The following is a 143,628-nucleotide window of genomic DNA, read 5'->3' as shown; positions in this document are numbered from 1 at the left end:
AAGTTTGCTGTGCAGTTGCTGTAGTAATTAATCACAGACATGTAATTTAATAGGTTGGGAAGAGCAAGCGAAGAAGTCATTCTAAGAAATTGCTTTGTGAGTAACTTAATGTTGGTCAAGCAGCGTTACTAAGCGTTCGTGATAACTCATCACCAACGTGCGCGTTTCACGCAGATGCTGACCGCAGCTGCCAGCACAGAAAGCAGCTCTGCTGCTAAAAACTCACTTCTGCTCCAACGATTGCCAGCTCTGTTACTGCAGTCTTTACCCAGCATTGAACGACTTACAGATTCGTTACTTGAGGAATTTGACCCCAGTTGTGGAATTTGCCTCGGGCGCAGCATCCTGCGGAGACCCATTTCCTTGGGCTGCAGGAGGCATCTATATGTCTGAAATGGGCAGGCAGGCAGCACTGTGCTCACTGGAGTCCGAGCTGGGTAGGAGGTCCCTGCCTCCAGCTTCCTTCCCCAGCACCCTGACCTGTGTGTTTGCATGTGCCCACCTACATACACTTGCAAAGGGGACCACTGCCTGCCTAAGCCCTATGTCTGTTTGTCCTCGTGGTTGCCACCTGGCTGGTTTCCAGCTGTCACGGCTAGCTGTGCCCAGACAGGCAACTGGTGACTCAGTTCAGTGGGAGAACATGGGGCACCCATTACAGGGCTAAGGCCAGAGCAGGCAGCCCTAGGGAGGAGTAACCTTGCCCTCCACTGTCTCTGGGTGCCGGGAGAATTGGGTTTCCCCTGAGCCCCATGACTCCCACATAGAGATAACCAGCCACCTGGTTTGCACCTCGGCTTCCCCAGAGCCTGCTGCTCATCAGGGTCGGAGGCAGATAGTGATGGGTGTTTGTTCTACCCTTGTCCTTGTGCTGCTGCTCTGCTGGGTAGGCTGGAAAAGGGACATAGGAAACATGTGACTCCCAAGGGTAATCCAAAACTAGGACATGTCATGTGCTGCAGGCAGGTGGAGAGTACCAAATTCCAAATCAAGGGACATTTGGCTATAGGTTACCAGCCTGGCACACGGGAGGAGCAAGGCCTCAGCTGAGCAGCTGGGCTTGACACAGATACCAAAAGTAGGGCTGGCCCCAGCTGTAGCTGCTTTTGCCTCTTGGCTGCTGCAGAGGCCAGCAATAAGCTGTGGTTGCACTGCCTCTGTCCTGTAAGTCTCGCTGAAGGAGAGGATGACCCCACAGCAGGGCCAGCAATGTGAGGAGGGCAAGAGGTATAAAAGTTTGTCTCTGAGGCAGAGCTTGTAACTCACCTATCCCAGCCTCACCTCCTTCCCTCCATTCACCCTCAGATTTCTCATTGAGATGAGCCCCAAATTCTCCTTCAAAGCCCAGAACCTTCCCTATAGTCGTCCCAGTGGCTCCTCTCTGTCTATTGCTATCATGCATTTCTATATATAACACAAGTCCTGCCTGCCGCAAAGGGCGTTTTCTGAGGTAAGGTTAAATACGTGGCAAACCCTTCAGAAACTGAGCCTTGAAAATACAATTGCTCTATCTGACTGCTTGTGTCATTATTCAAATAGTCAAATGAAGGTCAGCTCTTGAACAGGTTTGATTTTTATAGTGCTGTGAATGAACTGTCTCCTAGTCCCAGAAAGCTGCAAGTTGAGGTCTTTTGTACTGCTGAGAGCTAGGCTTTGAAAATCCCAGTGATACCTGAATTCCTGAAACTTCTGTCACACAAGAGTACTGCTTACAGTCACTGTGTAGCTGCAGCTGTAAGAGGTAGATGGCAGCTTGCCCTTGAGCTCTGCACATCCTATCAGCTTTCCAAGTGTGCTTCCTCCCTGTCTCTGGGTGCAGTTCAACACTCCCTGCCCATGCACTCAGGGAAGGCAGCGAGACGTAGGAGTGACCTCAGTGGATGCAGGAATATCCTCACAACACTGACAGCAATCTACAAAGCCACATATAAGTTGCACTTTTAATGTCCTTTTTCCATGCATGATGCCAGGATGAAAGGCTTCAGGGGCTAATGCTGACCAGCCTTTAAATCTGTCTATCTGAAGCAAGCGGTCCTCAGAGACTTGCACAGATTTGTCACATCTTGTTCCTTCACCTGATCTAAGCATGCCAACTTAACTGGAGCAGTTTTGATTTAGGATGTTCTGAAATAGCTCACAGAAACACTAGGCAAACCCCTGCCTCTATCTGTGCTGCAGCAATACTCCATTAAATTAGCCCTGGATGCAAGTCTGGCAAGCTAATGTACATCCATACCAATTTGCTAGGCTGTCTGCAGGTACTCCCCTGGGGACTGGATTCCACAGTGATTTACTGTTAGTCATCGTTTCCCCATGACTTTGTGCTTTTTAAGCCAAATACTCAATATTCTGGGCAGGTGTCATATGGTGCAACTTCCTGCTGCTGTAAGCAGAGAAAGTCAGCAGCAGCCCAAGGAAATACCGAGTTAGGAAGGTGTGGCTTTCTGATGGTTAGCACAGGTCCTTAGGTTGCAATCTGAAGGACATCATTGCCTTGGCTTCGTTTGCCTCCCTCTCTCACAGAAGAGAAAGCAATAACACTGGCAGTAGCTAGCACATCTAGAGACCCTGCACTGAGCAGACTGCTTTTTGTTTTCAGAGTATACTTTGAAACAAGTCATCTGCAGGTTAAGTCAGCTCACAGATTGCAGAGAGAGGTTGACAGGTGCTTTGGTAGCATAGAAGGAGCTTATGCCAGGCTCATGAAGAAGGATATCACACATCATTTTGTGATGCCAAAGTATTTAGAAACTCAGGCCTGTTTTCTGGGATGACTGCTCAAATGTTCACATTAAAAAATAGCTCACCAGCAAACTGTATTTGTCCATGCAAAGCAGCTCTGTGTCCAGCTGTTTCTCCTAACACAGGAACAAAGCCTGGTTCACCTCAGCCAGTCAGTTCCACCCAGAGTGAAATGCAGGGGAAATTCCACGAATATTAGGGAACTTGGATTAAAACAGTGTGTACAGAGACTTGAGATTCCAGATGTTTTGATTTGTCTTTGTAAAACTAAACCAATCTTTTAATACTTCATCAACATTATAAAAATCTTTAGTTTCAACCAAAACTCATGTTTATCTTGGGTGTTTTATAACGAATATCAACAGTGCTGTGACTCTGTCAGTCACAGAAACCCAGCTTGTCCTCCCGTGCCCCAACTTAGGAAATCTCTTGCTGGAGACTTGGGCAAGGAGCAAATGAATGTGCCCTTGCGTAGCTGCAGAATGTGGGTATAGTGAATGCTTGGAAGACCAAAGGGTAGATAGCCATGCCAAATGGAAACACTAGTTATTTCTGGCTAGTACATGCCTCATGTGAGAAGTGTATGCTGTATTTTTGGAGAACTCTGACGGCAAGTGAGTGCTCTTGAGGACATGGATGGGAACAGGAGGCAGGGAGATTTCTGAACTTTAAGGACATCCATAAAAGATATCTATGAACGTGCCCTGACAGTTCAAGGGAACAGTGTTGTGAGTACCAAATGTATTCCAAGCAAGGTAACGTCTCTGATTTCACTGGAAAATCCTCAGCATGTGCTGGGTATCACACTCATGAGGTGAACTGTTCCTCAATGACATCTTTCAACAAGCTTGCCCGTGATAAAAATAAGCAGCACATGGCTGATGATACTATCAAAAGCAGGAAAACAGGAGTACCATACAAATGTAGGGTGGATATAAGTGAACCATGGTTAGACTTCAACAGAATACACAGGCTGCTGAGGGCTATGGGCTGAAATGAGTGTCTGCTGCAGGAAAACAGGCCAGTTCATAGATTACTGGTTGACATGGCTGTCCTCGTGGAGGTGGGAGGCTGTAACAGAGCACTGTACCAAAAGGCAATCTGCCACTGCCACTTCACTGCAGTCTTTGCACATCAGGTCTCCTGCATTGAGAATGCAGCAGAAATCAGCCTTACCAGTAACTGCCTTCACAGACCCCTGTGCTCATGAATGCAGGAGTTCTCCAAATGGACACTTTGTTTTTCTGCTTTCTTGGATTTTGTGAAAAATTAAAGAGCTGCTGATAGTCAATTATTCTTCCTTTTCTATGGTCCTTGCTATTACTGTAGACAATGGAAATAATGATGTTCCCAGTCCCCAATCTGAAATGAGTGTTTTTAGTGGGATCTCGTCTTCTATGCCAATAATGATAATTCCTTTGACACGTTTTACTCCAATTCTACCTTTTAATTCTGAGATTTCCTTCAATATAGTAATACATCTTTCTCCCATTAATCTCTGTAGATTCTTCTAGCAAAGACTAGTGTTCAGGTCTTTGTGCTGGCTTTGGATATGTAGTCTCACATGGGGTGAGACCATGAGTGAGCAACTGTCTTGATTTTAGTCTGTGTCATGAATGAGTAACAAACAGAAGCAGGGTAGTGACTGCCTGTGCAGAGGATGCTACCTGAAATTGTTTCTCAGCAGGTGCAGGGGAAGAGTCATCTGGCCAAATGTAGATGCATCTGAGTATTCATCTTGATTCCCTTTATAGTCAATGAAGAAAAATAAGCAGTGCTTGGGTATGATTCATCTAAGTCTAAAGGAGATGTATAAAGTAAATGAGATGATTCACACCCCAGACATGCTTATTTCTCTTCATTGAATATGAAAGGTGACTAGCTGAGATGTCGATATCTAAATCAGGGTGAGACAAATCCCACTCAAAGCACCATATCTGAAATGGCAACTTAAGAAAATATGCAGAAATTATGTCATCCCAGCTAGGCAGTGTGCAGAGAGTACCTCATCCCCCCTTCTACAGTCTTTCTCTATACCTGCCATGATGAGAAGCTTTTGTATTATGGAAGACATAATACAAAGTTTTTTTATTTGTTAACTTCTTGAGCAGGGAGATTAGGAGATTGCTGTGGGGTTGTAATATGGAAGGGAGGAGAGACAGTCTGTGAGTCTATCCTGCTCAAGTAGCATGGTACAAAGGTGGTCAGTTGTTGAAGATTCAATACTGTAGGAAAGGAGTATGTTGAAGCTTGATGTTGCTATGCTGCACGTCTCCTCCATCCCACAGAGCGTGTCAGGAAACACCAGTCAGGCTGAAACAGCCTCCAATTCATGCCCAGAATGACAGAAAGGTTGTAACTAGGAAAGGGAGTTTAAATTGTATTTTGCACAAGAGCTTCCCCCTGCAGCCATTTTGGGCTGAATGCCTGTGACACTCTCCTCCTTACTGACTTCTATCCATCTGTCCTTGAGGAGTTCTTAAGCTCGGACTGTGCTGAGTCAGTCCATGCTTGGCTGCCCTGATATATCCTCCTGTTGACAGTGGTAAGCTATTGCAGTAAGAACAACAGGAATAACAAAGCCTGAAGTCAAATTAGTGCAGAGGCAGGCTTTAGAAGTAAAAACAGACTCCTCTTCTTGTTTTTGCCCAGTAATGTCCTGTGGATACATGCATTTTGGAGAGTTTTCTCCAAGTGGGAATTTCCATCTGGACGCAGCATTTTCAAGAGGGCAATCAAGCCAGGGCCCTGCTGGTGCTGGATGGGGAAACACGATGGCTCATCAGTTTTGACTGTTGGACAAGTGCCACCATGGCTGCTCACCAGCCGCTGGATGGAAGGTGACATCCTCTCAAGGTGATCACTAAGCAGGGAAGGGCATGCAGAATGCAGACACAGGCGGATCAGATGTGAAGTGACACGGTTTGTGATAGAAGTGGGACAGCAGTGTTGTAACCACATGAACTTTAAAGGGACCGTGGTCGCTGTGACACAGTTGCTCTTGTTCCAAGACCAGAAGAACATTTCCTGTGGTTAAAAACATCAAATAATTAGAGGAAAAAAGTGGTGCATGGAAGCAAGACACTCTAAGATGCATTTTTACAAGTCTTTGTAATACTACACTTCCAAGACTGCCAGGCATCAGTGGGGGGGTCCCTCATTTGCTTCCAAATATGCTGCCTATCAGAGCACAATGCCAGGCTCTGTGTTAGCTCAGGCTGGAAAGATGACTTTGGAGGTGTTGTACAGTTTTAACTCTGCAGTGAGATGACTTGACTGTCTGCAGTTCTTTGCTGGCATGTTTTATTGATTACTGTAAGAGGCCAGGGATGTTGTGATGGGACGTTTATAAACATCTACGGAGAAAATGTTTGCATTTCACTTTGAGGTCTGATGCTTAATAGCCAAGGATCACACTGCAGAGCTTCAAGGTGAGAAACTGTGGGGCTCTGGAGGTCAATAGGGTGTTGGGACATGAGGCCAGCAGCCTGGTTACACGCAGGACGAACACAGTGGCTCTTGCCTCAGCACCAAGTCCCCAAGAGGCCGAGAGCTGGAATTCTGGAAAAACTGGACAGTTGCCTTCTATTTCCCAATCAATCCTGTTGTAGCAATCAAAGGGAAAGATTGGCATGTGACTCAACTGCTGGCCTAAGCTCCTGCAATAGTGTCCTGGGAAGGTACATCTAGTGGTGTTGCAAGGCCTGTGCCTCTCCCCAGAAAGAGACAATAACCCCATTGATTTACACTGCCTATGGGATATGGAAGAAAAAGACCAAATTTTGGTGCATATTTGCCATCTTGTGGGTTCCAGTTGTGAGACAAGACTTTGTGCTTCTCCTGCTGAACTCAGAGAATATGACCCCATGATCTTTTAGAGTTTAGATGCGGCAGATCTCCAGAAAGACCTGCTGCTTTGTTGAGCAGGTTAATTTCAACTTTTTTCCCCCATCAACAAAGTATGGCAGATTAAGCAGAGAATAATGTCAGAATGACTTGAGTTATGCAACTAGTAAAGTACATGAGATTGAGATCATGTGGTATGAGGGAACTTTCAAAGGTTTCCATTAGTCTGGATCAAGAAGTTCCTCCTCAGCCCCTCTCTCAGAACAAAATAAGACAAAAATACCACATGAGACTTTAAGTACAAAGAACAAATCAGTTTTACAAAGTTCAGTTCAAACTTTGAAAAAAAAACACCAAAACAAAACCAAAAGCAAAGAAAGAACAAATAATATAGATCGATACTGATATTTTTAATATAGTTGGTTTGATTTTCACAAAAAGAACAACAACAACAAAAGACAGAGAAGAGTACAAACGAGTTAATCTGAGGTGTAGATCAATGCCAGGGATTTCAACACTTTAAACACATGCCTTTTTAACCTCTCTCTCCAGCTTTTTCTTGGGCCTTTCAGAGCAGAACCGTTGCTCTTCCTGCTGCATTCCTTGTGGTATGGGCATGTGGATCTGCGAGCAATCAGTGGGCAGTGAATGTAATGCAGGTAAATCAAATGGCTCCTGTAGCCTGGGTAGAGCCAGTGTGTGGAAGAATAATTTGTTACACAAAATCCAGGCTTGTGCCTTTTTTTTTCCCTAGAAATGATTACTTCATGTGATCAAGGCTTGTGCAAATGGAGGTTGACTGTATATTTACTCAACAAAATGAACACTGAGATTACATTTTGGAACATCTTTCTAACCTCTTGAGTAATGTTGACTTGTACCCACTCCCTACTCTTTGCCTATTATATGCTGTTTAAATTCTCTTGTTTAATCTGACTGGCTAATAGGTCATCTTTTAGTGTTACCTGATGCAGTAACATGGTTAAAATCCCGCAGAATATGTCAATACAAGCAGGATAAAAAATAGTGGCTGTCAGGATTGATTGGTTACAGAGACAGTCAGGTTCATCAGATATCAAACTGCCCAGTTGCCTTCTAGTTCTCCTGTAAGGGATGTTTTATTTGTTTATTTTGATTAATTTTTAAGTTGTGCCCATAAAATCCCATTGCTTTAGTCAGAAGGGGTTTGTTAAAGCTGGATCAGATACAGATTATTCACATTACTTGGGTGAAGGACTAAGTATTTTCAGAAGTATGGAATGATTGGAAGTGCCTCCATTTTTGAATGTTGTGCTTAAGCCAGTTTCAGAAAACTGTCCCCTAACTGGTTCCCATAGTATTCGGTAAGAAGAGTGGTTATTTTGTTCTCTGTGATTGCACTGTAACATGGCAAAACTGGATCCTTGACTTCACTGTCATCCTGGCTTTTTCCATCTGTAGTGGTATATTTGCCCCCTTCTGATGAAGGCAAGAAGATTTATTTGGTAATGATCAGAGTACTAGGGAACCCAAACCAAAAATCAGCACTAAACTGAAAAGTGTTAGCTGTCTTCAAATCCCACTATTTTGTTTGCCAGTGAACAGCTTTAGAAAAATCTCTCTGATTTTCAGCTGGAATTAAAATTCCATATGCACCATATTAAGTGGCTAATTATGTCATTCATTTAACAGCCTTCCTCTGAATTACTTGATTGAATTGAATGGATTTTTAATCCCAGGGGGTATATGTGAGGGTGTGTATGGTGGGGGAGAGGCAGAAAGAATAAATGTTTAAAGGTTTGCTCTGCTTCAGCACTTGGATTTTTGAACATAAGTTAGGTGTTTAAAACAAATACAGAATGTCTTTCCTGGAATTATAAACTGACTACTTTTGCAGTTTGACAATCCCTGCCAGGATGTGGTAATTGCATGAGTGACTGACAGGTAGTTTAAGGGGGCAATTCTCTGGGTCAAGGAAGGCAGTTGGGGCTACAGGAAGAGAGGAAAGTGTGAAGGAAAGTTTTCTAACTTGAGATCTTCCTAGTTTGGCTGTTAAAATGTATGCAGTCATTCAGCAAAGCTTATTCATAAAATTCATTATTCATTTTGGGGAGTAGGGGGGAAGAGCTGAACTACAACAGTCATTATTTACACTAGCAGTTTCATCATGGAATTAGATCATGGGGCCAGATTTGCCTCGGCATTTTGGCAGCTCAGTTTCACTGACATAATGGAATAACCACCAATTTAGACTCATCTGTGGCAGAACAGAACTCAGCCCATGCTGCTTCTTTAAGAGGATGCCTTGGGCCATTTCTTTGCTGTTTTATTGCTGGCTAGGTTTTGGAATGCTTTACAAATGGATAAAAAATTAAAGAAGTATGACAAATGTATCTTCTCACTGTGCAATGTTCAACTGAATCATTCCATTGAGATGGTTAGTAAGAGATGGATGGGAAAAGCACTCTCATTAATAATTAGTAGCTCATTTTTAAGAGTTTTTCCCCTGATAATTTTAAAACAAACAGTTTAGATTTTCAGCCCTCAAATAAAAGGTTCAGGATGACAAAAAGGGACAGGAAGGGATCACATCAAAGCTCTTATTTTGTTAATATGATATACAGTTCATAAGATCACAGTAGTCAGTAATGGGAAAGAACTAGTATATCATTGAATTTATGCCTTTGTGAGGAGAGATATGTTAGGTAATGATCATTCCTCTTCATAGCAGCACCAAAATTCTTCTTCCTTACTGTGATTTTTAGCTGAATCTCACTGATGGAGCAGCTCACATGAGGCTGAATGGGTGACTTAAAACCTATTAACTGATGCATAGAACTGTCTGCAGGCTCTCTGCCTGGGGGTAAATGTCACACTTTGGGAATTTCAAACAGAATTTCTAAAACTCATTTCCATCGGCATTGCTCATCCTAGGAATTCTACCTGTTATTTTATGATTTGTATTCTCACTGTAAGACTGAGATACAAGACACTCCTTTCTACAGTAACAAACAGCAGCTCAGGAGACAGCAGTAAGAGAAACAGATGCTTTTAAGGCATTCTTTATCGGTACCTTGATCCTATGAGTATTGCATCACAGATGGAGTGGGACTGGCTAGAAGGAAAGACATAGCACAGCTGCTCTGTGGATCCTTGATTCTTCTCATTGCTGGCCTGAGTTGAAGGACTCGGCACTGAGATCTGGCACCAGTCATGTGGCACTCGAGGGTGTGAGAAGATATTAATTCACAAGTCTACTAAATCAAGTGATATTATGGAGGCTTTTGAGCTTTTGAAGGGGGTCTTTTGCTCTGCTTCCTTAAAAATCCTCTCATGCTGGGACCTTGGACTCTCTTTGTTGTGCAGTGTGATGATGCAAGCCCATAAGGAAACAGCCATGTGGAAAATGTGCAGCTCACATGGGGCAAGGTTCTCTGATAACAGAGTGCAGTAGTTCCCCTGGAGTTAGTGGACTTATTGTAGCTGACAGTCTGACCTATTGAATTTCCAGTTCTTTTTGTGGAAACAACTGAGTACATGATTTGATCTGAATTTCTGGGTCAGGGCAAGCCAGGAAGATTTCGGACTTAGAATGTCTTTAGAAATTCAGCCTTTGCCAATTTGTCTTCTGATCATCTTTCAGGTGGCACAGCTGTCTCTTGCTTCGACTCTTGTGCAAAATCCACGGTCTCCATTACAGCAGTCCAGGTTTTGGTAACATTTCCCTGGTTGACTGTTTAGAGCCTGCCCTAGCATCACAAAGGAAGAGCTGGCAACTTCCTTTCGGGATGGTCTGTGGGACCTCCAGAAGAGGAGGTAGCTGTACCTGAAAGCAGGGTAGCCTCTTACTGCTGTAGCACTCCCAGAGCAGGAAGGAATAGGGGCAGGGTAGGGACTAGCAACTGGTTCCCTGGTTCACTGTGTCAGTTTAATATTCTGTGCCACTATGGACATTGAATATGGTGGCAAAAGAGATTAGGTGAGCATATGTCATAGGCAGCTGTGAAGACTGGGAAAAAAGAGAAAACCTCACACTTCCCCAAAATACAGAGGTACAAAGAAATCATCATATGTTCATACCAGGTTCCTGTCCCAAGGGTGCAGAAAATGAAAGAGGAAGCGTCAGCAGTAGCTGTTAGCCATTCCTCAGTGACATAGGCAATGTAACTCATTGCCGTGGGGCTGGGTAAACAGGAAGCCAAAATAAACCCATTTGCTGTGCTGGCTGTACAGAGCAAAGACTCACACGTGTTTCTGCAGCAGTATGTCAACTGCAGACTGCAAGAACCCTGTGCAAAATCCTAGAAATGTATCAGAAGCATTTGCAGTCCTCAGGAAAAAAAAATAAAGACACACAGTAAAGGTATCTGCCCCACAGTTGTGTAATCAAGAAGCTGGAGAAACAATAGATTGGTATGCTGCCAAACTGTGCAGAAAATGGCTGACTCATGTGAGTATGCGATTTAAAACCTGAAGTAATTAGTGGGAGATTCAGAAGTCAGGGAAAAGTGCAATGTGGCTGCTGAAACAAAACTGTCCTCCCTGCTAGTGAACTGCAGGAGTGTCCAAAGCTGCTGCCAAAGCACCTAGCCAGAAGCGGAGCATAGGTGGGGTGGGCGCAGCTCCAAATGCGGAACCGAGAAGTTAAATAGCATCAAAATCAAATACATAAAATATGAAGCAGAAAACATCAGGGAAGACCTTTGATGCTGTGAGAAAAATGTACGCAGGCTAGGAAAGTTTGCACAGCGATGACGTTAATATGGTGCAAAAGGGCAAAAATAAAACTCTATGTGCCAAGAGCTATGTGCCAAGAGACAGCAACAGCACTTAGTCAGGAGAATGAATGCTAGGGAGACAGTAGGACACTACTAAATGTGTTAGGTTGCAAAGGCTTCCTCAGAGCTATGCCAAGGAGGCAAAGGAATTATGACCATGCAAAGCTGAATTAAAGCAATATAATGACCCTATACCATTAGGCAGAGTAAACGGCAAGTCGAATCAGTGCTGCTGGCAACACCAGATCCTCTGCTTTTAGCTACATCCAGTGAATTTGTCACCACAGAAGGGGTGCAAGTTTGCAGCAAGCAATTCATGCAGGCAACACAAGCAGAACAAATTAAACAAAAATATTAAATGTGCTGAGCTGGCAATATTTGCTAGCATCCCTGCAATGAAGCTGTTAGGAGGCATATCAAGAAGTGTTTGAAGGGGAGGATGTCTTCCAGGCATAAAATTGCCTTCATCTATTTCCATCTTTACAACTCGTGCCTCCAGGAGTGACTATAGCATAAAAGGAAAAAAATAATTGGAGCAGTGGAGAGAATGGAAAAGGAAAACATCTCTAACTAATATCAGGGGCAAGTCACATAAGGAGTATGAATGCTGAGAAGACAGAAACCCCTTTCTGAAGACTGAAGTACTAGCACTAAGCAAGCACTAAAAGGCCATTCAACTGAACGGCTACAAGCGAGAAAACACCCAGCTTGGTGGGAACAAACATACTCACGGTACATGGGGTACTGACAAGAACTGTTGGATAAGGAAAGAAACTGCCTCACCACATCCAGGAAAAGAGCAGATGTAAATGGTTGAGAGCTCCACGGGGATCAGATGTGAGGTGGGAGAGCATCAGCACTGTCAGCAAGATGTATTAAAAGGACTCTGAGGGATCAGTGTAATGGCTGCTGATGGTCTGGGGATGGAGACAGAAATCGTGTGGCAGAAGCTGTGATACATCACGATCCCATCTTTATCTGTCAGTTAAAGTGAGTCAGGGAATAGATCTAGAGCTGAATAAAACCATAATGGTGTTAGGATTGTTTGCAGTACCTTATATGAGACATCTGTTGATCTCCCAAGGGCTCAGACCGACATCAGCAATCTACAGCAATGCAGCAGCTTCCTACTCTCCAATGCATTGACTCCATCCAGAATCTGCTGGGATTTGTAACCTGTCTGACAACATTTTTCACATATGTGCAAGTCATTGATGCAGCTCCTGAATAAAGATGCAATTATAGACAACTGTTTTCATCACAGGAGGTAACCATCAAAAGTGTGAAAGAGCAGACATTTATCTCACCTTTAATAAAGAGGCAAAAATTACATATTGCTAATGAGTGCTACCCCTTAGAAAAAGACATGTTCCACTTGCTAACCTATAGCTCAATTTTAGTACCTCCAGCAGAACAGAGACACATCCAAACAGAAAATCCAAATCTTTCAATAATATCTGCAAGTGGAAGATGTAGTCAGTGTGGGAAACCACTTGAGCAGAGATCCATCATAAACTATTGGCAAGCATTTTAGACTGCTGCTAGCAGCCCTACATCACCTTCAGCATATGCCTCTGAAGTGTTAATGCTAAGTTTTAGGTATCCAAAATGAAGAAAAAGGTTGATATGGTTATAGCTGCCACTACACACAGGCCAAAATATGTCAGCTTAATAGGAATCTGACAGAAACAATGTAAAGACACAGAAAGCCTCAGTCAAGCCAAGTTCCTCACTTAAAGGATCTGGAAGAGATCCAAGACGAAATCATGTGGTGACCCCCACTTTTTCTATTGGAAAGGACCAGAAATCAGGGGAAAGTGTCCTCATTTTCAAGAGTACCGGATCTACAGAGACAGGTTGAATGTACAAGAAATCACAATACCCAGATTGTGAGGAGTGGACAACTTCTTTGGGAATTGCCCAGCTCTTCTCTAGAGCCATATTCTGTGCAGAGGAAGCCAGTAATACTCTATCTTGGACAAATATGACAGAGGCTAGCCAACATCTGATGGTTGTTACGGCATGTTATAGGACAAGCAGCAAAGAAACAGTGGAAACACACTGCTCTTTGTGCCATCTCTGAGAAAAGGAATGCACGTCCCCACCTCAAATCTGACTATTTGGGTTGCTACTCAGACTTGTGGTCAGTGGAGGAGTTTAAGGCAAAGAAGTACTTTAGCAGGCAGAAAAGTACATGCAGTGGAAATACAGCTCAGTTTGCTCGCAACCCATCCTCGAATTTATTCACTTTGATCATCACCACAGCACTGCCACCACATGGCAAAGACAAATTAGCACCTAAAATGCCTGAAATTTTATTAATGCTGAAGAACACAAAGAAATTACATAGCATCTCTGTTCTTAAGTGGAGAAACCATCTCACAGAAAGCCTGGCGCAATCTACTTCCATCTTCTGATGCTTGAGCAGTGGCATCACTAATGTGACTAACAGTGATGAAAGGAATCATAGAGAAACAGAAGAAACATGTGAAAGCCAAAGCCTCTCATGAGTGATGAAGTAAAGACCTCCCAGAACTACCAGCAGGAGAAGTATTCCTACCAGATTGTTTCCTCTGGACATATCACATTTTGTGATGTAAACTATTTTCTTGAGCAGCTAAGTTCTTGCTCATGTAATATAGCATCTGTAAGCACATATTTCTATGAAACCTCAAATACACGAACCTGCTGTGCACAAAAGACACAGAGATAACAGTGAATCACAAACTCTGTAGACCTGATGGGCAGGGCACAGATGGAAGCAAAAGAAAAAGAGCAGTGACTGTGGGAACATACACAATACCCCAGAAAAATGTTGCTGAAGAACTCGAGCAAAATGTAGTCTGTGATCACAAGTGAACAATAACTCCAACATCAAGCACTGTTGCAGGTTTACACATAAGGTAGTACAGTACTCTGGTGTGAAAGAACAACTCCTTCAGACACAGAGGAAAATAACTTTGCTCCCTAAAGAAGTGAACAGAAAAAAATTAAAAAAAAAAAATAAAAAAAAAAGTGGTACATTATAAAATGAGACAGATGTTGAGTATGTACAATAGTACACTAAAGGTTCATGCAGGTTGTGCTATTCATGTTTAATGCCATGGTCTCAAATGTGACCAAAGCTACAAGAGTGCACAACTGGGACTTGTCACAGATCTGGGTATTCAGGGAGAGGATAATGTCGCCTTAGCAAGCATTGGATGAGAAGCACACAAGGCACAGAGAAAAGGATAAACCCACAGCACAGAAATGCTAAGCTGCAGGTAGCAGACAGCCAGCAGTTTGGGTAGGAGGCAGAAAGAAGGCAGAGAAAAGACAAGGAGCAGCAGGGCCCCAGTACATCAGGGAGTGCAGCCATGGCTGGGCAGGCTTTCGCTGCCACTTGTGACAGGAAGCTCTGCAGGGTCTTGTCACTCACTGAGCAAAAACGGTCTGAAAAGTGTAATGCATTTTTCTTCTTGTTATATCTTTGGGTAATGCAGATATGATCTTCAGCTTCCAGCTGAACAATAAATGAAAATGCTTACAAAACAAAAACACCTCCTCCCAGAAAATAAAGGCAAAGCACACTCCATCCACAATGACAATTAGACACAAAATAAAGGCAGCCATCAGCATTTTTATTAAGTGATTCTTTTTTTACTGTCATTGATGTCATTTAGCTTTAAAACAAAGCCTGATCTTCACATTTAAACAGAATACATTTGCCACGTTAGTCGAAATCAGTCTTAAACGATCTCAACTAAATTTTTGGACAAAGTTGAAACAATTCTGGTCCTATTTTTATTTTAAATACATACATTGTATATGAAGAATAAGACACTAACTTCTTTTTTCAAGGCTAATGTCCGAAATTGGAACAAAACAAGAGCACTCCTTTAGCACTGTGGTCTCCTTCCACCATCTGCTGGGTTTCCTTTGTTATTGCAGGAGTTAAAAGCCAGGCTCTTTTTAAAGAATGTGATTTACTTATTTTAATCTTCTCCCTTTCCCTCATCTCTCAGGTATGTTTTGTCACTTATGACGTCCTGAATGAAAAATTATTGTTAATTCTTACTGAAATGTCATATCTTACCAAATTTATTGCCAGATATGAGGATGTTTTTTAAGAGAAAGGAAAGGTGCATATTTTTTGGTGAGTACAAAAAACTCATTTTTGGTTTTTTTCTCTCTAAAGTGAAAGAATATTTTGTTGAAAAAAGCAGGTTGCTTCCCGTCTCTGACTCACTTTTAACTCTGCATTACTCCATACCATTAAGAATAGGATTTTGTCTTGGACTTCATAAGCCATGACTATTTAAGGATCTCTTGCAATATTTTCTTAACAATGATCCACAAATTAGAAGCTCCACAAATGTGTCTTTTCTTAAGAGTCCAGGATGAATCTTCCTCAGTGTTGTTTAGGAGGGGGAAGTATTTATACAATATAAACTGAGTATATTTACGTCGGATTATCAAGAGATGAGAAATGCTGAATTCCCTTTCGACAGAAAAAGTCAAACACACACACACTTCAAGGCTATATTTAGACTTGTTTTTCTTAGTAGCAGCCCATTTTAGGATGCCTTACAGTCCAGAATATGGAACTAGTTATCATTTACATATTTAGTGTCTAGGGCCACCAAGATAATCAGGGGACCGAAGCATCTTTCTTATGATGAAGGGCTGTGGGAACTGGGGCTGTTTAGTCTGAAGGAGAGGAGACTGTGTGGAGATCTCATTAAAATTTACAAATGTCTAAATGGTGGATGTCAAGAGGTTGGGGCATCCCTTTTTTTCTGTTATATCCAGTGACATGACAAGTGGTAATGGAAAGAAGTTGGAACACAAAAAGTTCCATTTGAACATAAGAAAAAACTATTTCACTGTGAGAGTTAGGGAGCCCTGGCACAGGCTGCCCAGGGAGACTGTGCAGTCTCCTCTGGAGGTTTTCAAGAGCCACCTGGATGTGTTCCTGTGCGACCTAATCTAGGTGAACCTGCTTTACCAGGGGGATTGAACTAGATGACCTCTAAAGCTCCCTTCCAGTCTCGATCATTCCATGATTCTGTGAAAACCATGCAGCAATACGGATGTTTAGGACCCTTTTGGTTTGTGAGAGGATCTCATCAGACAGATGAACGTGAATTTTGGCCTTGGATGCTGAGTCTAGAACAGGCTTTTAGGATAGTTTGTCTGACAACTTCACTGCAGAGCTAGCCAAAAGTTGGGAGTTTTCTCTTTGACTTCTGTTTTCCAAATGTTTTCATGAGGAAAAACGTGCATCATGATTGCTAAACACCATTTACTTTTTTAAAGCACAGATGCTCAGAGATCTCCAGAGTGGGCCCATAAATATAACTCCAATATGAATGTGTATTATAAAACCATTTTTCCCACGAAAAAGATTGCAAGACCTCCAAAGGAACAGCTTTGCTCAGCATTCATATATACAGTAATTTCAATGGCGACCAGAAGGGGTCTAGGCTAAGGTCAAAATGTTTTTTGAAAACAACACCTTTTTTTTAATTAAAAAAAAAAAAAAAGGGAAAGTTTTTTTGGGGTTTTTTTGGTTTTTTTTTGTTTTTTACAACACAGTGTTATGTCTCTACAGTGGGAAGTTTCAAGATTTATGCAACACTGAACAAAAAAAGAGAACTCATTAGATGCAGTGACAGGAGGTGGAATGTCAAGATTCTTAAAGATGCAGAGTTATTTTGGATTACTCCATTTCTGGGCAGCTAGCAGAGGAGAGCCATATTTTGAGAAAATGATTCAGCTTCTGAATGCTGGGTTCCATTAAACTGTTTCTATTGCCCAAAACCCAGTGACTAGTTATTGTGGTCTTCGAGTTATGTGATTATTGTGGTACATTTTCTTGATTGCAAAAACACAGTAATAAATACCTCAGTAGTGTGTTTATGTTATTATCTATAAAATGCTTTCAATGGACTTTAATGGAAGACCTTAAAAATGTGTAAAAGACTACTATTACCATTTTTTATGAGACTGAGATTTAAGGAGTGAAGCAAAAAATATATGTTCTGACCATATGATAAATGCCTCTTTTTTTATTATTCCTTTATGGACAACAGGAAGAAAACCCAAAGTAGACTTACAAGGCCAAGATGAGTTAAGTAAGTAATAATTGAAAAAATATTTTTGAAAAACCACCCACTGTCTTATAATGAAATGGTAAAAGTGAGGTATTTCTAAAAATGAGCTGATCTGAGGGTCTGTCCTTTGATCTCACTATCTTTAAAGTACACTACAAAAACTGAAGCAATTGTAACCTCTTGGAAAACCTTTTAGAGCCTCAAACAAGAGCCCTCCTCTGACTTTGAAGACATGCTGCAATTAATTAAGAAGGGCCTAAATGATGTTGGAGTGAGTCAGGACTTTTGCTGAATAATTGGCAGACTTCCACTTAGAGAGAATATGAGAAAACACAGAAGATTAGCCATCCCCATTAAAGAAAACAGCATTAGGAGCTGTTTCCAAAACACTAGAGCTTCTTCTTGTCTAATGCTTTCAAAGCTGTTATTCTCAGCTAAACTGATGAGTTGTTCTGTGCCTTTATTTCTAGTAAGGGAAATTCAAAATAAACTTTGAAGAAGTTCTTTGAAGTAAAATGAACAAGTCAAAATGTGAAAATTACATCTTCAGACAACCAACTCCTGCTTTTTTGCTTGTGAGGTTAGTTAAACCAGAGTAACCAGTGCTATGGAAGGTGAAGGAGAATATTTTAAACCTGTTTTCCCTTGTTTTACATTCATGTGAAAAACTGAGAGAGATGGAAAGCGGCAGTAGTCTGGGCCTTTCATGTCCAGGACTTCCTACTGAGGAAACAACTTTACTCTCAACCAATGCCTGACCAATTCCTCCACTGCTCTGAAAACCTTCTCTATACCTCCTTCCTTCTTTCCTCTCTCCACAAAATGAAGTAGCATTTTGCTCTATTCCCATGGAAGTAAGTGAAAACTGGATTGGTCTTTGTGGTTTGCTTTGGTTATATTTGGTATTTTTTTAATCTGCCTTCCTGTAGTATTACTCCCAGTAATAACACCACGGCTTTAAAAAGACTAAAGGCTCCCAGGGTTCCAGATGGTAAATTTTCAGGCAGAAGCTACAGAGTATTTCTCCACTATAGTAGATCCTCTTATCTGGTTCGTTATCAGTAGAATCCCCTGTACACTAAAATCCAGAGGCAGCAAAGTAACTCAGGCATGTGCTTAGAGATAAGCTCCTGTTTACATGATTTGCTAGATGAAGACCTCTAGACAAAAGCCGTTATGGAGAAACTGCGACACCATATGGACTTTCTGTCAATTGTCACATTTCTTCCAGACCCATATATGCTTTTCAGGTTGGAAGTAGGAGAAGCATGGCTTACCTACATTTTAACAGCTCTTCTGCTTCCCCGTAGAGCCAATGGGAAAATCTTTTTAAGCTTTACCACCTAGCTCTGAATCCCAGCGAGGGAGAGAGGTAAAAAATGAACAGTGAAGCCTGTGGCTGAATGGGAAGTCCTATTTTTTATTTATTTTTTTTTTAACAAAGGGAAAGTTAATGGAGTTAATAAATAGGAAAGCTGACAGTCAATGGGAAGCATTTTAATTCCAGTCTGTACAGCAAATGCTCTTCAGCTCTATGAAGCAGATAAAAAAAGACTGCAGATTTCAGTGGTGTCCTGTCAAAATAAAGACAGATGGCAAAGGATTATATCTAATTCTTTTTCCTAATTTATCTTTTCCCGACCATTCCGCTGCACTCAGTTTAACTAGAGATTTATCAGCTTAACTTCCCCTCTGTAGCTCACAGTGACAAACCACACAGTATAGCTTTACAAATTCCCATCATTAGGAATGTTTAATTGGACACAACCACTTTTCATCAGCTGCCTTTAAATGCTGCTTCCGAACGAAGGATGTTTACAGTGTTACAACAGAAGAACTCTGGCTTCATTTTTAAAGCAAACATCCTAAAAGCCCAGGAATACCAGTGTTTCTGGTGTATGTAGCTGTCCTGCCCACTCAAAGAAGAATTTCAAGCTGGAATCTCTTAGATGTGGATAATTTCACAGCACAATACTAACAGTACAGTACTATCCTGAAGATACCTCCCTGTTTCTTTCCTGTGCAGAAAAGAAAGGAAGTAATGTAGCACAGCCCTGATAAATGCAGGAAGCGTGCAGTCTGTGATTCGGTGCGAAAGGGTCTGTTGTGCAGTCATAGCTTCTCATTGACTCCCTGATTTTGCTCTTCCTCCTTCCCCAGTCAATTATTAAAGCTACATTATGAAAATCCTCACTGGCTTCTACTGTCTCTGTTTTCAAATGCCTGGCTTGAGACATGCCGGGGCTGCTCTTCCTGGGTGTTGATGATTATTAATAGCTCCTTACAGAGTCATTGAGAAACTGGCAGTATTCAGCACCTTTCTAAGCCTACTTTATAGTATCTGCATGGAAATAGGGAAGAGTACATTGAGTATACAGTCTGGGCTGCCTCTCTGCTTCTCCTAATTGCTTTTACACCTCCCTCTGTTACTAATATCTCTTGAAAATTCCAGATCTGGGCTCTCTTTTAGATAGTCCATTTGGGTTTCTGTGCATTTATCATTCTTCTCTTTGAGTTTCTAAATTTCTTTAGTAAAAAAAATCCGGGAAATTAGCTTTCTTCCTATACCTTTCCTTTTACTTTCCACTCCTCTGTCTTTTTTTTCTCCTATCATTTGCTTTATTTTCACCTGAAAAAAAATTGGAAGGCACATATCAGTGACAACAGCGCCATCTTCTGTTCTGCAGAGACTATGAAGGCTTTGTTTTCGAGTCCTTCAGAGATGGGTCTGATTGAAAAAATTTGGGCCTAGAGCTGGATCTGAACTAACACTTCATGATTTTCAATGTCTGAACAAGTCTGAATGCCTATGGGGAAGTATGGACATATGAAAGGCTACAAAAACTTCAGCTGTCACAGCACTTATCTCTGAAATCCACTTTCACATTTCTCTTTATTCTTCTCTTCATAAAAGCTCAGTTGCAAAACTTAACGCTACTTTTGCTTTCCTTCCCTGTGCCTTGACACATTGCCAGTTTCTGATTTTATTTATTTATTTGTTTATTTATCACAATTAATGCTATCCTTATTCTCTACCAATAGTACTGCACTGATTGTCACCAGGGGAAATCTGCAGCCCGAGCAGATGACAAGATACGCACATACTGAGGATCTGCCCACTCAGAAGGCCATAGATCACAGATGATTATAGATCGTGTGCTGCCTAAAATTTGTCTCAGGGTGACAACAAAGGGATGTTTGGGATGTAAAAGAGGAAAATGAGGTGGGAGTTAGTACAAGAAAAATCATAAGGCCTGAACTCTCACTTCAATTTTTATTATATGGACAACCAAGACTGGCAGCATGGGTAGGTCAGTGTGGAAATTAACGTCTTGGTATTAGATAAGAGGATGGGGAAGGACAGACTAATGGGTCTGGAAAGGGAAAAAGGTGCAGCATGCATTTAATGTAGTACAGAAGAGGGAGAGAGCAGAAGGACATAAAGGGAGAGGTGGCAAGGTCAAAACAGCAGGCTAAGAAACAGATCTTTGCAACAGCGAGATCTAATTAGGGGAAGATTGCTTTTGTTAAGCAAGGGAAGGGGATGAGGATGTGGCAAGATGACAGCCCAGACACTAATTTTGTGTATCTGAGTAGATAGTAATGGGCCTGGTTTGGGGGATTTGTGCAGATAAAATTTGCAATTGCTTGTTTTTCACAATGGAGTTTGTGGATGGAAACATGGAGCTAGCTACTCAACAGGTAACTTGTGGACAGTGATAGCTGACATAATATCGTAACAGTAGATATCCTGTTAAACTGGAATAAAAAATCAGGCAAGTGTGGAAATTAACACTGAGATGGAAATGGAGAGGACAAACTCTAGGCTCACTCTAAGTAGGTAGTTAAGTTCAGAAATGAAAGGGAGAAGGCAATAGCTGGGGGTACAAGCTGAATCTCATTTTTAGTGGTTTTGGCTGGGCCAGGTTTTTGGTAGCAGGGGGCTAAAGGGGTGGCCTCTTTAAACAAAGAGTTGCCGGAAGCTTCCCATGTAGCTCACAGGGTTAGGGCCAGTCAATTCTAAGCTGGACCCTGCACCTGACCCAGGCCTAGACAATTAGTGGCAGAGGTAATGCCTCTGTGAATAACATATTGGAGAAAGAGAAGTTGTTGCGCAGTTGCAAAACTGCAGAAGCAACAGGGGGTGAGAACGTCAAAACATCTCCGTAGACACCAAGGTCAGTGGAGAAGGAGGAGGAGGAGGGTGCTTAGGCCCTGGAAAAAAGACTCCCCTGTGACCTGTGGTGAGGACCACGGTGAAGCAGGTTGTCCCCCTGCAGTCCACGGAGGCCACCAGGAAGCAGAGATCCACTTGCAGCCCGTGCAGGAGCCCACATCGGAGCAGGTGGATGCCTGAAGGAAGCTGTGACTCTGTAAGAAGTTCATCCTGGAGCAAGTTCCTGGCAGGACCTGGGAGCCTGAAGGGAGAGAGGAGCCCATGCCAGAGCAAGTTTGCTGTCAGGACTTGTGATCCTGTGAGGGACCTAGGCCGGAGCAGTTGGTACCTGAAGGACTGTTGTCCCCATGGATGACCCACGTTGGGGCAGGGTGTGAGGAGCTGCCCCCATGGGAGGCCCCATGCCAGAGCAGTTCGTGAGGAGCTGCAGCCCATGGGAAGGACCCATGCTGGAGAAATTCATGAGGCACTGTCTCCCACGGGGAGGGACCCCACAGTGTAACAGTGGGAAGTGTGAGGAGGCCTCCCCCTGAGAAGAAGCAGCGGCAAAGTCCACCTGTAACGAGCTGACCACAACTCCCATCCCCTGCATCGCTTGGGGGAAGGAAGGGGAGTCCTGGGAAGAGGAGGAGTGGGGGAGGGGTTTTTAAGATGGTTTTATTTCTCATCTCCCTGCTCTTTTTGTTCCTTTAATAAATCAAACCTTTTTCTCCCTAAGTTGAGTTTGTTTTGTCTGTGACGCTAATTGCCAAGTGATCTTTCTGTCCTTACCTCAACTCACAAGCCGTTTGTTATATTTCTCTCTCTCTCCTGCCCAGTTTGGGAGGGGGAGTGATGTTATGACTTGGTGGACATCCAGCTAAACCACCACATCATTTTAAAACTGTAAAGATTAAGATGTACTTATATTGTGATGTGAAAGACCCAGAAGAAAGGTTTGGAAGCAATGTAGGCAATACAAATGTGTGAGAAGACTAGGAGGTAACAGCACAGCAACCTTGTGGGTGTAGCTTTCCTGGCTGCATATAATTTTCCTCTTTCAATTTGAATACTTCTGCGTCTATCCCTCCTAGCAAGGGAGTTCAAGGATTTTGGAGAAAATTGACAAAAATGAGGCAACTTTCTTTTCCCCTTTCTTACTTCTCATAACTCTTCTTCCTCATCCTCTCACAGAAAGCATGAGTTTCTTGTCAACCATTCCTTTCTAGTCCTACCCTTTCCACCCATCTTGTCCAGCTTCACCTAAACTTAGAAGATACATATATGCCTGTACTTGGCTATGAACCTTTACCATAGTATCTGGTCCCCTTTTCCCATCTATGCTCCTCACTGCAAGTACTATCTTGGAGTGAAATTCATGTACGAGCTATGTGCACTGCTGGGTTTTTGCACAATAGAACCGAGGAAACCTAGAAGGAGATGCACATACCCAACTATCTGGTAAGGTTTATTGTATGGAGCATATGCTTTTCATTTCATTCTCTTGTTCTATTGTGTGATAAGGATGTGCTGCGAAATTCTCTGTATGACTCTTTTTCAAAAATCTCTCATCTACTTCTGTATGCAGTGGGAGAGGAGAGAAAAGGCTGTGTTACATTCCCAGTCTTCCTAGACATCTCATACTACAAAGACACACTGCCATGGACTCCATCAAGGAAAGAAAAGTCATGCTGCAGGATCAGCTAAGCCCTCCTCCTTATAAACTGTGCAGAATTACCTATAAATGTGCAGGTGGTAGTATGGGACTGTACAAGTTTTCACGAGGAGAAAGGTATTTTGCATCATCCAAAACCACCATCAAGGTAAAACCTTAAACACACATACTTGGCCTGGGGTCTATACAATCTAGAGTAGTGCCTCAGCTTAGCAGTGGCTTAAGGGTGATGGTGTAACACATGCTTCTGAAACTGTGGGGATTTTCGAGACTTAAAACTAATTATCTGTGGTTTATACTGCAGTTTTGTCCATGATCCTTTTCCAACAGAACCAACCACTGGAAGGATCATCCACTATTTCTAGTACAGAACTGCCTGATTTACATCTGAACAACAGTACATTTATCTAAAAGAGTATGTAATTAATGAAGGCACTGATATTTTTAACAACACGTGTGAGGAAGGAATCGCAGTCTTGTTGTATTGCTGAACTGGTGTAGCGTTAGTGGTCCTGATGAAAACCAATAAACTATTACTGTCAGGTATCTCAAGTTGTAAAATCAGCCCCAACTTGATTAGCTAGTTATTGCGTGCTGGAAATCCAAATAATCAGCAAAGGTGCTGTTAGAAAGTTCATGTAAGAATCAAATATAATATGTGTTTCTCATCCTTGTCCTGCCTCCCATAGGCTCGGGAATAGTATTAAATGGCACAGAAAGCCTTTGGTTAAGGGAGAGGAGAGTACATGTAGTAAGCCCTACACATAAGCTACAGGGAATTCAGAAGTATGTTGTGGCCTATAGGTAGCAGTGGTCTGTGAAGAGGACATGTCCAGACTGGACATTTATTTAAGGGCTTTCTGCTGCCATGGTGAACTGGTTTTGGTGTTTCAGGTAATTCCTCTTAGTCTTAGGTTTCTAAAACAGAGAAATCTGATTGAAGGATAACATCTCATATGGTAGAAATAAAGCAAGCATCTACAAGCTGCCCTCTTTAAAAAACCTCAAGCTATTTCAATCTCTGATCTAGCCTATAATGCTGAAGTTGGAGGTGACTGGATAGGACAGGGAATATAGGATATCTTCTAAATAGGAGTGCAGACTAAATGAGAGATTGTCAGGTGAAGGATGCTGTGGGTACTGAGGCTGGGGCAGTGAGCCTAAGCTGGAAGGGCTGTGGGATTCTAGAGGTGGCTGCAGCTGGCAGGCTGGGAGCCTGCAAGCAGAGTTGGCTTGGCAAAAAGGCAAGAAAAGCCTGGAATATGCTTGGGAAGTGGAGAAAACAGAAAAGGAGATGGTCTTTGGTGAGGCAGGGGTATGTGTCAGAAGTTTAGAGCTGGAAAGCACAAATCCAGGTTCCTAGCATAGAAGACACTGAGTACAGAGGGTATGAATGCTGTGGCTCTTGCCATTTGAAAATTACAAAATGCTACTCCTTGCTCCTTTCCCCTTTCATTACTCCATATCCCCCTTTCTTGGGTTTTTTGTTTGTTTTGTTGTTGTTTATCTTTCCTCACCATGTTCCACTCAGAAACTTCCCAGCCTGATCTCCCATGGGTTTAAATACCATACCTCCTTTTGTCTCATAAGATGATTTGCAGTGAAACTGTTCAAATTTCAATGCTGATGTTTAATTTGATGTAAAGAGACTTTGGATTTGGTGCCGCACTATGGTAACGGTAAAGGCAAGGCAGAATTCAGACAATAATGTAGAAACAGCAGAGCACTTAGTACTTTATTCAGTTTTGGCTTCTACTTGTTCTGCAGAGCTTTAATGCTTCAGTTAGTTAAGTCTTACAGGTGCCTGCAAGGGAAGAGTAAGATTGCACTAAAGAATGGACACCCTGCTTGGCAGTTTTTAAATCCTGATAAAAGAAACACACACACAATTAATCACGCTGTGAGTAAGAAACAGAAGAATCACTCAAGACAGCAGAGCAACCGAAAAGCAAACAATATTCGCACCGCTGTGCACCTGCAGCCCATTTCACCCACAGTCTTCCAGGCGCTTTCACCACAGCGACTACAGGACGGCCGCAAAGCTCCCGTGGCTTCTCCCACGCCCGCCCCGCAGGCCCAGCACCCCGCCCCTCAGGCGCTCCGCGCAGCCGGCCGGGCGGCGTGGCCGCGCATGAGGCGCCCCGCCCCGGCCCCTGCGCAGGCGCGGCGCGCCTCCTGTCGCGCTCCCCCCCGCAGAATGGAGGTGGTGCTGGCCGACGCGCTGCTAGCCCGCGGCGGGGACCCCTGCGCGCTGCTGCGGGCCGTCTGCGCGCCGCTGTCCGCCGAGCGCGCGGAGGCGCTGCGCCTCCTGCTCCAGCGCCTGGCCGAGGGCGGGTCGCCGGCGGGCGAGGCCGAGGCGCTGCGGCGGGCCGCCTGGGAGGTGGCGCTGGACCGGTGCCGCCCGCTGCTGCGCGGCGGGGAAGCGGCGGCGGGGTGCGGGGAGCGGCTGCGGTTGGCGCGGGCGGCGCGCGGGGCGCTGCGGCACTGTGTGCAGCTGTGCGGGGCGCCGCTGGCCGCGCGGCTGGCCCGCGACGCCCTGGCGGAGCTGGCGGCGGGCGGCGGCGGCGCGGGCGCGGAGGCAGCGGTGGAGGCGCTGGTGGCGGCGGCGCCGTGGCTGGAGGAGCCGGGGCTGGTGGCGCGGTGCGTGGCGGCGGCGCTGGAGCTGGTGCGAGAGGAGGGCGACGGCGAGGCCGCGGCGGCGCTGGTGGCCGGGCGGCTGCTGCCGGCGCTGGGCGGCAACGGGGCGGCCCTCCGGGGTGTCTGGGAGGGGCTGCTGGGCGGCGAGGAGCCGCCGCGGGCCGGGCGGGCGCTGCTGGCGCTGAGCGCACTGTCCGACGCGCTGCTGCCGCGGGACCCGCAGGAGCCGGGCGCGGGTCTGGACGCACGGCTGTGCCCGCGGTTCTGGCGGGTGGTGCAGGAGGGTCTGACGGAGCGGGACGGGCTGTGCCGGAAGCGGGCCCGCTACCTGCTGAAGCGAGCTCTGGATCTTAGCAGCGGACAGCGCGCCGAGCTGCGCTGCCCCACGGACGGCGGAGACGGTACGCCGGGGCGCGGGCGGGAGCGCGGCGGGGCCAGCGGCGGGCGGGCAGACACACTCTCCGCCTGTTTTTTGTTAGAATCGAGTCTCTTTTGGTGGTCTGCTGAGAAGAATGAGAAGCTGCTGCAGTTTTGGGAAACTTACATTTTGATAATGGAAACTTTGGAAGGAAACCAGGTAGGAGTGCCGTAGAAGTTATCGCCTGTGGGAGTTAGGTGTGATATGTTACACCTGTCCAGTGCACCGCCAGTGTTCTAATTGGGTAAAATACGTACAGGTTCGGTGATGAAGGGTAGCGATGTAAATATTGACCAGAGTATTTTTATCTGGACTTTTAAATGCTGAAAGCTCAACACGTGTAACTTATTTGGAGTAAGTTTAGAGCTCTGAAATAATTCTGGGTAGTGGACTGAGCTGAGAAAGAAAAGTCTTGATTGCAGTTAATTGCAAGACCTCGGCAAACTCATTTCTTAGTGACAGTCAGGCTGCTGCATTTAGCCCCTGCTAGTGAAAAGAGGTTGTATCAGTATAGCAAAACAGTTGTGGCTTTGGTGGAAAAAGGTTTTTGAGTTTGACTTAGTGTCCATGGTACTTGACAAAGGCTTCTGTTGACTTGAGGCTTCCCTAATTGTATGGTATTGCGGTGTTAAGTCTTGGCTGCTTGGCTACCTTTTTGTAGTCATTTTGTTTGTACATAACTGTGCTTTAGCTGAGATAAATAGCATTTACCAAAACGTTTTGGAGACTTTTTTCTATTTTATGATGATATTGATGGCTAGAATGGTTATTAAGAGATATTGTTCTACTGATACAGTAGCGTGGAAGCATCAGTTTTTCCTCAGTGCTAAATTGTTACACGCCAGAATCAGTTGCACAGGCCTTTCAGGCTTATTGAAATGCAGTTATATTGTCGATTATTATAGTAACGTGATTGATAATAAATTCTAGCTCATGAGTAAGTGCCAGTGACTAGGTTTGAGATGTAAACTGACTACTTAGACTACATCTGATTTGCATTTCAGATCCATGTCATAAAGCCAGTATTACCAAAGCTGAACAGTTTATATGAGCATGCTATATCAGGGGAAAAAGGTAAGATAAGACATTACTTTTTCTGCAATATTTCCCAAATATGAAACAGTTACATCACACTTCTTTTTCTCCCCATTTCAGTAGCAGCTTTTATTATGTTTTCTTTCTCAAATTAGCTGTTTTCTGGCTGTTCAGTTTTTGTGGGTTCTGCTGTACGCATAGGTTGCTTGTATACACACATACATAGGCAATGCCCCTCTGCTCTAAGAAGAAATCAAAGCATATGCTTATCACTCAGTGTATTATACTTTTCTGTCAGCAAGTCCAGGTAAATGTTCCTTTTCAACTATGTTTTTGCTAATGTGAGAACAAAACAAAGCCAGAAATTCTTGGGGTGGGTCCTGTGAGCCAAGTCACCTGCACAGCTCTGTAAAAGATGAGGGATGGGGGGAACCCCATCTCATTGAAAGCAGGGAAAGAAGGAAAATGAGTGCTGAGACAGCATCTTGAAGGATGTTGTGCCATATGTAGGGCAAAATGGAACACATCTAATGAGGTAGTGAAGATTTTAGATATTTGCAAAGTGGGAAGACTGTTAATGTGAAAGTGATACAGGTGAATACAGTGCTGGAATGAGTTTGGAATTGTTTGCATATGTTAGTCATTTTGGTTTGTAACGACTAAAATTTAGAGGCTGAGTTTTGAAAGCCATGTTAATAATGTCGGGTTTTTTTATTGGAGATTTAGCAGGGTATTGTTATAAATCTGACAGCTATAATCATCTTTATTGCATTTTGTGGATTGACTCTGTTGTCCAGAATGTAAATATGTTGTGGTGTTGCTATGTTAATGTATCACTGTCGTTTTTGTATCAGTTTAGAAGAATTTGCTTTTTTTACAGGTTGTTGGTTGTTTCACCCATCATGGCACATGTGCATTTATAAACGAATGTTTGAGAGTGAGAATAAAACATTGATGAAGGAAGGCATTCTTCATTTTCTGGAACTTTATGAAACAAAGCATCTTCCAAATTCACTTGGTTTTTCAGAGGTAAGGGTGTTACTGTTACTTTCCAGAAGGAACAGATGTTCTAGTTTGTAATATATCTTAACACTAATTACCTCACTAGCATTGGAATTTTATGTGTTCTGTAAAAGTAGCCCCTTATTTTAGCTGTGCAAGTGATAGCAATATCTGTAAGTGGTGTCAAATACATAGTTACTTGAAAAATAGCCAGGCTAGAAGGAATGCATTTTTGAGTACAGGCTTTCATTCCCATTTTTCAAGCTAATACTCTGTAATTAAAATGAGCTCCCAGTTTATTGAGACACCAGAAGTGAAATTCTCAGAGGGGTGATTGATGCTTCAGATTTTCAGAGCCCCTTGAGCCTTTCAGAAATTATTAATGTTGATTGCTTTAACAATGTCTTGTATAAACCTGATCAACAGACTGTAAGTCTGTGCGTAGTGTCTCTTACTCGATGATGGATTTTGAAGATCCATTGCTAGGTAACCCTGTGACAAGGGGGATGTCTCTTGAGTATAATCAGTATATTACTGAATCCCATTAAAACCTCCACATTACAGTATTCCATATGTGGAAATATTGTAATTTTGAAGCATTTTTTTTTTTTCTTAGTATCGTATGGGCGATGACTCCCCAACCACCCTACAGTGACCTATGTTACACTGTTATTTCTTCCTTTTCTCCTTCCTAGAAGGGAGTACCTTAGAGGTAGGAGTTATGCTTAGAGGTAACATTTCTGATTTATACAAATGGTCAGCCTCTTTGTGACTTATTTGAAATCCAGTCAATAAACAGACCTTAAATCTTTCTACTTGTGTAGGTCCCTAGTCTTTCTTTTTTCCATCAGTTTCCTAGAAGAATTTCTTACTTACCTGCACCTTTCACAGTACTTTGTGAAATGTACCCAGCAAAAAAGTTGCTTTGCTTCTTTGTTCTTCTACTCCCCTTTTTCTTCAGTTTCCTTCTCTTTTTGTTCCTACTCTTTACTACTAGCAAAAGTATTCTGTAATTTCTGACTGTCCTTTTAAAGTCTGATGAAATAAGTCTAGTTATACATTATGTGGCAGTGCCACGCAAGTGTATATTCAGCCATTGTTTTTGTTTCTTTTTATCAGTTTGTTATTGGGCCACTAATGGATGCCCTCTCAGAAAGTTCCCTCTATAGCAGGTAAGACTTTAAGAAATGTGTTCTAAGAATACTGGTTTGAGTGTATTTGTAAAATTCTGGATAAAGGAAAACATACAAGCAAACCAGTGGTTTTGCTGAACTCACTGATAGGTAAAGAGTTTTTTGGGAAAGGTGAGTGACTGTGAGCAAAATGTAGCAGGCTAAATTTTATCCTAGTAATAGCAACATAGGGATGCCTCAAGGTCTTATTTTACACCTGATGTTGAAATATTAATTTAGAAGTGAGGTACGATACGATAAATTAATAACTGGGTGAAGTATTGTTTTATCTTCTCACTTTCTTGCAACATAGAAAAAAGGGCCTCCTCTAATTGTTGCTGATTCATAACTGAGTTTTTTTGATAGTGCCTGATTATCTTTTGGGAGAAATTTTCACATGACGCTACTTACGAGTGACAGATGACAGTAGCCTCGCTTAGTGTAAATGCCTAGAGAACAAATAGAAGTTTGAGGAGTTGTAAGTTGCTGTACATTCAGTGTACTGAGAGCTCTCAGTCGTTTGTGCTAGTTGCATGAATAGTTCTGAGAATGGGGAGTAAAGAAACAAGAATTTATACCAAATATGACTTGGGTGATTCGGCTAGCAATCTGAAATTCTTCAGAACAATGTTGGAGGCCTGACTGGCCTTGTTGGGCAGCTAAAAAAGTTGACACTTTGTGCACTTTTGTTTGGAGAAAAATATATGACTTGCTTATTAAACTGATGATCAGTTTGGATTGGATGATTCTAGATAAACTGTAGTCAAAATGTGTTCTATCTAAACATCTCAGGACAAATGTGACCCCTTTGGGCTCTTGCAGCAATTACCCCTGTCTCACCAAGTTGGCTAGCTGCAGTAGGCTTTCAATGGACATATACAGATGGGAAGTCAGAAGCTGAAGCAAGTGCTGAGTGTTTTGGTGTGAGATATATTGATCAGAGATACATTGGATCAATGCTTCACAACCTTCTCTCTTGGCTTCTATACTTCTAGTGAACTGTGCTGGCCTGTGTAGAGGAGGTTTCATTTTTGAGCATTACTGAGAATACACAAAGTTGTTGTGATTAATGTCGAACTGTACGAGAGAAAACTATAAAATCTCATGACTGTCTTATGCCAGTCCTTGATAGTCAGGATCTTGAGACTTCTGCTAGGACACAGGTTGTCTATTTTGGCTTCATGTGTCTTTGTTAGAAACCTTTTGTGCTGGTAGTTTTGTTTATACTGACTTTATAACGTGTTGCAGGAGAAGTCCCAACTCCATAGCACACTTGTGTAAGTGATCTGTATTCACTGTTCTCTTGTCTTGTGGGCCTTGGCATCCTGTTCCCAAAGGCCTCTGTCATTCTGTGAGTGCAGGCACAGGGTTGAACCGATGGTGCTGATGCTCTCCATCTGTATCCCATTCAGGCAGTTTCTGTAGTGAATTAACCACTAAACTCAGTGCATCGCTGCACTTTGCTTTTGTTTAGGGTCAATCCTACTTGTAGCTGTTAACATGCCACTTGTGTGTTTGTTTTAAAACCAACCAGGACACCAGGTCAGTTAGTGGGAGCCTGTCCTCCTTTGGGAATGAGGCTGCAGAAGTTTTTGGCTACTTATCTCACACTTCTTCCGGAGGAAGAAAAAGGTATGTTTAAATTTCATTATTATCTTTTTTAAAATAAAGAAATCAAATAAAAACTGTGGGTTTGTTTCCTGTATTTCATATAAACATTTACCACTATTTTTCTGCATTACTTCAGAGAAAAAATGAGTACTTCTCCTTGTGGCAGTGGAGTTTCCAGGGAAGACAGAGGTCTTCAGAGGCTTTGAGGGGTGCTGTAGTATTAAGCTACATACAAAATTTCAATCTGAAGCAGATTTATTAAAAAACAATTAATGAGATCTGAAAGTGATCAGCGTTTGCAGATTCTTTTTCTTAATTTGACAGTGTAGAGCAAAATCTTTTAGAACTTGTCTAGTAGTTGAAATGAGTTAAAATTCCGTTGTTGAATATGATGATCAATGCAGATCACCAAAACCAAAATTAGGGTTTTTTCTGTTTATCTCCTTATTGTATTACCTTACTGTCAGACTACTTTGGAATGTACTTTTTTGATTTAAGCAGCTATGAAATAATAGTGTTACCTTTCATGTAATTTTCAGAAATGATTATAACACTCTCCTGCCAGGGTCTTTGTCACTTAAATGCACTGGAGAACAAGTAGTCACTCTGGACTGTCTGTTTTGTTTACTTTTATTTTAAGGTAGTTTCCTGTTAAAGTTTATTCAGAAGATGACGAGTAGGCATTGGTGTGCTGTTCCCATTTTGTTTCTTTCTATGGCTCTGGCATATATTCCTGCATGTAAAGTACTTGGTGCTGAAGGACTTCATGCTTTAAGGTAAAATGTACACTGCATTGTGTTCTTATAGACTTCTAAAGAAATATGCTGAACTTCTGAAGAGCTGGGATGTGATTAATATTTATTATTTCTGGGAGGATGTGATGGTTATACATGGGAATGGAAAGGTCTTTCTGCTTTGTCTAATTCACAGTGGAAAGCAGTTTAAGAACCAGTGTATTGATACCTGTTCATTTCAGACCTTCATTATTACCTTTTTTTTTCTGTCATATTTTTTTCCTGATTTGCCATATTTCCCAACTGATAAATGTCACATTTTCCCCTGTTTTTTTTCTAAATACATTAAAACCTTGTTTAATAGCAGTTGAGGCTTTGGAGGATTGCCCTCAAAAGCTGAAACTGAAAGACTTGTAAATAAAAGGCTAGATAAAAGTTCTTGGCATGTGTATGGTCCTTAATCACGCTGGTGTTTCTTAAGTGTCTACTTTCACTTCCTAGATATGCTAAGAATCAGTCATTTTTCCACTTTAGTCAAATTTGAGCTTTGAAATAAAATCTTACTGGTGAATCTTACTTACAGTACTATCGTGCTTACAGTACTATTCAATATATTCATTAATGATCTTGATGAGGGAACAGAGGCCACTGTCAGCAAGTTTGCTGATGATACTAAAAGGGGGGTAGTGGCTGACAGCAGAAGACTGTACTGCTGTTCAACGAGACCTGGACAGGCTGGAGAGTTGGGCGGGGGGGAGATTTAATGAAATCCAACAAGGACAAATGTAGAGTCTTATATCTGGGAAGGAATAACCCCTTGTACCAGTACACATTGGGAAATGAAGTGTTAGAGAGTAGTGTAGGTGAAAAGGACCTGGGGGTCTTGGTGGGCAGCAGGATGAGCATGAGCCAGCAATGTGCCCTGATGGCCAAGAAGGCCAATGGCATTCTGGGGTGTATTAGAAGAGGTGTGGGCAGTAGGTCAAGAGAGGTTCTCCTCCCCCTCTGCTCTGCCATTGTGAGACCACATCTGGAATATTGTGTCCAGTTCTGGACCCCTTGGTTCAAGAAGGACAGGGAGCTGCTGGACATAGTTCAGCACAAGGCCACAAAGATAACGGAGTGAAGCATCTCCCTTATGATGAAAGACTGAGGGACCTGGGGCTCTTTAGCTTGGAGGAGACTGAGGGGTGACCTCATTAATGTTTACAAATACATAAAAGGTAAGTGTCAAGAGGTTGGAGCCAGGCTCTTCTCAATGATGTCCAATGATAGGACAAGGGGCAATGGGTATAAACTGGAACATAAGAGGTTCCAAAGAAAACCAAGGAAGAATTTCTTCAGTGTGAGAGTGATGGAGCACTGGAACAGGCTGCCCAGATAGGTTGTTGAGTCTCCTCTGTAGACATTCAAAACCTGCCGGTTTGACTTCCTGTGTGACCTACTCTGGGTGGTCCTGCCCTGGCAAGGAGGTTGGACTAGATGATCTTTTGGGGTCCCTTCCAACCCTTGAGATTCTGTGATTAAAGGAATAGCAGTTTATAGAAAAAAAAAAAGACATGCCTGGTTTCTTTAAATTTTGTACTGGAGTGAGAATTTGATGGCAAACATTTTATTTCTATATTTATTACAGAAAGAAATATGAGTATTAATGTTAATATATTAAATATAGTGTGAACTGATATTATCATGTTCATTCTTCAGTTTTGGGTTCGTTTTGCCCCTCCGCCCCCCCGCCAAGTGCATACAGTAGCAGTCATGGTTCTGGATTGTATGCTGTCTGATCAGGCAATGATTGTGTTATACTTCGTAAAATATATGTGTTAAATACAATCTCGTATATTGAAAATGGTTAATAATTAGTAAATACATGAAAATGTTTAAACTTCCAAAGTGTGTATTGTCTAGAATGGCTGTTTTTTCTTGTTTCCAGAGATGTGCTCCAGTGTACTATGATCACACATCAGGTTTTGTTGCGTGGGGCTGCTCAGTGCTATCTTCTTCAAACAGCTATGCATTTGACAGAGGTGGTGAGTTTGATTTTGTTGGTTTCTTTTTTACTTTCTAGTGTAATAGAAATACACCAACACTTTTACAGGGTAAACAGTATTAAAAAACTTGCTAAGTACAACACGGAACAACTGATTTTGCTATGTAAGTATGGATATGCTTCTGTTACCTTTGTTTTTCATAAGGTGTACTTTTTTGTTACTTTTTGTTAGTGAATGTGAACTGTAGAAAAACAAAAAACCCAAACAAAATGTTGAAATAGCTAGACCTTAATTATTCAGTAGTCAAAGTAATTTTTTGTTGTCTTATAATATACTTGCTTTTTACATGAGTAGACAGTTTTCCATGTTGTGTTATGACTGTAAACTTGTCTGAGCAGGATTTCCTCTTGAAAACACAGAAACAGTGCTCATCGGTGAACTCACGAACATGAATTCAAATGATGTTATCGGTGAAAAGCACTGTTCTACTAAGCATTCGTTAGAGATTTTGATATTTGAGAAAATTAAAGTCGCTTGGTAAAGATAAGTTCGTCCTACAGCGTGACCAACTCTTTCTGAAACTTTTTCAGACAACAGCAAACTTCTTGAGTTGTTATAGAAATGTTATCTGTTGGATATTGTGTTGGCAACTATTGTATCCTCATTCATTTCTTCAGGAGAAAGTGTCCCTCCCAGAAGTTTCAAGCTTTCTTCTGTCCCTTAGACCAGAGGAGTCCCTAAGGAGAGACACTATGTTATGGACAGAGGTGAGAAGTGAAGCTGATTTTATGTTCGTCAAACACTTTCTAATACCTGTACAAATGCATGTTTCATTATTGTGATTTTGATATATAAATAGTTAGCTACTTCTGCATTGATATGTTCTGCAATTTCTATATGTGGAGTGCTAATGGAGTTATAGAATCATGTAATTGTTACAGTTGGAAAAGACCTTTAAGATCACCAAGTCCAAGCACTCATATTTCACTTGAATGCTGAGATTTTTAATTTTTTTTTAATGCTATAGTGGTGTTAATGTTATCCCTAAATAAATTACTCAGCAGATTGAAAGTGGGGGGATTCTAAGGTGGCTGAAGGGAAGGTAAGGTGGGGGACAGGACAAGAAGATTTTTTTCTTTGTGCAGAAATTTTCAGTTCTACAGAAGAGAAAGTTCTTTCTTGAGACAGAGGCTTTTTTTTGAATCCTTCAGGGCTTATCCACCCCAGTTCTTTGTGTTTATCCTGGAGTTCATCTTGGTATTGCAGCTGTTAGGTGTAACTATATTTAAATGCACATCAGAATCACGTCTTACTCGGACTTTTGGTTGCTCACTACTGGTCCTTTAAGAGACTTCTGTGTGTTCATCAGAGTCCTAGTCTTCCTAATCATCGTCATAGGAACTAAAATTGCTATTGGTAACTTTATACTGGTATCTGTAATCTCTCCCATCAGGGGTCTATGCTCACTTCTCTACATGGTTGCTAACTTCATGGAGAAAATGCAAAGCAGAGTGCCTTATGGAAGCCACAGAGCCATGACTTAGGCTTATTCTCTCCTCTTTTATTCGGGATACCAAGTGAATGTAACATTCTCAGCTGGAGCTACTCTTGCTCACTGGATTCGTCAGGCATTTGTTTTTGTATATTAGGTATTCTCTTTTAATGGCAACTTCCCTCTCATTTCCTCTCAACTGTCCATTGTAAAATTTCATTTGATGGAAAAGAATGCTTTTTCTACATTTGTTCTATCTTTAAAGGGCTAGTCTGCTAGCATGGTGCATACTTTCCCTTTCTTTCAGTTTTGAAAATAATGTCGAAGATAACGTGAATCCTGAGATTCTCTGAATGGACCAGTATATGACCTCCAAAAGATTATATGAGACGTGTCTTTTTCCACAGGATATGTGTTTCCTGCCTTTGCAAGATACAAAATGCTGTGGAAAAATAAAATAAATAAAAATCTCTAGATATAGGATCTACTGGAGCCAACTGAATATATATATATAACCATAGTTTTTGCTTAGTTGTACAGCAATATAATTCTGTGGGTTTTTAGCGTAGTATCCTCTTAGGTATACTGTACATTGCACCATACTCCTTTGATTTTTGGCACAAAGGGTAGATTTCACTAGATAACACTTGGCTGTGGGAAGTCCTTTTGAAATAAAGGGATTTTTGTCAGTTTTACAGCTCTTGAAGCATTTTTTCTTGTGTTGGTACCAATGATCTTTTTTTGGGTCCTCTGACTTACCCTCTGGAAGAACCTTCTTCTGTGTTAGAAGGGAATAGAAGCCTCAAGGTAGCTCCAGCGTGGATTTGCTGATGTAACAGCTCGTATCTAACAGTGGTTCAGCATGCTGCTGTTATGTTGGTAATGTCAGTACACTGCTGGCAGATGTGGCTAAGTACTAACACAGTGGGTTTAATTTAGCTTTGCAGTTGGTTACAAGTGAATGACAGATGCTTCAGGAAGTCTGTAGCCTCTGATTATGAACATCAAAAGACATCATCGTTATGTCAATATGTACAGAGTCTTGTGGGAGAGTACCTGAAGACACCAGCATCTGAAGGTAAGTTAAATACTTATTAATAAAAAAAGGTTTGAAGATAATAAAAAATTACAACAATCCATTAGATTTTAGAAGAGTTTTTTTGTATTGTACCTGATAAAATTGTATCTAATTTATAGTAGCTATGAGTCTTAAGTTTGACCTTTATTTTCTTAATTCCAGATTTCCTTCATAAAATACAGTCCCACAGTATGGACTTAAAGTTTTGCTTTAACATCTAACTTGAATGCTGTGCTGATGCTTGTCTGTTAGATTTGTTACTTTTTTTGTGGTGTCTGAAGATGCTGGAGTATGGTGGTAGAGGAGAGCACAAGGGAATGTGAATAGATACAGCTTCTGTAGCCTTTTTCAGCTGAGCTTTGTAGAATGAACTGATGTTTTTATGGAGAGACGTGCCATATAGTTAGGCAGCTTATAGTTAGGCACTTCCCTGCATAGTGATGTTCTCTTGATCTTGGTCTGCTTGCAGCAGATGAGCTGCCACATGTTGTAACCAAGGAAGGCACTTTCTATCTTGAATAAATAAACAGATAAATTCTGAAGGGACTTATTTGTTCACTGTTCATTTGCTGATGTTAGGTAGCTTCAGAAGCTTCCTCCAGCCCAGGAAACTTGACTTGATTGTATTATTGTTAGAGCAATTGCAGGCTGAGTTTGTATGTGGATATTACAAGGTAAATGGTTTGCTAAAAATTTTGACAGATCTTTACTTCCTGAAGTGTTAGTTTAGTCCTTGGTCTATATTATCTGTAATTCTATGGCAAATTTTAATGTTTCACTTCTAAAAAGTAATGTTTGTAATTTCCTAGTTTGATACGAGTTACAACTTATAAACAGTTCTGTGGAGGCAGAAAGAAAGAGTTGTAACTGGATTCTTGAATTGGACCTCCAAATTGTGTTTTGCTTTCAAAATTCCCAAAGCAAAAAACATACCAGTCAAAACCCCCCTAAAACCAACTTATGTACTACTGTTTAAGAAACAATTTTATAGCTATGATGGTGATGTCCTGCATAAAGATTGATGAAAAGAGAAATTTCAGTTAGTTTCTCTTTTTTATTTTCTATTGACGGCATAGTTTCTGTTTTTCATGTAACTTATAACTGGTCAAAGTCACATCTGAGATTTCTGACAAAGTGTAGTGGAATAATGTTCTTAACTTCATTCAAGTATGGTAGTGTATTTTAAAAAAAATTCAAAAGAAAAGTCTGCCGGGATCTATCACATAATATATGCTACTAGATAATGACCTAAAATGGATTTCAGCATAGAGGCCAATGTGATTAGCCTCTTTGAGTTGTAGAGGAAAAGCAATTGTGTTTGAGTTCATTTTTTATCTACATGAAAGAGTGATAAAATAAAACAGTGGTAACATTCTTGTTAGGATTAGTTGTTATACTATTTCAATAAACTATAAACCTACAAGTTCTAAAAATTATTGTAAAGATTTTTTTTAAATACTGTGGAAACCTTAAAATATCTTTAAGCAGGAGACAGTTGCTTAATGCCTGACTGGTTTGAAGCTAAGCTTGTTGCAACAATGATTGTATTGGCTGCAGACGTGGAGCGGATGAGGAATAAACACAGGTAAGTATGAAATGCTTCATTTTACATTTCTCTCTTTTTCAACCCCCTCACTCCTGAAGGATCCAGTAGGAGCCAGATCAAGTCAGCAAGTTCTCCATTCTTTGTAGACTTCCAGTCAGCCTGATCATTCCTTAGACCTTGTCCAACTGTGGCTGCAAACATAGCGGGTAACATTTCTAAAGATACTTCAGTGACTTGGGAGCCTGTCCTGTTCATTTCCATAAGTGACTTCAGCATTTAAGGCAGAAGAAGACTGTCTTCTTAATTTTTGTTTTTGTGTAGTGGAAAAGGCAACATAGAATGGATTGAACCAGAGACTTTCTTGAACCCTCTTCTGGATGTCTTGATGAAACTTGGCAGTAATGCTTACATACCAACACTGAAAACAGATAAAAGCCTACAGCTTCTCTTGAAGTTATTGCAGACCTGTTCGTTAAAATGTTCCAATACACAAGATGGTTAGTGATGTCTTCAGTATACTGTGTCTTATATTCATTTATAAAACTAAGGTACTTAAGTGTTTTGAAGCTGTATTATCAAATTAATACTAGCCTAGAAGCGGTAAATGTCAAAGTTGCCAATCCGGCATACGTGTTACGAAGTTGAGCTGTGAGTCCAGTCCTCCACAGACTCTCCGAAGTGTCCCAAGGGCTGGGAATTCAGAATGTGGAATCCCTCTGAGAAAACAGTTGTTATCCATTAAGTTTAGATTAGCAGTTTGTTAAAATTTGAAGACTGTGACCATATTACAAATATTTATAGTCCTATTCTTTGCCAATCGGTGGATTCTATAAATCATTTAGATGATTGAAGTAGTAGTACAGAAACCCAGCCTAACCTGCTTAGCTGCCCAAGGTTTAGCCAGAGCCTTCCCTGAGGGCATAAAGTGATCCTACTAGATATAGTCACTTCTGAAATGACTGGTAGATAGTTTGTTTTGGGTTTTTTTTCTCCCCTAATGCTGTTTAGACTGGGAAAGACAGGGTAACATCTCATTATTGTATTAGGTGTGATTTTTAGTGGATATGCTTAACTGACTTTCTTGAATTTGTTAAAAAGCAAGGCAGTTAAGAGGTGCCCACATAAGCACAAAGCCTCATGGTCTGACTGGGAGTTTCACCCCTCTCTCCCCAAGACTGAGCATTTGAACTTGTAGGCAAAAGCTGTGGAGTCCTTACTACTTTGATTAGAACTTAGTCAGTTTGTAACCAGAATAGATTTCTTCTCTTTTCCATTCTCCTTCCCTTTTCCCCTGAGAGCAAGAGAAAATTTGCATTATTTTCATGAATTAGAATGCTGAACTGGAACATGATGGATATTGACATTTGGTTTCTGCTTCTACAGATGATACAGAGATTTGAGGATTTTTGGGGTTTTTTTTTGTAGTATTTTTAGAACATGAAATACAAGATTAGTTTTGGAGCATGTGCCACAGATCTGGGCTCTTAAATGAAAAAACAACAACAAAAAAATTCAGGTTCTGCATCCAGGTTTCATGTATCTAGCCAAGTGTGGTCCTGAAGTAAATGCTTAAATTAGTTTTTTAAAAATCCTCCTCTTGAATTTTCTCTGTTTGACTGAAATACTGAGCACTAATTATACAGATTGTTAATGTTCATATTGTAGGGTGATCACTGACTGATGGAATAGTTTCCTTCAGGTGAAACTAAACTGTCCCCTAGCCGCCAGTGTGTGTTCAATCCACAGCATGAAGCTAGAGCAAACTTGGAGCATAGCCTCCAAAACACATGCTAGTGCTTATGAAGTTTTTAGTATCAAGTATTTAACTCTAACGTAGATGCTTGAGAATTTTAATACCCAACTTAACACTTGAAGTTCTGCTAACAGAGCTGTTGAGGCATGGCAAGGCTGTGCATCACAGTGTCCTGTAGAACACTCTCACAGGTACTCCAGCACAGCTCATTGTCAGTAGAGTCTTTCAAGAGGCTTTCAGAATCGGACTTCTAATATTATGTCTTTTTGTGTTAAGTCAAACAAGAAATACTTTTCTGATTTCCTATGATGTTTTTGTGCTTCCTTGTGCACAGGAGAAGCAAGCAATAAAACTTGTTTCTGCAGCTGGGAATTTGACTGTGTTGAGAGGTGGGAAGAGTAGTGTTGTAAAATACAAAAGCTTTGATTTTGTGTTAATTAAACAGGAGATGTAAATTGATGTCTATCAAATGATAAAATGGGAGGGGAGAGAAGGAATTTAAGCTTGTAAACAAAAAATAATAACAATTGGGAAGTATTTATTTAGGAGTAATGGGGATAGACATGTCTGAAATGCATGCTGAAATCAGTAGCATTTTCTGCAGGTCTTGTTAGTGCTGTTATTAAACTTCACAGTTTTAAACAGTAAGTTTTTCATACTTATTTTTTAATAATGTTATGGAGCCACTGATAGTGAATTGGATTTTATGTCCTATGTGTTTGTCTGAAGAATTTATTAATTTTAATTTCAGAGGATATTTTAGTAATTTAAGACTTAGGATGAAATGTAGTAATAATCCGATGTTTAGAACAAAATGTTTAATTACATGTTAAACTTTAGAAGTGCAGTCCAGTGAGCCATTTAATAGAGGATATTAAAGGTCTGGAAATATATCCCTTTTTAATCCACCTTTTGAAGGTCTTCTACTTCATACTGATTTTTGCTACATGAAGTGTAAATTGGGGTCTACTCCTTAAAAAAAAAAAAAAAAACAAAAAAACCAAAACAAAACCCCAAACAAAACAGCAGATGAAAACCACTGAGTAACTCTCCTAAATACTTAAACAAGATGGTCTTGCAGAGTTTTTAATTCCTTTGTCGTATTGATACATTATTTCTTTGTCTTTCAGCTAACCCTTACCCTTGAAGCACAGACTGAATTCTTTGTGGTTAAATATGTTTTACCACAGTGACCTGCCTCCATTTATGTTTATGAAATGCTATGCACATGTGATATACTTTGTTGCCTAGGGTTTTGTAACAGAAACTAATGCATTTTGTGTTATAACCTTGCATTTTTGTTTACAATGTTAAGCCAGGAAGCTACTTGACTGAAATCTTGTGAGATTACTCATGCCCAAAGCTCATTTATTTCTAAACAGAAAAAAACCCCAAACCTACCAGAAAAATGGTTTTCACTTCTGTAGATATTAGAAATGGGTAACTTCATTTTTCTCACATACTTATAATTGCTGGATATGGAAACTTTTATCCTCTATTGAAGAGTAACTTCATTAGTAAGCTGTTTGTGCTGAGGGTTGGAAATAGGAAAAATGTGTGCGTTTGAAGTTGGAAAATTATACTTTAGTCTTCTGGGGTTTTTGATTCACTAGTACTTGATAAATCTCAGGAAAGAATGACATCTGATTTGATTCTTTCAGCCCTATGGCTTACACTGCTAAAGAGTATAGAGGTGTTTTAAGGTATTCTTAGGTATTTGAATACTTGCTATTTTATAACTTTGACTCTAACTTAATTAAATCTGCATTATGTAAGAAGTGTCTTAATGAAATTTTATTTCTATATGTTAATATGGGGGTTTTTTTCTCTTCAAGCAGATGAGGTATTGTTTTTTGTCTGGAAATCTCTCATGACACCTGTAGAGAGTATTCTTGAATTTGTTCTCCGACGGCTTACTGCAAATGAGTTAAGCACTGTAAGTAATTATTGTGAAACATACTTTGGTGTGGTTTTGCTTGTTAATTTGATTACCAATGTGGCTACTTTTCATATCAAGTCTTTGAACACCTGGGAAGTCAATTTGCATAGAAACACTTCTGTGAACTTTTTTTGAATGAGAAGAGTAAGAATATAGGGGAAAAAAAGGTGTCTTGACAAATGTTTAGTGTCTGTAGCCCATATTACGTGTTTCTTCTGATTGCTTATTGTACAACTTCTTTTGATTTGAGGAGTGTCATATACTGTGTAGTATGTACTAGTACAGTTGTGGACATAGCAGGTTTAGAGTTTCGAGACCTCTAGTACTCAGCCTGGTTATCTTCTTTATTGACTATCTCCCACTGTTTGCTTGTTGCTGTGGCCAGTGTTTAAGTTTATACCCCCAAAGAAACCTCTACGAGTTCTTTTAGCAAAATGACTTGATGGAAGAGGAATTTGTCTTCTTTGAAAAAAGACTGTTGAATATATCAAAACTACAGTGCTTTTTAGAGAGAGTGGAATATTGTGATTCACTCTCTAAAGAGCTTTCAAGTCATGTAAATAAAAAGACATGTAAAGCAAAACATCTACAATCTACAGACGTTTTGGAATGTAGTGCTGATGATGAAGAGAATGGCTGGAAGAAAACAATTGAAAAAGAGGAACTGTTGGAAGTTTAAAAGGAGGCTAATGGTCAAACCTTGAAAGCTTTATGAAATGGAAAGTAGTAATGTTCAAAGCGAGGTACAAAATGATTAAGAATTCCAGGGGAGGGATAAGGAATAAGAGAAGATGCAGAGCTGTAAATTCCTCAGTTTGTTCAGTTGTGACCTTTACTTGTGTCACTTCTAATTTTGTATTGTAAAAAGGCAGAAAACCAAAATAGAGGTATTAAGAGAAGACATAAATTTAAAGATTAATTTAGGAGACTGTATTTGGATAGACTATTGAGATGAAGAGAGAAGACCAGAGAAATTGAAAAGGAAGGGACAATAAGATGGACAAAAAAGTGGCATTTTGAAAACTGTTTAATGAACAGTGGATCTAGAAAAGAAAACTGATTTAGGCTTTATGGAGAAACTTAAATGGATGAGTGTGAAGAAATTATACTGAGCAGAAGTCAAATTTGCTTTTTTATGTTTGGGAAAGCGAAAAAAGTCTGAGTTGGAAGGGAAAGGAAAGCATATGTTTCTGCAAGCATGGAAACTTGGAGAGGAGTATGGGGCTCTGGGGCACTTTCTCAGAAACAGTATGAAAAGTAAAAACTGAAGGGGAAATCATAGAATCATAGAATGGTAGGGGTTGGAAGGGACCTTTAGAGATCATCTAGTCCAACTCCCCTGCAGAAGCAGGTTCACCTAGATCAGGTCATACACAGGAACGTGTCCAGGCAGGTCTTGAAGACCTCCAAGGAAGGAGACTCCACACCCTCCCTGGGCAGCCTGTTCTACTGCTCTGTCACCCTCATAGTAAAGTAGTTTTTTCTTATGTTTAAATGGAACTTTTTGTGTTCCAGCTTCATCCCATTACCCCTTGTCCTGTTGCTAGCTACTATAGAAAAAAGAGGTGTCCCGACTTCCTGACACCCACCCTTTAGATATTTGCAAATATTAATGAGATCCCCCCTCAGACTCCTCTTCTCTAGACTAAACAGCCCCAGTTCCATAATGAAGATGCTCCAGTGCCCTGATCATCTCAGTGTCCCTGTTCTGGACTCTGTCCAGAAGTTCTCTGTCCCTGTTGAGCTGGGGAGCCCAGAACTGGACACAGGACTCCAGATGAGACCTCACCAGGGCAGAGTAGAGGGGGAATAGAACCTCCCTCGACCTGCTGGCCACACTCTTCTTGATGTATCCCAGGATGCCATTGGCCTTCTTGGCCATGAGGGCACTTTGCTGGCTCATGGTTAGTTTATTATCAATGAGGACTCCCAGGTCTCTCTCTGCAGAGCTGCTCTCCAGCAGGTCAATCCCCAGCCTGTACTGGTGTGTGGGGTTGTTCCTTCCCAGGTGCAGGACTCTGCACTTGTCCTTGTTGAACCTCATGAGGTTCCTCTCTGCCCAATTCTCAAGCTGTTCGAGATCCCGCTGAATGGCAGCACAGCCTTCTGGGGAATCAGCCAGTCCTCCCAGTTTGGTGTCATCAGCTAACTTGCTGATGGTACATGCCATCCCTTCAGGTCATTGATGGAGGTACTGAACGAGACTGGCCCCAGAACTCCACTGGCCACAGGCCTCCAACTCGATTCTGTGCCATTTATCACCAGCCTCTGGGCTCTGTCATTCAGCCAGCTCTCAATCCACCTCACTGTCCACTCATCCAAGCCACACTTGGATCCACCTCACTGTCCACTCATCCAAGCCTGAACTTTCTGATGAGGATGTTATGGGAGACAGTGTCAAAAGCTTTGCTGAAGTCAAGGCAGATGACATCCGCTGCTCTCCCCTCATCTAGCCAGCCAGTCTTGTGATGCAAAGGAAGAAAATAAATTTGAGAGTGGACAGTCTCCAAAATGTGAGTGTGGTGGAAGATTGATGCGAAAAATGATCTCGTGTCAAAGCAAAAGTTAGAGTTGAATCAAGAGAATGGCATTTGAAAGTCGGTGGAAATTCAAAGGAGTATTTTCTCTCAAAACTATAATGTTAATTCTTCTCTGGTTCCTTGAGTGCATGGGGTGGTTTTAAGGTATGTGAATAAAAGTTGCAAATACAGCTTTTTAGTTTCCTCTTCCTCTGTATAATACAGAAGATAAAGCCATGAGATAAAACTTACCTGGTGAAGAAGTGCAAGGCTTGCTGTTGTGTACATACAAGAGTGCAGTGCTGATTACTGAGTGAGTTGGCTTTGAACACCACTTCTGATACTCGGGCTAGCTCAGGTGTTTTTATATGGCATTGCTTTTAGCTCGGTAAGGGAAGTTAAGTAAACTTACCAATTAGAAGAAGGGGAGATTTCCTTCAGGTTTTCACACTGTCTCTTCTAGGACATACTTCAGAGCCCTAAAACTGAAAGAACCTGTAAGATGAAAATGTTTTTTAAAAAAACCTTAAACCTCAAACAAACAAACCCAAAATTAAAGGTTGTTCAACTGCAGTGACTGCTGTTGTTTTCCTTCTGCTATCACTGTTTACTAATTTTCTTTCTTTTCATGTTTCCTTCTCTTAATGCTTCAGTTTACCTTTGTTTCCTCATTTTTAGATTGACGATTTGGATCGTTGTGATCTATACTTAGCTTTAATTCCAGAGATAGTGAATTTATGCTTGCAAGTCAGCTGGAAGAAAGTAGCATCTATCAAGAATTTCATTTTGTCCCTGACAAATGCATCTATTCGTAATCTTCAGGACAGAAGTTGTGAAGAGGTAACTTGACATTGTTTACAACCGTATTCCGATCATGCGTCTTGGCAATGCAACGTTAATGTATAAATATCTGTAGCTAAGATTTTTAGTACTTTTGTTTTCTTATATTACATTTTTTTAGCTAAAGGAAGACTTCAGTTGTCATAACGGACATTGTATACTCAAAAGATTTTCCTCAAATATGAACCAGTCTTACTGAGGAAGTTATTGTTAAATGCATTTAGTATTAACAATCTCTTGAATTTCCAAACTGAATTATACAGAGAAAAAAAATTCCAGAACCCAGCATTGCTTTGGCTTTTATGTTTATTGTCATGTAGTTCTATGTCTTAGGCCAGTAGATGTGAAATAGATATGTTTTCATAAAGATCTTTCAAAAGATGAAGAAACGTTAATAACCTTGAAAAAAGGAGAAGATTTAAATTAAGATTTGTTGGGCGCTATGGTCTTTAGTACTTTCTGGGTTGAGTTATTGATCAAGAACAGTTAATAACACCTTAAAAGATTTGAAATATTTGACTTATTAGACTTATATTTCTAAGGAAACAAAGAGCAAGATTTTTATTTTCTTTTCTTCCTTTGGTTATGTGAATGAAACTTATTCCAGTAGTTTCAGAGTAAGCATTTTCTGGTCCAAACTTAGTGTTCACTGAGCGTCCCTACCAACTTACTTTGGATTCAGTAGAATTATATTGTCATGATGATTTCCTCAGTTGCATATCCTGGACATCTCCAGTTTAAGAAGAAGAAAAAAAAAAAAGCTCATTTCAGATGAGGAAAATCTTTTCTACCAAAACCTGGCTCAGGCAAAGCCGCTACATTATCACATATAATAATCATAGTAGGTGTTGTGACCTTTTGTTTTAGCCTCTTGGAGTGGTTAGCATGTAGTGTTCCTAATTTCATCTGTCCTGCTGCATTGGATTTCTGACTATATAGACCTTCATGTTTTTTCCATTACCCAGCAATATATGTAAACTGCTTTCTGGCAAGATAGAAATGTTCCATCATAGTAGAGCTAGGTGACTGCACTTAAATGAATAAGTGACTCATTTGTGAGACTTATACTTTTTTCAGTACTCATAACTTGTGACTGATTGCTGTGACCCAGTCAAGCAAAGCTGTGTTAGGCTTAGGGTAAGAAAATAAGGAAGAAGAATGCAAAGTTGCTACCTTAAAATATCTGAGGTGATACAAATAGGAGAATTATCAAAAGTATCAATGGATTGTTTGTATCAGAAGAAATCAGTGCATGTTTGTTCATCTATGATTTGTTTTTAATTAGGAGCTGAAGCTTAAAGAACAAATCAAAAAAGTAGCTAGCATGGCTTCACTTAGAGCAGTTTGTGAGACAATGGATCAGAAACCTGAAGCGTGCCTTGGATCTCTGCCTTCTATGGATGCTCTGAAGAGATTCATTTCCTTTTCTCAGTTCAATGAAGTATTAAAGAAGCCATCATACATTGAAGAAAAAAGTAGGTACGTCTGTGCTACAGCTTTAGAAGTTACAGAGTAAGGTTACTTAGTGTGGTGATTAACATTCTGTTTTTTTCTTCTCTTTGATAGCTTTTTGCCGAGATAAAGATGAAAAATTCTACACACAAACTACTTTTTTTTTCTATTTTGTCTTAACATTGAGGTTTTAGAACATCAGAACAGCTATAATTGATCAGACCAAAGATTGTTTTGCTCATTTCTGTAGTGCTATTAAGCCAGAGCTAGCTTTGAACACTGAGTACCATGATGCCAACTTAAAAATATATATTACAGTGGACAGAGCCATAGTACGTGTGCAAGTGAGTTTAAGTGGAAATTGCTTACTGTTGGGGAAGGGAAGCCAAGAGCAAGCCTGGTGGCCAAAACCCAAATGCTTGGGTAACAAAAAAGGATGGCCAATGTATAGTGATGTTTCCACAGAATACTGTCCCAGGTGTTTGACTAGTGAGACTTCCTGAGCCTGGAAGTGATTGTGGATTTGTCTTCCATGAACTTGTCCAGTGTCACCATGAATCTGTGTAAATTTTAGCACCTTGATGAGGTGTAGTGACTCTGTACAGTTCAATTGTTCCTAGTGGAATAGAAATGTGCAAGATAAATTAATACAAGATGTATTTAAGAATAATATTTGTCTTACAGCTTATGCGAAGAAACAACGTCTCAAGGTTGGGGAAAAATTGTTGCACGCTATGTTCATGACCAGTGGATTTGCCTTCGTTTCATTTTGAATTCCTTTCCAATACCGGCTCAAGAATATGAAGAGACTTCAGAAATGTCATTATCTACAGCTGAAAAGTCAAGGAAAATTCTTCAGTCTGCATTAGAAGCCCTAGCTATTCTTCCTTCAGACCAAGTTTTACCAGTGTTCGACTGCATGAAAGTCCTTGTTCCCAAGGTGAAACATAAAGCTGCATGATACTAATATTTCTGTGGGCAGGGTTTTTTTTTTTCAAATGTAACACTTTGTTCTTCTCTGTATTTGCAGCTTCTGGACACATCGGAGTCCCTCTGCATAGAAGCATTTGATTTATCTTGGAAAATTGTATCTTCTTTGAGCAACACACAGCTAATATTTTGGTCCAATCTAAAAGCTTTTGTTCAGTTCATCTTTGATACTGAGGTTCTAGCTGTTGCTGCAAGTGCAAAGGGTCAAGCGTATACCAAAATAAAAGAGGTCAGTCTTAAGCATTCTTTTTTGGGAACAGAATGTAAATGTTATCTGGATCTAAAATGTATTTTACTGTTTATTTTCCCTTCAGCTATTGTGAATTTTTTAATTTCCAAAAAGGTAGTAGTTTCAGTGGTAAGACAAAAGATATGAGAATTAGATTAAGGATAAATAAATACATTGTTTTTGTTAAATGGAAAATGGAAAGTACTATTTCATTGACTGTTTAGTATCTTCTACATTCAACAAAATGGGAGTTGTTTTTGTATTAAATTTTTACATTATCCACTTCCTCTTGAAAATTCTCTTCAGGATTTACCATGTAAACTGCCACCAACTATTAAAATTGTGGGAAAATGATGCTTTTTTTTAGTAGTTTAGTCATTCTGAAAATACATTGTTAAATGAAAAGTTAGGACTATTCAAGACTTTTTCATTAGATGCCATTGAATAAGCCAACTTTAACTGCTTCTTTAAAGTTGGGTTTTTTTTCTCTGAGGGTTCAAGTTTAAAAAAAAAAGAGTCACCTTAAAGGTGAATCAACTTTAGAGTTCATTGTATTACTGCATGATAGCACTGCCTCTGTAATTGAGGAAAAAAAAAAAAACATACTTTTTTTTGGTTAAGATGTAAGTTTCCTGTACTCCGAAAGTTCTTGCATGTGTCATCAAGTTCTTGCATATGTTTGTTCACTTTAAGTCACTAAAGCTGTATTTGGTACTGGGATGTTGGTTCATCTTGGCTTTATACACTGGAAACTTGTTCACTATTTCTTTTCTAAATAATTTTTCTTGGATTTTTTTTTTTTTTTTTTTGCTTTTTCCCCTCTCAGACCATAAATTAAATGTTTGTGCAGAACCAGAGCAGGAATATATGATATATTAGTTACCAGTATATAAGTGTGCTTAGGACATACTGTCTCATGTGTTGCTTTGTACTCAGCACAGAAATTGTACCTGGAGTGGCTGCAGTTGTGCTTTGAAGGCACTATAAGTAGCTTTATCCTGGTATCACATTGATAACTGTAAATAATAGCAAATGTCTGAGCTTTATTTTCATCTCAGAAATGCCAAAATGTTTCTTATTTAAATATAGAAAAGATTGTCGCTTTGTAGCTACTGAACATTGCTGTGATAGCTCCATATTAACCTTAAGCATCTTAAGATATAGCCTCATTTATTTTCTCTTTTGTTCTTATTAAAAACTTGCTTCAAATGAATGTTACTCTATTTCAAACAGTAGATAACACTTGGAGTTTGCAATCTTCATAGTGTGCAAGGACGGTAAAATATCTCTTCAGTTCTAAGAAGCAGTTAATGTTTTAATGAATAACTGTAAGGGATAATTGTGTGCTCAGTGTTCTAGTAATTGATGAGCTGCAGTTTTTAATTTTTTTTCTATGTTAAGATTTGTTTAAATTTTTAGAATTACTGTCCTAACTTCAGCATTAGTATTTGAAGCACTATGTAAGGTGTGTTTTGCCAACGTGGACAATCTTGAGTCTGTGTGACAGCTATCCCATTGTCTGCAGTGGGACATACCATGACAGCAGGCATCAAGGAGCTAATGAAGGTGTCTTACACTCAACAAAGGGCATCTGGTCGAGCCACCTTCTGCCCCTTCATAAGAAAATGAAGATAAAGTCCCCAAGCAAGTGCCTACTTCTGTGTATTCTTATCCCACTCCTTGGCAGTCTGTTGCCATTGACCCCTCGTGCAATGGATATATAGTTTTAGCTATAGAGAAGAAATGGTGGAACTGCTTGATGCTGATTTATTACAGAAGCATGATTTAATTTTGTCTACCACAGTGCACTCTATCTTTTTAATAATAGTTGGAAGGGATGGAACAAAGGGATATTTGAACCAAAAAAAGAATATTGCTATGGTAAAATCCACAAGAGCTCCTGCAGAAATGCCTAGAGCACTGTGTTCTTAGGCTTCATTTTTTCTGCTGCACTTTTCCCTTGTCATTCCTTATTCAGATATTAGTTGGGCAGGAACTTAAATTTCCTCTGTATGTGCTGGACTTAATTGGAAAACATTCTAGCATTGAGAAATGCTTAGTAAATGTCATGTTACTTCCCTACAGGTAAAACAAGACAGTCGAATATTGGAATTATTGGGAAAGTTACAGTGCCTGTCTTTGCATTAAAAGAAAAGTTTGAGTTCTTTGTAAAAAGACAAAATGTTTCTAGCATAGGATTTCGTTTTTCCTTGGAAAGCGTTTCTTCAGAGTGCATCCCAGTATTTCATTTTAAGCTCTTCATGACCTTCTTGGTGCTTTAATCCGTAGCAGTTCGGAACAACTTTGTGTATTTAAGTGGAATTACTGCCAAAAAATTATCACAATATCAAAACTATCATTTTGGAGCATGGAAGAGAAGAAACTTTGTTGTGTAGGAGCTATCACATCTTCTGGAAAGCCATTCTCATGGACAACTGTAACTGATGTTTTCTAAAAACCCACATGTTCATTCTGAAACCCCTTGTCCTCTCCCAAATGCTTGCAACTTCTTGTAAAAAATTTACTTTGTAGCTGAAGTTTACTCTTGCTCTTAGCCTAATGAAGGGAGTAGGAAAGACAAAATTTGGGGCTGTTTTTTCTTCTTTTTGGAGAAGTTCTAGTTTCATGTATCTTAAATATACCCTAAAAAAACCCCAAAAAGTTAATGATACAAAGACATTTTGCCTCAACATTATTGTAATCCTCAATAAAGAAGAGAATTAGTGATATGGCTACCTATGGAAGAGATTTTATTCAGTTTATTTTCTTTTTCTGAATTGGTATGGATTGATTTAAAACACCAGGTGTGTATTCATGAAGTAAGCCCAAGTTCATTTGTTCAGATTATCAGGAGATTTGTGTAAAGCATCTGATGTGTTTTAAGCAAAGTTCAGTTCTATCTTTTATTAACATAAGTGTGTACTGAGAATTGTAGATAGATTGAAGACAGCATTAACCTGGGCAAAGATAGGATTGCAAAAGATGGTCAGACCTGCTAAAACAGGTATCGCTACACTATTAGTCTGATAAATCCAGTACTTCTGAAAATTAGATTTAGAATCTTTCATTTCTGCTTCTTTTCAGATAATTTTCAAGCTTATAGATATGTCCACTACAAAGACTGGAGTCTTCAATGTAGTCCTTAGTCATTGTTGTCGATCTTGGATATTTCCCGCTGTCGATGAGAGAAGTGCCTTGGCAAATGCTTTCTTAAATGCTGGAAATTACTGGGAACTTATCACTGAGGCTTGTGTCTTTGGAACTGTATTTAGGAGGGATCAAAGGTATAAAGAAAGCCTTTGTGGTTATATTTGTTACAATTTTGTGTGCTTTGTTTGCTTTTAAACTTTGAGATAACTATTGAAAACAGGTTTTTATATACCGTTCTGCTAATTTTGTTGCTTTATCTTCTTTCATATGTGAAGACTTACTCAGGATGTGCATGCCTTCGTAGAAAATCTTGGAGAAAAATGTGCAGCAAATGTTGTTACAGAAAGGTAATGATTTTGAATGTGCACCTTATAATACTTGATGTGAATATGTCTCCATTGTGATTGATGCTATAACAGGAAAAAAGTTGGTTTTGAAATCAGATTCTTATAATAGAATTTCTCAAGTTAGAGAAGACCTATAAGGAGTATATTCATAATCTTTTGAAATACTGGTAAAAGGGATATACATCACATTATATTCATAATTGAAATATAAAATGTTAATAGTTAGAAGTGTTAATAGTTGACTAAACTTGAACTTTAAAAAAAATCTGCTGCCAAAGTTCACTACTGCTGTGTTTTCTTCCAAGAACTTCTGGTTTTTCAAATACCTGGATGTGACAGTCTGCAGCTGTGTGATGCTTTCTTACCTATAATGTCATTAATTCTGCTCTTGACATTAATTATTCTAGATGTCCCCAAGTACCTAATAGGAATCAAGTGTTGTTTTGGACTAGAATATTTGACCAAAACTGTAAGCGTAAATTAGTTGTTTTAAGATTACAGTTTACAAGCAAAGAACTTTGAAAACATTTTATGATACAGCTCTTTGTGTAGAAGTTATTTTAAGCACTCAGATGCCATTAAAGACTTGCCTAGAAGCAACATCAGTTTATCTGGCACTCACTGTTTTTCTTCATGAGCAATGATGAACAGACTTCACAATTCTGGCTCTGTGTGTTTGCATATTGTCTCACTACAGACAACTTGATGGCTGCATGTTAAAGATGCTAGGTGCTTTTTTATAATTTAGGAATTATTTTTATATCTGAACAAGTAGATTCTAATTTCTTTTCAATCGATATTTTACAGTAGAAACCGAGATGACCACTACGTTCGGGTTTGTGCTATTAAATTCCTGTGTTTGTTGGATGGATCAAATATATTGCATAGGACATTTATGGAAGACATTTTCATCAAACTACTTGATAAAGTAAAGTTCAGTTCTCTTGGTATATAAATGTAGTGTCAATATGGTTACTAAAATGCAAAGTATTTACAGTTGATGGGATGTTAATTATAGTTGTTTGTATAGCTTGTCTAGATTTGCCCAGTAATGCACTTCTTTTTTTTGTTATGAGACAGAAATGAGCCAAACCAAAATAGTTGGCATCATCTTTCAGGTTTATTTCTCTGTTCTTAGTGGTTTTTCCGACTTCATAGAACACTATCCAAATTCTAACCATTGTTCCGTAGTGAATCTCCCTTTAGGAGGCTGCATTTTAGTTCAACAATTGCAGTCTACTTGTCTCCTTAAAAGACCTTTATAAGTAGAATTAATGGAGAGGGTTAAATCTGATTTTTGTTTACGTCGTAGCTGCTTATGCACTGGCAGTAGGGTAAAGTCAGTGATTACTGCAGCTATTAGAACATAACTCATGCATTCTGGTACTTCAGAATTCTGCTTTTGTTGGAAGAACAAGCAGTAGGTGGTCCTTCATTCCTGTCAATTAACTACTGGGGGAAAATGGATAATATTTGTGTTGTAAGATGGATCCCAAGGGCGGGAAAAAAGAGCTTTAAAAATAATTTCTATACTTGCTTAAATGTGACTCTTAAACACATAAAGTGATTGTGTTTAATAGTAATATAGGGCTTGGACCACCAAGTGTTTTTCTTTTTAAAAAGTTAAGGAAATAATTTTGCATGGAATCTGTTTTGAAGGCCAAACCAGACTATGTAGGTAAAGAATCTAAGCTGTAGAAGAACATGAGTTTCAGACCTTTTAAAGCTCCATTTATCTCATCAGTTTTCCCTAATGTAAAAAATCTCATTGCAAAAGGTCGATTTCTGTTTCAAAGCTAAAACTGTAGTTAGAAGCTGATCTAATTGACAGTATGACTAAACTATTTTTCTAAAATGTAGACTTTAAAGCAGAAATGTTTTGGTTTATATACCAATCTCTTTGGATCTTTAGTTCTTACATAACTAAATGACAGCTTGAGTCTTCATGCTCCGTTTAATGTAGTACTATTTTAATCCTTCATATACAGCAGATGCTGAAGAGTCTTAACTTTCTGTTAGTTGAAGAATAGCAAATAATTTTTTGTGCTCTGAAGTAAAAATACTAAGTGGAATTGTATGTTTTCCCAATTTTCTGAACTTCTCATGGACAAGCTTCAAAATCTAATTCTAAATAAATTAAGTTAAAGTATCTTTCCTAACTTTATATTTAATGCTGATACCGGCTGTGTAGTAGATACTGCCTTCCCATAAAGAAAGAATAAAGTAATAAGCATTTTAATTTGCTTTTAGGATGAACTGGTTTCCAGATCTAGAACACGCTATTATGCAAACTCTTTACAGCACAGAATTAAAAACCGAGTATGGCAGACACTCTTAGTACTTCTTCCGAAGCTTGACCAGGTATTCCTCCTTGCTCTGAATTCTTAAACAGATATCTACTTTCAAGACTATGTTGTTGTCATGCAAACTGCATTTGTGAAATTACAGTGAGGTATAAAGGTGTGTAATCTCTGTCGCTGGCGTAGAAGTCTTATGTAGTTTCAATCTTTCAGTCTGAAGTAATGGATCTATGATGCGTTGTTAGGTGTCATTGGAAACTTGTTCTTGGATCTATGGACTGTAGGAAACTAGATTGTTCTTGCTAAAGCTAGCTAAATCAGTACAGAGTTTTAAAGCTTTTAATTTAGTAAAAATGGTGCTATTTTATGAACAGTCAGAAAATTGAGAAATTTTAGTTTTCTCTAGTTGTTCTTCATAATAAAGTATGTTAAAAGTATAGGAAAGAAGTTAGATGGTCCAAAAAAACAATGCAAGAATTTAAGATATTTCTAATACAATGAAATTGAGAATGTTCTTTACTGTTTTTTGGGTTTTTTTAACCTCCTGGAAATAACTCTTAACAATATATTATTATCTGACTTTGTTTTCTCAGAATTTTCTGTGTGGAACTCTTGACAGAGTTTTTCAGGCTGGATTTGGTAACAATCAGGCATCTGTGAAGTACTGCATAGAATGGATTGTTATATTGAGTCTACACAAATATCCCCAATTCCTTAATAAATTCTGGGATTGCTTTTCCTATGTAAGTAAGAACTTGGGCATTCATGTGAAGAGTAATTTGAACAAAGAGGGTCCAGTTTCTCTTCCTGTACCTTATTTTCTGTATTTTGGTGTATTCTGATGGTTGATCAGATCAAATTAGCATGGAAGTGAGTCTGAACTATAGTCTTGAGACCGTGAGAAGTTTGTGACATAGAATTCCACTGAAGACATGGGAATTCCTCCAGTTGAGATATTTACTCTAATAATATATTACTTGGGGCAAAGTAGAGCTGTCAGGAGAGAGTCACAGTATGCTTTGCAGTTGCTGATAAAAGGGCCATCACCAGGAACATGTGGGATGCCTTAGATTCTGAGTTTGGGAAGGTACCAGAAGGTCAGCTGTGATTTCCACACCCAGTTTTTGTCTTCAGCATCTAGTTAGTGAGAATGTGACTTGCATGACACACATTCAGTTTGCAGATTTTAATATGGACTTCTCTCATGGAGCTCTGTAATGTGATCCCAAAACTGGAGACAGGTTTTGAATTACAATATCCGAAAGTTGTGGAATGGTTGACTGAGGAGAACTGCCTTATTAGCTTTTTGGTTTTGTGTCTTGGATTCTTCTTTAAGTCAAAAGATTTGACTGGTAGAAGTCTGTTTTGATGTCCTTCAATTTGTTAGCAATACATTGCGCTGAGTAGAAAATGTATGTATTTGGATCTCCTCCAGTGTATAGGAAGAAGTTACTTACAGTGGTGCCTCTGCTGAAGCTCACCACTCATAGTAGTTAAACCAAGATGACACCTACATTTATTAAATAGCCTAGTAGCTACTGTAGTTTTTTTAAAGAAATAGACAGTAGAATTAAGAAGCTGGAAAACTATGTGTGTACTTTTTTTTGCCCCAAACCTGGTAGGTTTTAAGACTGCTCTGAAAAAAATTTTGCTTGGTAGTGATGCATGCTATGGGTTTGGGTTGTTTTCTTTTTTTGATTGGTTGGGCTTTTTTTCTGTACAGAGGACAAAATTCACTTTTACAATATATACTAGGCATAAAGATGCCTTGTCACGCTTCTCTGAACTGATGAAAAGTATTGTAAGGGATATAATGTTTTCCTACATCAGAGTCCCTTGCAAGAGCTCAGGAATTGATACCATTTTAGTAGATTGTAATCTGTGAAATCAAAGTGATTTCATGCTGACAACAAATGTACTAAATCACAGTGGGCCCATCCAAACAAAGCACACAGAAAACATATAGATTTACGAAAAAGGAATAGAGATTGTATTTTCAGAGACTATCCTGGAAAAGAGTGCCTCTGAAAAGTATTTTCAGGATCATATTGAAAAATAAGCTGAAGCTGAGCATCCAGTGCAATGCTGCAGCAAAATGGATGACTTGGATCTCTATCTGTAAACAGATGAATTAAAAAAAAAAAACAAGCGAAATAAAAGTGTGGAAACTCCTTTCTTCCAGTGCAGATTGTGAGTGAGGGTGATGTTGGGCCATGTGTTCTGTGTCAGATACGCATGTTTGTGATTGTGTGGAAAATTTCAAGCACTGAAAAGAACCCTCAATGTTTCTTTTTTTAATTTAATTTAGGGTTCAGTCTGGGGGGGGCAGGGAAGTTACAGTGAATTTGGATTGAATTTTAGCTTATTTACACTACGGTATCATTCCATTTGATGTGTTAGTAAAAATGAAATCTTAATAATATGAACTTTGTGTATTAGAACTGTGGTTCCACAGGAAAAAAAAAATCACTATTAAGTGTAAATTGCATCTGCAGAACATGCTGTGAAAACTTGCAGGACATAAAACTCTGTGTATGCATATTTCTTACTACATTCTCTCCTGTTTTAGGATGAGGAAAAGCTTAAAACAAGTATCTGCACATTTTTGTCAGTGTTATCACACTTTGACATTGTTCTTCAAAATACCTCAGAGAAGGTAAGTTTGATTAAAATTGCTTACTCTTTATTCAGTTGCACTGTATATGGATTTCTGAAATAAAAACTGTTTTTGCAGTCTAAATTTCCAAACCTTTTTAATGCCTACTTCTTACAAAGGTACCATTGATAGGGAAAACACAAACTCTTCAAGTCACATCTGTAATATATTTGACTTAGGAAAATTAGCTAAATGGCAGATGTTCCAGATACATAGGACCTGATTATCTGTGAGGTTTTCTGGAATAGTAACTCTATTTTTAACTCAACGTGAGGATCCACCTGGATTTGTTTTTCTTGCTGCTTTTGTTTTAATCTCCATGAAGCTGGCCAGAAGGTAACCTGGAAGAAGGTAGTCTTTGTATAGAATAATAACACTTCAGTATGGAGTTCTTTGGCAACAGCTAGTGCATATTACATTTAGAATTCTTTATTTGGAATTCTCTGTTTTTTTTAATAGAACTTTAAAATAGAGGATGAAATACAGCCAGATGTTAACAGTAGATCATCAGCTTTGCATTTCTAGCAATCTGGGCATTTCTGTTCTTTTTTTAGTGTTTGCATACATTTGCAAGATCAGTTTTCTAAGTTCTAGAAAAGCAGAAGTAAAATAGAGAATTCCATGTATACAGAATAATATTTTTTTAAAGCAAATTATGTTTTCAAAACACAAGTGAGACTGTAGGTCTCTGCCTCGGTGAGAAGGAAGAGTTCTGAAGCCTGCACACGTGTACTGTGAAAGCTTTGGGCTCTCTGAAAGGCTGCTCTTTGAGGAAGCCACTGTTTCTTGGGCCCCTCTTCTACTTCTGAACGCTATGGTAAGAATTAATATAAATGAAAGAAATTTCTTTATCTTTGGGTTTGTGGTTTTTTTAGAAGCCAGCATTGAAGAAAGCGCTCATAGTTGTTCTACAGTGGTGTTTCAACCATAACTTCAGCGTTCGACTTTATGCGTTGGTTGCCCTTAAAAAAATTTGGGGTATGTGCAGAATATTGCACATGGAAGAATTTGAAGCTCTGACACCAGTTATTGAATCTAGCCTTCAACAAGTGGAAAACATGCATGGCACAGGGTTAGTAGCATTCTTCTAACTTAACAGCTTACCATTGTTCTTCTGAGCCGTTTGCAGCAAGTGTAGTTTTCTGAAGTAGCATTTGATAATTTCTGTGGGGTTGAATGTATTTTTTACACTCATGTAAGAAGAGAATAAAACCCGGAAGTCTAATTGTCAGCAAGGAAGGTAACTGTACTGTTACAGTGTAAAAGCACAAGGGATAAAACTCGAGGCACATTTGTGCTCCTCATAGTTTCGGGGTGTGGGGTAGAAGATGACAGTTGGGAGTGCTTAATTTTCTGACCGGATGGATTTTGAAGCAGTGGATTTTTTTAGACTTTGTAATACCAGTATCCTCAAATATAAAAATCCAAAATAGATTTACTGTTAATATTTGAAAAAACTCCTGTGAAGAAGGAATAGGGAATTAATTTTGGACCTTTACAGAAACGCTTTTCTGCTTACTAGTTTGAAACATAACAATTCAGTTAAACTTCCTGCTGTGTGTTTGTAGTATTTTTAACTTTGTTTATAGAAGTTAATTTTTTTTCAGAGTTTGGCAGTGTTGTCAGTCAACATAAATTTGTGACTGGCTGACAGTCTGCTGGAACGTTTTTTGGGAGAACACTGGGATGAAGCTGGAACACAAAAAGTTCCACTTAAACATAAGAAAAAACTATTTCACTGTGAGGGTGAGGGAGCCCTGGCACAGGCTGCCCAGAGGGGTTGTGGAGTCTCCTTCCTTGGATATCTTCAAGACCCACCTGGACATGTTCCTATGTGACCTGATCTAGGTGAACCTGCTTCTGCAGGGGGGTTGGACTAGATGATCTCTAAAGTTCCCTTCCAACCCTGCCATTCTATGATTCTATTTCTTTGAGCAGTATCACTGTTAAATCAACCAAATTGGGATATCAAGACATGGGATAGAAAAAAGCGGCAGAGGCAGGAGTCTGCTGCTTTTCCTTTTTTTTTTGTTTGTTTGTTTTTGACAGCTAAAAGTTGTCACTGAACCCTAGGCCGTTATTCAGTTTTCTTTGGAAGCCTTGATACTCTTTCTTGCTAAACTTGCTTCATTCAGTAGTAGAATTTTGAGATATATTATGGACCTTTCTTAAAACATAACTAAAACTTATTTCCTGGATGCTGCTTTGTTTTTTTAAAACAAGTCCTTAATTGTTAAAGTATTTTCTTTCCCATAGGGTATATAGTAAATACAATCAGGTTGCCTTATTCCAATTCAATGATTTAGAAAAAAGAAATCCAGTATGTTGCCATTTTATGCATCTGACATTTCTTTCTGCAATTGTAGGAATGCTAGAAGGAACTGGCAGCGAATCCAAGACCACTTCTTCTTTGCAACATTTCATCCACTTGAGGATTACAGTCTAGAGGCAAGTCTGAGACTTGGGGAGGGAAGGGGGGGGGGTGGGGGTGTTATCTCTATTGGTAGTGCTGAGTTGGATTTTACTACTAGGTTTTTAAGGCTTTTGACGATATTCCTTTTGACATCAAATCAATCCACGTTGTTTACCAGAAGTTAGTAAGAACATCTGAAAACTCTTATTCATAAAACCTTTGTGCTGAGAAGGATGGTCTTAATTCTTTGGTATTCTAGAGTTTCAGAAGAGTAATCAGTGCAGATCTTTAAAAAAAGTATAATCAGTGAGAAAAGGAGACTAGATTTATGGAAGTTTGGGATAGCACTATATGTTAGGGGATGAATGTTGAGAGATATGTTATTAAGTTCCATCAAGTACCAAGAAAAACAAGTGTTAAAATCATAGAATGTTAGATAAGACGTACATGATAAAATTATCAGAGATTAATTTGTTACCTGCTTTTCTTGCTTTACTGGTGGTCTACTAATAACACTATGTTACACTGCAGACAATATTTTACACTCTTCCTCGCCTTTCGGAACTTGCTGAGGATGAATGGATCCCACTTCCCAAGTTTGACAGGTTCACTGATGTTCCTTTGCCACCGGCATTTCAGTGGTATCGTTCTCGAACAGAGCTTCGTGATCTGAAACCTAGCGACTGGTCTCAGCAAGACATGGGTAAAATACAGCTCACTTGTGTTAAATGCAATTATTTGTGGAGTAGCTGTATACACCTGTATTCAATCTGATCTCAGCTGAAGAAGATTTGCATCTATGTGAGCAGAGCATGTATCATAAAATAATAGTAGATGACTAATAGAGACTACACTGTTACATTTAATTAAGCTTCTTTACTGAAGCAGTGGTTTCACTACTGTTTGTGTGTCCGTATCATAGAATCATAGAATGGTAGGGGTTGGAAGGGACTTTAGAGATCATCTAGTCCAACCACCCTGCAGAAGCAGGTTCACCTAGATCAGGTCACATAGGAACATGTCCAGGCAGGTCTTGAAGAGACTCCACAACCCCTCTGGGCAGCCTGTGCCAGGGCTCCGTCATCCTCACAGTGAAATAGTTTTTTCTTATATTTAAGTGGAACTTTTTGTGTTCCAGCTTCATCCCATTACCCGTTGTCCTGTTACTATCTGCTATAGAAAAGAGGGATGTCCCAACCTCCTGACACCCACTCTTTAGATATTTATAAATGTTGATAAGATCACCCCTCAGTCTCCTCTTCTCCAGACTAAACAGCCCCAGTTCCCACAGCCTTTCCTTGTATGAAGGATGTTCCAGTCCCCTGATCACCTTGGTGGCCCTGTTCTGGACTCTCTCCAGCACTTCCCTGCCCCTCTTGAGCTGAGGAGCCCAGAACTGGACACAGGACTACAGATGAGGCCTCATCAGGGCAGAGTAGAGGGGGAGAAGAACCTCCCTTGACCTCCTGGCCACACTCTTCTTGATGCATCCCAGGATGCCATTGGCCTTGGCCACAAGGGCACATTGCTGGCTCATGCTTAGTTTATTATCAATCCGGACTCCCAGGTCTCTCTCTGCAGAGCTGCTCTTCAGCAGGTCAATCCCCAGCCTGTACTGGTGCATGGGGTTGTTCCTTCCCAGATGCAGGACTCTGCACTTGTCCTTGTTGAACCTCATAAGGTTCCTCTCTGCCCAACTCTCAAGCTGGTCAAGATCCCGCTGAGTGGTAGCTCAGCCTTCTGGGGAATCAGCCAGTCCTCCTAGTTTGGTGTCATGAGCCAACTTGCTGAGGATACACTCTGTCCCGTCATCCCGGTCGTTGATGAAGATTTTGACTCCTACTTGTTTTGTATAGGTTCAAATTCACCTGATGCAGATAGCCGGATGGAATGGACTGATGTTCAGAAAAAGATTATACCCTGGAAAAACAGTACTCCTAGTTTGGACCTAGAAATGGTATTTCAGGATCGTGCTGCTAAACTCGGTAAATCAAACAGCAGACTGATTGTGGTGGCTTCACTTATTGATAAACCTACCAATTTAGGAGGTAAGGTTGAGTGCATGTTTTAAAACTTTTATTTTAGACATTAGAGAGCACTTGGATAATAGGAACTAATTTCATCTTATGTTGATAATTAGGAAAGTATTCAAGTACTGCTCAGAGAAGTAGGCCATTGTCCTGGGGGAAAAAAAAGATCACCAAAAGAAATACTGCCTGCTTTAGAAGGCTTCTTCTATAGTTACATTTTCGGGGGGGGGGGGGGGGCGGGGAGGGGCGAGTTATTACATATAGCATGATTAACTAAATAGAGCTCTACTGTAAATCCTGTTCAGTTTATTACTGTTTCTGTATTCTTTGTTGCAGTTGAGTTTTTTAATTGTATATGCAGTTAAAAGAAATAATTTGCTTTTATTTTTTTTCCTATAGCAATTAAACTAAGTCTTGTAGACCCTACTAGTTTCTCATGACTGTTTGGACAGGAAATGTGCCTGTTCCTGATTAAATACTCCTTCACAATGTCTTCCAAGCTGTGATATAATAAATCCTGCAAATACTTTATTGCATTGTACTTGCTGTTGTCAGCAGGTGAAATAACTGCAGTGAGACTTTTAATGAAAAATAAGCCCACAAGCTGGTGCTATCTGCACTGTGATGCTGTGATGTGTCATTCTCTCAAACCTTTCATTTAACACGAACTGGATTTAGAGCTTAAGCACATGTGTGTGAATGTCCATCTATCCCTGCCAAGACTTGTCCACTGGCCCATTACTCTGTGTAATTAGCATTGTAGCAGCATGTTGTTGGACTTAGTGCTTTTCTAATTTTTATCTTTCTCGTGAGTTACAAAGCTTTTTTTTTTCTGGTAAATTGTTTGGCAGAAGGTGTGGCTTGGAACAGACGTCAGAAGCCCCTGAAACTGGTTAAAAATGGAGGACTAAAATAAGCATTTATCTTTTGGATTCTTTGTTCTTTTGCTCTTCCTAAATATTCTATCTTGATGTTTGTTTTCTATACAGAAATAACTTTAACTCTTCTGTTTGAAGGTTTATGTCGCACAAGTGAAATATTTGGGGCATCTGCACTAGTGGTCGGCAGTCTTCATTATATACACGACAAGCAGTTTCAGCATCTTAGTGTTTCTGCAGAGCAGTGGCTCCCCCTTGTTGAGGTGAATGGAAACATTTTAATAGCTAAAAAGCGTACTGTGCATCTTTTTTCTTTTAGCAACTTCATGGGAATAATCTTTGACTTTGCCTGAAACTATCTTATGTCAAGTTTATAGAACATGTTGTCTAGCTTATAGAAGTGAGGGTTTCAACCTCTGTCTTTAGTACTTTGTATAAAATGTTTGTGTGATTTTCTATTAATCAGTTTTTCAAGATCAGCTTTGTCATCTGAGAAATTAAGTGAAAATTTTTGTTTCCTCCCCTAATGTTTGTTTTCAGCTTGTTGAGATTTTTTTTCCCTTAACATGATAGCTGTAGTGTGTTTTGCCTAAAACAGAATTAAAATGGTCACGTGTTTTCATGCCTAATCTCTATACAGCAATGTACTGATGATAGAGCTGTTGCTTGAAGAAATTGGCTTTTAATACAAATAGCTTGGAGTGTAGGATGAAAGCAACTAAGGCATTCTTCACTGCAAACTGGCGCAAACTGTACTGCAGGCACCTAAGGCAACTCGGCTTCAATACTGGCTGTTTGTATTGTTCTGGGAAGGAATTCTAGGTTAAATAACAACTATGTACCCTGTCGTTGTGCAAGAGTGATTCTTTTACATTCAGATGTAAGGCTTGTAGCTGTCAGAAGCACAGAAAAGCCTTTGTTAATTGTATTCATGGAGCTGTGTTTGTGGCATTACTTAATCTTTTGTGCTAATGCTGAAGAGCTTTTAAAATATTACTCTATGTATATAGACAGAGTCTTTGGGGATAAGTCATTAATTCTAAAAACTATCCAAATAAACTGATTTTTACAGTAACTTCAGAAGTTTACAAATGGTCATGTTTCAATATTTGTATATTTATGTCTACTTTTGATGGACAGGTGAAACCATCTCAGCTTGTTGACTATTTACAGCAGAAAAAAACTGAAGGCTACACTATTATTGGTGTGGAACAAACAGCTAAAAGTTTTGATCTTACAGAATATTGCTTCCCAGAGAAGTCACTTTTACTGCTGGGGTAAGAATACTCACTTTATAAAAAGCTACCTCTTGCAGTCCATCTGTTCTACTAGTCAGAGATTGGTCATATGAAACCCAACTGATGACATCAGTAAAGTTGGATTTAGAATGGGAAGTGATTGTGGAAACAGTAGAGCGTGGCTTCATGTGCTAAGGAGTGGGAGGCAGTGGTATCTATTTCTGAACCATCCTTCTCCTCATACTTAACCTATCCATACACTGTAACTGCTTTTTGTGTGCAGGTCACATCAGCATGGATTCTAGTTTTCCAGGTGATAGATATCATCTGTTACTTTCAGTAATGAGGCCCTGTATGTGTAGGCTCCAGTGAGCTCAGCAAGAATGAGGGCTGTTTCTTTAACCCTACTTGACTTGATGAGGAATATTAGAGGGGAGTTAGGAGCATGCATAGCTGGGAGGTTCTTGAAGGATGAAGCACAGGATGTTTTTGTGGTACAAGCAGAGGCTGAGATGACTTTAGAGAGAAGCAATCATTAGTGGCCAGCCTCAGATGTGATGAAAAGAAAGAGGCTGCTTCAGGAATCTAGAGGAAATTGCTGACGAGTCAAAGCTACTGGAATTGCAGAGCCACTGGGCTCGACAAGGAGGAAGGACCTGCCTATCCCTTTAGGACAAAGTGAGCAGAAGTACCTGTGTTTTTAAAACCTTTTTATACATAGCTTGTCTTTGGAATTAAGTTCCCATAGTAACTTTGTTCTTTTCTACTTAACAACATAGTTTTAATTACTGATAGCCTTTGATATCTTCTGGGGTGCTCATTCTGAAGAGGTGAAATGTTTCCAGTTCAGGGCTTCTATGACATTCCTCATACCACAACCTCATGGAATGTAAAGTGGGCAGCTGAGATTCCCTGCTGTGTCAGCAGGTTCATACCTGGGTCATTTCACCTGTAGCTGTTTATTTTGCTAAATATGAGTAATTTCAAAACAAAGGCATAGAGGGAGTCCTTATGCTGAGTGTTCAGCTTTTGCTGACCAGTCAACTGAAGATTAAGTGCCCTACCAGGTCTCCTACATCAAAGCTTAGTCAGGTCTCCCATGTTCTATCTGTAATGTGTTACTACTTTTTAAAAATAGAATTTCTTGTTCGCTTCAGTTCTTGTTGAGGGCGGATGCACCGTTTGTCCAATTGTGTCTGGATGCTGTTGTGACTTTCACATCTTCTGCTTTCAGAACACCTGCCTTTCCTCTGATAATGGTTAACTGTTTCTTCTTTACTAGAAATGAGCATGAAGGAATCCCAGCAAATCTGATTCACCACCTGGATGTCTGTGTGGAAATTCCTCAGCAGGGTATTATTCGATCACTCAATGTTCATGTAAGTGGAGCCCTGCTGATCTGGGAGTACACCAGGCAACAAGTGATCAAGCACAACCAACAAAAGTAACTGCCAAGAGTTTTGTGCCTTAGGTAGAGCTGGTGGGTGATTTCCTATGGTGCTACAACATGAAATTCTGAATGGATGAGATGAAACTCAGGGTGAAGGAGAATTGCTAAGTTTTGCATGTTTTGTTCTCTGCAGTGTTCAGATTGACTTTTAAATGCCTTAATACTTTTACCTCCTTAAAACTGTTGCAGTGAAAATAAATACTATTTATATTTCATGTGCTGTGTGTCATTTTTGTACTCTGACATCAGCGTAGAGCCATGAACAATTCCAAACTCAAACCATAGGATTACTTGAATTGTGATGATCACGCTTGAAATAGAAGCGGTGCCTTCCTTATAACCACAATCAAAACTTAATGTAGCCAAAGTACATAATGCCTCCAAGCACCTGCATCAGCTAGATTATATAACAAAGGTTGATTTCACTTATGTTACTCTGTTAAATGCTGCCCCTTGTTTAAATGCCTTCCAGAGCCAAGTTTACTAGTCCCACTATGAACAGTCTGTATTTTTAAGTTGAATTGCATCAGTAAGGCAATCAAAACCAATTGATTATACAGAAGGCCATAACATGAGAAGTGGGGTAACTGCCATACTTCTAGCAAAGACACAGATTGAAAACTGACTCTCATTGTTCCCGTTGCCTGCAAAAAAAATGAACGTGCTCAAAACATGTACATAACATACACAGAGGATGCATTAGGTCTTCTGGTGGCCGTTTTATAAACTGATGTCTGACTTCAAAATCTACTGAAAGGGGTGGTGAATGTCAAAAACAAGTGGTGGTTTTTGTTAAGAGCCAATTCATTTACTAAAAAACCATTTTTATTGTTCTCTTTAGAATATTTAGCAGTGTATTGTACAGATAATCATTTATTCCTGTGATACATCCAAAACCTTAGACTTGTGAACAGCCCTGCACCATATTTCTTTGACAGACTCATGAAGAAGCTGTCCACGACCGTCTATTTTCAGCATACACATGAGGCCTTGCAACAAGAAGAGCTGCAGCCTGTGTTTCAGGGAATTCTTGAGCTCAAGCAGCTTTTGTTGCTTTCCCATGCTTCTTCCTTTCATAGTTTTTCTCACTAGGTTTCTTTTGCAAGCAGTGTCCTAAGACTTCCCAGCAGCTTCTGTAGGCTGATACCCTTCTGTTTCAAGCTTTTTTTTGTATTTTAGAAAGTCTCTTCTTCTGTCAAAATGCTTAACCTGTTTAAAAAGAGAAAAGATGTTCAGCAGAAGAAACCAGGGGAGGATGGGAACTTTATGCATCACAAACAGATGAAGGAATAAACAGTCTTTGATCACTGAACTTAAGGAGGATATTCACTCCATACAGCCACGGGGAATGTACTTGGTTTTTCAAACTGACTTCCATCTACTAGCTCCCACTGGAACTGTTCAGACATTACTGTTACCAAAGAGCAAAGCCTATTAGAAGAGTTAAGAATTGCAGCTTGAACTGGAGAAAATAAAAAGCACAAGATAAATTGCATGTAAGCAGATGCTTTACTGTGAAATTACACTGCATGAAGAGTATTTTTCTGCACAAGAAGGCATCCCATGCCAGTCTTAAGATTCCATGCAACTGCAAGCCCTGCACACCATCTTCCTTACTAACGTTTTTTTCTTTAGTAACAGTAATTTCTGTGCACTTCTAAAAGCTTCTGAGTATCTTTCAGATTTTTTTTTTCTTAAATTAAGCCTGTATGCTTTGTGTAGTTGCATATTTATCTGCAAGTCTGAGACTAATGTTTTTCCCCTTCACATTTTACCCCACTGTCGATAGTTCCTGGGTCGGTCAGTGGCCTGCTCAAGGCTTTTACTTTCCCTGCCAGGCCAAAAGCGTGCAAGCCGCGTTACGCTTGAGAAGGCTGCAGGGTTATCAGTGACTGCGTCCCGGGCGGAGGGAGCTGCCACCATTCACCAGGTAAAGGTCATCAGCCCTCGGTGAGGCGCGGGGCAGCGCTCCGGGCCGGCGGCTGCTCACCCATAGCGCCGGGCACAGGGACTCGAAGGCCGCCCGCAGCTTCTCGCACTTGCCAGCGTTGTCGTCGTGCCTGTCCAAGCACTGCCAGAACTCGTCCCGTGCTCCCCAGCAGGCCTTCCGCTCCTCCATCGTCGGCGCCGACATCTCCACCGCCGACCTGCACACAAAGAGTGGTTGTCCGAGCGCGCCTCGCCCCCGCCGCCGCCCCGAGCCCGCCCGCGAGCCCTCATCGCGCCCCGCCGCTCCCGCCGGGGCAGGTGGCGCCTCAGCGGCAGGGGAGAGGAAGCCCCGGCCCGGCCCCGCACTCACTCAGCCGGCCGCAGCGGCGAAGGTGACGGCCCCGGAAGCGGTACGACGGCACGGCTCGTCTCCTGGCGCGCAGGCGCAGCGCGGCGGAGGCGGTTGCGGCGGTGGGCCGGTGGCCCGGCCCGTGTGACTGCCCCGGGGCGGTACGGCGAGGGGGCTGGCGGTGGCAGCCGCGGTCTTCACATCATCCCCCAGTCCTTCTGGGGTCTTTCTGGCCGCGATGGCCCCGCAGTCGGGGGAGGGGGAGCGCTGGGTTTGGGAAAGGCGTATATGGTTTCTGGTTTTCAGTTGTGAGCACCTTATGAAAACCTCCCTGGAAAGGCTTCTGGTAGTGGACTGGTGTTGTTCAGACAAGCAGATCATAAAAAGAAGGAAGACTAAGTGGTTTACTCTAGTGGAAGATGAAAATACCCATAGTAAGGGCGATAAAATCATTCCAGCAGTCTGTGGGCAGTCCAGGTGGGCACCGGGTGAGCCGAGTCCCCAGCAGAACCACGCACCGAGCCTTTCACTGATGGCAAGTAGCATCCAGGAGCAAACTGGGAGGAAAGGCTGCAGGAGCTGGGGCTGTTCAGGCTGGAGAAGAGAAGACTAAAGGGTGATCCGGTGATCCCCTTAAGTACCCGAAGGGTGGAAGTCAGGAGGATGGGGCAGTGATTTTTTTCTGTGGTGCCCAGGGACAGGGCAAGTGGTAATGGGATGAAGCTGGAGCACAAAAAGTTCTACTTAATCACAAATTAAAAATTCTTTAAGGGTGAGGGAGCCCTGGCACAGGCTGCCCAGGGAGGATGTGAAGTCTGCTTCTCTGGAGGTTTTCCAAATTCACCTGGGCATGTTCCTGTGCAACCTGATTGAGGGGAACCTGCTTTAGCAGGGGAGTGGACTGGATGATCTTTAGCGGTCCCTTCCAATCTCTACCATTCTGTGATCCTCTGACCCTTTGGCAGCTGGGAATGTTACCGAAAACTACTTCAGAAGGGACTCTTCAACACTGTGTTTACTGTTAGAAAACAGACATTCCATTATTGCAGCACCAGGTGCATGAGGAATCGTTCATCCTAACACATGCAGACCCAGAAACAAAGGAACACACCTTACCTAGATTTCAGGAAACAGACTACCTGCCCGTTCCCACAGGTAGTGACCTTTAACTTGTTTTGGGTGGAGAGCTGAGGAACATAGTCATAGATGCGGTGCAACCTCATGTTGGTAGACCTGCTTTAACAGGAGGTTGGACTAGATGATCTTTAGAGGTCCTTTCCAATCACTGCCATTCTGTGATTCTGTGATGTTTCGCATGTTTTCTTTATAGCTCATTACCATGGAAGATGCCAGTGCTGTTCTTGCAGAATGTAGCTGTGTGGAGCTGGATAGAGCTGTCAGTGTATGGCTGTATGTGTGAGATAGTGGCCGAAGATAGAGATCTATATTTTTTATCCATTTACACTATAAAGCAGATGTGACAAGGATTAGGACAAAAGGGCCTTGATAAAATAAATCATGTACCAATGATCAGGATGTTCTATTGAAAATATTATAGGAAGGACCTAATAAATCCAAGAGGGGTGCAGGAGATCTAAAATAGCTCACAGTAAGTTGTACATCTTGGAGTACTCAGCCAGTGGGGAAACAAGGGAAGAACCTGGTGGACAAGAATAGGGAATAAAAGCCAACCTTTGTATCCATCAGGTGTGCCTGCTAGCTAGGACACCCACTATTGCAAGAATACTTAATAAAAGTGCTTCACTGCAGAGTCTGACCCAAGTCCTTCACAAGAAAACTTGTTTGTTTCTTACATTATCATACTTAGGGGTGGGTGTCAAAGACGTGTTAACTCTAATATTAATTTCTCTGTTAATGAAGCAAATGTCTCACTCTGGACACTGTGGCTTTGCTAAAATTCTTTTGAAGTTGTTTATCTGCTCTGTCCCACGATTTATAAGCAACACCTAACTGTCCAGCTGCTGTAAGGCTCCCTCCCTCAGCTGCTTCTCATGCTGATTTTGCAGCCTCCCACTCAAGAGTGTCTGCACAACAGATAAGTGGCACTAGCACTTTGGATACTTTAAACCCTTTGCTTGCAATTTTCTCACCATTCACCACTCTACTCGAAGTCCAAATCGTGCTTGTAAATGAGGAGGGGTCTATAGCAGTCTTAAATCTTTGGAGTCTGATATTATCTAAGCAAAGAAGAATAAAAGACACATTTTCAGTAATCTGGTAACAAGATGAGCCTTCACTCTGAGAGTTACTGAGGCCCATCACCTACCAGGCCAGAGGTTTTGGTGATAGTTTGCCAATAGCTGAGGCTCCTTTGTGTGTGAGGCTGCTCAGCAGCTGGGTTGAGGTGCAGGGGAGCTCTCAGCCCACCTTGAGCTGGTTTTCTTCCTCAGCATGTGATAATGCTTCTGGCCTGTGGTGCTAGGCATGCTTTCCTGGTTCTCCTTGCAGGTGGCTCGCTCGTCTCAACACAAGGAAAGGTATTTTAAAAGAAGATCAAGGATTTGCACTTCTTCAACAGAGACCCCTGTAAGCCAGACAGATCTGGAGGAGATTTTTTTTGTCAAAACACCTAACCAACCCTTCAGAAGGGATGCTTCTTAGGAGCAGGGTGAATGCAACTGCTTCTGTACACTGTATGGTATATAACAGTCCACGTACTCGTCCCTGCCTATTCACTTTACCACCTTCTGTTTGTTATACTATGATAGGTAAGAGACAGAAATGCAGTCATTTCATTTCTAATAGAACATGGGTTTTGAGGTGAGTGGAAGTCACTACAAAAGTAGAATTTCAATTATATTTTTCTATTGAAAAGAATTAATAAAGAAGTCAATTTATATTACAGCTTACTTATGACCTTTTTGCACTCAGGCTTTTGCAAGGCAAGCTTTTACAAGCATGAATACTGAAAAGAAAATTAATATTGTCTCAAGATTGAAACGTGGGTTAATAGGAAATGCCAGTTGTGGTTTAGGTTTCAAAATTTACGGTGTGTGTAATGCTGTTTAGTTCCTGCACTCACAAAACAGAGGGAATAATGTGATTATGCATAATTAATCACAAAGCCCAAATAGCACGTCTGGGATATTGGTGATAAACAGTTGATTCTTTAATGACCTGTAGCCCAAGAAATACTCAGTGGGGACAGTTGTAAATAAGTCTGTGTAATGGATATTACGGAAATGTGGTAATCTGGTTTTAGAAAGTGCTTGAATAGAAAAGACAGATTTGTCTAATACATTTTTAATGGCAGTATTTCCATTTGGTTAAACTGCTACCATAAGGAGGTGGAAATTTTTGTTGTTGTTGTTTTTAGTTAACCAGTCCTAAGCATCTATCTTTTACTTTTGGCAAATGTGCCCAGTAATTAATAAAGGGGGTATTTATAACAAACAGGCAGAAGCAAATGCTTCAGAAAGATGAGAGGCTGAAAAAATTGCAGCTTCATTAGTGTGCTGGTGCCACGGCCGAGGCTTGTGAATGACATTTCGATGTAGTGGTTGGTGAGATGGATGTTCAGGATGCAGACGCCCATCTGCCACAGAAACTCTCGCCAGCAATGTGCTGAAGTGATTCGCGTGGAGTTCATACAGCAGTTCAGCACTCAGACCCTTTTGTGCCTGTTCTCACTAATTGGGCTGCAGCATCGTGTGTGCTTTCCCTTCCAGCTAATGTCACAGAGTCACCAAATCACAGAATCTCAAGGTCTGGAGGGGTCTCTGCTCACCTGAAGCTTTAGTTACCCTGTATTTAGGGGAAACATATCCCACAGATTCAATTGGTAAGCAATTACCATGTTACAGGTGTCCCTAGGGCTAGCGGTTCAAGCACTCCTTGATGTCCTGTGGCTCTGTTCAGCTTTGTGCTTATACCAGGAGCTCAATTAATTTGTTTTTCTTAAACGGAAACATTCTGATATATGATCCTTATCCATAATAGATATTGAGGGAACTGAATCTAAAACAGAGTTCTTTAAGCAATGTAGTACTGTGTCCAACTATTTATTTTGCTGGCTGAGGTAGCCCGGGGCATTCTCTTCCATTACTGAGCACCCAGCAGTCTTCAAAACAAAACATAATAAAAACAGGTAGTGCAAGAGAGCTATGTGTTAAGATTTTCTTGCTTCTCAGATGTCTATTAAAGACATAACTGACTCCTTTGGTCTTACAGTGTTCTTTGCTGTGCCTGGTAAAGGAAAAGAATTTTTAAAAAGCAAAAGAATCACATTGATTAGTTGTGCCTGGTTTTATTGTTTAAAAAAAAAGGAATAAATTAAGCAAAGATATACCACAAACTGCAAACAGTAATCATCTCTTTCAGCTCCTGTTTGAAAATGTTTTGACAGAGATTACTTAAATGGCTGTACATCAAGCATCTCTGTGAGTGGATTTCCTGGGATCCCGTGTGACCAGATTTCAGATTCTACTTCCATCCTTTTGCTGGCTAAAGACTTACATGGATCACTCTTGGCGGCAGCACCAGCTTTGAAGGTGCAATTCTGCAAAGGCAAGTGTAGAAACACACTGTTCTTGTGGAGGGGACATGTTTATACAACTTTATTGTTGAAAGTCTTCCTTACACTGCTTTCTGAGGTTATTTTTGTGGTTCAATGAGACTTAAGTTCTCTTTCAAATAGTTCCTTTGGTTTTTTCTCTTTCTTTTTTTTTCCTTTAAAAAAGGTAATTTTTATCTTTAAAATAGCTTTTAAGAACTTCTAAAAACTAAATAACCCTCTTGAAGAATGAGGCTTCAGAGAAGACCACTTATTTTTGAGCAATAATTTTCCAAGCTTTGTAAGAGAATTGCATAAGAAGCAGTAGACAGTAAATTAATTTCTTAGTTAATAATTAACAAGTTAATTGTTGAGTAGCCACTGATAATACTAAATGGTCTGTGTTTATAAAGAAAACTTCATTCTCTTTACATAACCTTGCACTCAATACCAAACATTTACAAGTAAAGATCTGAAAGAGGCATTTTAGGTTCCTAAAAGAAATGTATACTGTACTTTGTGTGACCATATGCAAAGCACACATCTTCTTTATTATTTCATAAGGACTTCATGTTGAGTTTTACTTCTGTGAATTTCCTAGTAACAACATGCTTAAAAGTCTTTGGATGAGTTAGTAAAAATGCAGGGGTTTGAATGAATAAAGAAGGACTATATGAGGAGAAGGAAGACTGTAGCTTTTGTTTGTCAGCCTTAGCAAATCAGTGTTCTGAATCCCTAAGAAAATGTGCGTCATCGTGTTATTTTTTAGCTAAATGTGTGTTGAGGCTCTTACCCTGATTTCTTTGTAGTGCTGTCTTGGCTGGGTGTTGTGATGAGCATGCCTGCACTAGGGAGTGCCAGTGTGACATGAACAGGGAGAATTAAGCACATGGCTTGAGGCACTGATGGAGAGACAGAGGTGGCACAGCGTTCAGTGGGAGCTCTGCATGTGTCAGGGTGGGAGCCAGGTGCGCGGGTTCATTAGGCAGCGCTGGAGGGGATTTGACTAGGGAGGACTAAGCTGTGTGTGCAGGCTGGAAGGAGAAAAAGTAGAACAGTGATTTTTTACCTTCTCCATACTTCCCTTCAGTGATCTGAAGCCTGCTGAGGAAAGGTTTGCTTCTCTTTGTGACCTCTCATGAATATCAATGGAGTATTCTGTAGAATGCAGCCTGAAAATCACTAAACTACTTAGAGGAATGGCATTATGATGAGACAAAAAAACAAGTGTAGGTTTAAGACTCTTTTTGGGTGATGAAGTAATATACATTAATTATAGGCAATTGTTTTTAGTGCCAGTGTTCTGATTTTGTTTGGGTGGAAGGAAGAAAACAGAAAAATGAGTATTTGGGGAAAAGCAGGCGATGGTAAGGTGGGAAGACTGACTAATTCTTATTCTTCTCTTGGCTTCCAAATAGCAATTCTCTAAACCTACCAAGAATGAGACAAGATTGCTTTGGAGCAATGTTGATGTTCAGCTTTTTGCAAGAAAACTAGATGAGAAGCCAGGAGGCAGCCTGTTTCACAAGCAGACTCTATTTTTCAAAGCTAGAAGAAAAGAACTTATCTTTTGAGTTTCATTTGGATGCCTTTAAATTTTTATGGCAAAGAAGTGGATGCTAGTTCTGTCTGAGACTGAAACATATCCTAAAATTCTTTATAAAAACTCCGTGTTCTTGTATTTTAATAATCCATCGGCTGCACTGATTACCTTATGTTCACTATAACCACTGTCTGTGAAGTGTGGGTGTGCTGTACCAGATGGGATTGCTTACACATGCACAAAGGCAGTATTGTTCTCAAACATGGTGAGTATTTGTTCTCAAGATCAGTATCCATTTTCTTAGCAGCCAAGATAGCAACCAAGACAGGCCTTTGACCGATTCCAGAATCACACAGTGAAAGAGAGATTATTTTGTTTTACAAGTCAGGAAGACATTTAGAATGTAAAGTTGGCTAAAAATCACGAGGAGAGGATTACACAACTTACCCTGCTTATGAGACTGCAGTCATTAAAGACTTGGCAGCTTCATAAGCCAGAGGGACAGTGAGACCTGTTGCCGGGAGACAGCAAAGCTATGTTCACTGGTCCATAATGTATGCTTACAGCTAGCAGGGCAGGAAATCCAAGCTGAAGTTCACATTGTGAAACTTACACATCCTGCTGCTTGGACCTCACTGGAGTTCAGCTTTTACTTTTAAGACTCTTATACAAATATTCTGAGTGTCTCAGTAAGACATGGAGTGGTGTAAATAATCTGCAAAGTTAGCCAAGGCAGCCCTCCCTTGGAAAGAAAAGAGAAGCCTCAGTCTCTCAGTAGTTTTGTCCTTTTGTGATAAAAGGAATCTGAAGGATGGATGACATTCCATAGACTTGTCTTGGCCATTTTTTTAAGAGGCTAGGAAGCACTGCACTTAGATTTCTGAAGACTTTCTAATGATGCTTCTTACCAAAGAAATGAAGCTACTGTGGATCAAAAGAGAAGGTTTTCTTGAGGACAAATAACTGCTTAGTGAGGCAGGAAACAGAACAGGAATAAATTCTTGCTGTTCAAAAGGAAAGGGATTACCAAAGGAGCTGGGCTGAGACCAGTCTTGCATGTACTCATAAATGAGTGCTCAAAAAACCCCATTTACAGATCATACTTTTTTTTTACTGATTCAGGAGAGTGAAGACTGAAACTTAGAGAGGATCTCTTGCTGTCATGTGGCCAGACAAAAAAATAGCTGGTGGCATTCAGCATTAATAAGTATGACGTAATGTATGTGGTGAAAAAGTCTAAAATATATGGTGAGGGGCTCCAAATTTACTGTTGTCACAAACTAGATTCTCACTTTATGGTGGATAACTCTGTTGAAGCATCTTCTACTTTAGTTCCCTTCATTTGTGTGAAAGATGTTCTGCAGGTTGATTGCTGTTGCTCCTAGTCAATGCACTGGTGGCTATCTTCAGGTGTTAGGAGGGCTCAATCTACAGCTGGAGAGAAGCCATGAAGGGCTGGAAAACTCTTTTGAGTTCTATTCTGCAGAGATCATCTAGTTCAGCAGTAGGATTAAAGAAATGTCTCTAGGTCATTTCAGAGAAAATGCATATAACAGGTTCTTAAGTACCCTAAGGAGATGTGAGCTGGAGATGTGAGCTCGACAGCTCCACAACCTCACTTGTTTAAGCCTTTTCCAGAGTTGCAGCTCTCCTTACAAGTTTCACTCTTACTACTGAGAAAGTGAGTTGGTTGCATCCTAGTGTACCTGTAATGTGCACAGAGAAATATTGGTTGACACTGAATGCATCAAGAAGAGTGTGTCCAGCAGGTTAAGGGAGGTTCTTCTCCCCGCCCTCTACTCTGCCCTGGTGAGGCCTCATCTGGAGTCCTGTGTCCAGTTCTGGGCTCCCCAGCTCAAGAGGAACAGGGAAGTGCTTGGGAGAGTCCAGCGCAGGGCCACCAAGATGATCAGGGGACTGGAACATCTTCCTTATGAGGAAAGGCTGCGGGAGCTGGGGGTGTTCAGTCTAGAGAAGAGGAGACTGAGGGGGGATCTCATTAATATTTACAAATATCTAAATGGTGGGTGTCAGGAGGTTGGAACGTCCCTTTTTTCTATTGTATCTAGCAACAGGACAAGGGGTAATGGGATGAAACTGGAACACAAAAATTTCTATCTAAACATAAGAAGAAACTATTTTACTGTTCAGGTGAGGGAGCCCTGGCACAGGCTGCCCAGGGAGGGTGTGGAGTCTCCTTCCTTGGAGGTCTTCAAGACCCACCTGGACGTGTTCCTGTGTATGACTTGATGGAGGTGGACCTGCTTCTGCAGGGTAGTTGGACTAGATGATCTCTAAAGGTCCCTTCCAACCCCTACCATTCTGTGCTTCTGTGACTATATAACACCTTCTTTAGAATGATCTTGTTTATATAAAAAGATCCCCCTAACAGTTATATAGCCAGAAGAGAAAAATATGAGGCTTGTTATTTTCAGAAACGTCAGTTTGATCTACTGTTCTTGTGCTTGTTCTTTCCGCTCCTTTTTTTTCTTATTTCCTTTTTTAATGTTCTGGACTTCTAGATAAGGTGCAGGTTATTAGGGAAATGCCCTAGAACATGCCAGCTAAAGAGTAAAACATAATTTCTACTCTTTTAATAATGATGAGCTAATTAAACTCATCCATCAAAATCTGGTGGCAATTTCTGCAAAGACAGCTTGGACAGGGACTGGACTGTGACAGAAGCTTCTCAGCCTTGGCCTTTGCCAAGAAGTAGCTCAGATCTGGAGGCCTTGAGGGACTCCTTCCTTTCTGCAGTACAAAGAGACATAGAACCAAACTCCCTGTACTTTATGACTTTACAGCATGTGCACAGACCCCATGTCTTGTAGCAAGGGGCAGGTGGGCATTTTTCTCTGGAAAGTGTTTCCCAAAAGGCATTTCTGTCCTGATATCATCAGTAGCAATCTTATGCTCCTGCTTCAAACCATTCCCGGTCTGCTTTCTGACTCCATGTAGCCCAGGTGTGTGTCTGGTGCTGTTCTTTGGGCTTCTGAGGGAGTGGGGACCTATGACACCCTTTTCAGTGAGGAGGAAGGGAGTCTCACGTGTGTTTCTCTCATGTAGACTTTTGAGTTTATTTGGAATGCGATCCAGAGCTAGGCAAGTCGAGTCATGCTTCTGCATTAACTGCTCAGGGAAACCTTCACAGTGGGTTTGCAGGCCTGCAGGCACAGCAGCAGCAAGGGGGTTGACCCAAAGCAGTATCAACCTGGTGACCTTCCCTTCCCTTCCCTTCCCTTCCCTTCCCTTCCCTTCCCTTCCCTTCCCTTCCCTTCCCTTCCCTTCCCTTCCCTTCCCTTCCCTTCCCTTCCCTTCCCTTCCCTTCCCTTCCCTTCCCTTCCCTTCCCTTCCCTTCCCTTCCCTTCCCTTCCCTTCCCTTCCCTTCCCTTCCCTGTAGGCTGAAGATACTGTCTGTATTAATCCTGACCAACTCAATATTGCACTGACTTTGTCACAGAACACTCTGTATGAATGACTTGTCCCTGAGCTTACAGGAGGCATTAATTCAGCCCAAGGACTTGGTGTTCTACAGGTCCTGGTAGTCTACCCTCAACCCTGCAAACAATTAAGCTACATGTTGGTTTCACAGTGTATTGTGGTTGGATTTCTGCCTTTCACAGTTATTTCCTGAAGATTACTGATATGAATACAACCATCCCAGAGAGAACAACAGGAGAAGCTCTGACTCATGAGCTGATGAAAGGCTCATCAAGTCACTGTGGAGAGCTGCAAAATTATGGTAAAGGTAGCAGCAGGAAGCAATTACAGACAACAGACCAAGGAGAAAGACATACAAGGGAGCAGGAAGAGGAAGGAAGGAGTTGTTCGTTCCTCGGACTCCTCATTGCTGTATTTTGTGTCAGCCAAAGCTGGCAGCTGGAATGTGGTCTGGTGATGCCATTTACTTTCCTGAGAGATTTTTGGTTCTTTTTTTTCCCAACTTCCCGTTTTAACAAGCCCAGTGGATTGTTACTATTCTCTGCCTTTGCTGGAGGGACCAAGACATTTTGTGAGGGCTGAGTTGGGGCAGAATGCTGCCAATTCAGGTCAGCCTTTGAACAAGGGTGCACAGGCAGGAGTCACACAGGGAAGATGCAGGAGATCAACTTCAAAGACACCGGGAAGCAAGGCCTGATGCTACAGGGACATGCAGTTCTGCTGCAGGAGGATGTTTGAGGTGGCCAGGGGTGGGCTAAAAGTGCTGGTTCCAGGCTTGTGTTACTCTCTTCTGCAGAGCTGTGTAGGGTTCATACAGGCCTTTATAGAATCATAGAATTGTTTTGGTTGGAAAAGACATTAAAGATCCTCAAATCCAATCACTCTCCTCACTGCCAAGCCCACCACTAAGCTGTGTCCCTCAGCACCTCATCTACAGAGTTTTTAAATATCTCCATGGGTAATGACTCCACCACTTCCCTGGGCAGCCCATTCCTGTGTCTAACAACCCTCTCAGTGAAAAAGTTCTCTCTAAACCTCCCCTGGTGCAATTTGAGGCCCTTTCCTCTTGTCCTATCACTCGTTACTTGGGAGAAGAGACCAACTCCCACCTCGCTACAGCCTCCTTTCAGGTAGTTGTAGAGAGTGATCATGTCTCCACCCAGCCTCCTCTTCTTCAGACTAAACAACCTCCCAAAATGATGTACCTGAAGATGGAGTAACTAATCTGGGAGCTTTTGGATCAAGTCTCCGTGTGTGCCTTTCAAACCAGTTATTAGAGTTGTACCTCTGCTACTGTCCCATGCCTTACTGTCCCCTGCTTCCTAAAGAAACCGATTTAACATTCTCACTGAACGAGACAGTGGTTGTGAGCAGCTTCCCATAGCCTCAGATTTTTGCCTGTGTGTAATCTCTGTCAGCAGGTCTTTGGTGTCTGGTTGGTCATGAATGGCATATGTAGGGAACAGACACACAGCCCAGACTGATTATTAATATATCAACTCCTGTCCCATCCATAGCCCCTCTATGCCTGTCAGCATACGCATGTATGGCTGCTCACCGATGGTTTCAAAGGAAGATCAGCCTCTCCTTTGCTCTAATTTCTGCTGGACATGTGTTTCCTGACTGAAGGCCAACATCAGCCCTGCAGATGGATTTGTGCAGGGAGCAGACTTTGCTGTAGAGAACAGACAAGCAGTGCACTGAGTTGCAGCCTTGGTTGCTTTGGTGGTCATTGTCTCTCTTTTCTGATCGCTTTGGACAAACACTGCCCACAGTAAAACTGAAATAAAGATGCTGTCAAGAGAAGGAAACAGATAGCACTGACCAAGGCTGAGACTAAAATATTTTATTATTTATCTTTGCCAAACAGATAATGGACTCTGAAGTTGATTTGCTAAAATGTTTTGAAGTGGACGTCACCCCTGCCTGAGATAAAGAGGACCTCAGTGGCAGCAGGTACCCTTAGGCTATGGCAGCAGTTCAAAAGAACACTTTTAATTTTGTATGCAACAATGTAAACTTTAAAAATAGTAAACTATAGCCTTCCTCCCAACCCCCCCCCCCCCCCTTTTTACATAGCATGTGATCTATCACAGATAGAAATTTAATGGCGAACCAAAATCGCGTAAGTAAACATCCTGGTGCTTACAAGTTTCATAAAAAGTGTTACATTTGATGTAAATATCTTACATTTTTAACTCTTAACACTCACAATTATGGAGTAAAAGCAACTGGTGATTCACCCCCTTAGTCCGTGCTCTCAGACTGTACGTCAGCCACCACGCTCTTGCCAGCCCCTTTGGTCATTGATCACTTTTGGCCACACCGTCCCACCCATGACCAAGACTTGCCCTTCCTCACGCTGGTGTTAACCAAGAGCAGCTCCACATGGGCTTAAAACTCGTGCAAGTCAGACGAGAATTGGATCTCCTCCATGCAAGCTTGCAGCCCCCCCAGGCCACACAGAAGCCACGGCACCTATGTGGGGAGCATGACCTGATGTGGGTGGGAGTTTGGGTTCCCTCAGGGCCGCCAGCCTGAGCCCTGCCACTGCAAGTGCCTCGTGACAGGACCTGGTTCTGCGTGGATAAAGACAAGAGTTCTGTAGAAGGCACTGGATTTCTCTTGCATGATTTTAAACGTGGACTACAGTCATGTGCAGAATAAGGAGATTGGGGCTCTAGACTGCTTTCTCTCTAGTGCTTCAGTGCAAGCATTTTTAGCGCTTGAATTCGCTCCTGGTTGCAGCGCAACATGCGCTCTTCTGTGTAGAGTGATTTCCAAACCTCCTTCCTTCTACTCTTCCCTCCAATCTTCCCATCCCTGAAAAGATTCCCTTTTTGTTCCTTGAAAACTTTCAGAGTACAGCTCTAGTCAAAAATAAATGTGTGATGTAGCATAGCGTTTGTTTCTTTTAAATCACAGTGTGCAATGCATCATCCGGTACCTAATGCTCAAAATGTCTGCCCTGCTTTTCATGAAAATCATTCTTTAAAATAAGCTATGCAAATATATTTTTACTATATATTACATTCATTTAAAAAGAGAGAGAGGTTCTTGGTTTGCAGTTTTGTTGGTTTCTTGTTGTTTTTTTTTTTTTTCAGTGTACTACTTAAGTGAAAGGTCTGATGTGAAAAAAAGTACAAGCAAACTGGACATGCCAAGACTCGATGCCTTAGATGGTGATCATATCAAAACTGTACAGGTATGTACACCGTGTTGGACAGGTGTGCTTCTTCCCAAGAAAAGACCTCATATTTAAGGTTAACCACAAAGTTTTGGTAAAAAGAGCATTTAATGAGCAAAGGAGGACATGGAAGGGCGAGTTCTCCGGCTTTTGTTAGGCAGTCCTGAAGCAACGTCTCCATTCCCTTCGGGGATTTCCTCCTTCTTCCGGACTTTGAGGCGCGTGAGGAGTTTTATTACCCAGACATCCCACTCCTCTGGCAAGAGCAACAGGAGGAAGCCCAGGCCAATAATGATGATGGCGATTACCCGGACGCTGTTGAAGACAATTTCGCTCGTGTAGTGATCGACAACTGTGCAGGACATTGAACGGGTGTTATTAAGTGGGATGAAGCATTAGGGCAGTATCCCCTTCCCCCCTTCTCACCTTCTCAGCACTGAAGGCTGGCTGTGGCAGGAGAACATGGCCATGGAGGTGATGGTGGCAGAGAGACCACCCTTCCTGCTGGTTTACAGCAGGGTATGGCCCCTTCAGATCAGGCCGAGCCGGCCTGTGGGCTCGGGGTGCCAGAGGGCCGTGGTTGTTGCCTGCAGCAGCACCATCTCCCCCGCTGACCAACAGCACGAGAACTCCCACTGAGGTCCTGGTACACAGAACAGGGAGCATTTCCCTTCCCTGGCACAGCAGCTCCTTTTGATAAATTTCAGAAAACTGACAGATAAATATACCAAGCTGTGCCCAAAATGGAATTGTCCAGTACTCTTGAGAAACACCTGCAATGTTATTTACCAAGGCAAGCAGAATTACTAGTACATATTTGCTCTAAAATATGAGCAATTTTATTTGCTTCTATTTGGTGTTAATTCTGCCTTGAAGAAATCATTAAAGATTGATTTCTACTTCACCCCTGAGTTTTCATCCTAGCCCAGAGACAAGTGACTTCTAATCTACATTGTTTGTCAGTATATCCAGGCTTCTTCAGGCAGTACATATTTAACACATAAAGTGTACATTTTTAATCAGTGGCATCTCCGTAAGTCTTTGAGAGGAGATTGCAGAACACATCTAATCAAGCTTTTATTCTTGTTGTGTGTTTGAAAGGCCACAGATGTAATGTACTCACTGAGATGCAAAAGGCAGGAAATCTTACCTGCATTCACTGGGACACTCAGTACAATTCCAAGAGAAATCAAGGTGGGGTAGGTAATAGCGATCCCAAAATTTAGTAGAATATTGAATGCTGAAGGAGAAAAAGAAAACACCTTTTATTACAGTGAATCTAGGGAGAGGCAACATCACTTGAAATATTGGTGCTTTATTACTCCCCCTGTATATTGTTCCAATAGAACATATTTGAACACACGGAGCGTATTAACTCTTGTTGTTATTCCTGGAAGATGGCTGTGAACAACCGTCTGTGTGCTGTGTGTACCTACACATTGCATACCCAGCAACTGCTTGCCAAGTCTTGCACTACTTGCTTACACACACCTTCCACTGAATCCACTGGTAAGGAAAGTGGAGGTACTTCCAGAGTCAAGCATTGTGACTGTTCAGAAGCTGGAACTCAAGACAGGGATGGAGAAGGACTACTTCCAGTAGAAAACAAAAGGAATGTTTTAGGACATGTGATGCCATCATCCAGTTTAGGGACCAACTGTGGCAGCAGAGTCAATGCACCTAGTTTAACAGGGAACAACATCATATTTCTGATGGCAATGAATGATCTGAGCTGAGAGTTGGCATTCTTCCCTAGCTAGGTTCCCTTGCTGGTGCAGCAGTGGCAGCAGATGAGAGGAGTGCCACTGGCCAAATGCCCATTAGCACCATGCAATGCTACTTTTTCAGGTTTCCTGCTCTTTAGAAATAGCAATGAGCTGTTGGTGAAGTTAGCAGAAGTGCCAGAGGCTAGTCTGGCCTGCCCTGCTTACAGGTGAGCCCAGGCTGTGCCCTGCCACAACCCAGGCAAGTGACACAATTCCCAAGCAGAACTTAGGCCAAGCTTTACAGTTTAGTCTCGCAGCACCTTCTCATGAGGGTCCCAGCATTTTGGCTTGGCAATAACAGCAGGAGCAAGGTCTACATTGCTGCCTAAGAGTGGGCCCTCTGCATGGCTTCTCAATCTAATAATTAGGTTAAGAAAAAGGGAAAACAGCTCCAATGTGTCAGAAGTGTGGAGCTTCCCCCAGTGGCCAGTTACTGGCACCCTCCTCCACCCCAAGCAGTGTGAGAGCATCCTGTGTACTCACTCAATAAGAGGATCGAAAATCCGCAGAGGTTTCCCCAAGGAACAATGTCAAAAGAGCTCCAGTACTCCACTTTGGTAAAATAAAGGATGACAGGAATACAGGTAACGAAGAGGACGTTGAAGACAGCTAACACAGACAGGAATAAGGCAGCTTCTCCAAATTTAGCACTGCCCAAAAGAAGTTTGAATAAAACCTACAAGAGGAAAACACATGGTTTTAACTTTCTTGCACCGCTCCTCTGGAGGGCTGGTGTCCTGGCTTCAGTGGCTCCCAGCATCCTGGCCAGTGGTGGGGACCAAGGGCTGGGTGCCCAGCAGTGCCAGTCAGCACCTCTGTGTGGTGCTTGCCAGGCTCTTGAGATGGCAGCTCATGAAGCTGTGGAGAGCAGTTTATGTGCCCTGGCCATCCCCCTCCTGGCACCTCCAGAGCACAGGCAAGGGCAGCTGCCAAATGAGCCCACGTGGGAGGAGGACTCAGTGCCTTTGGCCATGCACCTCCTGAAAGGGAAAGTCACTCACTCTAGTCTAGACCCTTTGGTCTTTTTTTCTGCACTCTCCCTTCAGGAAGACCTCTGGAAAAATCGACATTAAAAGCAGAAGATTTGGTGGAGGAGAGTAGTGGGAGGAGAGGAAGCAACGGGTGAGGTCTGGCTGCATCACTGGTCCAGCCCTTGAGCTGCCACCCAGGGAGTGCTGCAGTGGTGAGGAAGCACAGTGCTGCCTGGCTGTCCTCACCCCCCATCCTGTGTGCCCCACAGCCTGCCTGTCCCTGCCTCCCAACGCCAGGCCACTGGGCCACTGCTCCTTGGGACCTTGTCCCAGAAGGCAGAGAGCACAGCAACAGCCCTGCAGCCCCAGATGCAGCCTGGCTATTGGAGACTGCAGGGAGGGATTTAAGAGCTTTGGTTTGCTAGTGGGAGAAGGGCTAAGGAGAGAGGAAATGAGGGATGTAAGCAGCCCATTCAGAGTGCAAATGAGTCTGGTCTGCATTAGTCTTCCCCTGCAGAACTGCAGAGGATCTGGTGGATCCTGTGGGCTTTGGGTACAGCTTTCCTCTGCCACAGGCTGCCAACCAGGAGAGCTGATCAACTCTGACTTACTGGTTTGTGCTGGGATGGCAAGGCCCCTCGCCACTGTCAGCTGCCTCTTCCCTTTGTCTGCCTAGAGCCCTGTAGGGCTGCTGTGATTGTGGGGCTGCTGCCCACTTCCAACCTCTTGCAGCCTTCACTAACCCGCTGCTGCACTGCATAATGGAGCAAAATGTCCTGAGAGTCACTTGCTCCTCATTTGCCACCCAAGGACAGCGTGTTGCCCTGGGGCAGGAAGGCAGTTTGAGGTGGTTCTGCTATACATCGGGCAGCTTCTCTGCCCGCAGATCTGCCTGTCTCTTTGGCATGCACAACCCATGGAGACCACAAGCCAGGCTGTGGAAAGTAAATACAGAGGAGCAGCAACAAAGGCAGAGCAGCATTCACTTGCAGAAGCAGCGGCATAGCTCCATCTGTCCTCACACACGGGCACACTGCAGAGTGACATCTTGATGAGATGGCCAGCATCACCTCCCCATGCTAGGACCTCCGTGAGAGGGGCACAAGCTAGGCTATCGCCTTGGATAACCCTGCCTGCCCACAGATGACTCAAGAGCCATGGTGTCTCCTTGGGTCTGGAGGGCCACAGCTCTGGTTTTGCAAGGAAATTCTCCTTTGGAGGAAAGAGCTGTATGAACTTCATGACCTCCCCTTATGCAAGACAGGCTGATCAGAAAAAAGTGAGCAGAAAGCATTGCAGCACAGCAACACTGAGGGATGCAGACAGATGCTTCTCAGTGTGGTGAGTCTTGCTTCTGTTAAGGCTCCAGGGCTTGCCTGGCCAATTTTTGCGGAGAACTGGTAGGGTGCAATTCATTAGACCAGATGGAGATGTCAACACCTCATCCCAGCCCACACATCTGAGTTGGGGGTGTGATCTGCACACTGCATGTGCCTCCTGTGGGCATTAGAGAAGACTCTTCCCAGGAGAAAGGAGTTTTTATCCTAAGTGAGGGCAGACATTAAAGCAAGTGAACACCTGAATGCAGTGTTGCAGAGTCAGTGTGTTTATGGCAGAGCTCCACAAAGGGCACATGGCACTGAATTGCCTGAAGGTTTGCAAGTAAGAAGGAACAGTGAAAGTGAGTGACAAGAGTGACTGGCATCTTTCTAGGGGGGGAAAGGTCCAGGTGTGCTTACCTTGTAGAGAGCAGACATTGAGGCAGAGCCCACCACCAGGGCTATCCCAATTACAGAGTGGCTGTGAAACCCATCAGCATACGTCATCATAACTATCCCTGCAATGGCAAATATAGCAGCCACGATCTGGTTGGAGACAAAGAAAGCAAGCAACAAAGCGTTACTGGACAACTCCCAACACAGAAAAACATGAGAACAGCTTTAAATGAGAGGGCAGTATGTCTGCATCATCTGCTGATGTAGAAAACTAATCGCAAGCCCAGGTTGGTGAGAAGCCACTGAGCCACTGCTGCCTCCCCTCACTGCTTCCCTGGCTGCAGGGAGGCTGCAGGCAGAGCTGTGAAGGAGCAGCGGCCTTGGGGAGAGTGCCAGACTGCAGGGCCCAGTGCCTCCAACTGAGCTGAACTGAGGATTTCATCTCTGCCACTGAGCATCCCCCTCTGTGGGTCTCTGCAGCCTGTGTGTGACAGTAATACACAAGTAGTAATTGCCTCGGCACTTGCAAGAAAGCCTCTGAGTCCTGTAAAGGTTTTGAAGGAAAATGTGTTTTGAAATAAACAGGGGAGTAAAACTAACACAACTACTTTCCTGTTCAGATATGTCATTTTAGAGATTCGAGAGGTTGCGCCAGACAGTCAAACACAGCAATGCCTGAGGGAGGGCATCCAGAAGGAGGTGGTGTGCACAGAGGCCTGCTTCAGCAGGGTCAGCAAGAGGCTCCTGGCTTCTCTAGGACTCTCCAGACAGATACTTCAAGCCTCTCCAGGTGCTAATTCTGGGATGAAAAGGGTTTTCTGCATGCTCCATGCTTCCTAGCTCTGCAGGGGTGTAAGAAACACCCTGCTCAGATCACATCCCTTTTGGCTGCAGTCATGGTGGTGCTTCTAAGATCACTGAGATAAATGAGTTTATTTTGACCCAAAGTTAGCGCAGTACCAGTCACCTGTCCCCTCTCCAGACTGGGCTTTCAAGCCTCGTCCACAGGCTACAGATGCCTACACATCCAAGAACAACAGCCTTCTCTCACTTTTCCCATCCACCACCATTGATGCTAAGGCTGCTGGGGGGAAAGCCTGTGTGCCAAGCTCTGCTGCCTGAACAGTGAGCTGCAGTGGGTGAGGGGGACTCCTTTACAGGCTGCATGTTCTCATCCTGGCAGCACCAGCAGACTCTTCCTTGGGTTGAGCTGAGGCTGGTGCCAGGGAGCACCTATAAAGCTTCTACAGACCATCACCCAGCAGATCCCTCCTGCACGCTGTCATCACCATCTCCAATTTCCTCTAACAGAAAAAAAGCACCATTTTTGCAAACCAAAGGGCATCAATTGCTCCCAAGGTGTTGCTGTAGAACAGCAGGGTGATGTAAGGGTAGAGAAAAACCCATGTCAGCAGAAGTTGACACTGCCTGGGAAACACAGCTGCATTCCAACACAAAGGCGCTTGAGTCTAGAAAGTGCTGGACTGCTGTTGGAGATGCTGCAGGAACACAGCTCTGTCAGGCTGGGGAGGGCCAGGGTCTCCCCCAGCTGCTCAGCCCAGGTAAGGGGCAGTAGGTTCTGAAGATGTTGATTGATGACCTGATCAGAGTGGAGCTCGGGGCAAACTGCAAAGGCTGTCTGTGCACGCTGCAGATTCGGAGAGGTTCAGACACAGCTTGCAGCCCCATTGGCATTTGATGTCTCCAGGCACAGCTGTGGAGCATCATTTATAAAGCAAAGTTTGGTGGTGATGGGACTGGGCCCTGCAGTCCTGGACAGGGTCATTCTTAAGGCAAGGAGAGAAAAACCCCTGCTGCATGGCTCTATAGCAGTGGAGGACTGTTTCAGATAGGCAGGACTGAAGGACCTCAGCAGTTCTCAGCAGTTCTGTCATGTCTGCATGCTGCTAGTGCTTGTCAAATAAAAATTCAGACACTCTTGCATGGCTTCAGAGGTGCAAGGAAAAAGCCTCACATGGGGCAGGTGTGGAACAACAAAAAGGAGGTTTGTCTTCACCCAACATACATGTCAGCCATATATGTGCTTTGCTGTTGCACACTGTGGACGTAAAAAGTTTCCAAGGATAAATTCAGGTAAGAAAAGAAAAAAATCAATCAAGGGCTATTAACTGTAGGAACATCACTTCCATCTCAGGAAGTCCTTGAGCCTTAAATTGCTGGAGGCTGGAAAGTCTCATGAGGAAATAATATCATTATAGGCTTTTCCTGGTTAGATATATTTTTCTGGGTGCCCACTACAGGCAACTGCTGGAGCCAGGCTCCTGGGACAGGCACACCTTTGCTCTGACTCAGTATGGCTCTTTGTAGAGTGGCAAAAGCTCAGCCTTATGGCAACTCCAACCCACACCACACGTGCTACAGAGCAGAAGGGAAGATGCAGCGTTTCCTGCAGCATCTGCTCCTGTGTCCGTGTCGGGGCCTGGTGCACTCCAGGAGGCTGTGTCTCTGCCTGGCTGGAAAGGAAGAATACGATTTGGGATGTGTTACTATCCTTATGGCCATGGCCCGCTGGCAGGTGTGCTTTATAATCATGTGCACAGGAGGTACTTGCAAGCGACGATTCTCTTGGATTCTGAGCTGGTTTATTCATGAAGGAAGATACCAAAGTCCAACATCAAAGCAAATAAGTGCAGCCTGCAAACAGTTTTGCTGGGGTAGAAGTCCGTGCCTCTCCTGTCAAGCGTGTTACCAGTGTCAGAGGAGCCTTGGCCTCACCTGTCAATGTGCAGCCATGTCATTCCAGCCTGCTGAGTCAGCGGGCCATTAGCAGCAGGGATAGGCCACCTGCACCCTGCCAGGCCATAGCCACCAGCATCTCAGTACTGCAGGGCTTCCAGAGGGGCTCCCACAGCTTCATCACACACACAGCTTCATCACACATGTCTGTCCTCTGAAAGCAACACAGCAGCTTGCAGATCAGTTGGACACACTGTGCTCTGGGTACAGGGAGGGAAAAAGGGTCTTCTCTGGTGTCTCAGAACAGGGACATCCCAATGTGCAGCCAGAGTTTTGCTGTGGCACTATCCACTGCCACACTGCCATGGGGATGAAGAGGGAGTGTGGGACGGGTCTTGCTTGCCACAGAGCAAGGCACTGTCCAAAGCACTGTCTCCATGTCAGCTTCATCTGTCACATATCTCCTCAAGGTCTGCTTCTAAAAGGGTCAGCAGCTCTGACACACCATGGCCCCAAAGGACCAGGGCTGTGCCGTGTGCTGGTTCACAGTCTCTCAGTCACTCCTGAAGAAACATCAGCAGCTGTCCCTCCTCCTGGTTCCCAGTCCCAGGAAGAGAGTCTTGTGTTGGGGTTCATCCTGAGGCTACCTTCAGCATGCCAGGCAGTGCCACTCTCACTGCTGGTTGCTTCTCATGTGAGCTGCTTAGCAGAGGGAGAAAAATGTATCTCGCTGACAGACTTCATGCCCTGTCCCTCTGCAGACAGGCATGTCCCCAGCACTTCCCCTATGCCACATGAAGCTGGGGGCAGGACTGCTATGCTCTCACATACCCTGAAAGCCCATGGGGGCAGGCACCTCCTCACTCACATTTTGTCACATCAGGATGCCACATCTGCCCAAAGTAAATAGCTCAGTTCTCTTGTGAGTCCCTTTCCCCCTGTGCCCAGGCCCCTTGGTGGCCTGTCACCATGATGGGAGATAGCCACGTTCCTCCTTGGCCATGGACATGGCTTCTCAGGAAGCCTTAGCCTGCTACCCCTTTAGACAGTGCCAGATGCCACAGTGAGGGGCTGTGATGCATGGCAGGAGTATCCCATGGCCCCCATCACCCTGGCCCCCTACTCTGCATCTCTGCCTCCTTGCCGCTGGTTTTTGAATGAGTCAGCCGTTCCCAAGGCAGGGCTGATAAGAAACAAAGGACAGCTGCACATGGCTGAGACAACATGGCTTGGGTCTGCTTCTCTGTTCTCTCCACTCCTTCTGTCCCTTTGCAAAGCAGGGGATCCAGAGAAGGATTAGTCCCCCAGTGCCTCTCACCGGCCATTGCACAAGGCCTAGCCTGGCCAGAAAGCTGCTGGAGAGGGCCTAACCACCCTGGCTCTTCACACACAATCGTGCACTTGGGAAAGCACAAGAAACATCTATGCCCTGGCCTATGCATGCTTTTGCAGGTATCCCTACACACAGGTCATCTTCTTTCCCCCTAGATTCCAGCCATATCTGGTGGTGAGAGATGGCATGTGCAGACCAAGGAGTAAGCTGCATGTCAGCCCTCATCACACCTCCTGTCCTGCATCCCACCAGTACTGCTGCCAGGAGTACCACAGGACAGCTGCACACCACAGACAGGAGTATTATTATTTCCTTTTATCAAAATGGTCAGCATGTCCAGCTAGGAGCATGGTGACACTTCCCTGCTTCCAGGATCATTTCAGGATAACCTTGCTTCTCTACTCATAAAGCTCAGCTGGTTCATTTTCAGGGTACAGCTACCTGGACAGGCGGGTGGGCAAGTGCAGACACCAGCTGGGCAGGCTGGTCTTTTGGCAGGTACATTTTGCAACGATTCTCAGAGCCGCTTCTTGGCTGCCACTGTCACAATCCTGGCCAAGCGCTCCTGCAGCAGAGTATCACTTCCCAAAAAAGTTAACTCATGACTGCTCCACGCAGCAAGGGCTAGCCACCTCTTCTGAGCACTGAAAGCATTGCCTGTGTGTGTGAGCAGATAGCTCTTCAAACGGTGCGTGGAAAATAGATACTACTACCATTATTGCTATTAATAAGTGCTTGCTAGTTTCCTTGCAGTTACTCCTGGCCCTGGCTCTGCTGCCAGAGGACACTATGTGCAGAGGGCTGTCAGAATGGCTGCAGGGTTCATAGGGAGCCGTGGGGTTTTCTGACAGCATCCCATGCACGTAGCTCAGTTGCCACTGCAGAGCAGGTGTTCACGTGGGGTGTACAGCCAAGGGTATAAGCGCAGAACAGCCCAGAGGGAGTGAGCCTGCTGCTTCACTGCCTGTCATGCTGCCTGGCCAGCTGCAAGTCTCTGTGAGCCAGTGTGATGCCCATCTCCAACAGCAACACACACTTTTTGGCCAGCAAGTGCACCTCTCCCCTCCTCTCCTCTCCTCTCCTCTCCTCTCCTCTCCTCTCCTCTCCTCTCCTCTCCTCTCCTCTCCTCTCCTCTCCTCTCCTCTCCTCTCCTCTCCTCTCCTCTCCTCTCCTCTCCTCTCCTCTCCTGCTGCTGACTGACATGAATGCATAGGATAACCATGCCACCCTGCAAGCCTGCTGTCACAAATAGAAAGGCGAGGGCCTCATTAAAGTCACAGATTAGGATGATAAATGTATTGCATGCAGCTGGGGCTTGCAGGAATGTGCAGTTAGAAACAACTAGGTGTGGCGCCACAGCCTGGGAATGGTCACCCAGAAGGGGCCAGCAAAGGCTGTCACACATCCATAGCAGCGTGGAGAGAGCAGCTCCCCTTTGTGCCATACTCTGCAGCAAGTTACCTCTTTTCTGCAGGAAAATGCACAAACGGACCAGGCTTGGGGGGCTGGGGCTCCAAGGGCCCAGGAGTGCTGGTCTGGCTGCAGAGATGGATGTGATCCCACTCTGCACATGTTTCTGCGCTCGCTTGGCCATCTGCATGGGGAACTGCTCGACCTGGCTGGCAAAGGGGAAAGGCAGAAGGGTGAGGGAGAAGAAGGAGAACAGAGATAAGGAGTCACTTACCCTCACTCCCATGAACCTGTCCCTCAGAACGATCCATGAAAGCAAGAACACAAAAGCTTTGTTGCAGCAGAACAACACGGAGACATCCGTAGTGTTTATTTTCTTTATTGCATGTAAGTAAAGGTAGTTTGTGAGTGTCCAAAGAACACCAAAGGGTGCTGCCTTGGTAAAAAACACCTTCAAAGTCAAGCCATTGTCTCCAAAAAATCGGCAGCACTCCCTAAAACAAGGAGAGAAAGGCAGCATTACTACACAAGCCAATCACAGTCTGCAAGAAGCACACCGGTTTCTTTTCTTTCTTGCTCCTCTTCCTTTGAGGAAAAGAGGAGCACACACCTTAAAGAGGGTAAGAAAAAAAAGCTTCAGCATCTGCTGCAACTGCCAGCACCTGCACAGGGTATGAACAGGTGGGGGGCTGTGAACATGGGAGGGGTGGCAAAGAAAGAGTGAGGAGAGAGGAGAAACCAGGAGGTGAAATCTTACTCTTGTCATGAGTGCCTTCATAGTGAGCATCCTGAAACAGCACATGGTCATCCTACTCCTTTGGCTCTTGTGGGCAGCAAGTGGCCAAAGGGCCATGTCTGGCAACAAAGGCCCTGCTCATGCTGCAGCCACTGGACAAAAATGCCCTCCTGTGATCTGCTACACCAGTGGAAGCTGCAGCAGTGCCAGGGGCTGCCAGCCAGGCTGCCTGCATGGCAGGGCAGCGGCCTGCAAGGTTGAGGGTGCAGGCTGAAGCCTGCTGAAGTGTTGCATGAGCTATGCTGCCTTTGCTTGCTTTCAAACCTGCAGAACCTCTCAGGCCCTCAAGTACTCTCTCATGAGGCACTCTGACAAAATTTGAGCCTTGCTCTGGCATGAATCAGGACCCTGTGATGTGTTTCCCTCTTTGGGAGTCTCTTCTTGCTGGTCTATGCAATAAAGCTTCCTTTTAGCTGTTTTGGCTTGTTTCACCAAGTCTGAATTGCTTCTTGTAGGCTGGCTCCAGCTTCCAAAGGAAACCATCTTATGGCAGAGGTTTCCCCACCCAGGCTGGGGTTGTAAAGAAGCATCTCCCCAGGGCTGTGGAGTACACTACCAGATGTGTGCCCGTGTGCACAGAAAACACCATCACCCAAAATGGGTCCACTGCTGAACTACGGCCTACTTGTGAGGGTGGCAAACAGGTTAGATGGCTTTCTTGGACCTGGCATCTTCAGTAAAGTCTGAGGAGCTTTAGGAGGAATGTGGTATGTTTCTTGTGCCAGGATAACTATATAACCATGCAGTAATTCCCTTGCAATTAGTTATATCCTCAGATGTGCTACTGCTTATCGGGGAAAAGGACTTTTCCTTGGTTCCATAACACAGCTTGCAAAGCTGTGCCAGGAGGCGTTTGATGAAGAGAGTTGCCAGTGAATAAAGGTTATGAGAAGCAAGACAGGACTGTGATATAAACTACACTGTAATCCACACAGAACTACAGGTTGGAAGGGACCTTGAAAGATCATCTAGTCCATATCCCCCTGCCAGAGCGGGCCACCTAGAGTAGGTCACACAGGAACTTGCCCAGGTGGGTTTTGAATGCTTCCAGAGAAGGAAACTGAGCAACCTGTCTGGGCAGCCTGTTCCAGTGCTCCATCACCCTCACACTGAATACATTTTTCCTTATGTTTCTTTGGAATCTCTTATGTTTCAGCTTGTACCCATTGCCCCTTGTCCTATCATTGGCCATCACTGAGAAGAGCCTGGCTCCATCCTCCTGACACCCACCCAGGGGACACAATCAGTCCATAAAAAACAATCTTCACCTTTAAATTCTGACAGAACATTTTGGGCACAGTTGCTTTCACTGCCCAGTGATTTCAGTTTTGCCACATGGGTACATTGTACTCAGCAACCATACTGATGTTTTATGGATACTCTGGCAAAAAAAACAGGGCTTGTGTCCTGTGGTGCTTCAGGCATGCCTGACTGCATGAGGAGAACCTGCCTATGAATATTTTAACAAGCTCATCTGCTAATGAAAAAGCTACTTTTTAAGAAGAACAGAGCCCACCCTATCTGGAGGGCAATCTAAAATAATTCAGTGCCCTTTGGAACCCAGCTCAGTGCTGTGGAGCCTCATGTGAGGCTTGATCCCAAGTCTCTCAAAGGCCTAGGACAGACAAGGAACTGAGGTCAGTTCCTTGAGGTTTTACAGGACAGACTCCTGCACATCTACCTGCCCAGGGCAGGACATAGAGTCCTTTGCTCACATTGGAGCAAGCTGGTGGCCTCTGGGTTAGTGAGGAGATGGCATTGGGTATCTCCTTCTGGGGCATGTGTGCAGTGGTGGTGGAAGAGCTCTTGGGGAAGTATATCTCTCTGGCAGGACCACCACTAGCCGCCCCCCCCCCAGGCTTTAACTGCCAGCATCCCAGCTCTCTCATTTCCAGGATAAAACACAACTTCTGCCTCAGTTTATTCAGGCTTCGGTGAACCAGTCCTGCTGCACAGGTAGCTCTAGCTCCTCTGTTGTGAAGAGGAAGGGTTACCAGCTGCCTGGAGGCTGCAGACTCTTCTCTGTTGGGTTCTTCTCTGGGACTAAATCCCTGCTGTTTGCTAACGTGGACAGAGGTGGCAGGGGTGCGCTTTGCAAAGCAAGCAAGCAGGGATCCTGTAGAGAGGTGCTCCCTCGTGCTCCTGCTGCCTGCTTTTGGAATAAGTTCCCAGAGCCGAGAGGGGCTGTTGAGATGAGCACACACAGACAGCTCTGTTGGTCACAGACCTCTGCAGGCTCTTTCCCATCACTCACAAGAGTGGGCACTGCTGCTCATCAGCCCTCAGACTTGCTGGGCAGCTTTTAAAGACCTTCTGGGACTTTGAGTAAGGCCAATGGCCAGACGGGCCATGGGATAACACTGATGTAAAACTTAGGGGCCAAGGCCGTGCTGAGTGTGGCTCCCACTGGGCAGGGAAGCCATCCTGCAGAGCCATCCTGCTGAGGTGATCTCTCCTCAGCTCAGTGTAATCTTCCATGCCAGGAGTAAATTCCTACAACTGCCGGGCTGTTTCCAGATAAGGTGGCAGCAGACAGCAAGGAGCTTTGATGTTGCAGGGTATAATGCCATACTTTTCAGATAAACTAGCTTTCTGCACTATTCTCCTCGATTCTGCTGTCATGAGCTAGATCTCCATTGCAATCACAACAGTTGGTTAAGAAAATGAATGCAAGGCATTAGCTAAGGCAACAGCAAAGGTAAGACTGGAATGGAAACGTCAAAGGAAAGACACTGGAAGGGAACTGTATTAGCTTAACCAGCACAGAAGCAATAAAGCAAAGCTTGCCCCCACTCAGAAGTGTCCTGTCCATGTTCACAGACATCTGAAGGCTCATAACTGAACAAAAGGAAGGATTACACTGCTGGGAGAAGGTCTACAAGTGAGCTGAGAGAGAACTGCAGCCTGGCACACACGGGCGTTGGGGAGTGTTTCAGGAGGAACGTAATGCAGTGGATGTGCTCTGTGGGGCTGCTGTGGGGGCTGCTTGCCCCAGTCAGCAGCACTGCCGTTGCTCAGGGGAATGGGAGGGTGCTGGTGAGAAAGAGGGGCAGGCACGTGGCCCGGCTGCTCTCCTCTGCCTCAGGATGTCAACTGGGATGGGTGCTGTAAAGCTCATAAAGCCCATCTGGGAGTGGAAATGGCCGCCTGGCTTTCAGGGCATCCTCTACATGGGAAAATAGCGCTGGGGAGAAACAGAAACCTGCTTGTAGGTATAAAATAAAGCAGTGGGCACCACATGGCACAACTGAACTCACTTTGCTGCTGCTGTTGTGGCACAAGCCATCTGCAGTAACAGCTCCCAAACAGGGCTTAGCACGTCCTGACTAGCATAGAGGCCAGCCCTGGATATATCCTGGATAGAGGCCAGTCCTCTATCCCAAATGGGGGTTCTGGTTCCTTGCCGCTTGTCACAGGGTGCCCTGATAACTTGACCTGATAGAAATGTGTACTGTAACTTGGGAACAGCATGTAGCTGCTACAGCACTATGGGAACTGTACTGGGATGAAGATACTACAGAAAAACCTAAAGCATAGACATCTTACTGTTTGTATTTTTACTCTAAACTATTTGCTGGTTTCTTAATCTTTCATGTGCTACTTCTTGTTTTTCCTCACAATCTTTTAAGTGTGTATCTTCATTAACCCAGCAAATGACAAATTAGCTCTGCCCCATTAGACACGTCTCCAGCACAACACTAGCAAAGTACCTTCGTCACTGGAACCAAGCATCCCCAGTGAAGCAAATCAGAAGTTGCCAGTGTTGCATGCCAAGTAAGAGTTAATCATATTGAAAGCAGGTGTTGCAGTCAAATAAAACTTGCAAATAAAATATTACAGTAAATCTCTTTTTTCCCCCACTGAGCTCACAAGTACATGTTTAACCACTATTCACGTTCCACTGCCTGTTTTGTCTTTACCCATTGCTAGGTAGCCAGAATGTTTCTCCGCTGCTTTGAACCTCATGCAAATGAATGTGTAAAAATCTGCCACAACCGGGAAGAATGCTTTTTGCCTCCATTTTCCAAAACAAAAATAATCTCACCCATGAAGAGGAAAGGTAGACAGAACCAGAAAAAGCACACACAGGAGTATCCTCTGGGCCAGGTATTTGGTCTTTTGATACTCACCACAGAACAAACCTATGCCAGAAAGGTTAATATGACATTGAAGCTACTATTACATCTTTAGGAAAGATGCAGCAAAGTGGAAAATATATGGGAGCAATACACATCCTACAGGAATACTTTGCACAAGCCCTTATTTCTCCTTTCCACACTGTTATCTTTTGTTATCATTTTCTCAGTGTCTCAGTGTTCCTACTAGATCCTTCTCCTCCAAAGCAGGTTTGGATATGCTGTTGCTCCTAGTGACTGATATTTTTTCTTTATAGGCTGTGCTTCTTTCTTTGACCTTGCAAGGTCTGTACCTGCAAATTGAATTTGGCTAAATTGCTCTTAATTTTCAGCAGAGTGAGCATCACCTCCCTGGAGCATAGCAAAGCTGCCACCACTGCAGTGAATCTGGCCTCTTGATTAGAGATTGGCAGGCAAAACATGTTTTGCTAATCCCCGCACCAACGTGCAGTTAACAGTTGTACACTTTCTGCTTACTGTATGAAAAAGAGAGACATGGACTAAAATGTCACGCCATGTCTTCTGGGGGGACTTGCCAGTCAGTTGCAGTACGCAAAAGCTAAGAAGACAGATGAGGTGCCCTGGCTGTTAATAGAAGGGAAGCAAATTAAAACCAGGATTAATGTTTCCCCTTGGAAAAAAAATTAATAAAAACTTTCTCTTAATTCATCCTGTTAGGGCTACAGCATTCCTCCTTGTGCATTATGCTCACAAATGGAGATAGGCAGAAGACTGCATTTCTCCCAAATGCTCTCTAGGAACATATATGACGTGTTTCCCAGAAAATTATGCCTCTGCTTTCCTCTTTCTTGAGCCCCGAATGACAATCATTACAAAATGAGCCTCTGAGGTAGGTAGATTTCAAAGCAGTGCAGTAAAGCGCTCATGAAATCCATTTTACAGATGTGTAAGCTAGGGCACAGAGAGGTAAAGTCCTTGGGTGCTTGAAAGAGGCAGGATGAGGGCTGCTTGTAGGCCGCACCTTTGGACAGCTGCGGATTTGCTTTTCACGCATGTTTATTTTCTAGCCAGCTCCTGTTCCCTATCAAGACAGTCCCCAAGAGCCTTTTTCCTGAGTCATTGCAGGTTCACATGCCAGCAGAACAGTTGCTCGGATGCTCCTATGGTGCGTCCCAGATCATAAAACGCTGCGAATAAATCTGCCAGCCTCAGCACTTTGCAGAGTTGCCTGGGATTCATAGAAACATTGAATTCCTGCAATGGCTTTTATTGCCTTGTCAGTCTGAGGCTCCTACAATGCCACCCATATACCTCTGCCTCCATCTTTCCTCCTGTGCATTTGGAGCAGCTCAGTTAAGCTGCTTCCCAGTGCTTGGAGGCCACAAACTCCTCCTCGGCTTCCACGGGGCAGAGATTTGAGACCTGGGCTGCCTGCTGAGGCATGCTGTGGCCCATGGACAGGGCTCCTCAGAGATGCCCTGTACTTGACCCTGCTGGGGACTGAACTAGGGCTGCAGAGCCTGTCCTTTAGGTCTATCCTTATACCCTGCCTGACGGGAGACTGCAGTCTGGCAGATAGCATCAGCCCAAGTGACAGCACTAGTTTCTGGACTTGGAGGTAAAGGGTGTCCCTTTTTCCCCTGGAAAATAGCTGGCATGCTGCAAGTGTCTCTTTAATTAATACTGCCCACAGTAATGGCTGGCTGTGGGGTACTATAAAGCTTTTAGTGAGTGATTCATCTGTGATTCATCATGATCAGGCATTTTTCCTTTACCAGTTCTGTGCCTGAGAAGAGCTGAAGAAATGCTTGGCTACCACCAGAAAATCTCAAGCTTGGAGCATTCTGCCCTAAGAAAGGACAAGATAGCAAGTGCAGCCTGTCATAAAAGCACCATTTTGGCATCCAATTTCACAGGGAAAAGTCTCTTTTTAAATTGATTGCTCCCATCTTCAGGGTTAGGTCAATTTGAGAGCACGTCTACATGGCAAGAAAGTCAAGCAGCAGGTCACTCCCAGCCTGTGCTATGCTGTGCTGTGCCACACTGGCACACTGCTTCCAGACCACTAGTGAGCCACAGTCCAGGCCGAGCACATCGGCTCACGGCTGCCAGTAAGGATTCCATCCCTCCCTGGCATGTCCTCGTACAGATCCACCTTCCATGCTGCCTTTCTGTGTGCCTGGAGCCCACGCTGAAAAGCAGAGGGGGTTGCAGGGCTGACCTCCAGCCCCTAGAGCCCAGCTGTGGGAAGGTGGCAGAGGGCAGCTGTTGTTAGCATGGGAGGTTTAGGGCTGGATATGGCCTCACAGTCGCTGGTATCAAACCATCTGTGAAGGGACAACACTGCTGGTGGAGGTTTCCCCACAAGTGGAAATGGTTTTGATGTTTCCTTCCTTTAGCACAGTTCAGTAGCACAGCATGATGATCCATCAGTGTAAAATTCACTTAAACTCATGGGACATCAGATTTTGGAGAAGAGAGGTGGGAGATGGGGCAGTGCTACCCATGGCCTGCTCCAAGTATTTGGGGGCTTCCTTGTGAGGGATTGCAGAGTAGCAGGTCCTTCTATGACCTCAACAACTCATCCCATCCTTGCTGAAACTCGTGAGCTCCAGGTGATGGTGTCTGCAAGGAGCTCTGTGTCTGTTCTGACCTTCCAGGAGCGGCTGACAGCAACCTTGTGGAGGGAGTCTGGAGGACTGCAGTGGGGGCAAACCTAAAAATCACATCCCCTTCCCACTCCCTGTGCTCCCACAGAGCCCCTTGCAGACCTTCTTCCTGCAAGAGGGAACGCAGGCAAACCACAACCACAGCCTGCTCCTGAGCTTGCAGCAGGGAGAAAAGCAAGCACCTGGCCAGAGAACACCAAACCTTGGAACTAAGAAAGGATGGAGAAGTTCCTGGAGTCAGGTACCCATGCCTGCTTTCCTCAGCTCTGTGGATGAATTCATGCAGGGTCAGTACAGAGAGAAAGACCTGAACCAAAGCTTAAAGCAACTGGTAGATCTGGGGCTTGTGACCAAACCTACCTGACTATACAAACTGAAAAATAAATGTCCAAGGGATTGAGCAGTTTCTCAGAAATGAATGTTATCTAAAATAGTCTAGTTGCTTGTTAATGCCCATTGTCCCATGCATATTTTTCTGTAAGTGTGTTACTAATTGCAAGAAATGACCATAGAAATCAATTCAGTGTCTGGCTGTCACTTTTACATGTCTATGTCTGCTGTTGAGCATTACTTGTTTCTACATGCAATTTGGGACTGATGTTCTGCCTTTAAACTTCTATCCATTCTGGGAGTTTCCAGCTCATTTGCAAAAAAACTCATTTTGATTAAGTAATGAGAAAATTATCTGTTCTTAAATGAAACAAAAAAATCTCCAGGCTGATCTTTCTTCCCTGAACTATAGAGAGAGCAGCAATTGGTTTTGCTCAGCACTGTACATGTGCCAAACTAGGCATTTGCACAATAAATGGTCCCAGGAAATGCTTAGCCACGGATTTACATAATACACCAGAATGGCTCCAAAAGAAGCAAATAATACAAATCTTACAAACCACCTGAATACACATGTCCAAGACAAGCTTTAGCACACACTCAGAAGCCTTAACGAGAGACTGTTTAACATTAAAACAAAAAGTTTAAAAGAACAAGATTAAACCACAGGGAAGATTCACGTACTGTAAACTGCCTCAGCAAAACACTGGGTTGAGAGTCTCGGGCTGCAGAAGCACAGTAAAAAGTCTGCAGCTTTCCCTGTGGGATGGTCCTCCAGCCCACAGTTTGCTGTGCCATGGGGCATGAAATCTGTTCATTCTGCTTCCATCCATTTCCAGTGAAGAGCAGCAGTCCTAGGATACAGTCTATATCTTTTAAATTCATGACTGCAACAAAGGCTGCAGGAGGTGGTTTGCATTAGGATGAATATTTCATTTATTTTTTGCAACTAAACACACTGAAGAACTTTGCATCTAGGTTATTTGTTGCGGGAGAGTTGTTGTTGTGCTCCCTACTCCTGATGGGAAATGAGGGAAAGTGTTAAGGAGAAGGTAAAGCTGAGCATTGCTGATCCTTTAGGGAAGAGCACTGTCTGTGGCAGTGTGAGCTGACATTGCAACAGATTTCCCACACAGTCACATCTGTCCATAAGCACCAGAGTGAGCTGAGCTCCCCCTGGGATGTGCTACCACAGTGACCAGATGGTCCCTCCAAAGTCTCCCTTCACCTTGCTGCATGAGGCAGGCTGGCACCTGTGGGTCTTCCATCAGGCCAGACGGGACATGCCATTTTAGAAAATGCAGCAAGTACTGCTGGCAAGAAGCAGCCTTTAGTGTGACAACATGCACTCAGCAATCAGCTGAAATTATCACATGGTGCGTTATTCAACACTTTCTGCCTTTACACCTTAAAGATACCCAGAGCCTGCATTGCTTTATACTCCTCTTGATAATCAGCATTACACAATTAACATATAGTATGGTTGCTACATGTAAGCTCCAAACACCCAAAGATCAGCCAGACATGGCAATGAGCTCTTTATGTTTCATGGAGCAGCTGGTTACTGAGCCCATGAGGAGATGCAGTCATTGACTTGGTCTGGTGTAGCATGCACGACTGGCCTTACATTTAAGTCAGTGGCCAGGAGGTACTTGGTGTGGATATTTCCCTTCTGTGGCAGCAGAGGCTGAAGCTGGAAGGGGCTGCAAGGGCAATGAAAGCTTCACAGGTGCCTGGGGATTATCGGTGTGCCCACAAAGAGGGTTGGTTCCTGCTGTGTTTAGGGGTAGGGCTGGAGGACAAGTGAGAGGAAGCTGGCCCATTTGAACATCTGAGTGAGGGAGGGAAGTTACATCAGGACTGGTGTCATGCCTGAATGAAGTAAAGGACTGTCAGCTCTGACAGCACCATGTAAAGCCACATGCAGACAGGGCAAGGCAGAGTGTGGCAGTGAGCTGTATCAAAGCTCAGAATCATAGAATCATATAATTGTTTTGGTTGGAAAAGACCTTTAAGATCATCAAGTCCAGCCACTTACCTAACACTGCCAAGTCCATCACTAAACCATGTCCCTCAGCACCTCATCTATGCATCTTTTAAATATCTCCACGGCTGGGGACTCCACCCTCTCCCTGGGAAGCCTGTTTGTGTGTCTACCAACCCTCTCAGTGAAGAATCTAAATTCCTAATCTCCAATCTAAACCTCCCCTGGTGCAACCTGAGGCCATTTCCTCTTGTTCTGTCGGTCATTACTTGAGACAAGAGACCGACTTCCACTGCACTACAACATCTTCCTTACAGCACTGTGGAGCAAAGTGACCAAAACGAACAGCAGCAAGTTGCCAGACTATTTACTCAAGAACTGAAAAAAGCCCAACAATGAAACAGTGAATTCCTAACAACGCTCTGCAACTTTGCCCTTAAAACTGTCTTTCTGCCCAAAGCAAATATCACACCAGCTACTTCAATCCAATTAACATTGTGATTGTGGCTGGACATCCATTCTGAAAATGACCATTGTTGGACTCCACTGCATCACCAGTTCATTCAGGAGCACTGAGAAGAGGAAAGGCCCGATCCAAGGCACACGTTGGCATGGTCTGGGCATTGCTGCTGCTTGCGAGTATTTGCAGCCCAGTGGAATGGCTGGTGAGCAGGTGCCCTGGCGCCCTGACTCCAGCAGGATCTTTACTGCTTATACCATGTCCCTAATGACTGCCATCTTCAAAACCAGAATACTGACTGCTTGGAGTATCAGAGTGCTAATGGATTCAGACTTTGCTGAGTATCTCCCGCTGCACCAGGTGGCCCAGGGCTGCCTGTGTTCCCAAGGGTACTGCTCTCCTGGAGGTTCTTGCTCCTCACTTTTATCACATGCATACAAAATTTGTAAATCCCTTAGTGCTCAGCTCTACAGACACTCTATGCTGCTGCTGCTGCTCCAGGTGCCCTGTGGCCTGTAGGGAAAGCCTCTCTCTTCTGTGAGCACAGCTTTTCCCTGGACTGGCCAGGGGCCTGCACCCCAGCTTTTGGGAATGGCACCCCAGGTGTCAAAGCTGCTTCAGAGCCCCTTTCCTTGCCCAGCACAGCTAGCTGCTGTGCTGAGGAGCAGGGTCTGTGTCCAGGATAGCCTGGGAGATGCACCAGTACTGAAGTCACACCTAACATGTTCTGCATGGCCTAGATTATCGGATGAACATGTTGGCCTAATGTTGGCCTTTAAAAGCTGAATTAATAGAATTTGTTTTTTAAAAACCCTTAAACCACAAACTCACATTTGTATTTAACGTTACCTAAGCAGATTAGATAAATCCCTGCAGGTTGCAGCAGTTTGGAGAGGCACCTCCAGCAATGTTACAACACTTCAGTTACTGAAAAGATGCAAAGTCTCCCAGGGAAAACACCAGAAAGGGTGCTGTAAGGCTGAATTGTAGGCCCATGGTGATACTCTATTAGAAATTCCCAGTGTGAGCTTGGCCAGTCCCTCCTCAGCTCAGCAGTGGGGTGCAAGGGTAGAGGCTTGCTGTTATTTCCCAGGGCTGTGCTGAGGTAAATTCAGTCAAGCATTTCTGCGGCATTCCATGTGTGGTGAGGGACAGCATATACAAACTAAAGCAGAGAAAACATAAACATTAGGCTCTCAAGGCTTTCACTGCCGGAGTCAACATTGTCACTGCTCTCTGTCATCACCCAAAATTTCCATTGACGTCAGTGGACGTTCTGGGTGAAAAGGCCCGTAGAGTCTGAACTGTACAGCAATCGCTTGCGGATATCTTAAGCTTGGCCTGATGTGATTTATATCCGGCCTGTACTCTTCAGCTGTGACTTGAACCACTTGCTACTTTTTTGGAATAGTCAAAATGAAACTTTGAGGAGAAGCTGGCTATCTTTCCTCCTGTGAAATGGATTTTTGTAGTGGTTGGTGCAGGCAGAGAAAAAAGCATGCAAGAATAAGATGCTTTTCTAATAGCTGTTATTTTGGCCTCTGGAAATGGCAGGGATGGGGTGGGGTTAGGCCGTGCTGATGGCCCTTCTCTCTGGCGATAACAGCCTTAGGCCATTGGTTTAAACCACTGGCTTTTTAAATCCTCATGCCATAGCAGCATCGCACTGTAACACAGAAAATGAGCCAAATAAACCAACTTCATAGCCTAAGTAACTAATTGTTCAGCACTCTGACAGGATACTGGGACAGCTGGGAACAGGAAGGCATGTGAGTCAAGAGATACCAAAAAGAGACATCGTCAACTTGGCAACTAGTCAATGAAAAGTAAGTAAGTTATACAAAAAGGAAAGCCTAGAGCTCACTGACATAACAGAGATGCTGACATTTACGATGCAAAAACTGCCCCTAGATGCATTAAGTAAACCGGGATATAGAAAGGAAATAATCTTTTCTAAATAGTTGTATTTGTGGTCATTTTTAGATTACCTTGAATCAACAACATCTGAATCTTTTCTGTTTGAAGTCTGTTTGCCTTTTTAATTGCACTGCTGATGTCCATTTAACACAAAACCAGAGCACTCTCTGCCTTGTACTCCCTTATGCTCTCTCCTTCAGCAACGTCATCCCAATCCCACACACAGCAGCAGAGCAGGGAAGGGAGTGAGTCCTGAAAGGCCCATGGAAGTGGAGTGAGGAGTTCTCAAGACGCTGTGATGACATCTGCCCTCATCCCAGAGCCTGATTTAACATCATTCTCCAGAGCACAGCGATCTTTGAAAAGCAGCATCTGAGAGACTGAGAAACTCGGCAGTCTTAGATGACATGATGCAAAGGAATACAGCTGATGAGTTTGGTGCCAAAAGGGCGCTGTTATAAAATACAATGTACAGCACTTCTGAGAGTCATATTCCCAAACAGCTTTACTTGTTTTGACCTTTGTCCCAATAGGCTAATCCTTCAGAAAATGCTCTAGAACATGTTGCTGTTGCCGGCTGCATTAATTTTGTACAAGACCTTATTATAAATGGTAAAAACAGAGTGCTACGTAACACAAATTGAATGGCTTCTCTCTGCATTACTGGAACATTTAAGTCTCTCAAGTGGCATAAAATAACTGAGAATGGCTTGGAAATCAATTGCCTGTTGTCCAAGAGAAATACGTAATTTTTGGCTCCCCGTATAAGCACTTTGTTGGTTGAACAGTAAACAGGCAAAGTGAAAAATAACAAAAGATGGGATAGGACAGAAATGGAGCCATTGCAGCTGAAACTTCAAGAGGAAGTGGGAATTTGTGTGGTTTGGATCCTTGAGGACATGTTTTACAAAAGTTGGTCAAAAAGTTGAAAATGTATACTTTCATTTAATTTCCAGTGAAACAAAATGCTCACTCAACCAAAACAACAGCTTCTGAAGAAGAGCATAGGTTAAAAAAACTCACAAAAATACTGACAGAAGTTTTGAAATTTGGGTGAAATTTGCCTTTTTAATTCAAAACCAATATTAACCGAATCTATTGTGGAAAATAATGGAAGTAATCAAAATCAGCAGAAAATATTAGAAAAGAGTAGGCAAGAAGATACTGTAGCTGAAAGCTGGTTTTATTTTAATTTCCCATCTATGGATGCTCTTGGTTTCACCTTTCATCTATTTGGAACTTGATTTCTTTTAAAATTTCAAAATGTTTCCTGGATAATGTCTATTAATGACCCTTTATATTATCCCTTAAGAATTCTTCAGTGTGACTGCATAAAAGCCACTGCTGATCCAAGCTCTACAGCCAAGAAAGAACTGTATCTTGAAGCAGAGGAGCTTTCCCTCAATGGCCTTACAATATAGTTTAGAGTTATCTTCTTAAATAAGACCCACAGGATGAAATACTAAAAGAAACCATAAATCTGACTCTGCTAGAGAGACCATGCATGTGGCAGTTCAGAAGCGTTGTCTCTAAGGAACTTTTTCCTCCCTACTTTTCAGAGTTGGAAAGCAGTCTGTAAGATTATGAGCAGTATTACATGAGGATCCCATGTAAAAGCAAAACCATCTCTGAGGACTCTTCTCAAGACATAGAGTACAGAGCATCATCGTAATTTTCTTTCTGAGCATCAGAGCAGGTCCAGAGGATGGATGAAAGCCACCTTTGTCTACCAGTCTTCTTGCACTCTGAGGCCTTGGTATCTCTTAGTTCTTCTTTCAATTTCTTTTTTATGGCTATGGTTTGATTAGGCCACTCATTTTTACATGGTTCAGAAGCTGAGTCTCGGTTTCAGGTTCTATCATTCTGCAGACCAGGGGCTTTCCTCCTTTATATCCTCCAAAAAAAAAGAGGAGGACCACTGAGTTTCATGCTGGGTCCTGGCTCTAGAGTGGAAGCAGCTCCAGGGACATGTGCATCTCAGAAAGTTTACAGCACCTTCCATCAGCTCCTTGCAACTTCCCAGACACCCCAGGTGGAAAGCCCTTGGTGCTTCAGAATTCTGGAAGTCAGTAACCCTTGCCTCTTCTCCTCTGCTGTGAGCCAGCAGCCTCCCATTTCCAAAGGAGTTACAGCCCATTCTCTCCTTGAGCACTGTGCCATTTACATGGGAGAAAGAGCTACCTATAGGATGGGTATGCACAGGGTGTAAAAAAGCATCTCCAGAGATCTGCCATTATCAGCAATATGCTCATATGCATCTTCTCTGCGATGTGGCCACTGGACAGAGGACAGCTACAAAGGAGTCAATCAGACAGCAGCAGATGCAGATGGCCCCCCAACTGTGGTGGAATGACAAATCACAGCAGATCCTAATCTGCTGATGTTGATGTGAACTTGAGGTCTAGAAGTAGAAGAAATCAAGATTCAAAGAGCCACAGTGACCCCCTTCTGCAAGTTCTTACACTGGACGGATCGGGTCTTTACAACAGCTGTCAACTGCCAAGGCAATTATGCCTCACACTCATCTACATTCCAGAATGATGTAGCTTTATTTACCTCTGGTGTCCATTGGAAGTGTGGAGTGGCACATATGTGGATCAGACCTTGTGCCCCCACTGCTGGCTAATACAGTAGCCACATTTGGCATTTACTTTTCTTCCAGCTGCTGCCAAAGTTCTACTCTGGATTTTTCAGACACGATCCTCATTAGAAACAAAATAAGAACATAAATACCTAATGGGGTTATTAGCTCTCGATTGCTTCATTCAGAGTGAAGTAAAGCAGGCATGATATTAAAAAGAGCAGAGAAGATACACACAGGGAGAGAGAGAGATCAAATAGAAATGGATTCATTCTACAAGTAAACAAAGAGTTTATGGCACTGAAGTGATTACGCTGCTTAGAGGTTATAAGAAAATGAGATCTATTTGAAGTCCCTGGAAAGACAGAAAGGAGACCAGTGGTGAGCGAAACTGGAATTTGAAGGAGGCAGAATTTAAAGAGGTTTCAGATTTGCCACATATAAAATCCAGAGTCAAAGTTGAGATGGTGGAGCAAAACAGTGCTTGAGACTAAAGATTGCTGGAAGCTGTGAGTGCCCTTCTGAACAGGATGCTAGCCATTACTGTCTCTGTGTTTCAATGGGATTATGCAGCTGTTCTTCAGAGGCCAGGAAGAAATTTGGTTTGAATCTGAAGCCTTCCACAGGTACTGTACTTCACAGTGCTGACCTGTGTGTTTTTAAAATGTTGAATTATTTGTGTGAAATATTTCATATTTTTAAGGCTTTATTCCTAAGCAGTGACAGATGGTGGAGCACCAAAAGTTTCTGGCTGGAGTCTGGTGCTGCAGAAATAGGAAAACACAAAGCAATGGGGTTTTGTCATTACTCTGCATGTGTGGGGGGAATATCAGTGTGGTTTGGATCAGGCTGTTACAACACATGCTGCTCTCCTTCTTAGTGACATTTTTTATGTGCTTGTTCTTTCTCTTTTATATTTTTACTGGCTACTAAACGGTTTCTTTTGGCTCTGGTTTGTGTGACCCTCAGTTCAAAGAAAACAGTTCTGTTCAGGGAAGCACTTTGAAAATTGCCCTGATGAGGAGCAAGCTGATGCCTTGCCACCATCTAATGTGACATCCTGATCTTGGCTGGGAAAGCACAAATCAGGATTTCACCCAGTCATCACTGAAGGTGCTGATTTGCTTTGTGAAAGACTAGAAACCAGAAAGGAGCCCTTCTCTGCGACAAATAACACAGGAACTTTTCAGAACAAGATGCAGAACTCCCGAGTTAATGAAATGGAAAATCCATCTGCTGGTCTAAATGTTATGCTCATGTTTTCAGCATCAAAATTATTTCAGCATCGAAGTAACAATTCAGCATAAGCCTTCCTCTCTGTCTGGTCTGTGTCAGTGGGGCACTCACTCAGAGGTGCCTGTGAAGGGATGGACGTGGACTACTCGGGAATTACCAGTCTAGGTCCAGCCAAACCCTGTCCTGTCTCTGGCAGTTGCTGATCGTGGAGGCACTAGGGACACGGCGCACATGAGAAATCCATTCCCCAGGACAACCTGCTACTGTTTTGTCTTTCTCTTCCTGCTGTCTTGCTTCACATCCCTTGGATGCTTTAGCGATGTACCCTCACTCAGCCTGTAAGATGAGTGTAGCTCCCTGCAGTTCAGGAGCAGTGAGAACTAATTGCCATTTCGTTAATTAAAATGCTCTGAACTGCTTAGGTGTAAGTGCAGAGCCAAAGTACAGCTCTTTATTTTTTCACAGAACGATTTAATCAATCCACTGTGATAAGCTCCTGAGCATCTGCTCAGCTCAGCTTGGACTTTGCCAGCCCTGAGGAGCACACTGTGTGTGCTCAGTCTGTCAAATTTGGCATTTCTTCTTGTGACAAGGAACCATCCATTCTGGGTACAATGTAGGTGCTGCTCCACAAGGTGCTTAGGATTCACCAGGACTATATGTCTGGAGAAAAAACAGTACCACTACCTTCTGGGAATCAGAATAGCAGACAGAGGAAGAGTCAGAATTATCCAGGGTGGAGATACACTGTCTAGCAAGAGCACCTGGAAGACATTTGAGAAGAGCCCTTTGATGTTTAAGTGGCAGAGACTGAGTGCTGACAGTAAACTTGAGGTGACTCAGCAACATGGTATCTGGATTTATCTCAGAAATGTGACTGTGACATTTGAAACAGCCAAATGAAAATGACAGCTTTTAACCTGGATTTCCCTTAATCGGAACAGATTGTGCATTTCATGCTAGAAATGTTCTGACTATTATCTACCTCTGTGTTTATTACATTTTGATGTGCCTCTGGTAATGGCTTTAATAAAGCGTCTGGAATAGAGAATGTTAAAAGTTTCCTTACATTTAGAGGCTCTGATACCATGTGATTGACCGTAGCACAGGCTAACATCCTTTTGTGATAGAGGATTTCTGAAATAAAACATGACTATCAGGAAAGGCCCTCATGTACCATAATCTTCTTCACAGTCACAAAAGTAATTTCTGTTCTTTGACTATTTTTGACTATAAGAATCAAGCCCCTTTTAAACTACAGCAGCAAAGCGTGCAGCACATCCATTTTTACAGCACTCACTTTTGGCTGAAACAAAATAGCTCTGTGACTTACAGCCGCAGCTCATGGCATCTTCCCCGATTTAATGGGTAGAGGGAGCAACAGGGAGTGTGGGACTGTGATTTTCTGAGAGAGACAGTAAGAGCTGTGCAATGAGCCTCCCTCCTGTTTGGTGGTTCTGAAAGCCGAGCTGCAGTGAGGAGAGCCAAGTATTCACCAGACACGAAATTACTGGGTTCATTTATCTTCCACCTTCTGCTCCTGTGACATGCTTATTCCTTCCTTCATTTTGGAAAACGACCTTGTGATCCTTACTTCCAGGATCATGCTCTGCTTCCACAGCAGCTGCACAGGCAGCAGTGAAAAATCCGCTCTCTGCTATTATGGGGAAAAAAACCACTGTTAGGGTGAAATGCGCAGGGTGTCCTTGCAGCAGGGGTCAGCTTGCCCTCCTTGGAGAGAAGTGGACTTTATCTGGCTGTCATTTATCTGGGTTTATCTGCCTGCATTGTGGGCGTGCCTGCTCTGTCTTGGTTTGGGTTTTTTTGGGGGGTTTTCTGTGGGTTTTGGTTTGTTGTGTTTTTTTTTTTTTTAATAACAGATTTATAAAGCCCCCGATTTAGACTATAATTGTAAAATGGCTTTTCTGGCCCACTCCCAGATCTGTGGCTTCGGAGGCCAATATCACAATGTGCTACATAATTTGAATTGGATACTCTTTGGTTGCAGTTCTGGTCTGTGCAACTGCATCCACGTACAATGGACTGCCTGGGAAATTAAAATGCTTGGGTTTATAGAAGAAAGCATGTGAGGAGGAGGCACTGTGTTGTTCTGAGAGTGGCTAAAAGCAGAGGAGAGGCACATAGTTAGTTGGCCTGTTTTGATGTGCCTGCAAATCCTTACACATGCACAGCAAGGGGGTGTTGAAAAAATGTAACAGAATTACTGCTGGGCATGCATCACAGCCTACATGTTCTGTAAGCACGTACCTCAGTTTAAGTTCAGACACAGATTAATTTAACCAGATAACTTGTTGGTGTTCTCTGGAAAAACACATTTACATCTTTCTCTTTCGGCCTTGGATTTCACAAACGACTTTTGGTTAAGCCAGCCCAGCCACAATCGGCTCAGTGCTGCAAGCTTTCTGCAGGAACTTCACAGAGAGACTTGTCATCTGCCTGCTTCTCACATAGGCTTCCTCTTTCACTGTCACTAATAGGACTTGGACATCTTACACCCTGTGCTGACATGAACAGGGTGAGATTGAGGCACTCTGTTGGCAGAAAGCAGATCTCAGGTAGAAGAGGTTCAGGCCCTTTGAAAATCATGGCTTTATACTCATCTAAAAGAACATTTTTAACTATTTCCCTTTCTGTTCATCTGCCAGGCTGTGCTACTGCATCACATGCTGTTTTACATAGGTTCCCAGAGAAGTCTACGAAGGGGTGAAAAAAGCATCCCCCCTCAACGTCCTCATCCTTCTTCCCAGCCTTCTCTCAGCAGGTACTGTGGGACCACAGCCCTCCTCCACAGGGGCTGAAGCAGCAGCAGCTGCAGAAGTCGGCAATCTCCAGTTAAACAAAAAATAGCAGATTTCAGCAGTTACGTGCCTCAGTCTCAACTGCAGGCTCTGTGGCACAGGCGCTGTGTTTGTTTCCCTGTTAGAAAAGCACCTAGTGCAAGCTGCTGGTGCAGATCAGGATTTGCTGGATGCTAATTTCAGACAAATATTAAGCAATAATGATACTTCCATGGCTGTGTGAGTTAGGCAAAGGAGACGCCAGCTTAGATAATGAAGATTTAATCTATCATGCACACTAGGAGAGGAAGGAAATTACAAGACAATAAACAGAGAACAAAAATACATGAATGAACAGTTCAGCGAGGAAAATGTGTATGGACTTGAGTGAAACCAATGCTGAGACTGGGAGAAAGAATAAGACAAAGAAGATGATTAATGCTAAGTCTCCTTATTGCTCATGGCATCTGAAGAATGTCTAAGATGATGGATGTGTTAATTATCTCTCTGCATCTCAGTAGCTAAAATAGTTGGTAGGTAGGCTGAGCGATAAACCAAAATATTCCCAGCACGTGAGAGAGGATGAGCATGCAGATTCAAGATTCTATGGGAGAAGGGAGCAAACAATGTCAGCTGCCCAACAGGAAAACACAGAAGAATACCTTGAAGATACACAGAGGAAAAAAATCTAGTCATTCTTGCTCTTTGGTTTTGACGTGAATTTCATTTTATTGCTATGCTAGTTGAATAAAAATATATTTAACCTTTTCTCTTCAGGATCAATAGCACATGCAACAACAAAGATGAATACACTGAGTTTAGGGTGCACGGTCAATGCATTCTTGAAAGAGTTTGGGAAATAACAAAGAAACTGTTATTTTACTAACTTCCCATATCCGCGTTTACTTACTCACATTCATAGCCAGAATGGGGTAATTATGTTTTATATGAGGCTGTTACTAAAACTTAGAGCATCCCCAGGGATCTCTGAAAATTGATGTTTACACATGTTAGGAAATGGCTCGCAATCACGTTTAATGTACATATAAATCATCCTAGAAAGTAAACCAACAGAGACAAATGATTTGGTGTTGATGAGATTCATTAAATTTCTCATGAAGATAATATAAAAAGAATTTGACAAACGATCCATAGACAGAACAAATGAGCAAGCTGCAAGGGATTACTGGATTTCTCCATCTTCACACTGAAATCCTAGGAGGATCAAACCAAATTAACACCATAAATTCATACTCAGGTACGTAATGCATTGACTTTTCCAGTGGGCTGAAGACTGTCCCCACCCACTGGTTTCAAAAGGAATTATGGGTGACTGAATCTGGATTTAAAAATAGAGGCAGGAAGCTAAAGCACAGCGTCTCTCACACAAGGCATCAGCCATGGTGGGATTCCAGATCAGGAGAGAGTCAAAACACCTTGCTCAGGGGCAATATTGCTTATTTGGAAGTGGGGACAGTATCTGCGTATGGCTGTGGAAGGAGGAGCACTTACTACTCCTTCTAAGGCTAAGGAATTATTAAAATTGGTAGGTGTATGGAGAATGAAGAGGGCTGTTGAGGGCATTTGTTTTATACTGAACATGAGTGGGGTGGAAAGCAGTGTAAAGGGAGGTGAGGGCGGGCTGGGGTGGTGGGGGGGCTGGTCCCAAGCCAGCCAGGCACCAAGTGCTGCAGGCCTGCCATGCCTGTGGGTAGCTGGATGCTGGGGGTACCCTGTCACCGCCCCCCACCAGGGATCCAGTTCTGCTAATTGAGGGGGAAGCAATTTTGGGAGCAGCATCAGGCAGCACTTGCAGACTTGCAGATGCTTGAGAATAAGCAGCCTTCTTGCTGCGAAGAGGCAGGTGTCACCTCGTTCAGCAAACAAGCTGTGGCCTGATCCTAGAAACTCTGCTTTCCCACTGAGACCCCTCCAGGAAAGATACACATTGTGCAAGGGGATTTTTTCCACCCTAGTTGAGGGCACAACCCCACATTTACCCTAGAGCACATCTTCCTCTCTTTTTCAATATTTTATATTTCAGAGAATTCCTGATCTGTGGGACACTGTAGAAAGACTGACAAAAATAAAAGAGTCTGTTATCCCTCTGGGATATCCCTGTTCTTGCAGGGTAAAGGGGCTCTGCATGTGTATTCAAATGGTACATGCATACAATATGTACATATATACACACACATACATATGCACAAAACCATAAGGAGCCCCTTCCAACAGCATTCATTATAGGTTCACTATTTCTTCTGAGTCATTACAGTTTCACCACTGTCTTCAGTGAGATTAGAGAATCCAAAACCTCAAAAAAGCTACCCAAAATACCCTGACACCTCACGAGCCTCAGTCAATCATTCAGAGTCACAGTGCCCTGCCATCTCCCTATCCAACCATTCCAAGGTACACAATGAAAAATCTGGATCATTTTACTGTAACTATGCACTGGGTAAACTGTGTTACATTTGTCTCTGTCAATACTGTACCTACACAACCAGAATAAAGAGCTTCAGTGGTTGGGCTCACTTAAAACTTAATGCTCTGTAATGAAACTGAGAGGGAGAGAGTTTACTCAATAAGCTTAAGCTCTTGAGAGAGAGAAAAATGTACTGAAGAGCAGCTCATATTGTTACTAATTTTAGTGTCATGTCTGAATTTCTTTCCAGATTGTTTCCCAGGAAGAGTGACAAGAGCAGCAATGTGGTTTCAGCCTCTGAGGGTGAAACTATTTGTTCAGAAACCTGGCAAAGGCAATGTCTGTTTTGCTACCCTACTTTCTTCTGTATCCCTAGCAGCAAGTGTGCTGCTCCTCTGGCAGAGCACTGTTAGGGCAGTGATGGGATACAAAGAACCTCACCGATACAGGTGTGCAAAGCACCTCTGAAGTGCACAGGGCTCTGGATGTCAGCTTAGTTATCTTCTAGGGTTGCTGGCTACCTTTCCAGTGCTGGAGAGCTGGTCAGCTTTACCATGCCCATGCTGGCTACCCGAAGGTATAGCCTGATGAAATCTCAGCTGTAGGGTGAGCTGACTGTGGGAGAGGTAGATGGCTCTTTTGCTGAAGGGATCCCACAGCAGGAATGGCAGCCCCTTTGTTCATGCAGAAAGACCAGTGGCAGACAGTGAAAGCAGGTGATCCTATCATCTAGCTGGAAACATTTTCCATCCCATTGTAAAGCATCCATGCTTAATTCATTTAGTGGTGCTGGGCTAGATTGCGTAGCTCTAGTGGCTGTATGAGAGCGTGGGAGAGACACGAGATGTGTTGCAAACACTATAAGACAGCTACTAGGAATCAGTCAGGCATTCTGAGGATGATGCAGATCATAATCAGCATCATTTGCATCAAGTCTGATGGAAAAACCAATTAATTCATTCTCCAAGAAGCATAACACAATGAAGTTGCATCAACAAATTTTGTCTGGTCAGTGCCATTTGCATCTTTAATTGCCAGGAAAAGAAAGCAGATCAGAACACAGGAGCAGCTACAAAACACATCCCTGTAGAGAGGAGGGATTCACCAGGCAAGCATGCACTTAAACCAGGACATATCTTTCAGCTGTCTGCATTTTGTCAAGCATGGAGGAACTGTGTTCAAAGCCTTGGGTGAGCTGAGTCCATGCTAATGAGCTTATCTCTGCAGGAGCAGGTTAGATCAGCTGTGATAAACCTAATTAAGATGGGCTTACATCTCAACTCCTGCTGTCAGACCCACAATATCCTCGGCATGTCTGTGTTTGTGAGGATGGATCCACTCAGGTTTTACCTCCAAGAGAGAAGAGAGGCTCCTGAGTGTCTGCTGGAAACCCCATGTAGGTGTTCATTCCTATTTGCAGGACAGGGCACACGTCTCGGCCTTTTTGTGGATCTGACCCTGTGACAATCTTTACCCCTCAAGAAAGAGTGCCATTCAACATCCCTGAAAATCAGTGTCAGCACCCTTAAACTCAAGTAATTTAGTCAAATTAACTCTGAAAGATACAAAAACCACCATCAGTCAGGAATCAGTGGGATTTGATGATTACTCTCTCTGAATGTGGTTCATAAATGTTGCTGTCTCCAATTGCAGGTGACTTCACTAGTCCAGATTCTCATCTTCACCAGCTCTAGAGCTGTGCCAATATGTGACATTTTTGGTTTGAAAAGAGTGTAAATGAACTGAGAGTTTGGCTCAGGGGGTGAGGACTGGGTAACATGACGACAGAAGGGCTTTATAAACATTTATTATTCAAAATCTCTTCTGCAAACAGGAACACGCCTAGGCAATTATCTCACTTTAGCTGCAGATGGGCAATTTTGATGCAATTACTATGCACCTTCAGCACTACAAAGCTTCAGTGCCATTTCTTTTGAAAATGCCTGAATTGAACAGAATGGCAAAACTAATGAACTATTGCATCTTTTTCCTGTCAGCTGCACAACATCTAGTAGGTGCCATCAGCATGCCTCATGGGGAGAAGCCACGTGGTGGCTGTTAGCCCAAAGGCATGCATGCGCCAAGCTTCCCACTGAAAGCAAACTTATCTGCGGCCTTCAGTAGCTGAGTTACTTGAGGAGGGATGATTTGCCATTGAGCATCGGGATCATGACATTAGATTGATACCAAGACAGTAGTTGTCATCTCTCCCTCAGATTTCCCTAATGGGATGTTTCTGCATATGCCTGAAATCTGTGGTTATTTACTGTTTTGTGCTAGACAAAGACTTTTTGGGTAACGAGACTCCAGATACCAGCAGCATAATAGTGGAAAGTGTGTGAAGCCACACCGACAAAGAGAACAGTTTGTTTTTAGCACAATTGCTATGGAGGAAACACACTTGTCTCCAGTTTCTCAAAACCACTTGTCTCTGGTTTCTTGCAGCAAACATATCCGGGAAGCCAGATGGTTGGGGTTTTTTTTAAATCCTTAAAACAAAACAAAGTTCACGAAATATAAAGCAGCAGACAACATTTTGGAACTTGCCAGCCAAAAGTAAGGTCCACAATTAACTATACATATAACTGGTATGATTTTCAAGAGGAATGTCCTCATTATGACCCCTGTTTAACCTAAAAATAAAGGCAATTTGCTGCCACTTTTGAGGAGATCCCATGAAAATTTCTTCAGCAGTTTGGTCAATTTTATTTGTATCTTCATTATTTTTAAGGAACAAATCTGTTAACATATGAAAAAACTGCTGATGGTATGATTATATCTTCCCTAGATACTCCTGAGTGACTTGTTTGGACCCCTATAACTGGAATGGCTGCTGAGCCCAACCAAGCCTTGGAATATCCCACGCTACGAACCTGCAACCAGCCACGGGACTCAACACGTGAGCAATACCATGGTGAGCATGCTGTCCACTGAAATCATATAGGAGTTACTGATTTAGCTACAAGAACTAACACTCACGGGAGTGTTACATCTCAGTGGAGCTCACATAATCTTCTCCCACAATAGGCCACCTTTGGCCAACCACCTCTGATTCCCAAGCATGTACTTAATCACTCTTTTGCCTCTTTGTGCTTGCACACTGATAGAAACCACCGCCTTTGTTTCAAACACCTCACTCATTCTCTTTGATGACACCCAGCTCTTTCCTCACCTTCTCCATCCATCCAGGATATGGCTGACTTTTATCATATCCCCCCCTAGGGTTATTCCTTTTACATGATCAAGAGTCCAACTCTACTAAAAAACACCCCAACAAGTAAAACCTGGTAAGGCAGAAAGTAATGGAATTACAGGAATCACCTGGAACTACAGAAGGGCATGTTTGTTTAAGTTGTTTGAAAAATCTATGAAATTGACTGAGCTCTTTGTTAAATGCTACAAGATTTCCAGAGGGTTAGCCTTAGTTGCTAAAGAATTAATGAGCAAGTGCAGGTACATTAATGGAAGACAGTTGATCGTTTGGTTATATGTCACCATATCATCATCTGGGATACCATCTTTGGACATTTTTTCTACTTCTGTTCTCCATAATAAAAAGACACCTTTTGAAAAAATAATGTGAGAAAGTAGGGTGAATTTCAGCCCAAGTTCTCCTCTGAAAGAAAGTTGAAACATACCTAGTTATTAGCTTGATATTTTTAATGTTCACTAAGCCAGACCCTTCTCTGATGGAAATCATCATGCTGTCATGGGACTCAGTGGAGCTGTGCCAGCTAGGACCACCTGCTGACTGGACCCATCACATTTAATATAGAGAACTTAATGAAATACTGAAAATTATAGATGAAAATTCATTTGATTATTAAAAGTAAGTTAAGCAGAAACACTTTATAGTGGGCTAATACCATTTCTTTTTAAATGTCAAGGTTAATAAAAATAAATCAAATCCTCAGGGTTTGAATAAACATGTTCTTGCCTGACAGCACACAAATACTTAAGGTGGTTCTGGCAAAAAGTGGCAAACACCAGCGAAATGGGTATCACTCATGCCAATGCATTCTAATATGTGTAATTTTGGGATATCTGGAGACAGCACATTAGAGGGATGTTCTGCTCTCCCTCTACTCTGCCCTGGTGCTCTTCAGCTCAAGAGGGACAGGGAACTGCTGGAGAGAGTCCAGCACTAGGCCATCAAGATGATCAGGGGACTGGAGCATCTTCCTTATGAGGAAAGGCTGTGGGAACTGGGGCTGTTCAGCCTGGAGGAGACTGGGAGAGGATCTTATTAATGTTTGCAAATATCTAAACGGTGGATGTCAGGATGTTGGGGCATCCCTTTTTTCTATTGTTTCTAGCAACAGGGCAAGGGGTAATGGGATGAAGCTGGAACACAAAAAGTTCCATTTAAACATAAGAAAATACTATTTCACTGTGAGGGTGAGGGAGCCCTGGCACAGGCTGCACAGGGAGATTGTGGAGTTTCCTTCCTTGGAGGTCTTCAAGACCCGCCTGGACATGTTCCTGTGGGACCTGATGTAGGTTGACCTGCTTCTGCAGAGTGGTTCGATTAGATGATCTCTAAAGGTCCCTTCCAACCCCTCCCCTACCATTCTATGATTCCATGAAAAGATATAATAAGTACACATAAATTTAAATATTAATAGTTATGTCTCATCCAGTGTCTGCAGATCACTAACCATTAATGGAATAAAAAAGCAGGTATGATGCATCTCTGTGCTGACCAGGTTGGACTAGAGACCTCCCTCCCAAAGTCCTCATCAGCCAGAATTATTCCATGTTTCTTTAATCTAATGTTCAAGATATCATGGTGAGACGGTGTGCACCATTTGCTAGATGGTAAAAATATCAGATAGCATTACAAAGGTGCAACTTCATTTTTATTCTAAGTACTATTAAGAGGTCCTGAAAGTAGAAGTGCAATTCTCACTGTTTTCTAGTGTGCTATTTAATAGGAAAGCTTTTCATAGCTGAGCAATTAGCTTTCTGTACTTGGAAATCTATATGTACTCCATCTGAAAGCATAATAAGCCAGACTAGTGAAGAAAGCTATAGTTTCAGTGCAGAAAAAGCAGGATAAAATTTTCAGTTGGGCTGGCTGGCCTCCTCAATAAATACAGTGAAAAATAAGTTTAAAACCCCCAGTATTTTGGTGAAACAAAATATTTTTAAAATCTAAAGCAAGGGAAAATGCCAGATGACACAGAGGAATAGACTCCTCTTGTAGTGGATGGATCTGGGTTCATACCATCTAAGGGTGCCCCATGTTAGCAACATACTACACAAAGGTTAATATCACTTTGTCACTGAAGGGACATTCACGATGACATGAGATCTCTGAGGTTTAACATTTGTGTCTGCTGAAAGAGATGGGGGATGCCATCCTTCCTGTTAGGCTTCCAAAGGCCCATTCCCTCTGTGGCAGTCTGAATGTTTCACCGAGGCAGTGGAAGGTTTCCAAAGGCGAAGGAAATGTTGCAGCAGTCTCTAAGTGCTCATGAAATAAGCAGCTTCAGTAAACAAGAGCTCCCCAGCCTCAAAGAGAAGGAACACAATTTATAAATTAAGAAAACATAAGCAACCAACACCAGCTCTACGTGAGGAAATGCTCAGTTGAAGACATGAGAAACAGGGAACTGATGAGGTGGCCACAATGGACTTGGTTAGTGTAGGCTTGCTGAAGACAAGAGACCCAAATGACGTGGCCATGACTCTAAGGCCAGAAAGTCAATGAGGCTCCTTCCTGCAAACTCACTGAGTTTTGGCTCTGACCCCAAGGACTAACAAAGAGATAAACAGGAGGGTTGTTTCTTCTCCACAGCCAGGCTGAAGAGAAGTGGTCTTCACTAACTGCCACCCAAAGCAGGTGAACAAGGTAACACAAAAACATTTTGTTCATCTTTTCCATTTTGGATTGGATCCTCTTCCAGAAGACTACCATTTGCAAAGGTGTTTTAGCACTGGAAAAGACAGAAATGGTTGTACATGGGTGTGCAGGTACATATCTGAACCTATCTGCCCATCAGCTCATATCTTACCATTGTTCCCCTCCAAAAAAAACCTTATGGATGTCCACAGACAACATTATGTAGCTGCTTGACAGGATTTTTCAATTTATGGCATCCTGTTCATATGCCTGTGTTGCTTCCAACCTTCACCTTTGGCTATTTCTCCCTTTTTATCAGCCACAGCTATGACAAGCGAGCAAGAGTGTCCAGTTCCTGCAGACTCAAACTGAACAGGATCTTCAGCCAGGTACCTGTGCATTTATATGAGGCTGCCTTTTCATACAAACAACAGTCCTGGGAAATCTGGACATAGTCCATAACCACTAGGCAGCTGGACAAAAAGGTTTTTTCCACTTCTGTAGTACTGCCAGCCTCCAACACTTCTCACTGTTATCATCCGTCTTTATTGAGAGCTGTTAATTATAGCTACAAAGTCTGTTGCCATACAGGCACTTTCCTTTTTTAAAGCAGCTTTAAAGGTAGCTGCCTTCAAGAGATTTTGACACAGATTTGGGCAAAGCAGAATTCCTTATCACTCCTTCCTGAGTACCATTGTTTTTGTTGCTGTTGTAAATAACATGGGAGAAGCTGTCTAGGATAGTCTCCATTCAGTGACTTTGTGCACTGGCTGTCAAGGTATTTAATATGACAGCTGATGTAAAACTTTCTGCAAAAGGACCAACTGCAAACTCTGTCTTCTTCCATGTTATGATGATTGGAAAAAAACCCACATCCATGCTCACCTCAGCTTTCTGCATCTTTCCCACATAGTAAATATAATCACACAGTCTTTTCCCAGACCCTTTTTTTCTTTTGCCAGAAATAAAATCCAGTTAATTTTCTGTTTGTGCTGTGTAGTTTGTGGGTGCAAGGTCATGCCTGGAGTCAGGGAAGCGATGAAGTGACCCTTGAGGTCACCCTTGCTTTGGTTCCATGGTGTCAGTCAGTGCAGAAAGATCAGTATGGGTAGGATCGGTGTAGGTGGATTTGCTCCTGAGGTCTCCTAAGCAAAGCCCTAGCAGCATGGAAATATGGCAGCTTGCTTTATTAACCAGAGGAAGAAGCAGTTAATGAAGTGCAGTTTAACTAATGACCAGAGATATTTCAGTGCTGCAAGACCCGACATTTTTCCCAAGCAAAAGCCATTACATAAACACATTTGTTTCATAGCACGTGCCCTGTCTGCAGGTAACAACTACTTCACTTTCTAGTCCTTGTTTCAAACACTGTTACCTCATGGGAGGCATATAATGCAATCATTTAAAAGCATCTGTTCAAGCCACAGCAGAGAAGACAAAAGTAATGGAACAACAAGACAAAATTACAGGACACCACTTAATTCAATCATCTTTGGAATGATTTTGCAAACCAGGCTCAAGATTAAAGAACATGCCTTTCTCCTGATCAGGAAGTATCCCATTTTTATTCTCAATAAGCCTTCCACAAAAGTTCCCACAGCTCAGAAGAGGTGATCCTCAACAGATGAAGAATCTTCAAGTTAAGAGAAAGCCTTCCACAGAGCATGAATGTTAAGGGGGTTTTGTTTTCAGAACGTTATGGTCTGAAATACAAACACAATCTCCAAGTATAAACTGAGAGGCTAAATTAGAAAGGACTGGTTTCCTAAAGAAGGACCCACGACCATTTTCTCACAGAAGTTAAGACACAAGCTCTCAGAGGCAGTGTTAGCTACCTGAAGCCATTAATTTTGGGGTATTCTGCCAGCTACTCACATCATGTGACCAATGTTGGTACTAAGGTCCCATACCCTGCATTTGAGGAACAGAAAAACTACCCTGAACATGGGTCTGGGAGCAGTGTTTTCAGCGGAAAATGTCAAGATGAGTACCATCCTAAGTCTAGTTAGGCACTTAACTATGGGATAGTGTAGGGCTGCCACTAACACCTAGTTTGGCCAACAGAATTTCTCTTTCTTCTCAGCCTCTTTTGCTGTTTACCTTACATGCCCTGTGTTTGTCTCTTCTGTAGTGTTTGCTCTCCCTGTGCGTTTTGGGAGGAAAACAGGCATTTGTTTCCAAGCCAGCCGTGCTGGAATATGCACTGAGTGTGTGGCACTGAGGAGCAAGCTATGGCAAATTTCCTTGCTAATGTAACCCCAGATACTGCCTTCAGTGTGTAGAGAAGACTTATGTGAACAGGAGGCTACTCTAAGAAATTTGAGCTGGGAGACTACCTATTTTCCCAATAACAGGCAGCCTGTAGAACATATTTTTGACAGCTGGCTGAATTTTTTTTGTTTCAGGAGCCACAGAGAGCAAGAAACCATGACATTAATCTTTAATCACCTAAGAAAACAAGTGTCTCGAGGAAAGAGCTGAAATGATGACTTAGGCAATTAACTGGCCATAATATAGCACAGCTGTATTAGGTTAAGGCAGCAGTGAGGAGCTATCTCCAGAATTCTCATGGGGTGATGCAGCCCTACCCCAGGTCTTCAGGAAGAAGTGCTTACCTACCTTTGAGAAACACTTCACAGCAGCAACACCCTGAGCTCTCTGGCTTGGGTTTCAGCTGAGCTAAGCCCAAATGAATACCCCATGACCAAGCTGAAAGTTATATGCATGGCAAGTTGGACATCAGACAGGCATCCATGCATCAGCACTGCCCCTACCACAAATACCATGCTATTCCAGCAGAAGGCTTCACTACTACTGTTACTTGCTAATAGTACAATTTGGCTTTGTCTTCAGCTAGAACCTCTGGAAGAAAAGTGCAGAATCAGTGAAAACAGTCTGAGAAGTGACAAAATGGCCCATCAATAACACATCAGCTGCAATACTTCTGACACCCACAGAAGGGATATAGATGACCACAAGTATGATAAACCTCTTGCACAATATCCACATCTTCTTTTAACGAATCGCTTTAATACCAAGCACAGACCAAAGTCCTGACAGATTGCTGTAAAGATAAAATTGATTTAATTTGGAGTCACTCATGGCTTGTATCTAACTCAGGTAAGAATCAGATGCTGTACCTTTTCATTTCAAGAGTTCTTTTTGTTCTTTGGTTGTTGGGTTTTTTCACAACAAGTTAATGGGAACTTGAATTGTAAAGTGATTTTATTTTGAGGAACAAAAGTAAATAGGTATTATTTTAAGGCTAATGTACTGAATTAGACAAATAGAGTTTATAAACTAAAGTTTTTTTGAAAGAAAACATGATTCATTGAGTGACATTTGCTAAAAACATCTGCATTCATCATATCTTGATGCCTTTGTGGCTTATTTACAATTCTGCTAATGCTGCGTGCTCTGGTGGTAAAGCTCCCACCTAAGTAGTAATATAAATCAGCAGGATGCCAAGTCAACCATACTGCAACATTTTAAAGCTGTTGGGTAAGAGAGACTTGTGAATAGAAAATACTGACATTCAGTAGTAAAATGGCATCCAGTCACTTCAAATCAGGCTCTGACCTTCTTCCCTCTTAGGGTTTCATCGTGGCAGGTAGTTGGTTGCCAGCACTGCATGGTCAGGTTCTCTGCCTGCTGCAGAAGAAGAGGGAAGCACCCATGGTACACTGGGTTGCACTTTTGTATGATCAAACTAATGGACTCAGTTTCTGGAACTACTGGGGATGCTGGGCTAGTGCCTTGTCTCCTCCATGCTAGCAGAAATACATGTGAAACACGCTTAGAAACTGTGCCATGCTCTCCTGGACATTTTGTGAAGCTATGCCAGGAATTTCTGGTCACTGAGGAGCTAAGTCGCAATTCTGAGCCCACGAGCATATCAATCAAAAGTGACTCTTGTGAAGTTAATAAGCTGGTAAATCAGAGTGAAATCTACTATATTAGTTCTCTACTGTTATTATGCCAGTATTTTGGTTCTGTTTCAAGGAAATAAAATATACTTCAGTGTTATCTGCAACTTACTTTCTTTTCTATGAAAAAAATCTTCAAATCATGAAAGATTAGTGGCAGCTAATTTGTGGGCAGTATAGGGACAAAACTGAGTCAGTGAAAAAGATGTTAAGACACGTTCAGATGTGTTTGCAGATCAGTGCAGGTGCATCTGATGATTCTTTCATCCATCCAACACATCAGGTGCATTCCAAGTTGTAGAAAAGATTTAGTTTTAGCTTGTACTGTTTTCTTTAGCCCTAATCATAGAATGGTAGGGTTGGAAGGGAGATATCTAGTCCAATCCCCCTGCAGAAGCAGGTCAACCTAGATCACATCACATAGGAACACGTCCAGGTGGCTCTTGAAGACCTCCAAGGAAGGAGACTCCACACCCTCCCTGGGCAGCCTGTGCCAGGGCTCCCTCACCTGAACAGTAAAATAGTTTTTTCTTATGTTTAACTGGAACTTTTTGTGTTCCAGCTTCATCCCATCACCCCTTGTCCTGTTGCTAGCTGCTATAGAAAAAAGGGATGTCCCAACCTCCTGACACCCACCCTTTAGATATTTGCAAATATTAATGAGATCCCCCCTCAGTCTCCTCCAGGCTGAACAGCCCCAGTTTCTGCAGCCTTTCCTCATAAGGAAGATGCTCCAGTTCCCTGATCATCTTGATGGCCCAGGGCTGGACTCTCTCCAGCACTTCCCTGTCGCTCTCGAGCTGAGGAGCCCAGTACTGGACACAGGATTCCAGATGAGGCCTCGCCAGGGCAGAGTAGATGCTTTATACAATAAAAACAATGATCCAAATGATAAATAAACAAATAAATAATCATGCATATCATTCTGTAAAGCCCTGCCCTTCTCAAAAAATTGTTAGATAAGACTATACCATCAAAATAAACAAGCTTTCTGAGGTATTCTGCTCCTCAAATGTAGTTGTAACACACACACAGGGTGAATCTTTAGAAAAGGTGGGTTTCTTCCTGCCGAGATACACAAAGCTAAGTAATATCTGAGAGATTTTAATTTCACCTTTCATGTAGCCAGGGAGCTTTAAGCTCTAGTGCTTTTAATTTACGTAACCTCATAAATTAATAATGTAGGTAAGATGGAGGGTAGCTCATCAGATTAGATGTGTTATTTTATAGAGTGGTTTGGAAGCGAAAAGTATGAAGCCAAAATGAAGTACTCTTAAATGATCCATTAGGTACATAGATCATTGCATGTGTTATTTCTGGACTGGACAATGGTCAAAATGAATGATAATTTAGTCATTGTAATTTTATTTTAAGCTAGTGAGCATTTGCACATGAAGTAAGAGAAAAGCACTGACCCTGGTGTGTTCTCCCAAGTCCTGCCAGAGCTCTCTGTGTCGCTGCATGCAGGGCAGGGTGTGTTGCACTCTTTGTACCAACCATGGGGCAAATTCTGCCCTAACAGTCTGCACTTGGGCACAATTCTGGCCTTTGATGGAGCTGCACAGAGAGCCTAGAGCAGTTTGGATGTGAATGCATGAGTTTTGGCTTGCTTTCACAGAATCACAGAATCTCAAGGGCTGGAAGGGACCTTGAAAGATCATCTAGTCCAACCCTCTGCCAGAGCACGACCACCTAGAGTAGGTCACACAGGAACTCACCCAGGTGGGTCTTGAATGTCCCCAGAGAAGGAGACTCCAAAACCCATCTGGGCAGCCTGTTCCAGTGCCACATCACCCTCACAGTGAAGAAATTCTTCCTTTTATTTCTTTGGAACCTGTTATGTTCCAGCTTGTACCTGTTGCCCCTTGTCCTATCGTTGGACATAATTGAGAAAAGCCTGGCTCCATCCTCCTGACACCCACCCTTAAGAGTGACTCTTTCCCCATGCTGTGGACACAAGTGGCAGCTTAACTTCAGCTTAAACAGAAAGCTCCTTACAATGCAATATGGGTCAGTCAGAAATCTGTAATAGTTTACATTATGGTCTAATACTCAAAGTCTTATAAAGAAACTGAATTAACCTGCTCTTAAATTTAATGTGATACTATAACATTTCAATGGCAAAATTATACAATTCTAAGTGCTTTACAATTATACTTGCTACAAAATGAGGAAAAAAAATAACCTGTGCAGCTTTGAACTGGTTTGTGTCCATGACAGCTATGTTCTTCTGCAAGATGACCAAAACATACAAGTTCATATATCTCCAGCAGAGTAGATATACACAGTGGTACTATACAACTGGAATATAAAACCATAATAAGCCATAGAATCCATATAGGAGGGACTATACACCTGCTCACCGTTGCTACGTTTTATGACCCTTCTTCTGTATATTTTTCCTAGTGGCTGCTGTTCTTTACATGCTCTCTAATGGTATGGTGGGGTACCCCAGAGCACGTCCTAAAAACCTGCAGACCCCCAAAAGCTACCCACCAAGGAAGAGGTGGTGTGAATGCACTGTCTGTGCCATGGCAGGGGAGGCTGAGCTGCTCAGTCCTGCTGAGGAGGAGGTGGCTGTGCAGGTGTCCTTGGGGAGCTTTGCTGTCCAAAAACATCAGGTGCCTGTGGATTTCAGCAACCGATCTAGGCAAGATCTGAGAATTCCTTCTCTTACTGCCTTGCTGTTAGGGTGACTAAAAATGTCATATTTCCACCTTCTCCTCCTGCCACCTTTTCATTTATCTCATTGCAAATTCCTGTCAGAAAGCTCAGATAATATATAAAATATAGATGAAGGTAAAGGAAAAAAGAAGCTGAAAGTGATTGTGCGAGTTTCTTGTTAGTTCCAGGTTAGAATAGTCTTATCTGAATATCCAGAAGTCCATGAAATGCCTCCCTAACATGTCCAACTATGCCTGGAGTGCAAGCTCTCCTGAAGATGCTAATGCCTTATACAGAGCTGCAGAGCCTCTGTGTACGTTATTCTACCTGTCTATAAACATACACAAATTATGCAAAAAGGAGGAATAATTAAGAGAGGATGCTGGAATGCAAAGCTTGAGTTTTCTGACGTACATGCATGTGACATCTCAGCCATAATGGAGCAAACAGATGAACAGCAATTCTTTTCACAGTAATGCTTAGTGCAGCACCCCTAAAATATCTCAATTTAGATAGTGGAGATGCTGAGGCAGACACTATGTAAGGGACAGCCTTTCCTCTTCCCTAAAGGACTCTCTCATCCAAACGAACAGAGTACAAGGAAATCAGAGGTTTGTAGCGACCACAAAACAAATCTGCAGCAACACTAGGAACCAAGGCTATATTGCCAAATGTCCAAATCCAGCCTGACACTGAGAAAAAACTCTGTAAATTAACCCTATTCAATTTGCTGGTCAGTCACACAAATGCATGGTCTTTAGTAAGCCTGCTACAAGCTTACTTGTAACGCTTCCCCCCTGAATCCCAAGCAGGCTGCAGGGCTTGCACCTGCTCTTCAACTCAGCCATGATTTAATTAAATGGAAGATATAAAACTACCAACCGTATCAATTAACTGGAGCAACAAAGAGTATAATGCGCTGGTTTTAACCCCAGGGATCTGGAGAACCACAGCCACTCACCCCAGAATTCAGCAGTATTTAAAGCATTATGTGAGAGCAGCTGGAAAGAAAAATATTTAAAACCCAATGAAATGAAAAGGTAGTTGTTTTGGGCTAGCATTTGTTATTGGTTTTAGATGAAACTGTTGCTTTCACTAACTTTCATACTGCTCTACAGCAATCATGTTTGCTATGAAGTAAACAATAAACTGAAGACCGAAGTGCAAGAAATGTGGCACCTTATGCAAATGCCTTTAATACTTCTGGATACTGCTCTAGGAGCTGCAGAGAGCAGTGAAATTCCTTCATCTGCAGCTCCTGAATGATTTACAAGATGAAGAAATTGTAACCATGTCTAAGCAGCAAAAATTCAGCATTTGTAATCTTAACGTAGTCACCTGAGGCAGAGCTTTTCCTGAGTACCCTGCTTTCTTAGATTTTTTCCTGCAGTAAGTTTCCACCTCACTGCTGCACAGCTGGAAGCTGAGAAATGTGTACTTCTCACTGTTTACTTTCTGAGCTACTTCATTAAAAGTCTGTGAGCCCCACTGTGTAACAGAAGGGGAAAACGTTGTTCACATCCTTCCATGTTTCGGGGAAGCTCTCTGACATGGGACATCTTGATGTCTGAGTCATCCCATCTGTCCCAGACACCTCTTGGGCCAAAATGAGATGAGCTGAAGGAGCACTCACCAAGAGGCAGCCCTTCAGGCAGCCAGAGCATCCTCAGGCCCTCACAGAGGACAGGCACTCAGGGCTTTCCATGAGCGCTTTGGGCTTTGTGGGTTTTGGCTTGCTATAAAGACAAGGTGTGCTGAAGACAAAGTGCTGCCTTTGGTTATGATTGTGCTTCCTCCCGGAAATAAACACAACAGCTTGAGTTTAACTGGGATCAGAGCTCAGCCTTTGATGTCAGGGGCACAACGCCAGGAAAATACCGCAATACCTTTTACTTTGCTATTCAAGGCATCGCACTAGTCCTGAGTTTGGAAAAGAAAAGCTTACTTAGCTTACTGCCATAAAAGTCAGCTGTGGGTAGAGAAAGAAGATATTAATTTAAAAAAAGAAAAAAGAAAGACGTTCACAGAGGTTTGAACAGAAAACTCTTGAGAAGTAATTGCAGAAAATGCAGACTTTCATTGCCTGACTTGTATGTATTGGAAATTAACCTGGATTTCTTACTGTTGGAGGGGAAGTCTTATTAAGAATAATAACATAGCACCTAGAACAGAACACATAATGAATTCAGAACATCCTTTAACAAACCTGGAGAGGAAAGCAAATGCAAGTTTGATGTAACTGACTGATTTGAATAAACCGTCTGTTAGATGTAGAGCAGCATGCAAGAGCCACAGGAAAAGAAAGAAAGCCAAAAGCTCCCATACCTGTATCTTTGCTTTGGAGACTGCTTTTCAGCTGACTTAAAAACATGTCCAAGATAATACAAAGGAAAGAATAAAAAGTTCCAGTTTGTTGCAAACCACGTTAGAGTGAAGGGTGCATCGAATTTCTTAAAGGTCAGTTTTGCTAGCTGGGTTGAACCTGACCACGAGGAGCAGACACCCAGGACCACAGCCACACCCCAGAAGATCTTCTTGAGTTGTGTCATGGAGCATTTCCAGCAACAGTGGTTCACCCTTCCACCACCTTCCACCCCAGCTTGCATCTGGGCTTCGGCTGGGGCTGGAGACTCCCGGGAGCGCTCATCCCCTGTAGAGAACAAAACACAAGGCTTACTCAGGAAATCCAGCCTGCATTTTAGTTTTCAAATCCTGGGCCTTTCTGAAGTCACGTGGGGTTTAACCAGCAAAAGAACCCACTAGATCTTGCCACAAAATGTCCTTCATTTTTAGATCATTGCAAAGCCTCTGGTTTGACTGAGGCACAATTACAATGCAAATAATAATTATCACCTCTAGATTTAGAAGCCGCTGGGTAAAATGGAAATGAAAATTACAAGTTCCTCTGATGTACACAGAAAGGCTTAACACGCCACTTAAACTGATGCTGTTAGGATGTGTAAATGAATGAAAAATATGACATTGAGTTTAATAAACCAGCAGAGGTGATTAAGGCAACACTTCACATTGTTATTGTGTTGGCAAATAAGCAGTTGGACAGCTTATGGAATATGGTGCTTCTTAAAAGGATGGGAGGGGGGCAATGTATTTAATCTTTCAGTTAAGTATCATCACTGCAATGTAAGTAGCATGATTAATACTGAACTCAAATCACCAGGCATTTCAGTGATTCCTAGAAAAATAGCTCTTCCAAGGCTGTAGCCAGGTGGCAAAAATTAGATCAACCCACTGCTGCCCTGAAGAGCATCTCAGACTAGGCAAACCCATTTTTAACTTGAGTCCTGCACTAAATGAGACTGGACTGGAACTTCACTCCAGTATAACTGAGCCTAGCACGCTGCTGGAAATTTATCTACTAGAAAACCTTACTCCTTACCTTCTTAAATATGAATTGTTATGGGCCTGCTATTGTACCACTATTGGCAGATACACCGGCACATTCACCAGCTTGTGAATGAATGAGCAATGTCAGGTTAGGTGGTTCAATTCTTAAGAAGATCAAAACATGCTGGCAGACCTCAGCAGCAGACCACTGCCTTTAGGGCTTTCACCTGCCTTGGTTAAATTCAACTCATTTAACATTAGCTAAAGCCATCAGTCACCCTGCCTGCAACACACAGCAGTGACTGTTGTAGAAGGCTAACTTCAGTTTAATTGGTCCATCACTTGGAGAAGGATGAAATAGTAATTCATGTTGAAGGCCAGGAACCTACAACTCCAAAAGTGTCCAGAGATCACTGCATGAATTGAAAGGTGAAAAGAGAAACATAAGCACGGCCAGGACAATGAGACACTGTATTATTGCCAAACATTTATGTATGTTCAAGACAGACTGAGAAAGAGATCTGCACACAAAAAAAATCCTTCCTTATCCTAGTGAGAATCAGTATTTGGAATGGAAAATCTCTTAAAGCCCCTCATTTCAGGTTAACCTAAATTTGTATTTATACCAGCTAATACATTACTAAAGAAAAGGAGAAAACTATTTAATTATTTCTTCAGAGATAAGAAATGCATGATCCGAGCTAAGAGTATCATTATTTTCCCTAGTCAAGCTGGATTTTGTAATGGGAAAAACTGTGGCCTCTGGTGATAACTTGACATTTAAAAAGAGTTTACACCAGCAAAATTATGAACACCTAGTCTCTTTGAGTGGCTTTAAGGAGATGGGGATGTTGCTGATCTCTCTACTTAGTTCAGTTTTCAATAGAAGATTGTGTTCACACATAAGAGGAGATGCACCAGCAGGCCAATGAATTATCCAAAGTCAACGTGGTTTTGGATAATGGCTAAACGTAATGGAAAGGTTACAAACACCCAGCTACATGTTAGAAGAAGCCAGAATTTTAAAAAGGCTGCCTGTGAACCCTTAGCTCATTAAAAAGAAATGTAATGCATTTTCTTTGTAATTCATTGCTTGTAACCAGTGCTTCTTGCCTTACTCACTGCACAGAACAGTCTGGGTTCAGTTTAGTGGACAACGGGACATTGATTTCTTTTAACTTCACCACATGATGAGCAGCTGCCAGTGCTCTCTTGCTGTCCACCACACAAGCTTCCCAGCGGCTACTGAATTTCCCATTTCCTCTCAAGCTTTTCTATTGGGTGTTGCCACTATAGCACCAAAAACTTCACACACCCTAATGAACTCCAGCATCCTTCCCATGGACCACTGGGAGACCTGGGCACAGAAAAAAAAGGAACCCAGGCATCCAGGTTGTCAGGTGAGTGCTTAGGATGGGATTTTGCCACTGTGTCAACACAGCGAAGAGCCTTCCTCCACTCACAGTTTGCACCTCTGCAACTGCTTGGAGAGGCAGGCAAAACCTCCTTCTAGAAGACAGCTAGCAGGGTACCCACTGTCCCTGTCTTCTCTGCAGTTACTCCCCCGGGAAGCAGGAAACCAGGATTTAAATAAACTCCTCTTGCTGAAGGGAACATTAGGGAACATGCCTTAAGCCACTAGGGTATGTGATATCCCAGGAGGAGTAGGTGCTCTGAATCACAGCACTGAAGCTATGTTATTTTCTCTAAAATAAGAATTATCACAGAGACAGCAAGATACTGTGTCTGGCCCTTGGGCCCAAGTAGTCTTGACAATTACCAAACAGGAAGAATATCACAACTGTATTATCTGACGCATCAGACACTTGACATGAAATAATGCAGTGTTTGGTGGACACTTCACAACAGACGCTGCTGAGAATCTTCTCCCCACCATGAGCTGAAGCCACCCATCCTGCTCTCCGTTGCACTGTGCACATACACATGAGTCAGCAGCTCATATGGACAGCTTGCATGAGTATTACTGCCTTTTAACTCTTTTTCCATGGCTATTACTCCCTATGAGATAAAGCTAAACTTTACTGATGTGTCTCTGCTCCATAGGCAGAACTACATGTTCAGGTATGTTTAATTTGGTGTTAAATTAATGTGCTGTGTTAAATATACCAACAGAAACTTTCCCTTTCAGCAAAAGATAATACTGCACATATCACTTCTAAAGTGATTTTGCAGCTGGAGGTTTAGATTTCTAGGAGTGCTCGCTCATTCTTTGGATGCATTCACATGCTAGACACAGTGAAAACTTACCCTAGGCATGATAGGTTTCAAAATGATGGGGTAAAAATCACTGACCTGGTGATTACCAGTTAGAAGCTGAGATTTCTTTTAACTGTCCGCCAGTGAAACTGCATAATGCCCTCATGACTTCCTGGGCTGCTGGAGGGCTAGATGCCAAATGAGCACAGCTTCTGCCAATGGATGTCCTGGAGGACACTGGGGATGTGATCCACTCCAAGCCAGACTGCCTTTGGAAATGGTGGATGCTACAGGTGATAATCCACTCCCATGGTCCCATCCTTCCATTTACTGTGCTGGGGACTTGTCTGCCAGCTGGCATGCATAATACCTGGAGCTGGACCTTTCCCTGCCCAGTCCCTATGTCCCCATGGGTACAGTTTTTGTTGCCCAAGTTGCAGCTGGACAGATGGAGTGACATTAAACCCACACATAGATTAAAATCTCCTCCACTCTCTTCCTAGTACTGCTCGAAGGCCAGCTGGCAATTAAATGCACATGAATTTAAAGATGGCAAAATGGCTTTTCAGAATGGATGAGCCAGGACACTAAAGCATTTTATTTCTGGACATCCTCCTCCAGACTTCTAAGAGGTTTCTTCCTTTACTTCTTGCAGCAGACTGCTCTGTATGCTACTGTGTTCCCCAAAAGAGTAAATCAAGATGCCAAGATAGAGGAAAAATGCCTATCTTGCTTTTACTAAATTTGGCTTTTCATTCTCCCCTTTGTTCATTCATTTTCCTGTTTCATAAATCCCAAGTGGAAACACTCATCCTCCCTTCCTCCCTTTCAGCTATACCCTCTCCCATGGCATTCAGAAGCAGTGGAAGGAAATCACCTTGAGTGCTACTGCCAATGCCATTACCCACGTGGATCCCTAACTGCAGAAAACAGTTATCTTTCTGTTTCTTCCATTACCAGTGAGATCCTGCTTAGATGATTTCAGATACCTGTGGCAAGGACATCTAAACATGAGCTACTCACTCCACTCTCCTGGATGAGGCCATAGAGAAAAACAGGCACTGGAAGGCACTCCACACAAGGCACATGCCTTAGATGATGTACCCCTTCTTGCTTGCACTTGGTTCAAAACCATCACCCCCAGCAGAAGTAGTCTGTCCAGACCACTTCAGAAGTGCTTTAAAGTTTAAGACTCCTGTGCACATCTGGATAGCTAATGCCTTACCAAAGGACCACGCTGTACCTCACTCTATATGCAAAAAACGGGATACTGATAAAAACCAAGGGTGGCATTTATCTTCTCAGTTTGAGACATCTGCTGTGCAGACTTGTATATCTGAGACAGTCATTTACACTTTCTGCATAGTTAGTAGACAGAAAAAAAAAGACACTTCCAAGCACAATTTATCTCCTCCTAAAGCAGATGGTTAAAACAAGCCAGATGAATCACTCTCTCCAAGTGCTTGTTTCTCTCCAATATCTCTAAACAGTCTGGGGCAACAAGCTCAGAAGTAGGTGTCTCTAGTGTAGGTGTCTGAAGCTGAGTGAGATGAGGCCCACTTCTCCACTGCTGCTGTCAGGAACAGAGAGCAAAGCCACTGCAAACAGCACTGATAGGCTCAGAGCTGGGCTCTACCACACAAACGTATGTAGCTGTCACTAGCAAACTGCTTTAGCTGTTGCCAGATCATCAGCAAATGAAAGAAAGTATTACTAAAGTGCTGGGTGCCCTCATGACAAGAAAGTGACCCTCACAGACTAAGGTCCTGCCTGCCATCCTCTATGATTCTATGATTTTATGATTCTATTAGGGACTGACACATGTGCCTGATAATAATGCACAATTCCACCAGCTTCCCCAGGCTATGAACATACTTCAACATAAGCATATTCTGAAACTGCCCTCTAAATCAGACTCCTGGAAAAAAATCTGACAAATACAAGAATCTTCACAAGTCTCTCTGACAATTATAAATGAGCCATCCTCAAGATATTCCCATTTTGCCAGCCTTTCAAATGTTTTGTAGCTGCTTAGGCACTGTACAGAACAAGCATGTAAAGCTTGCATATCATAAATGATGGGGAAGGAGCTGAGGCAAGTCCTGTAAGATACCACCTGACCCTCAGCATGGTTGGAGCTCTAGTAACTTGTGACATGCAGGAGTATACTACCCAAGGTGCATTCTCACAACCTTGAATGCTGTGTGACTTCCTCTTCACCCAACAGTTATTGCATGGAGAGATCAGTGAGAGACAATTAGTTCCAACACAATTACTTACCAGTTACAAACATTCCTAAGAACACACACAATGACTTCTGGTGATGGTTTTCTGGACAGATGATAGTATCTGCCTCAAAAGCAGACTCCCAAACTCTTCCAAGTGTTTTTATCCCATTCCCGTCTACCACATGAGTTATGCATGTTTTATCTGTTCAGGATTTTTGAGCTAAGCTGTGAAAAAATGGCTTAGGCATCATCCTGTGAACAGAAGATGAAATGCCAAGTCCACAAAGAGATTTATGTTTCTAATTGCCACTGTGGTTGTCTAAATCTGAACTGTTGATATTTATTCAGATATGTTGCCCAGGCATTTTCTTCACAGTTGGTCAGGTTGAAGAGTGAGGTCTTAGACACATATCTGTTGCCTGGCAGATCACCTACAGCACAAGTGCAACTTTCTCATGTCATTGTAAATGACGACCTCTCCTTTCACAGGTCATCCTGATAGCTGGTTTTAAGGAATTGTTAGTATTTCATTTTGGAAGCCATGTATCTCCATGTATCAATCTTTCCAAAGGCCTGTATTTCTGCTGCACAGATCAGTAATGACAGCAGGTACAGGTTAACTTCTGCATCAAGGGATATTCCTTTGATCTCCAAATTAGCTTTAGCTTCATCAAGGTTGCTTGAACCAGCTGTATCCTTCCTGTCAATCCCACTAGAGCTCCTCAGATACCAAAGAATCTGTTCTTGGGCAGGCCTAGGCAATATGACTCCTAAGTAGGTTTGTGCCTCTCTTACACCCAGTACCTGCTGGGATTCAAAGACACTTTTGAGAGTTTCTGTCTCTCATTTAAGAGTCACCTCCGTGAAATACTTCCATTCTGTATTTGAAGTAGTCATTGGAACAAGATCTAGAGCCTCACTTTTTCTCCTCTGGGCAAATGACAAAATCACAGAATTATTTATGTTGGAAAAAAACTGTAAGATCGAGTCCAACCGTTAATCCAGCACTGCCATGTCCACCACTAAACCATGGCCATAAGTGCCACATCTACAAGTCTTCTGAATTCCTCCCGGAACGGTGACTCAGCCACTTCCCTGGGCAGCCTGTGCCAGTGCTTGACATCCCTCTTGGTGACAGAAGTTTTTCCTAAAATCTAATCTAAATCTTCCCTGTTACAACTTGAGGCCATTTCCTCTTGTACCCTTCCTTGTCACTTGTGAGAAGAGACTGACTCCACCTCGCTACAACCTTCTTTCAGGTCGTTGTAGTTGACCTCCTCGCTTCATGCTTTCCCAAAAAATAAAGATGTTTTCTATTCTAAGCAAATCAGCTTTGCTGATATTTGGGTTCCTCTGGCCTTAGAGGGCCTACGGATTAGGGCACCCTCTTGGGCAGACAGGATCCCTGCTCCTTCTAGCATTGAGGGTGGAAGGCTGCCCTACACTGTAAGCTACTGAAAAGCAGTAGGTGATCCACCTCCACTTTTTGAAGGAAAGGGTTCAGCTACTTAGTTGCCAACTCGACTCTGAAACATAGTGATGATGAATGCTACAAAGAAGGAGAAATAGTAAAGAACAGGTATCTTGGCAGGGTGTAAAGCACAGGTCTCTGCTCAACATTATCTACCAGGCAAGCTAGATGATTCATACTGTAGCCTCACCGCTGTCCTCTGAGGGGGTCAACAGGCACATTGATAAAGGAGATGCAGTTTCCCTTTCTAGGTTTTTAAGAGGCTTCTGACAAAATCACACTCCAAAGGGCCTTACAGAAAACAAGCAGTCAGGGAAGCTGCTGGAATGGATAAAAGGCTCAGTACAAGATAGGAAAACAGTGAGGAGTAAACACAGCAACAGGTAAAGTAGCTAAAGCTCTGCACAGGTCTGCTGTGGGACCCACACTGTAACCACAGGCAACCTGCAGTGAGCTGTGAAGTGACAAAGTTTCCTAACAAGATGAAGCTTGGCAGGTCAGCGAGGGTAAGGGCCAGCTGTGAGGGATGCCAGGCTATGTGACTGGGTCGGAAACTGGCAGATGGAGAAGAGTGGCGTTTGAGCCATGCAGGTGGGAGTAAACAACCCACATACGGTGCCCTCAGCAACGGGCTTTGGCCATTGCTACCAAGGATCCTGAGCCCTACACAGGCTGCTCCACAAAAAGGGCAAGTCAGTGTCCACGAGCAGCTAAAAAAGCAAAATAACTGCCAAAACCTACTAGGAACAAAGCAGAAAATAGAGAAAAAAAAGTTGTTTCCTACATCTGGGGGAACTGCAGCAGTCAGCACAACCACACTATGAGAGATGCATCTCAGGCAGAAAATACATCCTCACAATCATTTCCACCAAGCTGGAAACAGGACCAGAAGGACCTTTGGTCAGGCCCCATATGTCAGTTATGCATGTCATTTTTGAGGAAGTTGCTCTTGGGTTCCTGCAGGAAAGCTGTGAGTCCCCATGGGTGGCTGGTCAGTGAGACTGCAACACTTAGTGTGGCAATGACTTTGGGATTGCCCACAGTTCCCCGTGGTTGATGCTGAAGGTGTAACAGACCAGTAATACATTTTTTTTAATGAATACCAATTAATGTATTGTAACAGGAAAAATGGCATAACCCCATAAACCTTTATTACATCAGTTTTAAAATGAGAATATTTGATCAAAATGCCATTTCACATATGGATTTTTAGACAATATATGTGAAACTGTAGAAGTTTAAAGCATTTTCTCTAAATACTTTAAAGTAAAAGATAAAGATAATTTTACTTAATTTGATCATGGAATGGCATGACTAAATTAAGAATAAATCAATACAGCTGATAGTTTTAAAATCCACAGTAGAGGTTATTTTCAAGAACATAGAGTATAAACCTACTAGGTCAGAAGGTCTGAGTTTGCTTGAGGCTACAGAATAAAGGATGTAGGTGTCTGGAAATGGGGAAAACTCCATCCGGAAAACTGCATGAACAGAGATTCCAAGCAAGGCAAACATATCCTGAGTTCAGAGCTTCTCTTGCTATTGGAATTCATAATATAAATCAACTTATTATATAAAGTGTTACAATAATCTAAGCAGGATATTCAAACCTGTCTGAACACCTTGTCTTAATTTCAGCAGGCTAGGAAAAAGGTCTATTGATTCACAGGTAGTCAAGATGATTCTTCTGTCTTCTTGTCTGTGGAAATCTGTCCCTTATCATTGATACCACCAGATCATCCACATAGCTTAACCTGTACCAAATAGTCACAAGTGTCTTGTAACAAGTTTTCTCAAATCCTAAAGTACTACTCACAGATAGTGTTCTCTGTAAGTGATGGTTATTATATAGTAATCGCTGTTTTAACCTATGCTAAATATTATTCCTAAGCTTAGTAGGAGTTGAAAATACATAATCTGCACATATTTGCTGAAGATATGCTAAAATCTCCTCCTTAGTGTATATATGCCTTTATTCCTCTGTTAGATACTCCAGCAAGGCTTCCTGCAAAATATATATTCTAATACCTGTTATTGATAGAGAGCTGAAAATGTATCAACTCATTTCTGCAGGAATTTGGATTTTAATCCATTTAATTTATCTTCTGAGGCAATTGACTTGACATTCTAGTAAAAGTGCTGCATTTGAATAGGTCTTGTTAAAACATGATGTTCCACTTTGAATTCTGTGGGCTCAGGAGTTCCCCTAAATACTGTCCTTTTTATTATTAATGACTGGAATCCAGAGTGTAAATGGAAGATCCTGGGTGTTTATTACAGTATCAGCATTGTGGTACTGGAAAATAACAACCATAAAAGCATGTAAAGAACAATACTGATGATGAGGCATATACTCTTGATAATAACGAAAAAATGATTTTTTTTTCAGTACTCTGCCTTCCCTTCTTGAATAAAAACTGGAGTGAAGCTTACAATGAGTTACTTGGCAATGTCCTGGGAGTTTTATCATTTCTTTGAGGAGACCGGCATCTATGTGGAAGCAGAACTCCCATTAGAAGGAAAATAAGCTATGATCAAAACTGTATTCCGGGCAAATTTTGATCAGAGTTTGTGCAAATTTCAGCCTGAACAAAGGTTTGAGAGATGATTGTCTATTTTAGTAGAAAAAAACAGACTGAATTCTCTGCAGGAAACTACTGTATTAATTAGCCATGTATTTGAGTGCCACATGTCTTTCTTGAGTAAAAGTTTTATCTCCAAGGGAATTCAACTACTTGTACTAATATAAACAGCACATTTATACCACTACATGCATACAAGTATCTATGTGAAGAGGTAAATCAATTCATGCTAACTGCAGAGGCTGTGCTGACTGTATATTATATATAAAAAAAAAGGATTATGTTCTTTTTCCCTTATAGAGCTTCCCACAATTCAAAGCTCTTTAGCCTTAAAGTAAACACAGTTTTAGACAGAAGATTTTGCTATAGCCCATTGTTTCTTGCATACTGAATTCTAACTCGAATTGACCGATCTCTTAGAAGCTAAAGGATTTGTCTGCTATCAAACCTCAAACACGGTCCTTCTTTTAGGTCCTAAGTTGAGAAAAAGACAGTTCTCTGTTTTCTCTCAAAACCAATAACCAGATATTAGTGTGGAGTTGATATGAACTGTATGCACACAGTGTTGGAGTAATACATATATATATCCAGACAAGTCCACACATGATTTGCTGCTCAAGGGTCTACCAGAAGTAAGATGCCTTCTCACCTCTCACCAGCAAGCTCAGCAGAACTTGTGTCTCCTTTGATAACAAAGCTAGGTTTGGCTAAAACCATCTTGGCAGCAAGGCACTCGGTATAACTTCAAGCAAAAAAACATTACGTGCAAAAATTCTAGTTTCTATTTTCTCTTTGATACTTGCTTCTTCCTTATTTCAGTGACCAAGGCTTTTGCAATCTACTCTTCCTCACTTGTTTCAACTAGCTACAGAAGTCAGATTTGTGTCCTTTTCAGCCATACTCTACTATCCTTGCTGAGATTTGCACTAGGGAATTAGAGATGATTGTGGAAAAGGCATTTCTAGATCATACTTCCTCACTTCTGTATTCTCTCTGACTGAATTAGAAGGCTAATGGGGCTCACCTTATTTCTGTTTATTTAGTTAAAGAATGTTTTGGCCAGAAATAGTGATAATGAGAAAAATTTATACCTATTACTTCAAGAAGAGTCAACGTATAATTTTTGTATAACAAAGGGTGCTAGGTCCCATGGCAAAATTCATGCCTTGAGTAGGAATCACAAAATTTCCAGGCTACATAGCCCTGCATTGTGCCCAAGTACAGTGGATCCAAGTTCCTGTAACTGGGCAGTTAACATCAGAGGTGGTACCTGGCTTCTTCAATACATCTAGTGGGCAGCTCTGCCTAAAAGCAAGCCATCTCTGCGCTGCTAACACCATCTTGCTTCCTGTTGCCTTTGATCTTACGCTGCAGTGTCTGTCAGCAAAACTCAGTGAAGATTAAAAAGTAAATCTACCCTTTGATTGGTCAAATTCCTGCTTCCATGGGATGCTATCCAGGTCTGCTGTGGCATCTCATAGTTTATAATTAACAAAGATTAACTGGGTTGTGGACTTCAGTTTGGTGACAGCACCCCAGCCAAGTGCAGGGATCCACATGGAATATAAGTGAATGTGCTGTGCAGAGTGTAATGTGCTAGGAAAACCTGCAACATAAATAATGCTATATATGAGGCTTATAACTGGGAAATTGCTGGGCAATACATATTGAGTCACCATAGATGTTTTTTGTGGGACTGCTTGTCTTTTCTGAAGTCTGGCTCTTACACTGAACTGATCCAATGCTATAAATCCTACTGTTCACAACTATCAGCCATTAGGAAAGAGGGACACAATTTCTTTTATAAGAATTATATAATGAAAATAGGAGACACTTTCTGATAATTTCATACTTATTTTTTGCTAGTTATTGTTTCAGCTTCTCATGGGAGAAATCTGTAATTAAATAGATAAAGTAGTAATCTGATTGTATTTTGAGAGTAAATGCCTAAATTGATTCAAGATGACTACAAAATGCACCTTACTTTGTCTAGAGGCAAGTGGGTGAAATGTCATGGTCTGTGATCTACAGAAAGTCTGAGAAGATGATCCAATGTTTGCTGTTATTCTTAAATTCTGTCACTGTAAATTAAAATATTGTTTGTCCACAGTGTGTACATATTGGCTCATTTCAGCCACTAAAGTAAGGAATCTTGAATAAATCTTTAATGACTTATCTTTCTGCTTTGTGATATATTAAAGCTCCTGCTCTGGCATTCATTTAGTAACATCAAAATGGTCTCATTTTATTTTTGTATCATTTGGAGAGAGGACATACAGTGCAGCAGTAATGAGTCACCTCCAAACCTATAGCTTTTGAGTTTGTACAGGCAAGAAATAACCAGTGGGACAGGATCAAAGATGAGCTGGCGGGAATCCCCAGTGAATAAGCCCAGCACAACTAAGACTGGCTCATTTTGGGGGTGTTTAAAGCCTTCAAAAGCATGGTGCCATTTGGGAAGGGAGCCAGGTGTTATGCAACAAGAAACTCCTCACATCTTTGGAACAAGATCTTGGATATCTGCTCAAATATGCTGCTGTCCTAACTGAAAATACTGAAAGGAAGAGCAAAATTGGGTAAAAGTTGTCCTACAGCAAAGCCAGAGCATAATCACTGCCTATGTGCACTTAACACTCAGTTCCCAGAGTAAACATGGGAACTATCGCTTTCCCATCGGGGGAGTAAGTCACATTGACTTTACCCTGTGATAACATGAGTGCATGCTGGCAGGTACCATGGAGAAGCAGACAGGCAGCAAATTAACACTCCATTCATTCCTGTAGTTGTATGCTACCATCACCTTCATCCCTGGAGTCACTAATTCCATCCCAGCTCTGGTCAGGAGCAAGAGAAAGCTGCTACCACAGCTACGGAGAAAGCACGAGGTGGGTTTGATGGTCCCTGCCCTGATCACCTTGAAGATTGTCCTCTCTGCTGAAAGACAGCCTGAACAAAGGTGAAGATTTTGCCACTGAATTCCTCCACGCAGAAGCCAGCGTGTGTTCCTTGCAAAGGCAGATTGAGGAGGGGGGCACATGCCACCCTGCAGCCCCTGTCAAACCACTGAGACACCAGTCTCTCCTGCTCTCCAGCTGCTTCTGCTTTCTAGAATGTCTGAGCACTGCATATTTCTGTAATATACAGCTCTCATACAAAAAAAAAAGACCACTTGGCACAATTCTTGCTTCTACAGATGCTAACCTCTGGGTGAGGTTTTTACTGCCCTAGTGCTCAGTCAAAGCACAAGCAAACATTGCATGACTACCAAAAACTTTAAACACCACCAGCAGAACACTGCTAAGAGTTACATAGTATTTATCAAGAGACATATTTATGCAGCACTTGAGCTTATTCCCCCTAATGGAAGTTTTAGTAGGAATCTGAAGTCACGGACTTCAGTAAAAGAAGTCTTTTCCTACTCTTATTGTATCCATTTGTGGCAGTGCCTTCCCACAGCCAGAAAACATGTAGGAAGTCTGGGAGTCCATTCCTAACTGTGTTTTTTTGCCTGTTATGTGAAAAGATGTGCTCCTTGTTTTTAGACAAGATGCTTAATTCTGCAGTTTCTCAGTTGCTCCATCTGCAAAATGAGGATAATAAGAATTGCATCTTTTAAGGATGCAGACAGCCACTCGTCAAAGTTTTCGCTGTTTTTGGGATCTTCAGTTTGTGCTTGCTAAAGAAGTGAAAAAAAATTATTATTCAAGTGACTACAACAGTGTTGATATGCTTGTGATGAATTTCCTGCAGGCATGCAAATGTATTAAAGGTCTAAATTCACTTATCGTTTGTACTTGTACAAATTCCCTCCAACTCCAGTGATGCAGACAGGGTTACTCCATCTCAGCATGTGGCAGAATCTGGTTCCACAGCAACTTAGTTTAGACATTTATGTGTAATAACTGAAAAGCAGAGGTGTTACTTGCCTTATAAGCAACTCTGAATATCACCAGTCACTCTTCCCAACAGAACATATGGGGAAGTTGCAATATCATTTCCTCGGCGCTGGAGGCCTGGGAATAAGTAGCATTAAGCATGGGCTAATTAAGTGTAGAATGGGTTTTCTCTTGCATGATTGTCCTGCAGCTCCTCATGAAAGCTGATGTTACCTATCTGTGGAAGATCCCAAGCTGCAGAGCAAGGATGGAAATATTTACCTTCCCAAGGAAGGTGCTTTCACGTACAAACAGCATGAAATCAGTCAGTTGGCCAGTCTGAGAAGAATGGCCACTGCAGTATGGATATAAACTGGTAAGAAAAACAACAGAAAGATGAAAAAGAACAAATCAGGCACTGGGCCTAAATTTCTCCAAATATGAAGCCTGCGCAATGGTACTAGGCACAGAAAACACATGGCATGGTTACTGCCTGTCCAAGAGATACAGTTGTCTTGACAAGTGCTGGTATAGCAGGCTCAGAGCATACTGATGATTCAATCTCTGAAATATTTTGAAATGGCAGTCACGCTTCTGAAGGCGCACAAAGTCCTTATCTCCCTTTTAAAGCAAAGAAGCTACTGCACCTACAGGAAAATAGAGGGGATGCTGGAAGGCTTTACAGTGATGCATATCAATGAAAGGCTCACAGTGGCTAACTGTCCTAGAGTGAAACATATTCCTGGTAGTTCTGCCACGGATCCTTGAAATGCTTTGATAGTGGTTGATAGGAGAGAAAACAATAACTAAAAACCAGAGGAAAGTTTTTGCTGCCTTGCTTTTGCAGCATTAGCTACACCTTTGCAAGGGAGCTGGGCTACCAGAGAACATTAGGAAGGCAAATCTTTGCCAGAGGTATGGCAGCTGGACCAAAGGAAGCCAACAGTCCACAGTATGCCCACTGCCTCACTTTATTTTTACCCGTAACTGTATCTTGTCTTTTTCAGATGGCTCTAAACACCAGCTGTCAAAATTAGTCAATAGTAGTCTGAAAGGAAATGTTGTTAATTGATCTGGAAAAAGAAGCTTTCAAACAAAGCCAGGCTGTTTCATTAAAAGGAAGCAAACAGCAAAGGAAACTGTCCCCTGCCTCTGCACAACCTCTGGGCCCTATCATACAGCACCAAGGCAATTTAGATTTTGCCACTGATGATAAACGGAAAAAAGGATCTGAGGTAAAGAAGAGTACAACTAGGTCAACAAAGTTCCTGGTGGGTGGCAAGAGAGTATCTAAGAGATGGTATGCACAGCAGACATGGAAATGGTTGAAAGGATTCAATTTTATGGCACAGGGAAAGATTGTGCTGCTTTTGTTTCTATTTAAGGTAGGTAATAAACTGTATTTGAACTGATAGAAGAGGAATGAGATGACCCACATTTCAAAGCTGGAACCTGGGGGTTATTATTATTTATGATTCATAAATCATGTGCAGTGCACCAAAAGAAAAAGGAGACATGCTCCCTGCCCAGAAGAGCCTCCAATGAGAAGTTTCAGAGAAACACTCTACTGTGCATGGAGCTAACTCCAAGGGCTTTTATTTGTTCTAACTATAGTGTAATGAAGATCAGGCCTGCTCTTCTTTTGGTCAGAAAACTGAGACCTCTTTTCCTATCTCTGCAGCAGATGGTTTTTATGTTGTGGGGAATGCAACAGCTGTATTCTCCATAAACTGAAATAACAATCTTCAGGCACTGGTGATTTTCCACTTTTTACGTGCTCATTTTAGTTCCTTTCCCCTTCTCGGGCATTTCTGCATTTTCTCACCTTCTCCTCCACAAAGCTATTGCTACCATTTTTTTCTTTTCCTTTCTTTGTCCCTCATTTTTTCAATATTACTTTTAAAAACTTCTTCTTTGTGAGCTCTCTACAGAGTCGCACATTCCTATTTTATCTCCTACTGTTCAACTATTCCCTTTGTGTTACTCTTCCTCTTTGCCTCTTCTTGCTCATCCCTTTCTGCCTCTCCTCCCTCCCTTCCTCTCAGCCAACCTTCTCCCTCTCACCAACCCCATTCTCTCAACCAACTACCGTCTTCCTCTTTGCTCTTCCTTCAAGAACTGAACTTCATATCCACCCCTCAGATGGGCTCCTCTTCCTGACCTGCACTCCCCTTCGGTTCACCCTTTCACTGTGTTGCCCCCTCCATCTCACCTGCTCTGCCTCTCTGTCTACAGGTTTCTACCCGAGAGCACAGCTCCTCACCCCCAGACCTACCCACTGGCTATGCCGAGAGCTTCACAGCTCTCTGGGGAACGCTCCTGAGCACATCACTGCCCTTTCCAAGCTCCCCAGCCATTATCTCTGAAAGTCTCCAAAGAGCTCTGCGGTACCTTGGAAGTCTACCACCCCCCCCACTGCTATTGGGTTCCTAATGTCCCTCCTGGCCACAGAGCCCCAAGCCCACCACTATTGCAGCTGGACTGGCAGCCAGAAACGTTCTCCCCATGGGGAGTCATACCTGTCCAGCCTGCTCCCTCCCTCCCGTCAGGGTCCGGCCTGGCTGGTACTTGCCCAGGGGCTCCTCCTGGGTCCAGAGGGGGAGCTCCAGGAGACCTTTGCCTCTAAAGCACGAGAGAAGCAAGAGCCGGAGCAGAGCGGCGCAAGGGACAGCGGTGGGTGCCGCCGGACATCGCCCCGGAGCATCTCCTGTCGCGGTCTCTGGTCTCCCCGGAGCATTCCCTGTCGCGGTACCGGGTCTTCCCGGGATACCCCCGTCCCGCTCCCGTTTACCTTCCACTTTGGTGAGGGTGAGGACGGGGCTGTTGCAGGCGCTGAGGGGGGCCACCCTGGCCGAGTGCTTCTTCATGGCGAAGCCCGTTGCCGGCGGCAGCTCCCCGCCGCCCCGCGCCTACATCCTGGCGCCGCTGGAGCCCTCCTCGGCGGCTCTCCCCCGGTACGGATCCCGGCCCGCCGCCCTCTGCCGCAGCACCGGGCGGCGGCGAGGGCTGGGGCTCGCCCGCCCGCCCGCCCGCTGCCGCTCGGGGCTGCTGCAAACCCGACGTCACCGGCGCGGCCCCCCCCGCCCGCCCCCCCGCCCCCTTCCCCAGGGCTCCCGGGGCCGTCCCCTGGGTCGAGGTGGGGTGGCGCCCGGAGGCCGCGGCGAGGGGCGCTGCGAGCCCCCCCCCGGGCGGCAACTGCCCGGGTCCGGCCTCGGAGCGGCACCGGGGCTGCGGCAGAGCGGCGGGCGCCTGCTCCCCTCCCTCTCTTTCTGTTTCCCTCCCGCTCCTCCCGGGCAGAGCAGGCAGGGAGCCCGGACCGTAATGCGGCTGCGGACGCCGCTCCCGCTCCCCGCCGCTTGACAGGCTTCTCGGAGCCCGCCGGGGCTCCCGGCTCCGGCGATTTCTGCTGGCGCTGGGCTACTGCACCGCACGAAATGGGTTCCCTGCTTTTCGTGGTCTGCCTCATTCCCTCCTCACTAGCTTATGAGAGTTACTCTCCACACCATTATTATTTTATTTGCCCTTATTATATCCGTCCTTTATCCTTCTGCAAGTCAAGTCACTTCTGGGTCGATTCTCACGCGTGCCTTTAGTAATTTCAACCATCCTTTCTGTTCCTGCTGTGTCCTTTCCAAGAGGGAGACGAAAATTAGACACAGCAGTCGAGATTACACCTGTGATTTATCAATAATATTACAATACTTGCAGTAGCATACTCTACAGCTTTCTTAACACAGCTTTCCCATTTCTTTTGGAGGCATGAAACAAAATACCTCCATACCTACAAACAAGTTAGATAAAATGTGGTATTTCATGACTAGATGCTGCTCACATGAGCAACTTTTTCTGGTGGTTTTTTTCAGCAATAATTTTAAGACCCCTAGTCACGACATATTAAGAATAATTAATGCAAGTGGATCCGGGAAAAAAGAGATTCTAACGAACTAATACAAAACACAAAAAAGATTCTACTGCTACAAGCAAAGAACCAGTTTTCACAAGATGTTGTACATGGTTTGCTCAGCACCCTTTACTCCTAGTGAGCTCTTCTATGGATCTGAAAAACCTCAGCACATTTACTGGGTTCCAGTATGAGCTGCGTCAGCAGACAAGGACATAAATACTCAATATTTCTTAAGATTTGGTCAAATCACAATGAGTGTACTCTGCAAACAAGACTGGGCAGACATCAATACTCCACAAACATTCCAAAGTGTATTTGTTAATTATATAAATACTAGCTATTGAAAAGCAGCCCCTACAGACTGTTCAGCTAACCCTGGGAAAACACCACCTTGACTTGTGCCAGCCAAACAGCTCTTTATATTTAAAGGGCAAGCTTTCTTGGTGGGTCAGACCCAGACTGTTACTTTACACAGGTCTCACCTGATCACCTGCAGTCTGATGAAGCTCAGAGGTGGTTCACGTTTCATATGCCTCTTCTGTGTCAGCTTTTGGGATTTAATTAGGCTCCTTTCAAAGTGATCTGAAGAGTATAAGTATCTACCTAGTGCTAAGGCCACAAAAGCTTGGCTTCATCAAATGAAAAAAAAGTGGCTTTCATGGTTATTTCCAGGCCTTCTTAGTAGAATTATCTGATCCATTCAGCTTCTTGTGATATTACTGATCACAGGCATGTTGAGAACTGTGGGCCCATCTTATTTCACTACACTGTTTCGTCTCAGAGTCCAATTAGTTTCTGATCCTTGAAAGCAGTTACATAAAAAGAGATAGGGCTCACCTCGGACAGTTCTGTTCATGAAACATTTTGCAAGGATGCAGTGCCTTTATCTGAGGATTTCTAAGCACCTTACAAGATATTAATTCATTTTTACTGCCTCTGTGAAGAAATCTCAGCCTCACTAGTGGGAAAATATAGCCACAGCATTTAAGTGACTCCCTCAGATTCACATGACCAGCAACATCAGAAGTCAGATAACGCTGGCTGGCTCCTGCTGTGAGCTTACCTTCCAGGATCGTTTGAGCTTCTGCCGTGTAAGCAGGAAACTATTAAATCATCATTTTACAGCCAAATTTCACCTACTTTTCCTAGAAGTAAATGCTTGTGCAAATCAGGACAATCAGCCTTCTCTACTGGCTGTATCTTTTAATCAATGGGGCATTCATAAGAATTAAAAGGATATTTATTTAAAA

At 42.7% G+C, this 143,628-nt stretch overlaps 3 protein-coding genes across 5 annotated transcripts; 1 reads left to right on the top strand and 2 right to left on the bottom strand.

Annotated features, from left to right (window-relative positions):
* The first annotated feature begins 25,471 nt into the window (after positions 1-25,471).
* TARBP1 (TAR (HIV-1) RNA binding protein 1) lies at positions 25,472-64,389 on the top strand. 3 transcript variants are annotated; one of them, XM_061991006.1, is made up of 30 exons: positions 25,472-26,312; positions 26,391-26,488; positions 27,334-27,403; positions 28,245-28,393; positions 29,486-29,538; positions 31,073-31,170; positions 31,790-31,925; positions 33,817-33,913; positions 34,552-34,641; positions 36,306-36,444; positions 37,933-38,029; positions 38,312-38,487; positions 41,582-41,679; positions 44,880-45,041; positions 46,327-46,520; positions 47,178-47,433; positions 47,524-47,712; positions 50,797-50,996; positions 51,138-51,209; positions 52,017-52,137; positions 53,460-53,570; positions 54,103-54,252; positions 56,079-56,165; positions 57,041-57,237; positions 58,532-58,613; positions 59,110-59,281; positions 60,435-60,626; positions 61,625-61,749; positions 62,627-62,763; positions 64,007-64,389. In XM_061991006.1, the coding sequence occupies exons 1-30, from the start codon at positions 25,472-25,474 to the stop codon at positions 64,170-64,172; spliced, it is 4,755 nt and encodes a 1,584-aa protein (XP_061846990.1). In that variant the 3' UTR covers positions 64,173-64,389. The 3 variants fall into 3 exon arrangements, with proteins under 3 accessions (XP_061846990.1, XP_061846989.1, XP_061846987.1); XM_061991005.1 differs by having other exon boundaries at positions 37,930-38,029; XM_061991003.1 differs by having other exon boundaries at positions 37,930-38,029; positions 61,598-61,749.
* Positions 64,390-64,981: 592 nt separating this feature from the next.
* On the bottom strand, positions 64,982-66,530 carry LOC104555050 (cytochrome c oxidase assembly factor 6 homolog). Its single transcript, XM_061990266.1, has 3 exons — positions 66,474-66,530; positions 66,165-66,321; positions 64,982-65,383 (listed from the first exon to the last, which is right to left on the bottom strand). The coding sequence occupies exons 2-3, from the start codon at positions 66,306-66,308 to the stop codon at positions 65,288-65,290; spliced, it is 240 nt and encodes a 79-aa protein (XP_061846250.1). The 5' UTR covers positions 66,309-66,321; positions 66,474-66,530; the 3' UTR covers positions 64,982-65,287.
* Positions 66,531-78,033: 11,503 nt separating this feature from the next.
* On the bottom strand, positions 78,034-141,498 carry LOC104553903 (solute carrier family 35 member F3). Its single transcript, XM_061989762.1, has 7 exons — positions 141,266-141,498; positions 125,082-125,406; positions 89,303-89,522; positions 83,613-83,738; positions 81,386-81,578; positions 80,287-80,376; positions 78,034-79,488 (listed from the first exon to the last, which is right to left on the bottom strand). Exons 1-7 carry the CDS (start codon positions 141,339-141,341, stop codon positions 79,244-79,246), a joined length of 1,275 nt encoding a protein of 424 aa, XP_061845746.1. The 5' UTR covers positions 141,342-141,498; the 3' UTR covers positions 78,034-79,243.
* Positions 141,499-143,628: the final 2,130 nt, after the last annotated feature.

Source organism: Colius striatus, chromosome 2 (genome assembly GCF_028858725.1).
Source record: "Colius striatus isolate bColStr4 chromosome 2, bColStr4.1.hap1, whole genome shotgun sequence".
NCBI lineage: Eukaryota > Metazoa > Chordata > Aves > Coliiformes > Coliidae > Colius > Colius striatus.
This window is presented reverse-complemented; position numbering and strand designations above follow the sequence as displayed.

What these genes read in the sequence shown, in the direction of transcription:
- TARBP1 (XM_061991003.1), top strand. Translation starts at nt 25,472, where the DNA reads ATGGAGGTGGTGCTGGCCGACGCGCTGCTAGCCCGCGGCGGGGACCCC. An exon ending in GAAAACATGCATGGCACAGG is followed by an intron (nt 57,238 to 58,531) that starts GTTAGTAGCATT and finishes CTGCAATTGTAG; the next exon opens with GAATGCTAGAAGGAACTGGC. An exon ending in TTGAGGATTACAGTCTAGAG is followed by an intron (nt 58,614 to 59,109) that starts GCAAGTCTGAGA and finishes GTTACACTGCAG; the next exon opens with ACAATATTTTACACTCTTCC.
- LOC104555050 (XM_061990266.1), bottom strand. Translation starts at nt 66,308, where the DNA reads ATGTCGGCGCCGACGATGGAGGAGCGGAAGGCCTGCTGGGGAGCACGG. An exon ending in CCCTGTGCCCGGCGCTATGG is followed by an intron (nt 65,384 to 66,164) that starts GTGAGCAGCCGC and finishes CTTTTTAAACAG; the next exon opens with GTTAAGCATTTTGACAGAAG.
- LOC104553903 (XM_061989762.1), bottom strand. Translation starts at nt 141,341, where the DNA reads ATGAAGAAGCACTCGGCCAGGGTGGCCCCCCTCAGCGCCTGCAACAGC. An exon ending in CACCCTCACCAAAGTGGAAG is followed by an intron (nt 125,407 to 141,265) that starts GTAAACGGGAGC and finishes TGTTCTCTACAG; the next exon opens with GGGATGAGCGCTCCCGGGAG. An exon ending in ATTTTCGATCCTCTTATTGA is followed by an intron (nt 80,377 to 81,385) that starts GTGAGTACACAG and finishes TTTCTCCTTCAG; the next exon opens with CATTCAATATTCTACTAAAT.